Raw genomic sequence first — 118903 nt, 5'->3', positions numbered from 1 at the left:
TGTGTACCTGAAACTATCACAACATTGTTAATCGGCTATACACCAACATAAAATTAAAAGTTAAAAAAAAAGCCAGGTTTAAAGGGGTGATGATGACTAGTGTTTTCCAAACACCCCCTTATTTTTTAATGTCTTATACATCCAACTATGATTTATTTTTTGAAATGTTTGCCATTTTTCATGGAATTCTGCTGCTTTTTAAAATTTTGCCTATGAGAAATTTAAGGTCTTTTTCTCTCTAGCTTTGTCTCCCACACGGGTTCCTTTCAGCATAGTGAGACACTGAATGTGTGGAGGCTGTGGAAATAGAGGAGGGAGATGATAAATACCCTTCCATTCCGCAGCACTAGTCTTGGCCAATTCAATGACCGAGTGTTGGATAACCTGCTTTTTCAGTAAAGAGTTTCTAGAAATACCTAATTGAAAGATCAACCAAATGTTATCTCACCACAGAAAGCAGAGTGAAAATATGGTTAAATCCTAAGGAATTATATAACCTCTCCGCCCTGGTGTTAAGGAATCCTATTCCTAAAGATTCTTTCCCAACATCCTGTTTGTAATTTCTCTATCTCTCTGACTCTACCTCCCTTCCTCTTTCATCTCTCTCTCTCTCAAACCCCTTCCTCTCTGCTTCCCACCTCTCCTACTTATACCTTGCAGTGCTTTGCCTGAGAAAGCTGTGATAGAGAGAACTCAAACAGCCTCAGGAATGCCTGCGGGGGCCTCCTCAGTCCTTGCAGAGTGGAGCTGGTGACTGAGGCAGACAGTGCTAAGGGCATGTTTGTCACGGAGCAGGTGGATGAGCAGTCAAGGCTTTATGACGGGAATGGATGATGCTTGTGGAGAACCCAGTGAGGCCCTGTGAGCACGCTCATGTGTTCTAGAGATTCAGCATTAACAACTACCTCCCACAATTAGTCTTACAGGACTGGGACTGGAATCTTTCTTCTCTATTTGCTGAACTTCTTGGGAGACTTTTAGCTTGGGTTTTGATTAGAAAAGTCTGACCTCTAGTATTCCTTATTGATTTATAGTTGGCTAATTATTTTCCATGGCTAAATTGTGAGGTGGCCAAAGTCTAGGAAAGTTGATGTTGGTTTCTCACTCGTGACCCTCCCCCTAGATGCTCTAACTATATCCCATTGGTAACAGTCTATCCTTGTTTGGAAAACAAGTAATAAGAAAGTAATCCTTGGCCAAATTATTTGTTATTAACCACTTCAGAGTTTGTCTCTTTGGGTTTTTGTGTGTGTGTTTTGGTTTTTGTGTGTGTGGGGTTTTGTTTGTTTGTTTTGTTTTGTTTTACTTTTAAGGCAGGATTAGAAAGATTTGGAGTCAGAAGCTCCATGAGCAAAGTGACCTCATGCCTTTGGGGAAAGTATTTAACTTTCCTGAATCTTGATTCTGCAAAATGGAAGTGATGATAAGTACATCTGCCTACAAGATTTGGAACCTGCCTACTAAATGAACAAAAGTAAAAGGAAAAAAACATTTGTATAAATGGTAAGATGATCCCAAAATTTTAATAGCTGACGTATAAAGATCCTAATATAGATCCTTTGCTTGTTTTTTAAAACTATTTTGTTCACTTATCATATTTCAGGCATTACTCCAAGCCTGAAATGCATTTCATGCATTTTCTCATTTAATCGTGACCACACACCTTTGAGGAAAGTACTGTTGCTAGCCCAGTTTTCCAGATGAGGAAACTCAGGCTTAGAGAGATGAAACAATCTGCCAAAGTCCCAGAGTAAGCAAATGACAGAGCTGAGTTTGCGCCCAGAGTCCTTGCTCTTAAACATGACTCTCTACTGCTCATCCTGCCCTAGCCTCCCATGCCTTCCTCCTCTCTTCCTATTTTCTTTTTTTTTGGCCTTGCTGCATGGTGTGTGGGATCTTAATTCCCCAACCAGGGATTGAACCCGTGTCCCCTGCATTGGAAGCTCAGAGTCTTAGCCACTGGACCGCCAGGGAAGTCTCTCTCTTCCTATTTTCATGCCACCCATCCTTTAAGATCCAGCATAGATGACTCCCCCTTTTCCTGAAAGCCTTTGGACTCTATTTCAGTCCCCAATGAATTCACTGTCCTCTTTTACTGCCTGAGCTACTCATATGTCAATCACGTGGCATTGTTTATATTTTTCTCTAATATTGCTGTTTGTCATAATGTTGTCTTAAATTGTAGTCCAGAGGGAAAAAAGTTTGTATAAAAGTAGCAGTAGAATTCCTCATTGAGAATTGTGGGGGTTTTTAGGGGTTTTTTAGCAAATTATCTTGACTGGCTCTTTGGCTATGAAACTCCGTTAGAGCAAAGATCCCAGCACCTAGCACGTAAAAGTTGTGTAAAATTTATTTGTTGAAAAAAATAGAAGCTCCTAGGATATGTGCCTGGATTGTCTGGAGCAAAGGAAAGTGAGAAGGTATGTTATTTGAGAAATGTAAAAGCACTTAGCATAGTGCCTTGTACAAAGTAAGCATTCAGTAGGTGGTGTGTCTATTTTGTCCCACTTAATATAGCATGAATTATTGGATCAACCTAGGAGGAGCAGGTAGAAGAGGGCAGGAGAAGAAGGAAATGGAGCAATAGGGTGGTTGCTGGATCTCTATGTAAAAAGTGGGCCAGTGAGGTCTTTTCAGGGGCAGTTAGGGAAAGGGACATTTAACATTTGCTGTACTGAGCTACAACTTCACCTTCCTTCCCTCAAGTCTTCAGTAAAATCTGCTACACATACAGCTCGGTGCCAGTGATGCTTGGAGAATTCAGGAAGCCAGATGGTGTTCAGGGCTGCTGGGGTGGAGATGGGGGCAGGGATATGATATTGAAAAAAAAAAAAAAAAAAGGCAGCCCACCCAGCAAAGCTAGAAAATTCAGCAGAAGTGTGCAAACAGTGCCAGAGACAACAAGGAGAGAGGCCCCAAGAATTCTCAGAAATATTGGGAATGATGGTGATTATTCTCACTCTACAGGAGATGGGGGTTCAAGACAATTTTATTTAAATATTAAAGGATGGGGGTTCCCAGTAGGCCAGAGGGCTTTGGGGACATCCAAGTGGCTAACACTTCAATCACATGTATACTGTTATCACTTGGTTTAAGTTATATCCCCTTAGCTGTATTGGAACCTCATTGGAACCTCTCTGAGCATAAATCTTGAAGCATTTCAAGGTGACAAGGCGTTGCACTGAATCTGTATGGCTTTTTTTCCTTGCATGGATTACATTCCTGTACATTGACACACTGGATCCTGGCAATAACTCTTTGAAATAGTACGGCAAGTATCAGTGTATATCCCCTATCTTCATAATAGGAGAATGCAGCCTTAGTGGTGACTGCCTGGGAGGTCTTGCTGAAGCTAGGCACCCAGGCACCACGGGCCCAGTCCAGACACTGATGAGGTTTTGTCAAGCTCCACGTCAGGGCACTGAATGAGCTCAGTGGAACTTGACAGAGGCCTTTAGTGGGGAGAGAGAAAAGGCTCATACAAAGCATGTCCTCATGTGATTACCAAAAACTCAGTTATTATTATTAATAAAAATAGTTAACCTTTATGGAGAGCTTACTTGGTTCCAAGCTCTGAGCCAAGGACCTTTCATGCATTATCTCACTGAATCCTCCCAACACCCTCCAAGATAATTACTGCCTTTTTTTAAAAATAAATTTACTTATTTATTTTTGGCTGCGCTGAGTCTTCATTGCCGCACATGGGCTTTCTCCAGTTGCCGTGAGCTGGGGGTGCTACTCTTCGTTGCAGTGCATGGGCTTGTCATTGCAGTGGCTTCTCTTGTTGTGGAGCACGGGCTCTAGGCACGCGGGCTTCAGTAGTTGTGGCACGCAGGCTCAGTAGTTGTGGCACACAGGCTTAGTTGCTCCATTGCATGAGGGATCTTCCCGGACCAGGGCTTGAACCTGTGTCCCCTGCATTGGCAGGCGGATTCTTAACCACTGTGCCACCAGGGAAGTCCGATAGTTACTGCTTTTTAAAACCCCTATTTTATAAAAACCAGGACTTAGAGAGGTTAAGCAACTTGCCCAACTTCTGTTAAGTGGAAATCTTAGTTTTGAATCCAGACAGTTGGGTATTTCTCAAGGAGAATCACAAACTCCCAATCGGTAGGTTTCAAAATTTCCTTGTCTCCCCTAATCAGAGGGTGCTGATAGAGGCATTGTAGCTGGAGCACTGATTCAGCCCCTCAGTTCACATCTCCTCAGGAAGCTTCTCTAGTTACTGATAAAGCCTTCCACAAGCAGTGAAGCAATGAAGATAAGTATAATGGCATTCTCCTGAAGGGAATTAAGGCAATTCTGACAGTAGGGAAGGGCAGGCGGGCTGAGCTAGCTTTGAAGTCTGCAAACTCTGCCTGTGATTTAGTCTGTACGTCAAGTTCTCAAGAACTTTTCCAGTCCTGTTGACTCCATGGCCTAAAAGAGTAGGACCTGCCTGTGAGAAAGATGGAACAGAGTGATTGCTACCATCTCCTCGCTTCCCTCCTCTCCTCGCTTCCCTCCTCTCCTCTCCACCTCCGCAAGCCTTTCCCAGGAAACCATTGTGCATATCACCTGAGAGAAGGAGAGGGAAATGGGGTCCAACCTGGGTCAGACGGGGGCGTAGAGAGGAGGGGCCATGTCTGAGACATGCACTAAGGACAGCACAGATAAACAGGAAGCCAGAAAAGAGAGTCTTTGGAGGTAAAGGCCCCTCTCTCTTTTTCCTTTTCTCCATCCTCTGTCTTCCTCCTCTCCAGCCTGATCAAAATCTGTCCTCAGGAAAAGACCTGAGATTGGCTGCTTCCCTGGGAACCAAAGTCTGGAAGTAACCATATAGTTTCTGTGCTCTGTAAAGGGCTTTGAAGAATGATGAGCAAATGAGGGAGGTAGACTTTGTCTGATTCAGGATTACTTCCTCAGTGCCTAGATGATTGCCTGGCTCTTTAGTTGTTGACTAAATGAATATTGGAGGCCAGGAAGTCCTTCTCAAGACCCTAAAACTGAACACCTATTGGCCCCAGGCTGTGGACCTGTGGGCCACAGTTGTTAGAGCTTCTGAGCAAATGAACTTCTGATGCTGAGAGAGAGGCAGCAGAATGTGTGAAGTGTACACTAAATACTGTATCACTACATGTACCCAGGGTGCCCTTTAGCTCCTAGCAGAGGTTTATAAGCCTCACCCCTGCCTCTAATCTCTGCTTCCAAAATAGTAGAATGCTGGCCCTACCATTGGAGAACATGCCCCCAACTTTCTGGGCATAGAGCAAGGGGTCTGGATTAAGCCTTCCCTGCTGCTAATGTGCTGAATTGTGTCCCTCCCCCACACCCCCCACCAAATTCATATGTTGAACCCCTAAACCTTAATGTGACTATATTTATAGTAAGGAAGTAATTAAGGTTTAATGAGGTCATAAGGGCAGGGCCCTAATCCAATAGGATTAGCGTTCTTATAAGAAGAGACACCAGAGTGGTCACTCTCTCTCCACCATATGAGGACAAAGCAAAAAGGTGGCCATCTGCAAGTCAGGCATGGAGTTCTCGCCAGAAAATAAATTGTCCAGCACAAATTAATTTCTGTTGTTTAGCCACCCAGTCTATGGTATTTTGTTATGACAACCTGAGCAGAACAAGACACCTGCTTCCTCTATAATGCTTCAAGATTTATGCTCAGAGAGGTTCCAATGAGCAGACATACCTTCTAGGCCCACTCTTACCCAAGGCAAATTTCTTCCTGTTATATATCTTTTATTTCACACAAATGGACACAACACTGCTTTTTCTCACACTCCATTTCTCCTTTGCCATGTCTTAAATATTAAGTCACAAATGAGGCAGATTCTGCATGACAAGAATGCTTTGAAGATCCAGGTATACTATGAAGCCCTGGTGGTACAGAGAGTCTTCTCTCTTAGTCTGTCTTTGTCTCAGGGTCTCAGCATCAAGGAGGTGGGCTGGGCTTAAGATGTCTCCACTAACTCTGGAGGTATACTTCCTGGTTTCAAACCCAGGCTCTGCTACTTACTGGCGATGAGGCAAAAGCATGTTTGAAATAAGGATGTTAACAGTATCTATCTGAAAGGGGTTTTGTGAGGATTAAATCTAAAAAAAAAAAAAAAAAAACAGATGTCTCCATTAAAATGATCATGTTACTTTGGGGTAGGAGGATAATATTGTTAACACCCTTCAACAACTTAGTAGGTCACCTGGCTCCTTCTGAAGGGAACTGGATAAAGAGATATATTTAATTGGAGGAAAGAAGGTTCAAGAGCCCTGGGAGGGAGAGCTTAGGAACCAGAGCTGGTGTCTACAAGAGTATGAAGCTAAAATCAGCAAACCAGGTTGTTGACTTGATAGTTTTTCCCCTATTTCCCAGAAGATAGAAAACTACAATAAAGTACGTGATGCTGGCAAAGCATAATCCTCAGCAAAGGTTAATAAACTATTATAAAGATAAGATATTTAAGATAAGACCTTAAATGATTAACTGATTATCTTAGAAATTAAAGAACAGGGCCCCAGGGTATGGGACCTGATTAGAAAGTTATACATATATGTGAGGAGGGGGCCAGGGTAGGAAGATGGTAGCAGGAGGGCACTCTATTAGAATAGGCTGAAGAGGGAGGGGAGGAGTATGTAAGTTGGCCAGAGACAGGAGGTGGGAGAACTCTGTTGACTGACAACTGTATCTGTATCACTGCCATGTCTTGGGGTAGCCAAAGTGCTGGACATTAAACACAAAGACTACTGCCCTTTCCACACTGATACACAACCAACTGCTTAGGAGGGGACCTAGAAAGAGACCACTGGAAACATAAGAGTTTTTCTATGAAATTGTTAGGAAGTGTTATCAGACTTATTTTCTGCATATTTTCCAATCCCAACCTTCTGCATCATTAAAATGTTGGGCCTTTGCAAGCTTGGAAATGTCTTAGGGTGAGTCACCAGCTGTTCTGTAGAATTTCAAGATACTCTGTTGTCAGGAGGAACCAAGATGGCGGAGCAGAAGGACGTGCTCTCACTCCTTCTGGTGAGAACACCAGAATCACAACTAGCTGCTGGACAATCATCGACAGGAAGACAATGGAACTCACCAAGATACCCCACATCCAAAGACAAAGGAGAAGCCACAATGAGACAGTAGGAGGGGTGCAATCACAGTAAAATCAAATCCCATAACTGCTGGGTGGGTGACTCACAGACTGGAGAACACTTATACCACAGAAGTCCACCCACTGGAGTGAAGGTTCTGAGCCCCACATCAGGCTTCCCAACCTGGGGGTCCAGCAACTGGAGGAGGAATTCCTAGAGAATCAGACTTCGAAGGTTAGTGGGATTTGATTGCAGGACTTCGACAGGACTGGGGGAAACAGATACTCCACTCTTGGAGGGCACACACAAAGTAGTGTGTGCATCGGGACCCAGGGGAAGGAGCAGTGACCCCATGGGAGACTGAACCAGACCTACCTGCTAGTATTGGAGGGTCTCCTGCAGAGGCAGGGTATGGTTGTGGCTCACCGTGGGGACAAGGACACTGGCAGCAGAAGTTCTGGGAAGTACTCCTTGGCATGAGCCCTCCCAGAGTCTGTCATTAGCCCCACCAAAGAGCCCAGGTAGGCTCCAGTGTTGGGCCAAAAAACCAACAGGGAAGGAACCCAGCCCCACCCATCCACAGTCAAGTGGATTAAAGTTTTACTGAGCTCTGCCCACCAGAGCAACAGTCAGCTCTACACACCACCAGTCCCTCCCTTCAGGAAACTTACACAAGCCTCGTAGATAGCCTCATCCACCAGAGGGTGGACAGCAGAAGCAAGAAGAACTACAATCCTGCAGCCTGTGGAACAAAAACCACATTCACAGAAAGATAGACAAGATGAAAAGGCAGAGGGCTATGTACCAGATGAAGGAACAAGATAAAACCCCAGAAAAATAACTAAATGAAGTGGAGATAGGCAACCTTCCAGAAAAAGAATTCAGAATAATGATGGTGAAGATGATCCAGGACCTTGGAAAAAGAATGGAGGCAAAGATCGAGAAGATGCAAGAAATGTTTAACAAAAACTTAGAAGAATTAAAGAACAAACAAACAGAGATGAACAATACAATAACTGAAATGAAAACTAAACTAGAAGGAATCAATAGCAGAATAACTGAGGCAGAAGAATGGATAAGTGACCTGGAAGACAGAATGGTGGAATTCACTGCTGTGGAACAGAATAAAGAAAAAAGAATGAAAAGAAATGAAGACAGCCTAAGAGACCTCTGGGACAGCATTAAACACAACAACATTCTCATTATAGGGGTCCCAGAGGAGAAGAGAGAGAGAAAGGACCAGAGAAAATATTTGAAGAGATAGATTATAGTCGAAAACTTCCCTAACATGGGAAAGGAAATAGCCACCCAAGTCCAGGAAGCGCAGAGAGTCCCATACAGGATAAACCCAAGGAGAAACACGCCGAAACACATAGTAATCAAATCGGCAAAAATTAAAGACACAGAAAAATATTGAAAGCAGCAAGGGAAAAACGACCAATACAAGGGAACTCCCATAAGGTTAACAGCTGATTTCTCAACAGAAACTCTACAAGCCAGAAAGGAGTGGCATGATATACTTAAAGTGATGAAAGGGAAGAACCTACAACCAAGATTACTCTACCCAGCAAGGTTCTCATTCAGATTCAATGGAGAAATCAAAAGCTTTACAGAGAAGCAAAAGCTAAGAGAATTCAGCACCACCAAACCAGCTCTACAACAAATGCTAAAGGAACTTCGCTAAATGGGAAACACAAGAGAAGAAAAGGACCTACAAAAACAAACCCAAAACAATTAAGAAAATAGTTATAGGAACATACATATCGATAATTACCTTAAACGTGAAAGGATTAAATGCTCCAGCCAAAAGACACAGGCTTGCTGAATGGATACAAAAACAAGACCCATATATATGTTGTCTACAAGACACCCACTTCAGACCTAGGGACACATACAAATTGAAAGTGAGCGGATGGAAAAAGATATTCCATGCAAATGGAAATCAAAAGAAAGCTGGAGTAGCAATACTCATATCAGATAAAATAGACTTCAAAATAAAGAAAGTTACAAGAGACAAGGAAGGACACTACATAATGATCAAGGGATCAATCCAAGAATAAGATATAACAATTATAAACATATATGCACCCAACATAGGAGTACCTCAATACATAAGGCAACTGCTAACAGCTCTAAAAGAGGAAATTGACAGCAACACAATAATAGTAGGGGAAATCCAGATCATCCAAAATGAAAATAAATAAGGAAACAGAAGCTTTAAATGACACAATAGACCAGATAGATTTAATTGATATTTATAGGACACTCAATCCAAAAACAGCAGATTATACTTTCTTCTCAAGCGCACATGGAACATTCTCCAGGATAGATCACATCTTGGGTAACAAATCAAGCCTCAGTAAATTTAAGAAAATTGAAATCATATCAAGCATCCTTTCTGACCACAATGCTATGAGATTAGAAATGAATTACAGAGACAAAAACGTAAAAAACACAAACACATGGAGGCTAAACAATACGTTACTAAATAACCAAGAGATCACTGAAGAAATCAAAGAGGAAATCAAAAAATACCTAGAGACAAATGACAATGAAAACATGACGATCCAAAACCTATGGGATGCAGCAAAAGCAGTTCTAAGAGGGAAGGGTATAGGTATACAAGCCTACCTCAAGAAACAAGAAAAATCTCAAATAAACAATCTAGCCTTACACCTAAAAACCAGATAAAGAAGAACAAAGGAAACCCAAAGTTAGCGAAGGAAAGAAATCATAAATATCAGAGCAAAAATAAATGAAGTAGAAACAAAGAAAACAATAGCAAAGATCAATAAAACTAAAAGCTGGTTCTTTGAGAAGATAAACAAAATTGATAAACCACTAGCCACGCTCATCAAGAAAAAGAGGGAGAGGACTCAAATCAATAAAATTAGAAATGAAAAAGGAGAAGTTACAACAGACACCACAGAAATACAAAGCATCCTAAGAGACTACTACAAGCAATTCTATGCCAACAAAATGGACAACCTGGAAGAAATGGACAAATTCTTAGAAAGGTATAATCTTCCAAGACTGAACCAGGAAGTAATACAAAATACGAACAGACCAATCACAAGTAATGAAATGGAAACTGTGATTAAAAATCTTCCTACAGGGCTTCCCTGGTGGCGCAGTGGTTGAGAGTCCACCTGCCAATGCAGGGGACACAGGTTCGTGCCCTGGTCCGGGAAGATCCCACATGCCGCGGAGCGGCTGGGCCCGTGAGCCATGGCCGCTGAGCCTGCGCGTCCAGAGCCTGTGCTCTGCAACGGGAGAGGCCACAGCAGTGAGAGGCCCGCGAACCGCAAAAAAAAAAAAAAAAAAAATTCTTCCTACAAACAAAAGTCCAGGACCAGATGGCTTCACAGGTGAATTAAATCAAACATTTAGAGAAGAGCTAACACCCATCCTTCTCAAACTCTTCCAAAATATTGCAGAGGAAGGAACACTCCCAAACTCATTCTATGAGGCCACCATCACCCTGATACCAAAACCAGACAAAGATACTACAAAAAAAGAAAATTACAGACCAATATCACTGATGAATATAGATGCAAAAATCCTCAACAAAATACTAGCAAACAGAATCCAGCAACACATTAAAAGGATCATACACCATCAAGTGGGATTTATCCCAGGGATGCAAGGATTCTTCAATATATGCAAATCAATCAATGTGATACACCATATTAACAAACTGAAGAAGAAAAACCATATGATCATCTCAATAGATGCATAAAAAGCTTTTGACAAAATTCAACACCCTTTTATGATAAAAACTCTCCAGAAAGTGAGCATAGAGGGAAACTACCTCAACATAATAAAGGCCATATGCCACAAACCCACAGCAAACATCATTCTCAATGGTGAAAAACTGAAAACATTTCCTCTAAGATCAGGAACAAGACAAGGATGTCCACTCTCACCACTATTATTCAACATAGTTTTGGAAGTCCTAGCCACAGCAATCAGAGAAGAAAAAGATATAAAAGGAATACAAATTGGAAAAGAAGAAGTAAAGTTGTCACTGTTTGCAGATGACATGATACTATACATAGAGAATCCTAAAAATGCCACCAGAAAACTACTAGAGCTAATCAATGAATTTGGTAAAGTTGCAGGATACAAAATTAATGCACAGAAATCTCTTGCGTTCCTATACACTAATGATGAAAAATCTGAAAGAGAAATTAAGGAAACACTCCCATTTACCATTGCAACAAAAAGAATAAAATACCTAGAAATAGGGCTTCCCTGGTGGCGCAGTGGTTGAGAGTCCGCCTGCCGATGCAGGGGACAGGGGTTCGTGCCCCGGTCTGGGAAGATCCCACATGCCGCGGAGCGGCTGGGGCCATGAGCCATGACCGCTGAGCCTGCACGTCCGGAGCCTGTGCTCCACAATGGAAGAGGCCACAACAGTGAGAGGCCCGTGTACCACAAAAAAACAAAAAAAAACAAACAAAAAACCTAGGAATAAACCTACCTAGGGAGACAAAACACCTGTATGCAGAAAACTATAAGACACTGATGAAAGAAATTAAAGATGATACCAACAGATGGAGAGATATACCATGTTCTTGAATTGGAAGAATCAATATCGTGAAAATGATTATACTACCCAAAGCAATCTACAGATTCAATGCAATCCCTATAAAATTACAAACGGCATTTTTTACGGAACTAGAACAAAAAAATCTTAAAATTTGTATGGAGACACAAAGGACCCAGAATAGCCAAAGCAGTCTTGAGGGAACAAAATGGAGCTGGAGGAATCAGACTCCCTGACTTCAGACTATACTACAAAGCTACAGTAATCAAGACAATATGATACTGGCACAAAAACAGAAACATAGATCAATGTAACAAGATAGAAAGCCCTTGGGCTTCCCTGGTGGCACAGTGGTTGAGAGTCCGCCTGCCGATGCAGGGGACACGGGTTCGTGCCCTAGTCCGGGAAGATTCCACATGCCGTGGAGCGGCTGGGACCGTGAGCCATAGCTGTTGAGCCTGCGTGTCTGGAGCCTGTGCTCCGCAACGGGAGAGGCCACAACAGTGAGAGGCCCACATACCGCAAAAAAAAAAGATAGAAAGCCCAGAGATAAACCCACGCACCTATGGTCAACTAATCTATGACAAAGGGGGCAAGGATATACAATAGAGAAAAGACAGTCTCTTCAATAAGTGGTACTGGGAAAACTGGACAGCTACATGTAAAAGAATGAAATTAGAACATTCCCTAACACCATATACAAAAATAAACTCACAATGGATTTGAGACCTAAATGTAAGACCAGACACTAGAAAACTCTTAGAGGAAAACATAGGAAGAACACTCTTTGACATATATTACAGCAAGATCTTTTTTGATCCACCCCCTAGAGTAATGGAAATAAAAACAAAAATAAACAAATGGGACCTAATGAAACTTCAAAGCTTTTGCACAGCAAAGGAAACCATAAACAAGATGAAAAGACAACCCTCAGAATGGGAGAAAATATTTGCAAATGAATCAATGGACAAAGGATTAATCTCCAAAATATATAAACAGCTCATGCAGCTCAATATTAAAGAAACAAACAACCCAATCCAAAAATGGGCAGAAGACCTATATAGGCATTTCTCCAAAGAAGACATACAGATGGCCAAGAAGCACATGAAAAGCTGCTCAACATCATGAATTATTAGAGAAATGCAAATCGAAACTACAATGAGGTATCACCTCACACCTGTTAGAATGGGCATCATCAGAAAATCTACAAACAACAAATGCTGGAGAGGGTGTGGAAAAAAAGGAACCCTCTTGCACTGTTGGTGGGAATGTAAATTGATACAGCCTCTAATGAGAACAGTATGGAGGTCGCTTAAAAAACTAAAAACAGAATTACCATATGATCCAGCAATCCCACTACTGGGCATATACCCAGAGAGACACATGCACCCCAATGTTCATTGCAGCACTATTTACAATAGCCAGGTCATGGAAGCAACCTAGATGCCCATCGACAGACGAATGGATAAAGAAAATGTGGTACATATATACAATGGAATATTACTCAGCCATAAAAAGGAACGAAATTGGGTCATTTGTTGAGACATGCATGGATCTAGAGACTGTCATACAGAGTGAAGTCAGTCAGAAAGAGAAAAACAAATATCGTATATTAACGCATATATGTAGAACCTAGAAAAATGGTACAGATAAACCAGTTTGCAGGGCAGTAATTGAGACACAGATGTAGAGAACAAACGTATGGACACCAAGTGGGGAAAGCGGCGGGGTGGTGGTGGTGGTGGTGTGATGAATTGGGCGATTGGGATTGACATGTATACACTGATGTGTATAAAATTGATGACTAATAAGAACCTGCTGTATAAAAAATAAAATAAAATTCAAAAATAAAAAAACAACTAATACTAAACTTTCTTTGTGTTATTTGTATGGAAATATGTTAATATAAATGTTTCAGACATTGCATGAAATTCCTAAAAATCTTATATGTTCTGGTATAATGTTATAATTCATAATTTTAGTTATTACTTTAAAATGTATATCTCAGAAATAACTAAATTTCCTTGTCAATTGCATTATTATGAACTTTCATCGAATCTTTAACCGTGGTCATTTTTAAGTCTTTTGTCATTTACAGACAGTTCTGGGTGTACTCTGATGCTTTTGCAAAAATGTTCCTATAAAAGGGTTTCATCTTCAAGGAATTCATGGAAAAGACTCTGACAAGTACAGGTTTCTGGTAACTGACTATGCTGCTGAACTGAATGAATAAGCATTTTCAGAACTGTAATGGAAAACTGATGAACTCATAAAAGTGCTAACAAAAGATCAAGATGAAAAATAAATTAATTACATGGGACTGAGTGAACTGATGAGGATGATTATAATTATTGTGACTTTCTGTTTGAATTAAAAAAAAATGTGATGTTAAAAAAAAAAAAAAAGATACTCTGTTGTCTAGTGGCTGAGCCTTCATTGCCTTGCTGGTTTCCAGGAAAGCAGGCCCCTAAATTGCTCAGCACAGACCCAACAATTGCTTCTTTAGGGCCCATTAAAAATTGCTGGGGTTTGCCCTGCCAAAATAGCCATTCATATATATCTGAATAACTTATGAATATGATTTATATATAAATAAAGCATTCCAACAATTTTCTTTTCAAGAGTCATGAAATCTGTACTAAGGCCTTCCGAGACCCAAGCAAATTAATGATAGTATTGTTAAGGAAACTGCCCACCCTGGCCAGGCACAACAATAAAAGATTTGCTTAAGTCTCCCACCTCAGGATGCTTGAAAAGAACACACAACCAGTGAAGGGTCCAAAATCAACCCAGGGAAAACCCACGAGGGGCCAAGAAGGGGAGGAGACACGAGTCCATAATATGTCTCGCCAACCTCCCAGAAACCCTCACGATGAAAACCATTGTGACTGAGAGATGCACGCATCACCAGGAAGGGCCCTGAGCCGGTCCAAATGAAGGCACAAGCAAGATGATTGGCCAGAAACGACGTGGAAAGCTAACCCCGCCACCATAAAACCTGAGACTGCAAGTCACAAGGCAGAGCAGTTCTCCTGGGTTCCCTTACCCTGCTGCTCTCCACTTGAGCGCCCCTTTTCAATAAAATCTCTTGCTTTGTCAGTACATGTGTCTCCTCGGACAATTCATTTCTGAGTGTTGGACAAGAGCCCACTCTTGGGCCCCTGAAGGTGTCCCATCCAGTGACAGGATGACACTAGCAATATATACAAGGACAGAGATTTGTAAAATTCAGTGGTAAGAAGAAAAACAATTTTATTCTGGACCTTTTAGTTAAATCATTGAGGTGAAGAACGAATATAAAGAACCTTCATCTTTAACAAAGGACCAGCCTTTGTTAAAGAATCAGAAACCCCTACTCCTTTTGGGGCATGTGGTTGTGAGCTGCTGAAGCAACCTGTTAAAGGTAGAGCCAGCTTCAGTTTCCTGAAATTAAACCAGGCTGAAACTAGGTTTACAGACAGCACAAAAGTCAGGTGCAGGGCCTCTTGTCTCTGTTGTGGAGCTATGCCTTGGGGAATTATGCCTTGGGTCAGTTATTAGCTGTCTCCTATAACTACTTTGTTTAGGGTAATATTATTTATAGAACCTTGATTAGATAAAGATTAAGAGAATTATAAAATATTTAGGTATTCATCCAGCCCAACTCCTTCATTTTACAGATGGGGAGACTGAGGAAGCTAGTCTCTTCAAGGCTATTTGGACTTATACTAACACTCTCCTCAAAGTTTTTCCAGTGTCTGCCGAGTTCTAAAGCCACTTTCACGTTCTGGGTTTTTGTTATGGCAGCGCCCCACCTCTGGTAACAAAATCTGTATTAATTACCTATCACAGTGTAACAATTACCCGAAAATTTAGCAGCTTAAAATGACAAACATTGGTTATCTCACAGTTACTTAACTCAGGAATTTGGAAATGACTTAGATGAGTGGTTTTGGTTCAGGGTTTCTCATGAAATTGCAGTCAAGATGTCAGCCAGGGCTGCAGTCATCTGAAGGTCTGGCTGAGGCTGGAGGATCTGCTCTCAAGGTGGCTCACTCACATGGCTATTGGCCAAAAATCTCATTTCTTTGATGACTGTTGTGGCAGAAGGAAGGCCTCAGTTCCTCACCTCGTGGGTCTCTCCATGGGATTGCTTGAGTGTCCTCTTGACATGGCGGCTGGCTTCCTTCAGAGCTAGTGATCTGAGAGAGAGCAAAAAGGAAGCGACATGCACTTTATGACCTCATCTAGGAAGTGAAACACCAACACTTCTACTTCATTCTATTTGTTTGAAGGAGTCACTGAGTCCAGCCCTCAGTCCAGGGAGGGAAATAAAGCTCTACCTCTGGAAGAGAGGAGTATCAAAGAATTTGTGAACATATTTTAAAACCACAACAAGTTCTCTCAGAGCATTTGATCTAAAGAGAATTAAGTGGAAAAGGAGTTCTTAGTAGCTTTGATGATATGGTAAGAAAGGAATTCATCTAGACTCAGTCTGAGGCTACTGAACCAAAGAGCAGTCATGACACAGAAGTATTTTGACTCTGAAATTTATGAGGAAGTTGGGAAAAGTAAGGGTCAAGTCAGTTTGTTGCAACCTGTGCATGTGTTTCTCCCTCTTAACTTAAAGTTACATTTGAATTTGCATATCCACATCTCAATATTAACAATATAGTATATATACATAAGGATAACATGGATACATCTATTTTCATACTATTTGACTACTGTAATTCTAGAAAATACTCCACCCTTGATATTAGAGCTTCTCTCAAGCTTCACATTCATTCCCTTCATCCAACATGTCCATCCCCTCTACCTCTGAGCTCAAGAGGAAACACCTATGGGTGTGATGTGAGGGAAGAACCTCTCCCCCTAGATTAGTCCCCAAGCCCCAACGTCAACCACCAGACCAGGGGGCTGAGATCCTCTTCTATCTCTCCTTTGAATTAAGACTTTTGTCAATAATTACCCATTTACACCTCACCTTTCTAAAAGGAAGATGCGATTATGTCCCTCTTCTGCTTAGAACTGGAGATTTAAATGGTCCCACAATGCTTATAAGAGAGCCTCTGTGCATAGAACTATATCCAATCTCCTGGGATAAACCATAATGGAAAAGAATATTAAAAAAAAGCATGTCTCTATGTGTGTAACTGAGTCACTCTGCTGGACAGCAGAGACTGCCACAACATTGTAAATCAACTATGCTTCAATTAAAAAAAAAAAAGCCTCTATGAATTCCTGACACTCTATCATAGCTGCACTATTTTGGAGAACAAGCATATAACTTTCAAGGGATCCCCAAAGCAATAAGTTACCACAAAATGTCAAGATCCACCAGCCTCCAGGACAAAGGCCTGTCTCAATAGGGGCAAGAGATTCATCAATTTGGCTCCACCCTTGCTCTCTATTAAGAAAAAAAAATGTTGCCTGCCGTTTCCAGTTCTACAAGGATCAGGCGATCAGCTACTGCAGTTGCCCACTGCCAGTGTGCCCTTAGGGGAATTCAGGATGAAGAAAAACAGGAAACATTCTATGCTTTGGGTACACTGGTCTTTAGATAGTTAAGATGTATATCTAAGAAAAATTTTCAAATGAATTCAGATGCTTGTATTTTCCCAGACACAGAAAAGCACTAAAATCGCTAACTTGAGATACCTGTTTGTTGTAATTAGCAGTAATCTTTTGATGCTTGACTACGTTTTCCCAGCAAAAAAGTTTATATATATCCTGGCTCCTCCCTTACCTCTTTGGAGCAGTTCCTCAGAGCTATCTGAAAGGCTGTTTCCTGGGCTATAGTCCTCAGTAAGGTCCTCAGATAAAAATTAATTCACAACTTACATTGTGTGTTTTTCTCTCAGTCCACATCTCCATCCACTCTCCCCTCCATATCTTATGTCACAGCTTTATCTTTCCCTATGCTGTTTGTTCACACTTCCTGGCCTTTGTTTCTTGCCTTTCTCTCTGCCTAGAATACCCTTTCCCCTTCTCTGCCAGGAAAACTACTCTGCATGCCTTGGAACCCAGCTCAAATGTCATATCCTGGAGGAATGAATGATTTAAGTTCCAATATACTTTGTATGTATATAGCTGTAATTACTTCTTCACTCATCTGATTAACCCTGCACTGACATGATCTCTAAGAATGTTTCATTCAAATTTGTATCTCCAAGGCCTAGCACAGATCATACTAGGGACTACTATTTGTTAGGTGGGTGGATAGGGGTTAGCCTGGACCACTGCCTGACAGAACAGGGACCCTTCTCCCTCTGAGCATTTCTCTGCAGAACCACTACAAACTGAGGACCATCTCTTCTCAGTCTGATGCTTTGCTCTCCAGGCTCTGTAGTGAGCTTTATACTTTTAGATTTCACTGACCAGTAAAATTTCAAAAGTAATTTTGGAGACCAAAATAGGATTGCCAGTTTTTAATTTTTTCAAATTTAAAGACTTTAAAAAAATTATCATCTACTTTTTAAAAAGTCACTATAACACCTCAAAAGTAGGAAGACCATAACCTTAGCCTAGAGAATAGTTCTTTGAATTAAACACATTCAGTCTTTTGAAAAGCCTACCACATCAACCTTATTTTTTCTCATTCCATGATGAAAAATTCATCCCTGTTTTATCAGCTCTAGAATAATGTTTGGAAACCACTGATTTTGACCTTTGCTTCTGAGAGGTGGCTCCTGCAATCTTCTTGACTCAAGAATGAGTTTTAGGCCTCATGACAGGAATAGTCCTGTAGGATCTTCCCATGGCTTTTTCTTTTGTGGGTGTAGAGAGAAGTACCTGGGAACAAGAGACCAACAAATGTATATTGAGCACCTCTATGCTAGTCACTTGGCACATATATGAGGTGCACATCTCAGTTGACAAACTCAAGAATGCAAAAAAAATGCAATTTTACTTCTTTGCTTACCAAATTTATTATCTATCCAAGTATGTTCGACCTAGTGACAGAAATACACCTTAATTCAGGGTCCCCTCCTCCCTTTCTTTCCCTAGGGGTTGCATCTCTGATCCAGGGGACTGATTTAGTGTGTCAACGGGGCTGGATTAAACTCCCCAAGGTCTTAAGCACTGAAAAAATTATGTTGCCTCATATGTAACTGAAAGTTTTTTAAATAATTATTTTATAGTTTATTTTATCCCAACAAGTTCTGGGTTTTTTTTCCTCCTGAAATTGATCACTTCACTGCTTTTTATTCATTCAAAAAATTTACTTACTTCTTGGGTGGATGTTTTGTTTTCCTTGTGCCCTTGGCAAGTTCTTGACCTACCTATGGGGTCATCTGGTCCTGCTCATTGGCCCTCAGCATCCACCTGCTTGTATTGGATTATATTGCAGGTCCACGCAGGTCACCACGGAGTCTTCCTCACGCTGTCCACACAAGACTGCCTCACATCTGAAGGCTCTTTATGACACATGTGGGCCACTCTGGGTGAGAGTTTATCTTTTTAGTGTAAAACTTCCATCCCTATTAAAAGGTAACACTTATTATTATCAGTCATCTTACTTTGTACAGACAAAGGAGCTGAGGGGGTACATGGGTAGATAATAGGCAGGGAACAGGAGGACACTATATCAAGTTATTTTCCATTGGCACACGTTCTTTTGTTTATTTTTTATTTAACATTCCTTTCTGATTCCTGCACTATAGGTCTATGAGAAAACCCATCTGTCTTATTCATTACTATAACCCCAGAACCTAGAACAGTGCCTAACACATAGTAGGCTGTTAGTAAATACTGTTGATCAAATGAACGAGAATGAATGAATAAGGACAACACAAAGAGGTAGAAGGGCATCAGAATGAGGGTGCTGGAAGCGCTGAAAATAAACTTCAATTATTTTACAATTCTGGAAGTTTATGTTAGCTCTTCCTTGGAGAGTTTCCTTCCACTGCAGCAAGAGATGTCTCTTCTACAGCATTCCTTGTGTTGTTTTCTGACTGTTGCCTGTGGACTAGCATTTTCTTTCAGCTGGAAAATAAACTATTTTGGGCAAAAAGGATCATATACAGCTTTGCAGCTCCCCATGAGGTACCGCACTTTAAGAGCTAAAATATGCCAGTTTACTGAATGAATGAATGACTGGAACTTGAGTCCTAATAACCAGAGAATCCCTGAGGAATGGGCTCAGTGTTATAGGGGCTAAATCCAAAGTGGTATCTTCTAGACTAAGTTTTATCCAGCCTCAGCATTCTACATCCACTTCCTGGGGTGCAGTACCTCCTAGTGGAAGTCCAGGGCTGCTGCCTCCTTCCTAGATGCTCCCAAACATGGGCCCTCGGTGTCTCCCTCCCAGAACTCCATCTTCTCCTCCTCAAAAACCTCAATGTCACCCTCATCAATGAGGCCCAGTAGACGATGAGGCCCAGCAGACTCAGGCAGGTCCTTCCTAGTAACCCCAAGTACTCACAAGGTAAATAATGAAGGGCTGCATCAGAGCCAGATAGTTCTCTAGAGCAGACCAGCACCTCAAAATTTAAGGTGCAAATGAATAATCTGGAGAGAATCTTGTTAAAATGAAGGTTCTGATGCAGTAGTTCTGGGTTGTGGACCAAGATTCTGAATCTGAACTAGCTTCCGGGTGACACCAAAGGATGCTGGTCCAGTCTATACTGCACCCTTGTGGTGACTGGCAGCTACAGCAGTAGCAGCTCCCAGATGTACCAAGTCTGACCAGCAAGCCATGGGGTTGATCATTTAAGTAAACACTCTGAAGCTTATGAAGTACATTTCTCCCCTTCAAGGTTTGTCCCTTGAAGGTTTGCCTGCCTCTTTCCTGGTGCTGAGACCCTAGAGAAAAGCTCCGACCTCCAGCTGGAAGGGGTACGGGAAAGGACACATTCCCTGAATCAGAAACTGCAAAACGTGGTTTAAATCAAGAGGTCAAGGGCAGGGAGCTGACTGACTGCTCAGAGGGTGTCCCAGAGCAGCAGTCTCTCATCCCAGGCCAGAGTCTCTAACTCTCAGCTATGTCAGCCTGGAAACTCCATTTTGTCAGTACACCCAGAGATAAGCAGACGCAAGGGAAATGAATCATACCAGCCAGACTCTTAAGAGTCTAAACCAAATGCCAACAGTAAGAAGAACAAACGCCAACTAATCAGAAACTTGTTCAGAGCAATACTTTCCCTGCAGGAATGTCTACGTGGGCTGGCAAATCATTACCAAAAGTCTGTTTGGGGGCCTGAAATCAGAGCAAGGGGAATCAAGTGAGCGACCTGAAAAGAGGATATTATGACATTTTGATAGCTGGATGCACCCATCTCCATGGATAATTGCATACCTGCCAAGCAGAAGTTAGGAGAGCACCTTCCCCTTCTGTTACTCTTCCTGCAACTGGGAACTTTCTGTTCAGATTTCTTTAGTGCATTCCTGCCCTCAAATACACTTCAGTTGCCTTGTACGGATGTGGATGGCTAGAGTGGGTTACCTCCATTGATGTATGTTTGTAGTTTTTAATTTCTTGGTTGACTGTTTTTACTCAAAATACTCTTAGGAAGTGATTGCCCCAGAATTTCTCCCCAGATTCTGAGAGCAGCTCATTGCCCAGCACTGAAGCACCAGGAGAGGAATGGGGGTTGGAGGGAGGGCCATCAGAGAAAAAGCTGGATCCTTTCCTTGCTTCCCACCCTGACATCTTATTCTAGGCTACAGATTTTAAAAAACTTCAGTACGGTTATTTGGTAAGCAGTCAGAGGAACAGAAGTTGTCACATTTCTGTTGGCTCGTTTTATTTTTGCTGGTGATGTTGATTTTCTATACATATAACACTTAAATCAGTGTCCAAAGTCTGGCAAGTTCTCAGGTTCAGCTTCCTTCATTCTATTCTCTCATAGTCTGAGCTGTCCTGTTGGGTGGCTTTAAAGTCATCAAACTTATGGAAGTGGGAGTGGGGAGCCCTGGAAAATTACAGCCCTCCACAGTTTCTTGCTTTTACAGGCTGTTCAGTAAGCCTTTGTTGAGAGACTGTCAGTAAACGGAGCACAACCCCACTGCAATGTCCATCTCTCCCAGGAATGCTTCCTGACTTGCTGTGCCACCCCCAGGTTCCCTGGGAGAAGCTGGAGAGGCTCATTGCTCACTGAGTCCTAACTCATTCCCTCCTTGACAGTGATACAGCCGCTGCCAGCCACCTGGGAGCCAAATCCAAAACATATTTCCATTTTTGCCTAATGCCTAAATGACAGACCTAAATTTGTTGAGTCTAGATTTTTAAAGTGCTCATAAAACAAAGTAACAAATAAAATTTGCTCTAAACCTGAGGCAGATTAGGAAAAATCCTCAACGAGAATATCCTTCTCACCCAGGAGGCTGTGGAGATGGAGGCCACAAAGTCCTCTTTCGCACCGTCGTAGTGGCTACGGGAACCAGCACCTCCAGAGCAGTCAGAGTTTTCACTCGTCACACTGTATTGTCTACTCTGCACTCTTCTAACGCTTAATAAATGTTTGCACAGTATTCCTATAATCCCTGCACTCCAAGGTATTGAAGTTTTAGCGAGTGTGAGGGCTTTTTAGAAAACCCAGTAGATGACTTCACCATTGACAGGGGCCAAATGAGGAAAGATAGTGAGTACAACACGGAATAACCTCCCCCAAATTAAACAATCATATAGGAAGGAAGATGACGATTGGCTGATTCACTGAAGACCCCGCGTTCACCCTTTGCCGCGTTATAATTTCGGCCCTGACCTAACGTCAAGCAGCAGCTGGGGCCTAATCGCAGAAGAATGTGGCTTCCGGAATCTAAAAAGGCGGCCCTGCCGTGCCATTGTTCCCACAATGCCGTGACTCGGATTCGAACCGAGGTTGCTGCGGCCACAACGCAGAGTACTAACCACTATACGATCACGGCGAGCTACTGGGACGCCACGAGGAGCGCATCATTGAGTGTCGTCCTCGTCTAGGTGGCTGCCGCTCTCGCCTTCCCAAGCCGCTCACTGTCGACCAGGCCCCTCTGGCCCTTGCACCCAGCCCGAAGTGGAGTAGGGGCGCCGTGGACGCCTGGCCGAAGTCTCTGCTGGTCGCCCGCACGGCCCGTGAAAGAGAGGACATGAAAGTCCTCTGCAAACTAAAGGACTCCTAGGAGGCCAGGCCTACGTCCGGGACTCTCACGCAGCCTGTACGAATGTGAGGCCCGGGGGTCGCCCGAACGGCGGCGCTGGGGCCGTATCACACCCACCGTGCCCTGGCGCTCACGCTATCTGAACGGGCTCTTGCTAGGAATGGGGCCGCCTCTTAAGTCCCACAAGAAAGAAAATCAGTTCGGACTCAGCCGCACAACTTCCTTCAAGATGCGGAGTAAGGGGAACTCGCAGAAAACACACGCCTCGGTAATGAAGCAGTGGGATCTGGCGGCCCGGTGAGTGCTTACGGATATCTAGAAAGCAAGCGAGCAGTGCGCCTGCGTCCCTTCAGGGAGAGGCGAGGTTACAGATGGGCGGGAACCAGCAGTGACATGGCAAAGGGGCGGGGCCTTAAACAGAGAAGAGCTTAGGCGAGAAAAAAAACGCACGGGTCCCCAGTAGCGCGCCGTGATCGTATAGTGGTTAGTACTCTGCGTTGTGGCCGCAGCAACCTCGGTTCGAATCCGAGTCACGGCATTGCGAGAGCAGTGGCACGGCAAGGGGTCGGCTTTTTAACGCTCTCCTCCATTTTTATCTTCAGTTTGTAATAACTTCCTTGAAAATGGATCCCAATCCCCTTGTGACAGTTGGAAACAATGTTTACGCCAGGTCTCGCTAAATTGGACTTAGGAAGCATATAGGCTTCCGCTTACCCTGGCCTACGCACGTTATCCTGCCCAGCCCAGACAAAGCACAGAACACTCACAAGGCCAAGAAGTGTTATAATTGACATATGTACCAATGTCCATGGCAACACTAAAAACGGGCTCCCAATAATAGGAAGAGAACGCTTCTTAGAGGAGGTGACCTTTGAAGTAGCTCTTAAAGGCAGAAAGGGAATTTGTCAAACAGCCAGGATTGTCAAGCAACCAGGATTATCTCGTGTGCTAAGGGCTCCAAAAGAAACAATCATAATTCCTCTTTGTAAGTCTTCTCTCTTCCCCACCCCCACTACGCCCACAGGCCCTGGTCTGACAGGTAGCAGGCGCCTCTCAAGGACTTGTTGAGTGAATGAAAGCAAGTAACTAGGGAATGGGAAACGACACTGAGGGAAGGCCACAGGATGAGCTGGAAAAGGGGGACAAATTTTCCGCAGTCTCGGGGGTGGGGATGAGAGGCGGAGGAGTGAGAGGATTCTATTCGTGTTTAGCAAGATCCCTCTGGCGGCTCTGAAGGGGGGCAGTGATTAGAGCAGACAACACTGAAGAGACCGGTGGTCTCTCTGCATTCACTTGTTAGAACCAGGGGTATGTGCTCATTTTAGCAAAAAGCCACTGCCTACTGTGGACTCGGCCTGGTTCTAGGCGCCATGGAGACGAGAGCACTGATGTACAAGAAGAAAAATCAGACCCAGTCCCTGCTGCGCCCAGGGACGCAACAGAGGAGGGCACCGGGTCCGGCGGGAGCCCTGCGGAGGGACGAGTCAGGGCCGTCGCGGGAATAAGAGAAACAAGGAAGCGGGTGCTGGAGGCGGGGAGAATGGCAGGGTGTGTTCACTGAGTCCCTTCTAAGTGGACAGCCCAGTTCTGCGGGCATCTACATTATCCGTGGAGAGAAGCCCTGAGAAGCGCACCCCGGCAGGTTTGGGGTCGCTGGAAGGGTCTCCGGGACAGAGGAGATGGGCGTCCTCCAAGGAATGAGAGTTACACAGCTCGTGAACACTCAGCTCCGGCCAGTCCCGTCTCTGGATGCCCAAGTGGTACCCCCTAAACTCTTACATGGAACCCACCGTTTCCCACTGCATCCTCCCCACCTCCCGTGGCTAATGGGCCAAAACAGGAGAGAACCAGACCAACTGACAAGAGAGCAATGCGCCTGCGCATTCTCAGACCCGGCCTTAGGCCGGAACCCGCCCCATAGGTGGACCTTTTGGTGACGTGCAGAATGGGAAGGCCTTTAACTGTTGAAGAAGACAATCAGAAAGGGCCGCTGACAGGTCCCCGGTAGCTCGCCGTGATCGTATAGTGGTTAGTACTCTGCGTTGTGGCCGCAGCAACCTCGGTTCGAATCCGAGTCACGGCATTGTGGGAACAATGGCACGGCAAGGGGCTTGTCTTTTCTAATTCCTTTTTTTCCCCCCAGCCCATAACACTTTGTATAAATCGTGACTCATTTTTTAAAAATGAAACGCTGCATCTCTCTCCTCTGAAAACTGAAACACCTCTATGATCACCACCTTCAGTAATTCTCATTTAATTATCTGAATACAGCTTTAGATCAAACAGTTGTAACCCCTTACCTCCTGAAAATAAATGGAAAATCAGTGTCTAAATCATTCTCCTACACCAACAAAACAGCGCCCCTGTGGCCTTGCGATTTTTTTCCTTTTCATACATTTATTTTAAAAAATGGTGTATTCATTATCAAAGAGAATACATATGCACAAGCCAGTGAAAAGTGTCTCCCTCTCATTTTTCACCCTATCTACCAATTATTGCCAGTTTCCAATATATTTTTCTGTGGCAGTCTTTGTATAAATAAATATTTATATATGTATATATGTATGCAAATATATTCCCCCCTTGCTTCTTGCATAACACAGGTGACCTCTTCCCTTCCTCCTCCTCACCCTCAGAAGTCAGGCCTGAAGTGTTAGATTTGCATTGGTAGACAATCTCCCTTTACAGGAAAGAGTATACATACCCAGGGGAATCTCCACCTGATCCAGTCCTTTTTCTCCCCAGGCACTGGCTCGCAGCTAGGGAGGGTGGGACACTATTTGGGGTGATAAGATAAGGGAAAGGAATTCCTTACTGTGCTTGTAAAAAACTTTTGGGAGCCTGGGCTCTGCTGGGAATCAGCCCTATTTTTATTTCAGGTTGGAAAGTCAGGGAAGCCTCCTGGGTTTGGAGTTGGGAAGAGGGACTAGACTTGATAGTTCATTTGGAGACCCTCCACTTCCATCTCTTATCTTATTGTCAGGATCCAACTTAAATCACAAACCACTAAAGTTAGAAAATTCAAGTTCATTGAAGGCAGAACTGAATCCTACTATACTTGTGTTCCAAGAATACAGCCTCTCCATAAATATTTGAAAAGAGATTGCTTGAGTCCATAAATGAGAGAAGTGGCCCCGTTTTCTTTATGGTTGCATCTTAAGTTGTACTCTTGCAACACGGAACCATGTTTTTTTGTTTTTTTATAAATTTATTTATTTATTTTTGGCTGCGTTGGGTCTTCGTTGCTGCGCGTGGACTTTCTCTAGTTGCGGCGAGTGGGGGCTACTCTTCGTTGCGGTGCGCAGGCTTTCCATTGCAGTGGCTTCCCTTGTTGCGGAGCACGGGCTCTAGGCGTGAGGGCTTCAGTACTTGTGGCTCACAGGCTTAGTTGCTCCGTGGCATGTGGGATCTTCCCGGACCAGGGCTCGAACCCGTGTTCCCTGCATTGGCAGGCGGATTCTTAACCACTGCGCCATCAGGGAAGTCCCCTATGTTATTTTTAATTTTTTTAAAATATATATTTTTAATTAATTTATTTGGCTGCATCAGGTCTCAGTCGCGGCACGCGGGCTCTAGAGCGCGGGTTCAGTTGCCCCACAGCATGTGGGATCCCAGCATCCCGACCAGGGCTCGAACCCTCATCCCCTGCACTGGAAGGTGGACTCTCAACCACCGGACCACCGGGGAAGTCCCCCCCCCCCCCGCCCCATGTTATTTTATATCAGACAAATAGAAAACACGGCCCAAATGAAGCTCCATTTACATGCAGAATCTCTAAGAACAGAGTGCATATGTGAGTATACTGGGATATGTTTGTCCTCTCAAGGTTGTGGACAGAGATGGACCCAAGGCAAGGCTGGAGAGCAAAGCCAAGGGCCAGACTTAGAAGACAAAACCAGAAGGAATGGGAGCTCAGGATGGGACTGGGCATTCAAAGTCAAGCAAATAGAAGGGAGGGACACCCCACTTAGTACCCAGTAAGAAAAGTGAGCTCTAAGGTCTAGGTGTTGGAACATGCGAAAATTTAGGAGGTTAAGGGAGGAAGAGAGGATTTGCCTTAAGAGAAAGGAGAACAGTGTCATTTTAAGGAAAGGAAAGTTTGGGAGAAGACAGTTGCAAGCACAGAGGAGGTCAGCAGACTCAGGTGCTGCAAAGGAGAAAGAGGAATGAGACAAAATAACTGGGCTTAACATTTAGAAGTCGTTGTCGACTTTTAAAACTTTCTATGAGAGCAGATGGATAACGTGTATCAAGAGTAAGAAAAAAATGTACACTCTTTGCCCCAACAACTCCACTTTTGGGAATCTTGTCAAAGGAAATAATCCTAAACTTGGAAAAGTTATCCACATAAAGATGTTTGTTACAGTTATTTAGAAGGGAGGAGAATGGAAATAGCCTAAATGCTCAACAAATAAAGTGATGAGCTAAACTGAGGTATGCTCATTTGATGAGATATTAAATTGCCATTTTTAAAGTACAAAGTCAATTTTAAAGCACTATTTCCAACTAAAAGGAGTAAGACTCCCTTTAAAAAATGACTGGTTACATTTTGCAGCAGGGTAAGTACAAGTGAGTCTGGAACATCTCGTGTGAGAATGCAAGTAAGTGTTTAAAGATTGGCGAGACCAAGTCAAAAGAATGCAGAAGCCTCTTGAAAGGGCTCCTGCTGGCCCAATTTGGGACAGTTTTGAGCATCAAACAGAATGATGATGGTAATGGATTATATCACATTGAATTTTTTTAAAAAAAAAGAGTTTTTGAGACCATGGGGATGGGGGGAGGGGGAAGGAGGAGGAAGAGGAGAAACTCTTCTTTACAGAAATGAATGCCAGATAACAAATGCAGGGACTTCCCTGGTGATGCAGTGGTTAAGAATCCGCCTGCCAATGTAGGGGACGTGGGTTCGAGCCCTGGTCTGGGAAGATCCCACATGCCGCGGAGCAACTAAGCCCGTGCACCACAACTACTGAGCCCGTGCTCTAGAGCCCACGAGCCACAACTACTGAGCCGGTGTGCCACAACTACTGAAGGCTGTGCGCCTAGAGCCCATGCTCCACAACAAGAGATGCCACCGCGAAGCCACCACAATGAGAAGCCTGTGCACCACAAGGAAGAGTAGCCCCCGCTCCCCACAACTAGATAAAGCCCGCGCACAGCAACAAAGACCCAACACAGCCAAAAATAAATAAATAAATAAAATTTTAAAAAAACCACAAATACAGAATGACAGAGTCATCATTTTGTGATTCCCAGTGTAATAACAAATGTAAGCATAGATCACCAATGGAAGCTAAAACCACTGGATAAAACATGTTGGGAGCTAATAGTCTTAGGTTATCGCACCACAACTTACTTTGTGAAATTGTGAAATGGAGAGATCTGATGGACTCCAATTTAACCAAGTGATCAAGCCTAGCATCACCAATGAAGGACAAATGTGCACTACTGGCTGGCCCGCCAGTGTAACACACTAGAAAGTCCACAACATCCCTCATGTAATGGTCTTTTAAAAACTGTCTAACCTGAATCTAATCATGAGGAAACTATGGAAAAATCCAAAATGTGCGACATTCTACATGACAACTGCCCTGGACATTTCAGAATGATCAATGTCATGAAAAACAAACTAGCAAGAAAAAAATGGGGAACAGTTCAAGATTTAAAGAGATTAAAGAAACAAACAAGTGCAACAGGGGAAGGAACCTTGATAAATCCTGAATCAGGACAAAAAATAAACAAACAAACAAAAACCCCAACTATATATATATGACATGTGGGGGGAAATGGAAAAAAATTAATGTAGACTGCATAATAGACAATACTATTATGGTAATGGTCTAATGGCCCCATGCAAGAATTCCTTATTCTTAGGGAATGGCTGCTGAAGTATTTAGAGCTGAAGTATCATGATACCTGAAACTTGCATCAAATGGTTAAGGGGAAAAAAGTGTGGGGGGATAGAACAAATGTGGCAAAATGTTAAAAAGTAGTGAATCTAGGTGAAGGCTATACAGATTTCCACTGTACTTTCTTTGAATTTTTCTGTAGGTTTGAAATATTTTGAAAAAAAATTGGAAGAAAATAAAGCTTACATAATAAAAATGGGGAAAATATGCAATGTTAAGTGGAAAAAATAAGGACATAAAATTGTGTATACCACAATTATAGCTATATAAAAATACGAACAAGAGGAATGATCTTTATTCATTTCAACATTTGTTAAGCTCCTGCCACATGACAGGCTCTGCACTAAGTGATGGGAACACCCCCGGCTCCCTTTCAGAATCCTGAGTCTGTGGTACAATGCTTAACTGCAAGACTTTGGATATGGCAAACTCCACCCAGGTCTTAGAGGAGGCTTGCCGAGAGGGCCTCACCTCTGTATCCTTGGTTCCTAGCAAGCTTCCTGGCCCCATGAGGTGCTCAACAATGCCTGATTCCAGGAGCACACACTCTGGTGGGGGAGGAAAGTGCATTAACAGATAGTTTAAAACAAGAGTAAGTTCATGGTGCACATAAGGTACTACAGCTTTTTAATTATCGTTTAAACTCTACCCTTATGATATCCTCCCCACTCTTCATGTGACTTTACTTCCTACCCTTCCTCACTATGAACCCACCCCTTCTTTATGGTAGGCTGGTTCCCACCTCAATCCCTTCACTCAACTCATGCTGACCTCCTGGCTTGGAATGATCTTTCACTCCTTTGCTTCATCTGTCCAAATCCTACCCAGCTCAGGTCTACCCCCTCCATGAAGCCTAACTATCTTTTGTGTAGACTTGATTGATTCCATTCCTCTGAGCTGTCAGCAGCTTAACTCCATATTTCTTAAACATATGTGGCTTCATTTGACATCTACCATGGTGAGCACTTTACAGTTTTTAAATCCTGTTCCATCATTTCCATCATTTCATATCTATCATTTCCCCTAATCCTCACACAACAGTCATCATGCCCTTTGCAGATACAAGGCAAGTGAAAATCAGTGGCATTGAGTATCTTGCCACTGATCCGCAGAGATCTGGCTACATACAGCCCACAATTATTGTTGTCAGACACCTGGTGATTGAGGAGACCCTCCAATATGCATCAACTGGACAATTCTTCTAGAATTATCTCTATGTCCAGCTTTGATTTGTTAGTCAATTTTTTAAGCTGCACATTTTTACGATGTGCACGTTATTTTTTCTATTATACCTCATGAAACCAGACACAATATCAGATATTTCAGTATCTCCTACAGTCCTGCTACTCAAAGTGTGGTGGGAGGGCCAGCTGCATCTGTATCACCTGGGAGCCTATTGGAACTACACCGGGACCCCATCCCAGCTAGACCTACAGAATCAGAAACTTCAATTTAACAAATTCCCCAGGAGATTCGTGTGCATATCGCAGTTTGGAAAGCACTGTCCTGTAACACCAAAGAATATGCACAAAGCAGAAACTCAACAAATATTTTGAGACCTGGGGCCCTGGGAATCCTAGGGTATTCTCAGTTTTGCCATCACATCTTACACTGCTCCAGCTTTGAGCTCCCTTCCCTGTGGGGCCTCACGTGGCTCTTCGCTCCCCCACAAGACAGATATGAGCCTAAGAGTGAGGGAGACACTGAGGTAGTGCTCAGAGGGATGCTGGTGAGGTGAAGCTGCTACCTTTCCATCAGAGGCAAAAGCAAATGTTGGCGTTGGCCTCAGGGCTACAACATTCCTGGGGAGAAATTGGTTTTATTTCTAAGACAAAAATGCTTGAGCATCCGAGCCTCTGGAGGATAAGGGGTTTATGATAGACAACACTGGAACTGTTTCTAGACTTGATTTATTGACTTGTCTGTTTCTATTCTGTCACTAAGCTGATTGGCAACGCAACCTGGGACTTGAAGGGATTCCTGTGTATATGCTTGCGCTGCCATCAGGGCCGGGTGGGAGGCGTTTGTGCAAGGGCCGTTTGCCTATGAGGAGGGCGTGTGTGGAAACCACTCGGGAGAAGTGGGTGCCTCTAGGGAGATGATTGTCTGTGATGTGAGATGTCTACCTAGAGTGGGTTCGAGTATGTGCACAGAGAGCAGTTGGATGGGAGGAGGTAGGTGGGGCCCCGAAGGCAGCACGCCGGAGCCGGTAGTTCCAGACACATCTTACAGAACAGCCCCTGTCTCGCCCCCACCCCACCCCAGTTTTTCCTCCCAGGATATTATTTCCCAGTTGGGAGGCCTTGGGGAGGGTAAAGGAGGGGCGGAAGGCGCCGGAGGGCCAGGAACCCCGGAGTCCGAAGACTCCCCTCTTGGCGTCTCGCGCGAGGTGGGAGCTGGGGAGGGGGAACAGACGTGCACAGGTGCGTCCCCAGGGGGGCGCGCGTGGCGACACATGGAGGATTCATCCTCAGTGCATCCTCAAGAGTCGCATTCCCTGCCCTAGGGTCGCCACTTCACTTCTCGGTCCACACAGGCTGGAAGCCCCCGCCCGCTCCTCTCCGCCGGGCGGAGGGAGGTCGCCTCCTTTAGGTAGCGGAACCCCGCCCCTCCCTTGTTACTGACGAGCCCCGCCCCCTCTCGCCGCCCCGCCGAGCTCCGCCCCCGCCCCGCCCCCTGCCCGGCCACAGAGCTCCCCACGTTCAGTCTGGCTGGCCTCATGTTACTGAGCGGAGCTACTCCTGCCGGCTCCGGCCCGGGGCCGCGGGCGCAGGGGAGCGCGGGGGGCGGCCCGGCTGGATCGCGCCGGGGCGCCGGAGGTGCGGGAACCGGCCCAGGAGGGGGCGGCAGCGGCGGAGTGGCCAAGTGGCTCCGGGAGCACCTGGGCTTCCGCGGGGGGGGCGGCGGCGGAGGTGGGGGCAAGCCGGCGCCCCCGGAGCCGGACTACCGCCCCCCCGCACCTTCCCCGGCCGCGCCCCCCGCACCTCCCCCGGACATCTTGGCCGCCTACCGACTGCAGAGGGAGCGCGACTTTGAAGACCCTTACTCCGGGGGGCCGTCCGGCTCCGCTGCTCTAGCCACCCCTGCCGTTCCCGGCCCCACGCCGCCCCCGCGCCACGGCTCGCCACCCCACCGCCTTATTCGGGTCGAGACCCCTGGCCCCCCAGCGCCTCCGCCCGAGGAACGGATCTCTGGACCACCCGCCAGCAGCGACAGGGTGAGTGCCACGCCGGTCGGGGGGTTGCAAGGAGGAGAGGTGGTCGGAGGTCTGGCGCTTTCGAGAGGGACAAAGGTGGCCTGACCGGGGCCGGGCCCCTTGGCGTCACGGTTCCTGGCGGACACGATCTTAGTCCCTGACCCCGGGGCTCGGAGCCTTCATCCACCTTTGTTCAGATTCTCGACCTTCTAATTTGGGACGTGCGCCCCAAACTCTGCCTCTTTCCCTTATTATAGCCCCTGAACTAGTGACCCTCCCCCTCCCAATCTCTGCTCTCCTCATCGCAGACCCCGGAGCCTAATCGGGGAGCCTTTTTTCTAACGGGATTTGAGCCCGTTTCTCCCCAGTTTATGGCCTTTCAGTCCTCTGGGAGCAGCAGCTCACTGCCCTTTGATCTCTGACCCCTCCCCCTCAGGGCAGAGCCAGCACCAAGCTCCACTCCTTCTCCTGTTAAAAAAGCCCAAGCATCCTTGGAGGTGCTGAAGCCCCAGGAAGGAGGTGAAGGCTGGGTTTCTCCCTGTGGACACGGCAAGAGCTGGCCTTTGCCTTACCCAGTGGGACTGGAGCCGGGTGGACTGTTGTTCTCAGGAAGCCAGAACAGGCAGCATGCAGCTCTTCACCAAGGATGCTAACCACTGAGGTCCAGGCACGCCCACTCCTGCACTCCTTCCCTTATCCCCCCAGGTATGCGGACAGTCAGTGCTCAGAACCTGTTGCCCAGAAGGGGCTAAGCAACTGAACCCACTCCTCCTCTCCTCTTGGCCTCCTGCTCCCCGGGTCCACTCTGAGGGTGGCTAGAGCTTTTTGTGGACCTGAAGGCTTGGGGTAGAGAGGCGGGCTGGGCATTCACTGTTTCCAAGAACATCCACTGTGGCTCAAAGGCCCCTGGTAGAGAAGACACCCCCTGCCCAACCTCAGTGCGGCCTTATCCCTCCCTGACAGCTGAAAGTCATCCCCAGGTCCCTGTAGTCCTAAATTCTAGGACGATGACTTGGTGGGCTGCCCTAGCTCTATTGTCCCTCTTCACTTACCCCTGGGAGCTTGCTCTGGGGCTGACTCCCCTCTCCTCAGCAGAGAACACAGTTTTCTTTGATTGGAGAGCAAAGTTGCTGTCTGAATCTGTTGGCTCCAGGGCTGAGGCTTTCAGCTGAGAGTGCGCCACTGTTCTGCCTGATTCTTGGGTAAGAGAGATGTGTCAGGGTCAGAGCAGAAGCCTCAGGAATGTGAATTATTTTTCCCCTAGTTCCTGCCATGGGGCATGGCTACCCATCCTGGGCCAGGACTGTTCGCCTGCAGAAGGAGCCTATGCTTTCTTCACACGTCCTTAGGCTCCTCTTCCTAATTTTCCCCGATGGTGGTGGTGGCAGTGAGGCAGAGGGAGCATTAGGCTTTGTTCTTACTATTGATCAGTTAGTCTCCTCCTCCCTGACCACTGCCTGCTGGCATGTGGGCCTGAACTGTCCCTGGCCCTCCTCCTCTCTGTATTGTCTTGGAATGGCCTAACAGGCTGCCCACCAAGCCGTGGGCTCCTCCAGGACAAGGGCCTTATCCTCATATTGTGTCTCCCAAGTGCCTGACACACTGTTTGGCATAAAGAGGAGTGGTGCATAAATATCAATAAGTCCTGAGTGGTGACTCTCCATTGCTAGGGTGACCTGAGGGTCAGAGACTCCCCTAACTAAAGTTCCCCTTGTACACTTCCCCACAGAGACCCCAAGGAAGGGGCTGTGCCCACACAACCATGCAGAAGCCCACAGCCTCTTCTCACCAAGGGCATCCATGCCTCTCCCTGGGTCGTCTCTGTGATCTGTGGGCTGCTCAGACCTTGGGGGCTAAGAGGTATCTGACTCCTTTGTCAGCTGCAGGGACAGGAATGAAATCTAGCAGGATTTCCTAGGAGCCACACAATCTGTGGTTTAATGAGTGTGTGAGAAAGACTCAATATGCCATCTGAGCTGGCCCAAGAGCAGGGATGCTGACCTGGGGGCCCCCACCATTCAGAGAGCAGCTCCACCTCTTCAGGAGCGGAGTTTGGATCTTCTCAGGAAGAGCCCAGACTGGGTACCTGAGCCCCTTAGCCTAAACCCAAGGGTCAGCACCTGCCTGCAGAGCTCACACAGGATTGTGCCTGCTGGATGGTGAGCCGGCCTGGCCCCCGAGGCCCTGCTGAGCTGGTGTTCCTGTCCTGTGTGGCTGCTTTCTCCTTAGTCTCAGCTCCCCCTCCGCTTAGCCCTGCAGGTCCTTTTGGCTTGCTGCTTTTGAGTCTCTTCCTGAGGTGAGATGAGGCTGGGGACCAGGTTTTGCCTTGGGCTGGCTCACTTCTCTCCTTCTGCAGTCCAGCAGCTGGTGCTGGGGGGGTCAGAACCCTCTGAGAGGAGCTGGATCATGAGGTTTGATGAAATGGGTGCAAATGCTTCTGTGATGAGCCAGAGAAATTGAAGGGGAATGAGCCCAGTGGATGTAGGGGCTGGAGAGAATAGGCCTCAGACAGGACCCTGAGAGGCCTGGGGGCTCAGGACCATTAGCCTTCTCCCCGTGCAGGGCTCTGGCTGCTGGCCCACCCTGAGACCCACGGCTGCAGTTGGCAGGGGTGCAAGGGTGGCCATCTGGGCAGGCCTGGCAGGGCAGGTGTGGGAGCAGCAGGCAGGCAGAGCCTCGCCATCTGGCTGCAGGAAGACTCCCTCTTGGTACTGGGCCCTGTCTGGCCATCAGGCTATGCTCTGGCAGAGGGGCTAGAGAGCTGTGCCTTCCCTTGCTTTGCTCCCTTTTCTCAGACCTTCAACAGGAAAAACCTGATCTAATTAGGAAAAGGGGATGGGGATGGGAGAGGGGCCCTGGTTGGATGAAGCTTTGAGTTGCCTCTGACCATCTGCACAGTGTGTCCTTTGCCTCCATCATGCCAAGATACGTGTGTGAGAGAAAGAGACAGAGAATGAGAGAGTGAGAGAGCAAAACAGAGAGACAGAGGTGATGTGATCACTAAGACAGTCAGGCACCCTGTATGAATTGAAACTAGGGTTCTCGTTCTTAGCTCACAGAGGGGCTTCTAGGGTTCAAGAACCTCCAGAAATACTGTGCACATATTTGGGGGCATGAGCATTTTTCTGGGAAAAGGCTCACAGCTCTCAGATTCTCACTGGTGTTTACAGGGCCCGAAATATTAAGAACTTTGAAGAATAGATACTGTACCTCATAGATGGTTTTCACATGGACTTGGATCCTCTGGGCCCAAGTTTGGAAACGAGTCAACAGATAGGCGGGAAGAAGAAAGTGAAGGATACATTCCGGATGTCAGAAGATGAACAAGACATGCCTGCCCTGGGATTAGGAGGGCAGGTAGGGGCCCTCCCTGGCCAGTGTTCATTGAGTGTTTTGAGTATCATTAAGTGACACTGGCCTAGGCGCTGAAAGAGACTCGCCACCTAGAAGACCGAGTCCTTACCTTTTTTGAGTTTGTTTCCTTCTTTGCTTTAATTTTCTTTCATATGACTTGCGCAGAGTCTAGAGGTCTGGTTCGTTTATCTCACACGTGTCCTTGGGTCCCCTGAGGGAGGAAAGGAGGAGGGTTCCGGTCAAGGGATCTGAACTTTGTGGCCTGTGCTGTCGTTGGTGCCACTGCCACTGGTGCTTCGAGGAGGGCTGAGGCCCGCAGGCCAGCCCACCCTATCCACTGCTGCCTCCTCATGCTGCAGCACTCCCTCCCTCTGGAAGACAACTGCGGCTTGTTGGCTTGGGCAGTGACTCAGTGACACCGCAGCCCTGGTGCTCCACCCTTTGGGAGCCAGGAACAGCTGGGACCCTGGGACCCTGGATGGAGCAGCTGGCTGGGGCCCGGGACTTGGAGGGCTACCTGCAGCCTACTCCCGTTGCCCTGGAGAACCAGTGTGATATGATATGAGAGTGGAGGTGGGGCCCAAACCCTGCATACAGTGAGCCTGTGGGGCTTGCAGAGCCTGGGGCTCAGCCGTGTGGCTTCATAGCACCTCAAGGTGCTTCACTCTTTGGGAACTTGTTTTGTGTCTGTCACTGTGAGCTCTTGGAGGATCCAGGAATTTGTCCTTTGTATTTAATAATACAATCGTGGACATTTACTGAGCCTCCACCTTGTATCTAGTACAATTTGAAGCAGCTGATGTGTATTAGACCAGTTGATCCTTACAACAACCCTATGACAAGTATAGGGTTGTTGTAACAACAACCCTATGACAACCCTATGACAAGTCTATGACAAGTTATTATTCCAGCATTACGAAAAGGGAGACTGAAGCACAGCAATGTTGAGTCATGCTTGCAAGGTTTCACAGCTAGTTAGAGAGCTGAGGTTCCCAGCTGGGCAGCCTGACTCCAGACTGGCTGCCAGCTCATGTATGGGACCTTTGCACGGGACCTTTGCACCCGCTGAGAGGAGGCCTGCAGAGAGAGGAAGTATCCACTGAGCATTTGCTAATGAACCAGGGGAAGGAGGCTCTTAAGGAAGGAATGAGGATTGCATTCTGTGCTGAGTTCACCATTTCCTGAATGCTGAAGGCCAGCACTTGCCACCCAATCCCAAAGTGGCCTCGGACATGCCTTATAACGGTCTTAAAAGGTTTGGTAGCATCAATTGCATGTCTGTGATGAATGTTTTACAAGCATGGCATTGCTTTGTTATTAGAAAAGGATAATAACAAATTTGTTTCACGTGAAGGAGTTTCCCTGGCAGATAAAATTGGGAAGGGCATTCTAGTAAGTGGGAACAGAAAGTGCAAAAAGTTCAATCTTGAGGAAGGTAAATATCAATAGTACACCATTTCCCAGACTGACAGACTTTCATTGGAAAAGGGATTTCATGGTTAAATAGTTTGGAGAAATGCTGAATTAAACAAAATTAAGTTAGTCTTTTGGTTGCAGGACTTCTCAGAGCCTTTAACATGCTAAGGTGTATTTTAAATCTACAAATAGAGGAGAGAAGATGCTACATTTCCCAGTTTTTCTAGAAAATCTGTGGCAAGGCAATGAGACTCAGGAGACCTGGGTCTCTGTCTTTCTTGTCTCTGCTACTGCAAGCTGTGCACCCTGGACAAGCACCTGAACTCTGGGGTCTTAATGCCTGAATAAAAGAGATTATCATCACGGCAAACATTTATTGAGCACTGACTCCTCCTTGCCAGCCTCTGGGCCAAGGACTTTTTACATTCATTGTCCTCTACCCAGTCCTATGAGGTAGGTGCTAATACCATCCCCATTCTACAGATTAAAAAACCAGAGGCTTCCAGACATTAAATATAAACTAAAGAAATGGAGAAAAGGGACAGTGGTAGACTTCGGGTACTTTGCAGAGCCCAAGTCCCGTGACATGTGTCTCCTTTGCTCCCCTGGCCTCAAAAGCCCCACGGGTGGGGTCAGAAACTCGTAGCAGGGCCCAGCTGCAGAGTGGAGGGTTCAACCAGATGGTGGGCCTGCCAGCTACCTCAGGAGAGGCCTGGGCAGGAAGGAGAGGCAAGGCCTGACAGCTGCTTTGGGAGGAGCACTGCCCCATTGAACAGGTGCAAGACCAGGGTCCTGGAGGCACCCTGCCACCCTCCTGCAGGAGTGGAGGGAGCCACGGGGCCCTCTGGGCAGAGCTACTTACCTACTAGTTTGGAAATATTTCAGCATTTCAACAGCGTACCAGAGGATGTGCCTAAATATCAGCCCTGGCTTTAGGTGCCTTCCCTGCCAGTTCCTTCCTTCTGCCCTTGAGCCAAAGGCTTTGATCCCTATCAAATGTGGATTCTCCTGACAGGCTGCTCCTACAGCCCCTACTGGTCGGTCAGGTCAGAGTTAGGATGAATAGGGATCTGAGAGTCTGTGTCACTCCAGAAGATGGAGTCTGGGTGGAAGGAGGCCTTTCGAGCATCCAGTAAATGCGCACTGAGCACCTACTGTGTGCCAGGCCCTGTGATGGATGCCGTATACACAGTGAGCACGGCAGAGTCAGGTAGAGGGCCCATAAACAAAGTAAATCATGATAGAGCAAAGGTGTCAGAAGCCTACAGGGGCAGCTTCCCCACACGGAGCAGTTTTGCCTCTTCACGTGACCTAGAAGCCACTGGGAAAGCAGGTCTGGTCTCTGACACGTCCTCTATGTCCAGGTCGGGTGCCCCAGCAGGTGTCTCTGCTGCTGCTCCCGACCCGGCCCCGTGGGTGGCTTCTCTAGGCGCCCCAGCCCAGGGCGGAGGCCAGGGCTTCCTGGAGCAGGGTGTGGAGCCAGGAATGGAACAGAGGAGCCATTGAGCTGCCCACAGAGCTGCCACCTGGGTGCCCATGGGCCCCGAGCTGCCACGACTGGCCCAGGACTCCAGTGGGAAGGGCGTTGCCTGCAGCTCTGACTGGGCTTGCTAAGGGAAGGCAAGGGGGGCTCTGTGGAGTTGGGGAGGGGGGGGGGCCTGGGGCTTGGGCCAGGTGCTTCTACTTATTGAGCAGCTTCCAGGGACTCATACGCCGTGTTTGACTCCCCAGCCAGATTCATGCTTCCTCCTCTCCTGAATGAACAAGGAAAAGTGCTCCCTTTGTCCATTCTTCCTTCCTCTTTTATATGAACTGATTTAACAGATATTTACTGAGCACTTTTAGGTATTGGGAATTTAGCAATGAACGTGGTTCCTGCCTTCAGGAAGTTCACAGTCTGCAGGAAGACAGATAATAAAACAAGTATTTACTGCACAGTGTGCTGATAGCCCAGCACAGAGGCCCTAACCAGACCTGGAGGGAGAATGGAAGGCTTTCTAAAGAAAAATAATCTGATCCAGGTAAAGGGAAAGCCTTTGAGAGAAGAAAGAGATTATAGAGCTTTCAGGTAACAAAGTAACCTGGGGTGGGCAGAGAGAACCCAAAGAGCAAAGTGGAATCTTTAAATCCCTTTAACTTGGACTTGTTCTTTTGGCACTGGAGAGCCATTGCAAGGTTTAAGGATAGCACATTTGTTGATCCAGTTACTGTTAAGTAGCTGCCACTTATGAGTGTAAGGCTGGGTGCCGACCTGGGTGGGTACCCAATGGGCTGGCTCCAGAGCCCCTTGGTCAGGTGGGTGAGACTGTGGGTGCCCGTTGGCCTGGGGTGAAGCAGCTCGGGGTAGGAGTGGATTCCTTTTCTGCACTTCCTGCAGGAAGGGGGACTCGCAGAGCGGGGGGCGGGGGGCGCTGTAATGGGAAATAGGCAGTGATCTAGCAGTAACATTTTTCTAGTGCCCACTGTGAACCAGGTGCTTACTGGAGCTGGAGGGACAGAAGTGACAAGGAGCCCCAGGCCAGTGGATGGTCTGGTGGAGGTGATGGGATGATCTGAGATGGTGGTCTTCTCAGAAGCAGACAGAGATTCGAGGGAGGTAAAGGAGCTGGGGGTCTTGACTGGAACAAGGTGAAACGAGTAGGAGCTGAAGAACCGATGCATGAGATGGTAGGAGCTGTTGGGACACTCTTGAGACCCCTAGAGGGGCCAGTGGGGGTTCAAGGAACATGCAGAAGGGGGCTCTGAGGTGGGAAGTTTTCTTTCTCCATTTCCGCCTTGGTAGGGGTCCCAGGTCCTGTAACCCAGGACAGGTGGTCATCCCCACAGCCTCCCTGCCCAACTGTCTCCCACAGTCCTGATCTGGACCAGAACCAAAGCCTAGACCGAGAATAGGGGAAAGGCAGGAGTGGCCCCTTCCCCATGCCACAGGCCCCAGAGCTACCTCTTGTCAACGCCTGGCAACCGGGTGTGCAGTGTTCTCCTGCCCCAAGGTGCAGTTAGCGTGCGGCAGGCTGTGCTCTGTCTCTGCCTCAGCAGGTCCCCCCAAGCCTGTGCCCAGCTTGGAGAAAGGCTTTCTTGTCCTCAGCTGTGCCCCACCCCGAGCACCTTAAGCTCCTCTGCAGGGTGTGCGGCTTGCAGCCTGGGATGAGGAGGGCCAAGACCATACCTTTCCTGTCCCTGTCCTCCAAGAGACTGGGGCATTTCAGCAGAGCCCAAACCCTGGCTTTCTCAGGGCTATCCCAAGGTGGTCTCTCTCCCAGGACAGCCAAGATGCCCAGTGGTAGCAGGCTGGCAGCATGATTTTGCACAAAGGGCACAGGTTCCAATCCTGGTTTCTCCACTTATGTGGAATGGACTTGGGCGTGTTGTTCCCTACCTGCCCTGAGCCTCCATTTCCTTAAAATGGGGATAATAATTCCCACATGACATTGTGAAGGATGTTGTGAGGATAAACCAGTGAACTGTGGCATAAACTCAGTATCTTCCTTGAAGGTCAGCAAATACTTATTTGTTTAGCATCTGGGAATGCAATGCTAGGCATGGACCAAGCTAATCCCCCAGTTGCCTACTGTTCCCTGCTTATTCTTTGAACTCCAGCACCTTTATAACCAGGTCTCTGAATTAATTCCCTCTGTTAGGCCACCTGGTATAGGCTCTGGTCCTGCCTGGACCCTGAATGAGGCAGGCCTTAAAGCCCAGAGCCTCATCCTGTCCATTTAGCCTAGGGAATGGGCCAGAGGCACAAAATTAACAGAAAAGAAAGATGTACCATTCTGTTGGCAGCCTAGTGGGGACCCCTGCAAAGGAACAGCCAGAGCTTCTCCCCATCCAAGCTCCTGGGCACCCTGCCCAGGACCCTTGCTCCCATGGACAGAGCATCCTGGGGAGAAGCAGAGCTGTCTCTCAGACGTCTGAAGCTTGCTCCCCTCACTCTCTTCCCAAAGCTAGCAATTCTAGAAGACTATGCGGATCCGTTTGATGTTCAGGAGACTGGTGAAGGCCCAATAGGAGCTTCAGGAGCCCCAGAGAAGGTCCCCGAGAATGACGGTTACATGGAGCCCTATGAGGCCCAAAAGATGATGGCCGGTGAGTGGTGGAGTTTGGGGTGGGGGTGGGGTTGGGGGTTGCTCCCTGAGGCTTGAGTATCTGCAGAACAGGCTCTGGGACCCACAAGTCTAAGGACTGATTCCTTGGTCCCTAGAAAATATGGAGAAAGCCTTTGCTGGGTCTTTGGGGAGGGTGGCCATTGTCTTCAAGATAGTCATTTTGGAGAAGAAGCTGGGACTTGTGGTGCCTGAGACGTGAGGTGCTAGAGAAGGCCATACAACCAAAGGGCAGACAACAGAAGCATTTGGGATAGTCACGAATGACAAGCTAGTGGTGTGGGCTGGGGGTCATTGATCCCAAGAAGAGAATCACTAGCTTTAGGGAAGGTGATGGGTCTGAAATGATGGGACCTCGAAGCGAACATCTATGGCAATTGGAAACACATGACTAGAAATGCAGATGCAATGCACATGAGATTGGGCAAGTAGTTCAAGGAGTGAGGGCAGGGAGAAGTGAATGAGACCTGGCCCTGGGGAACAGAGGTCAAGAAAGCATCCAGGGAAAGGGAACAATGTGGGTGATCAGAGAGGAGGACAGGGGTGCATCAGTGTAAGCCAAGGCCCCAGGGAGGCATGAGAGGAAGGTTTGTTCAGGGGCAAATAATCTTAGTGCTGGGCATACAGGAGAGCTAAAATGAGAGAGGCCAAGAGGGGGTAGTGCAGGTCTTGAAGGCTCAAATGAGGCATTTGGACTTGCTCCAAACATGGGAAGGGAGCCATTATGGATTCTTGAGCAAGAAAGGAACAGGATGAATGTGGCATTTTTAGAGGATTACTGAGGCTTTGGTGTACAGAACACACTAGAAGAACTGGGCATCAGAAAGATGAGTTGGGGGGCTTCCCTGGTGGCACAGTGGTTAAGAATCCGCCTGCCAATTCAGGGGACACAGGTTCGAGCCCTCGTCTGGGAAGATCCCACGTGCCGCGGAGCAACTAAGCCCGCGCACCACAACTACTGAGCCTGCGCTCTAGAGCCCGTGAGCCACAACTACTGAGCCTGCGTTCTAGAGCCCGTGAGCCACAACTACTGAAGCCCACGCACCTAGAGCCTGTGCTCTGCAACAAGAAAAGCCACTGCAATGAGAAGCCCGCACACTGCAACGAAGAGTAGCCACCACTCGCCGCAACTAAAGAAAGCCCGTGTACATAGACCCAACTCAGCCAATAAATATATAAATTAATTAAAAAATAAGAAAGATGAGTTAGTAGGCTATCGTGGAAATTGTTGAGGCTTTAAGGGACCAATAATTAACACCCCTTTCTTCCCCTCTGAGCTTGGAAATAACTGAGGAATAGGATTAAGGAAACAGATGGAGATAGCAATGCCAGCTTTATTACTGATAAAGTTGACTGGAGAACATTACTTAGCTATGTCACCAGAATGACATAGCTAAGAATACTTCACCACAGAATTAAACTTGCCTACTCAGGCTTGGGCAACTCAGGACAGCTATAGGCCCCTGCACAGGGGCAGGAGGAGAAAGAACCAGAATGTTCTCTCTCTGCAAGTAGGCAAATCTGGGAAAGAAAGGAAGCTTCCACTGGCCAATCAGATAAGCTGTTCTCCCTCCCTGGGAGAGGTGGGTGAGGGAGCAGAGAGCAGTAGGGAGTGTCATTCCATGGAGCCCCTGAAACATAAGCCTGTAGATTGGAGGTTCACCCTAGCAGTAATCTAGACGTGAAGAGTTGAGGGGGAGAGTCATCAGGTATTGGCACTGAACACATGGGATTCAGAGAATGAAGGAGGGCCAGGACCAAGGAGAGCAGTGTAGTAGACAGAAATGGAGAAAGTGAGAGGGCGGCTACTGTATTTAGATGAGAAGGGTGTAGACCCCCAGGACATCCATGAGTGTCGTGGAATTGTATGTGAAAATTCGCACATTTTTCTGGGGAGTAGCTCCATAGCTTTTATCAGATTTTCACTGGGTCAGTGATCCCCAAAAGAGGATCACAGAACAGACTAGAAGAATTTTGGGAGAAAGCAGTGAGTTTGAAACATCAAAGTGAAACATTTTTATGGCAGTTGGAAACATATAGATGCAAAGGGTGCCATGAGACTGGAGAGTGAGAGCAGGGAGAAATGAATAAGATTTGGCCCTGGCGGACAGAGACCAAGAGAGGATCCAGGGAAAGAGACCAAACGGGGGTGATGGGAGAGGAGGACAGTCCATGAAAATGACTTGTCCAAAGGGGACAGTTTCAAGGAGGGGGTGGTCAGCAGTACCTGAGCAACAAAGAAGGATTTTCTGATTGCAAAATGACATAACTTGGGACACAAGGAAATAAATGGATCTAAGTAGCAAGGAGATGGACCCTGCCTCAGTTTCCTAAATGTGTAAGCCTCAGCTCCCCAGCCCTTGTTGGCCATTGCAGGATCTTTTCTCTGCCCCTGCCTCTGTTGGGTCCCATGGTTTTGGAACCCTAGAGGTGTTCTGAGGGTGAGGGACCCCAGATGTGTGGTCACTGGGCTCCCCCCACAGCCAGCATCTCCTCTGAAGGCTTGTAGCTGGGGAGTGCTACTGGGGGCGCTGAGCCAGGCAGCCAGGACTGCTCACACCTTCCCTCCTGCCTTGCCCTGGCAGAGATCCGGGGCTCCAAGGAAACAGCAGCTCAGCCCTTGCCTCTGTATGACACGCCCTATGAGCCAGAGGAGGAGGAGGGGGCCACCCCGGAAGGTGAGGGGGCCTCCTGGCCCCGGGAGTCCCGCCTGCCAGAGGATGATGAGAGGCCCCCTGAGGAGTATGACCAGCCCTGGGAGTGGAAGAAGGAGCGGATTTCCAAAGCCTTTGCAGGTGAGTCCTGGGTGGAGAGGGCAGGTCTGCTGAGGCCTCTGAGCAGCTTTCCAGGCTCAGGGGGATGGGAGGAGTGGACTTGGGGTGGGGGTGGGGGGCAGGAGCTGGGCTCAAGGGAAGTGCAGTTGAGTTGCACCATGGAGAGTGGTGAGTTGGGCGGTGTGGACACAGAACTGTGTGCAGGGTCGGGGATGACTCCCTGCATCACCACCTCTCAGAGGCCAAGAGGCTTGAGCCACTTCCATCTTTTGGGAGGCGGTGTATACTTAAAAATAAAGAAATTCCAAACAAAATGATAAAACTTGTGGCATATGTTAAATACGTACACGTAACAAAGGAAAGCACTGACACTCCAGACAGTGAAAACCCACTGTGTGTATAGCCTAGCCCCAAGGGTATTTCTCAGGAGCAGGAACCAGTGGGGAGAGGGAGAAATCATCAGGTTTCTCCTGTACCAAGCACCCCCAGTGTCCATCCCAGGCCCGGAGTCCAACATAGAGAGGGCCTGAGTGGGTGATACAAGAGCCTGGTACAAGAGCCTTGTTCAGTGAGAACATAAAGGACTTCAGTGCTGTTAGACCTCATTCCTACTCCCATGTCTTCCTCAGCCCTCCTTGGGCAAGGAGCTCATCCTGGAGCTGGACCCGGCTCTCCACTCTGTCCTCCCCACCCCGGCAGCCAGACTGGGAAACCACAGGTTCCTAATTTGTTTCCCGTAAAGCGTGCACCATTGAGGATGGGCCGTTTATCTCCCGAAGTCTCCTTGGAGAATCAATACTGTTTGAGTTGCTTAATGGGAAAATCTATGCTCCTCATTAGGAAACCTGTTAGCAGTCCTGCAGCGCCAGTGGCATGGCTCTCCTAATTGTCAAGGCTCAGGATTGAGGGTGTGGTGGGTAAATTTCAATAAAACATCTGCTCTGGCTTCTGAGTTTTCCTGACAGCCTGAGGCTGGGCTGTCTCGGTCTGGCTGCCCATGAGTTCCCAGGCTGCAGGCGAAAGGGGGAAGGGAGGCAAGGTGGGGTGTGCCAGGATGCTGTGTGGGTGTCCAGGTATGAGGCTGGGGAGTACGGGCAGCTCCTGGTCATGCTTTTCCCTCCCTTCCTGGGCCCTTTGGGCCCTGGAGGCTTGTAAGAGGTCAAATAAAGGGGACCTGTGGGGCTGGCAGAGCAAGACCCTGTGTCTGGCTGTTTGCTCCTGGAGCCTCCCACCTGCCATGGTGCGGTCAGTGTGGCTCCGCCCAGTCCTCTGAGAGTCCTGTTCTTCCCTCAGAAGCTGCCCCTGCCTCTGCTCTGACCCTCCTCCTTTCTAGGCTGTCCTGTGTCCTGGCTCTGGGTTTTGGTGTCTCAATCTCTGCCTCTCTCTGTCTCTGTCCCTGTCTGTCTCTCTTCTCCCTGCTGCTACTGGCTCCAGTTGACATTAAGGTCATCAAAGACCTACCTTGGCCTCCACCGGTGGGACAGCTGGACAGCAGCCCCTCCCTTCCCGACGGGGACAGGGACATCTCCGGTCCAGCCTCACCCCTCCCTGAGTCCAGCCTGGAGGATGGCAGCGGTGGGTCCTTTGGGGGCTTCTGGCCAGGGTGATGTGTCCTCTCAGCCCTCAGGCCCTGTGGATTGGGTTGGAGAAGCAGAGAGGTGGGGCAGAGTTCAGAGAACCCAGGAGGAATCCCTCTCGCCCTGGAGGAAGATGGAAGGGACAAAGTACACGTTCCTCCCTCCCCTAAAGGGGTGGGGAAGGTATCTCCTGAGGGAGGCCCCTTCCAAATATCTTTCCCCCCCATGCCATAAAAATCCATTATTCTAAAGTCAGTCTTTTGGGCAGAGCTCTGCCTGACCAGATCCCTCAGCAGTGCAAATAACGCCTGAGGCAGGGGTGATGCTAGCACAGGAAGTTAAAGGAAAGGTTTGATCTTTGTATCTGGTGACTGGAAAGACAATGAGGGCTTGAAAGTGCTAGGCGGAGAAAAAAGACACTGAACACTTCATCTACTTTCAGTTTTACCCAGAATGGGCAGCCAGGGATGTGCTTGCATCTGTGCATACGCACACCTGCATGAGCACCTGTTTGTGCATTTGTGCGTGGGTGTGAGTGGGTATTTTGTAAATACAGGCTGAAGGAGGGTCTCTGTCATCTGTGCATGTGTGCTCGTGCCCATTTGGCTCACTGGCTTCAGCCCTCCCTGGGCAGGCTCAGCGGTCATGCCTGTCCCAGTCTGGGAGGCCAGAGCTGCCTCTGCTGGGCTTCTGTGGGTGGGGGAGGGGAGCCTGTGGGCCGCGACCTTGGGGGCGGGGGAGGGGCTGGCTGGCTGGCGGCTTTGGGCAGGATTAGCCTGTCAGGATGGCACCAAGGGGAGTCAGATAATTGTTCTCAGATCGATAAGTCATTTCTACAGAACGGCTTGGCAGGGTGATTTGGAGAACGGTAATGAACTCTTGAGGAGGAGAAAGAAACAATATTATCAGCACTGAAGCCACCCTGAGGGGGATGGAATAAGGGAAGGCAGTCAGCTCCTCCAGAGGGAGGAGCTTAAGTGGTTTCTCGTGTTGCTGTCTTCCCTCTCCTGCCATGGTGTGGGTACTGGGAGGCCCTGTGGCACAGGAGAGCTGAGCCCGCCCCCGCCCCACCCAGGGATGGACCTAGGATACTGTCCCTAGAGCTGGTCAGGCTCATGAGCACGCCCCACCCTTCCAGAGCATTCCTTTGCCCCCTTTTGGCTGGAAATGGGGATGGAGCACTGGCTAGTCTATAGGGCTCTATCTCTAGGGTCCTCAGAGTCTATGACTGGTATGTCCCCCACAGCCCAGTTTGAAGGATCTGAGAAGAGCTGCCTGTCACCTGGCCGGGAGGAGAAGGGGCGGCTCCCTCCCCGACTCTCTGCAGGGAACCCCAAGTCAGCCAAGTCCCTAAGCGTGGAGCCCAGCAGCCCCCTGGGGGAGTGGACAGACCCAGCACTGCCTCTGGAAAACCAGGTGTGAGTGTCTGTGTCCAGCTGGGGACTCTCCCCTCCCTTCCCCTCCTGGCACTGGCTTGCCTGCAGGGGACACCCAGAATGGGTGGGCCTGGACAGCGAGGGACCCAGCAGAGATGCCCCCCCTTCCTCTCTCTTGTCCTCAGCTGGTACCACGGGGCCATCAGTCGAACAGATGCCGAGAACCTGCTCCGGCTGTGCAAAGAGGCCAGCTACCTGGTGCGCAACAGTGAGACCAGCAAGAACGACTTCTCCCTGTCCCTCAAGTGAGTGGGGCCTGCTGGCTGGTGGCTTCAGGCAGAGTGAGCCTGTCAGGATGACTCCAAGGGGAATCGGTGGGAGGATAACCAGCAGGACAGGAGGAGCCGCCAGTATCTCTCCCGTGCCCAGCCAGGCTGGGGAGAACTTCATCCCCTGTGAACATGTGCCGACTCTGTGCCAAGCCCTGGGCATCTGGAGAGGTCTGAGGCTCAGCCCCGGCTCCCAGGGAGCGCAGAGTCCATTGGGGGAAGCAGTCAAGCTATAGAGTGCAGCTTAGAAGGGTTCTGTCACTTTCTAGCTCTGTGGCCTGGGGCCCCCTTAACCTCTCTGGGCCTCAGTTTCCTTATAAAATGGGGGAATAATCATATCTGACTTACAGGGAAGGATTAAATGAAATAAGCACTTAGCATAGTGCCAAGTGCTTAATGAATTATCACTATCATCATTATTAACGGAAGCCCAAGATGTTCTACAAGTACAGGCGAGGAGATAGGAACTTTGCCTGTGGGACTCAACAGGGTGAGATGGAGGCTGGGTGCTGGGAGGAGGATGGAGCAGTGGACACAAAGCTGTTCTTGTTCACTCTGAAGAAGAGGGCAGAAGGTCTGGGTGCTAGCGGCTGACAACTGGGCTTTAAAGGGTCCTGGAAGAGGCAGGGGAGGCAGGGCTCCTCCTCCTCCTCCTTAGCCTTCCACTCTGGGCACAGAAACAGAGACCAGCATCAGCCTCCCAGGTTCTACTGGCAGGATGGCTAGTCCTCTCCTCAGTACCTAGGAGCTCTGCCTGGTAGAACCTGCACCCCACAGAGCAGCCTGTCAGAGTGCTGTGTCCATTCACATCCCCCATCATTACTGGGGCATCTGTACCACTTCCTGTCACATCTTCTAGGGGGCATTAGAGTACAGGTACACCCCCACTTCAGACATATCCAATATATGGAAATTTGGGAGTATTAAACAGATACACTGGAGGATAATTATTCAACTTCACTGCAAGATAATGGAAAAAATGCCAGACTATAGTCAGATAACCTGAATTTCATTCTTGCTTTTAATAAAACTAGCTGTGTGGGGCTTCCCTGGTGGCACAGTGGTTGAGAGTCCGCCTGCTGATGCAGGGGACACGGGTTCGTGCCCCAGTCTGGGAAGATCCCACATGCCGTGGAGCGGCTAGGCCCGTGAGCCATGGCCACTGAGCCTGCGCGTCCGGAGCCTGTGCTCCGCAACGGGAGAGGCCACAACAGTGAGAGGCCCGCGTACCGCAAAAAAAAAAAAAAAAAAAAAAAAACTAGCTGTGTGACCTTAGCCAAATCACTTAACCTCTCTGGACCTCGGTTTCTACCTTTGCAAAATATGTCAATGGATACCTCTTAGGTTTCTTCCATCTCTTATGCTGGGGGAGTCTGCAAATTATAACATCAAAGGAGCATTTAGGAAAAATTCATTTGTCAGAAATTTGATCTACATAACTTCAGAATGTGTATTGCTTTAAAAATTATAGTTAAGATTCATAGAGCATCTACTATGTGCCAAGCAGCATACATACCATCTCCAAACCAGCTACCGTCCTGCAAGATCAATCTCTTTTTTATAGAAAGAAAATCGATTCAAAGAGGTATGTGACTTGCTCAAGGCCACCAGCTAATAAAGTGCCCAGAGCAGGATCTGAACCTAGCTCAGGCCAACTCCAAGAACCACACTGTTCCATTACACAGCTCCACCCCCCATCAAGTATGGTATGGTCCAAGGCAAGAAGAGACACGAGCAGAGCAGAGCAGAGCAGAGCCTGGGCCCTGCCTTATCCTGAGGAGTGAAAGGGGGAGGCTGGCCTGGACACCGCTCCAGCCCAGGCTGATCAGGCCCTGCCAGCATCTGTCTGCCAGAGCCTCGTTTACATATAAATGGCTTCTCTGAAATACAATTATGGTTTCTCTTCTCTCTGTAATGGAAGGGCTTTCACTGGTAATTAAACAGCTTCCTCCAAAAGCCATGCCAGCCCTAGCCCTGCTGCCCAGCTAGTCCCACCTCAGTTCCCTGAGGGTCAGGCAAGGGCTCTGCTGTGTCTTAATGGACCCTTGGGACTTCGTCCCAGGAGGTCAGTTATCCAGGTGTGGAGGCTGAGCGCTCAGCTGCCAACTCAGTTCTCTGGCCACTTGTTGCCCTTCTTGGCCAGATCTGTCCCTGAAGGAGAAGATACAATGTACAGTTTTCAGGAGAGGGGATTCTGTCAAGTGGACTGTGGGGAGGGGCTGTCCCCAAACTGCGGAAGCACAGGGCCTACCCTGATGCCCATAGCCTTGGGTCTGGGTTTTGGCATAGGGCAGACAGGGGAGGGCAACCACTCACTGCCTCCCCTCTCTACTGCCCCAGGGGCTGTATGTGTTCCTCAGGCCCTTTGCTCTTTTCCCCAGGGCCTGCGTGGTCACTGTCAACTTCAGCCGTTATCTCAGCCCTGCAGATGAAGGATGGTCCCACACCCTGACACACATGCCCAGGCTTTAGGGAACTGTACCCTGGGGGCGGGGGAGGGAAGGATGGTGTAAAGGGCCTGTTTTTTTCCTCCCATCCCTTTCCTCTTTAGTCTCCCCACTCTCTGTGCTTTCTCACTTGTGGCCCTAGTGAAATGGGACCAGTCAGAGCCCTCTTTGTATACAGACAGGGGAAGCAAGTGAGGGGGTTTGCCAGCCTCACCTCTCAAGGGTGGCAAACCTCACAAGGAGGCAGCCCCCTCCCCAGTCCTACCTCCCACACCAGCTTCTGAGCCCGGCTTCTTGTCCCCAGGTAAGCTCTGACCGGCAGAAACAAGTACTCGGGCTTCAGGGCTCTCCCAAGCATGGTTTCCCCATTGCCTGTTTGGAGTTTCAGACCTGGGGCCTGGCCTACGAGGCCTGTGGTAGTTTGAACAGTGTTCTTGCTGGGAGCTGGCCAGAGCTCTGAGCAGCAGGGTCCTTGTCTTGTGGGCAGAGCTGGGCACTGATGCTGATTTCCTGGATTGTGGTGGGGAGATGGGAGACGCAGTGGAGCATGTCCTCTCTGAGGGAGGGGATGGAGCTGCAGCCTCACAGATGATGTCAGCCCAGGCAGAAGAGCTGGATAGATGAGCTGGGGGATTGGCCCAAGGCCCAGTTAGCAGGAGGGTGAAGGGCTGTCCCCAGGACAAGGCAGCTGAGTATTCCCAGATTTGGGGGTGATGTCCAGCTCCCTCTCTCCCCTAGTCTGTGCAAGAGAGCCCCAACCAAGATTCGCCTGGTTGGTTGTCGCATGTGTCCACCCACTGTCCTGCCAAGGGTGTCTGTGTTCACGAGGCACCAAGAGCTCCCCCCACACAGATGTCCTCCCCCACAGCTCAAGGAGGGGGAGGGTAAACTGGCCCTGGTCACATAGGCTGGGGGAGGTGCATAGGCTGAGGCAGGAGCGACTGGATCCCTGGGTTGGGGGGTGGTGCTGATAGCTTGTTTCCACCTGCATATTCTTGGCACACCCAGTGCCCTCACCACAAAGCCAGTACCTACTGCTGCCTACTTACAAAATCCCCTACATCCCCTCCCTGCTTGCTGGACTGACCTCCACCTTCCCTAGTTGCCTCCACTCTCAGCTGGCTTGGAACAACCATGTTTGCAGCGGGTGGTGGGGTGGTAACGATGACTGGAGAGGGCCCCACTCACCAGGGTCTCCCCTCCTCTTCCCAGGAGCAGTCAGGGCTTCATGCACATGAAGCTGTCCCGGACCAAGGAACACAAGTATGTGCTGGGCCAGAACAGCCCGCCCTTCAGCAGCGTCCCTGAAATCGTGCACCACTACGCCAGCCGCAAGCTGCCCATTAAGGGGGCCGAGCACATGTCCCTGCTCTACCCCGTGGCCATCCGGACTCTGTAGGTGTGAGGCCTGGGCATTGTGACAGATCTGGACCCAGCCCTGTGCTCATCCCCTGGCTGAGGGCTGTGGCCCTTCCTGGGCCACATGATCTCTCAAACCTTTCTTGGCCCTCTCCCTGGAATCGAGTGGCAGCTGGAGATTCCTTAATTTATTCTAAAGGGAAGGACTACTGGAGCCTTGGAATAAGAGGTGGTCTGGAGCTGAGGATAGAGGACTCCCTGGGGAGAAAGGATAGCCCCTGGAGGAAGGGATTTCAGAATCGCTGATCTCCTGAGGAGTTTAAGATAGACAGCTCCAGCCTCTTTCTTCCCCTAGGGCAGAGGTGGCGACCTCCACCCTCTTTACCCAGGGGTGGAGGGGTGGATTGGGAATGGAGCTGGACGCGGGCCTTCGGGGTGCTCTAACCACCTCTCCGCCTACACCCCCAAACCACCGGCGGGCTCCGCCGGAGTCTGGTGCGGGGCTTCGGGGAGACGGCATTGGGGGTGGGGAAGGAGGGGAAGGGCTCGGCCGGAGGGAACTTGTACAGGCCCGGGGCCGCCCCGGCTCTGGGCCAGAGGCAATAAATAAACCCAGTCCTGCCAGGCACAGCCGCTTCCGCGCCTCCAGCGCCGCAGCTCCCTCCTGCCCCCTCCTCCATCCCCGCCCCGGGCTGACGGGGGAGGGAGTTGAGCGAGCACAGATTCTGTTTATAAATCAGCTCTGGAGCGGACACAGGCGGCTGTGAAAAGCACTTTCGAAGCATCAAGTTCCTTCCTTTGACGAGATGTCAAAACATCCCCCCTCGCCCCCTCCCCGGCTTGGGGCACCAGAGCCGGCCTGCCGCGCGGCGCCCCCTCCCCGCCGCCCCGACGAGCGCGGCTCCCAGAGAGCGCATCTAATTTCCTGCCAACAGCCATTTGTCTGGGAGGAGGGGAGCCACGGAGAGACAAAGAGGCAGCGCGCCAGGCGGGAGGGAGCGGGGCGCCCCTGCCACGCGGAAGCCGCACGCCGGCGGAGGCGGGAAAGCTGGCGGGCCGACTGCGTTTCCTTTCCAGAGGAAGCGGGGGCCTGCCGCGCCTCCCGCGGCCCCGGGCCGATGGGTCCGACCCCGAGACCTGAAGCCGGCAAGCCCGGGCCCAGATCTCCCTCGTGGCTGTGGCGCCTGGCGGGGCCGTCCGCGCGCGCCCCCTGATGGCCGCGCCTCTACCGGAGGGGCCACACCGCCCGCGGCCCTGGCGGCCCCCCAGCCCGCGCCCGCAGCTGGAACCCGCCGAGGCCTGGGGCCCAGTCCCTGGGGAATACCACCGGGCCGCCAGGCGGAGCTGCTTTCAAACCACTCCAGGCCCGCCCTCCCGCTCCCATGAGCAAGCTGAACAGAAGCTCCCAATGACCGATGACCCACTGAACTAACACCCTCGGGACGGCTGCCCAGCCTGAGAGCCTCCTCCAGAACGGATACCTGCAACTCCCAAGCGTGGTGTGAAGCACGGGAATTTGGATTTTCTAATCCAGTGGCTAGTTTCTCGAAATCGAGGATATGTGATCTGACGAATGCAAGAATTCTGTGGGGACAGTGGAAAGGATCACTTGAAATTGAGTCCTGCTTCAAACATTCCATCATAGAGGTTGCCCTATGCTTAAGTAGACTTGGAGGGCATTCGGTTATTTTGCAGATGAGAAAACAGAGGCCCAAAGAGGTTAGGTGATGTGCTCATCAGTCTCCTTGCTGTCATCTCACTACACAGAAGACTCATACAGGCACTCATACAGGTGCTCCACCCTCCCATGGCTCAGAGGACCAGGAGTAACTGAGGTCCTGGGGCAAGCCAGTGAGCTCTGGCTCCCTGTAGACTCCTGCTGTGTCTTGCTACACTGCTCCCTTCTTTGCGCCCAGCCCACCGTCACCAGAAGCCCTCACACCTCCCTCTGCCCCTCCTGACCAGGCCTCAGGAGCCCCACACTAGCCACCCTGAGAGGCCCTCTGTCAGGAAAGGTGCCCCTGAGCAGGGGAAGGGGTCTCTAGCTGGGGCGCTTGGCCTTGGAGGGGTTCCCTTAGTCAGTGGGTACAGGCAAGCTCAAAGAGAACGTGTGGGCCAGCCTCGGTGAGCTGGCTGCGTGAGGACCCCACCCTGCAGCAGAATAAAGAAACCCTAAGGCAGGAAAGTGGCTTATTTATAAAAGGCTATTAGAGCAGGAAGAGGAGAGAAGAGCTGAGGAGCACTGAGGCCTGTTGGGGCAGGTTTTGACTACAGTACACGTTTAAAAAGTTGGCAGAAAAGATCAACTGTGCTGTTAGAATGGGGTGCTGAGGGGGTCCTGTAAATTGCTCTCTGTGGGTCTACCCTCTACCCTCTCTAAGGCATTTGCCAGCCCTTTTGACAGTGGGGAGCTCAGAGGAGGGGAGATTTGGGGGACGGGTTTTAGGATGCCAGCATCTGTGCTCCCACTTCATCCTTAGGCTCACAGTCCCCTAAACACACACACACACACACACACACACACAATTTTTCTGCTCCAGTTTTTTGATTTTTTTTCTTATTTTGGAAGAAGAGGTGTCACTTTGCCCCAAAGCAATAATAGCTCTCCTACTTCCCAACCTCTAGTCCCCACACAGTGCCTTGCATTTCTCCAGGCTGAGAGCTTCCGGGCCTGGGAGTCCCTGAACCCGCATGAGGTGACTAACCATGGCCACCTGGACCAAAGTTGGGAGGTGAGAATGGGGAGACGGCTGAGGGAGCCAGAAACAGGAAAGCTACAGGTGAGGTATGGGGCCAAACCTCTGCTCAGCTGGGCAGTGGGCAGAGGCCCTGGGCAGGAGGCCTAGAAGTTCTCATGATGGTAGGAGAAATGAATCCCGTCCTGCCTGTTGATGAGCTGACAGGCCTTTTCCACATTCTTGGTCATGCCATGGGGGTCACAGCTAAACACCCCGATCTTCTGGACCTGTTGGAGGAAGAAGTGAAGGCTAGCTCAGTGTTCAGAGGGAGGGCTAGCTCCATGTTCATGTTAAAGACCAGCAAGAGTCCTTGGTGAGGACCATTCCGTGTTCCTGATGAAGGTTTGCTTTGTACCATGCATGGTGAGGGCTGCCTCAATGTTTATAAAACTAACTCAATTTTGGTAGACTTGCTCTCTGTGCGTCCAGCCTTTACCATTTTCCAACGCATTTGCTAGCTTCAGGTGCAAGATCAGTGTTTCCAATAGGGGCCAGGTTAATCAATGTCCAAGTTGAGGACAGTTTAGTGTCTCATTGAGGGCTAGCCCAGTTTTTATGAGAGTGTGGCTAGCATAGTGTTCGTGGTGAAGGTTAGCTTGGTGTCCAGGGTGAGGGCTGGAGAGCATTAGTGGTAAGGATAATTCTGAGTCTGTGGTGAGGACCAGCCCAACCACCAAGCCTTTCCTTCTGGACAAGACATCACGGCTTCAGAGGTGGCAAGTCCCTGCTACCTGATTCCTCCCTTTGCCCCTCAGGGTGACCCATACCTCTCCCCTTCCATTCCATTACCCCACCAATATCCCTGGGGGTGGATTCTCCTTCCCCTATGGAGCAGGTTTGGGAGCTTTGCTCAGACCCCAAACAAAGGTGAAGAAAACCTGAATATGGGGTGGGACTGACCTTTGGGTGGACCTCCTGCAGAGAGTCGAAGAAGGGTTCGAAGGGGGGTCAAAGTGGGTGATGGAGCGCAAGCCCGTGAACAGACTCCGGTTCAGCACCTTCTGGAAGTGCCGCTCACAGATGTACTGGGGGAGGGAGTAGAGGAGGAAGGTCACAGCCAGGCAGAGCCAGGGTCAGCTCCTAGTCCAGATGGCGGTCCACCCACCTGCCTTGGCCATCCTTACCCTCAACCCACATACCCACTGAGCTGCCCTGCCTGGCCGGCCCTGACGTACCAGCATGGTGGTCCTGAGGTCAAACTTCTCAGCCAGCTGGGTGATGTAGATGTGCACAGACACCAGGTCCTGGTGGTCATTCTCCTCCACCCCCCAGATGATGTCAGCCAGCCACTCAAACTGCCGCTGGGTCCGTGTCACCCAGATGAAGTAGATCTGGGGACAGGGCTAGAGCTTGGGACCCAGCTCATCTCAGGCTCCCTACACCCCAGGAATCATCACACCAATAGAAGTCTTCTGGTCTCTAGCAGCTTGTGCCTCTCCCCAGATAGCCTGGGGAGGTGGAAATGTATGGGGCCACAGGGCCATGCTCTGAGGCAGAAGATGGTGTTGCCCCAGGGCACAGAGCAGTGGAAGTGAGCAATAGCCTGGGGCCATGAGAAAGGAGTCTGTCAAGTGAGCTGAAGGTCTGCTGGGGTGGGAAGCAGCTTTCTCTTGCCGAGCCTGACATTCCACTCCCTCCAGTGGGCCCTTCTCAGGCTGCTAGGCTCCCAACCTACAGGCTGCCCAGAGGCAGAGGGTCCCGCTAAGGGGTATGTCACAGAACAGCCTCTGGAAAGACCCAGCTGGCTGCCTGGAGTGGATGGGCATGGGCTCAAAGAGAGACCAGGGGAATGGAAGCTGCCCCGGGGGGTACCCACCTCCAGCTTCTGATGGGGAGAAATGGGGCTGTGTGAGTTAAGAGGCAGAGACAGAGCTGCTATGGACAGAGGGGCAGGGGAGCTGTCACCCTCTGAGTGCTGACAGCATACAGGCTGGGCCTCTGCCCGCTGCATTCCTGTGGCCCTGACTCACCTGCCAGGCCCAGAGAGACAAGCAGGGGCCTGCCACCAGGGCCAGGGTGAGGCGAAGGGGCCTGGTGTGGAGGGGCCTCAGGGCCTGGGCTGTGCTCCTAGAGCCATCCAGGCCTGCCAGCCCTGCCTTGCTGCCTCCCCTCCTCTTCCTCTTGAGAGCAGAGCCAGTCTCACTTGTGCCCCACCCCAAGTATGCCCTTCCCTCTCTCGAACGGACCGGACAGTGCTTCAAGTGCTGGCTTCCTCTCCAACGCTGCCTGGAGGGACTCTCAGAAGCACATCCTACGTGGGGCACCCCCTAACTGAGGGAAGAGCCTGGAAGGCATCAGCAAAACAACTCTGTCCCTTAGGGTCCAGGAATACCCCAAGTCCCTTGGGGTCAGGCCAACTCAGCCTTTCCCAGACCAGGGAGGCCAAGGACAGAGGCAGGAGACAGGTTCAGATGGACACGGTGATAGGGAGCAGGGGGCCAGGGGCTGGTGGGAGGAGGGGACACTCACCTTCCTACAGAACACTTGGCAGCTGACCGATGACTTGGTCTTTGAGGATGGAGGCAAAGGGGGTGACCCCAATGCCCCCTCCCACCAGCACGGACACCTCAAACTTACGCCACTCCTGGTGGCCCTCTCCAAATGGTCCATCGAGGCACAGCTGCAGGGAGGGGAGTGTGTTTGAGTTAAGTTCGGCTACCACCATAGTTCTGAAGCCAGAAATGGGAGGCAGGGAAATGCAGGTAGGTGTATGGAGTGGGGAGTAGTGGGGGGCTTGTAGCATCATCTGGAAGAATCGGTCTCTGGATAGGGGAAGGGAGGAACGCAGTGGGGAGTCTGGGGCAGCAGGACCGAGGCCTGCTAAGGGACTGTGGGAGCATGTGGTGCATCCGGCCTGGGTCTGGGCACCTTTGGATGTTTGGCACAGCTGTCACCCGTCAGGGGTGAGTAGATCTCCCTGAGGCGGGTGGTCCAGGGCCCTGCTGCCCGGATGTGCAGGCTAAGCGTGTCCTCGTGGGGCGCAGAAGTCAGGGTGAAAGGGTGGCACTCTGTGGTCCCCAGAGCCAGGCAGGCGATCCGCACCCACTGTCCTGACTTGTACTCAAAGCCTTGGGGCCGCTGGAACTCGAGGCGGGTCACTCCTGAGGAGGGAAGGTGGGTGGGAGGTGGCTGTCCTGAACCCAGCAACAATGTGACCCCTAGAGAGTTCCCCAACCTGCAGCCTCAGCTCTGCTTTTGGAATATGACAGAGGAGGCCTCCCGCGATCAGAGATCATTACTCCCCTCAGGCCACGTCTACCCTGAGGGGGTGCTGGGCAGCACTGGGGTTGGTGGTCAGCCTGGCCTGGGCTCCTCCTCTCTCTGTTGTGAGAGAGGCTCAGGTCCCCTGGCAAAGAGCCTCTCTTACCAGCTCCCTCATCCCTACCACCTCAAGGACCCTGCTAACTCCACTGGGCCAGGCCAGGAGATTTCAAGGTCCAGGCTCTGCCCCTGGCCTGTCAGCTTCCTCAGTACCACCAGCCTGCTCCCCTGACAGCCTCTATGTTGGCACCTGAAGGCAGCAGCTCCGCCCTCACCACACTGATCTCCACCTTCTTTCCGGCTCAGGCTCACCAGCTTGTCCCCCATGTAGGTAAGTACTGGGACCAGGTAGAAGATGTGGAAACGGGGCAGCTGGATCAGAGGGAAGCTGCCATGGATGATGAGCTGGATAGAGCAAAGAGTATAGCTGAGATCCAAGCCACACTCACAACAGGGTCTGACCCCTGCATCCCTTCCCAATTGGCCCATCCAATTCTCACCTCACCAGGTGCCATGTTCCTTCCAGGCTCCAAAACTTCACCTCTCCCAACCCATCCTCCAAAGCATTTATGTTAATGAGACTATTTGCATCTTCCTGACACCATCCTAGACCAAGCCACCTGCATTCATGCGGTAGCCTCCTACTTGGTCTTCCACTGGGTTGCCCCACTGTGATCCATTCTCTCCAAGACAGCCAGTGTGACATTTTAAAGTTTGTTTTATCACGTCATTCCCAGCTCAAAAGGCCTCAGATGATTTCCCATTGCACCACAAGGCCTTGCAATGTTCTGGCCTCTACCTGCCAGCATTTCCCCCTCCCTGTTCTTCAAACACGGCAAGTCCTTTCTGCTTCAGGACTTTGCACCTGCTGCTCCCTCTGCTGGGAATGCCTTTCCCCTACTTCTTCCCATCCATCTCACTTTTCAGGTCTCAGCAGAAATGCCACCTCCTCAGGCCTTCACCCAGCCCTCTCTATCCCTTCTCCCTGTTAACTCCCTTCAGAGCATTGTCGTCATCCACGATACTTGTGTTCCTTCATCCATGGACATGTTTACTGTTGTTCTCCCCACTGGACTAGAGGAGTAGGGACTGTGTCCATTTCATTTGCCATGACACTCTCAGCTCCAATCAGTTTCTGCCTGGCACATGGTAGGTGCTCAGTAATTACTGAGTTAATGGAAGGAGTTTCCCCAATTTACCCTGTCCCTTTGGAGACTAAGAACACCTAACCAGTCCTCCTTTTCCATGAAATAACTGACAGGTATTGTCCAGCTCCGGTCCTTTCCCCAACAAGCTGGTCTAATGTGGTCAGACACGACTTGCCCCCTTCTTCCCACTTGCTTGGTCCTGAGTATGGTCAGCCTGGCTCCCGCCTCCACGTCTTCTCAGGACCTGCTCACAGAGGGCTCACAAGTGACCAAACCCCGAGGTCTCCCTTCAGACTGCATTCGCTCCCGTGCTTGGCAGCCTGTGGCCCTAGTGACCACCCCCGCCTTGCCACTTCTGCAACAGTGCTCTACTGGTTCTCCCTCTTTCCCTCTCTGGCTGTTTACTTTCTATCTCCTGCACTGGCTCTGCTCCTTCTCCCACCCCCAATCCTGTGTGTTGCCCAAGTCTGATTTCCTCACCCTCTGCTCTTCTCTTTCTATGATCTCCCACCTGGCGCAGCCTCTCAGCTGAGCCACAGCCCTTCAGCTGCAGCTGCAGCCTGCACAGGTCCACCATGTCCTGCCACCACCTACTGCCCTGTTGGCCACTCATAGCCAGGCCCATCTCCTCTGTGCCCCGAATATTCCACCATCATTCCCACCTCTGCACCACTGTTCGTGCCTTTCTCCTTCTTCTTCTTTTTTTTTTTTTTTTGGCCCAACCAGGGATTGAACCTCGACCCTCGGCAGTGAAAGCACAGAGTCCTAACCACTGGACCTCCAGGGAAGTCCCTCATGCCCTTCCTTCCACCTGGAATGCTCTTCAGTTTCCACTCTGCCCTGTCAAACCTTAGCTTATCTCTCCTTAAGCTTAGCACAAGTTCCACCTTCTCCCCAAAGTCTTCTCTAACCAGTTTGGCCCAAACGAAACTCCCTTCAATGAGCTCTTCTAACTGACTGACTGGAACACTCAGCTCAGCAATTAATCCTGTATTATCTGTTCATTTTGATCATTTCACATGCATGGCACTTATCTCTGCAGCAAATCCTCAGTTCCTGAGGGCAGAGCTTAGAGTCTCCCCCTCCTCTGCTGGGCTTAGCACAGAGCAAGTATATACTAGACCCTTAACACATAACAGTTAAAGTGAACTCTGGTTCCTCATTCAGCTCTCCATTCCTCCAGCTGAGTGTTACCCTATTCTTGAAACTTTCTCCACAGAGCTAACTCAAACCTCCTTGGGCTCTTCTCTCAATTGGCTCCAGTTTTCCCAAGTTCCTCTTTCATTAAGGAGCCCACGCCCACCCCCAAGGCTTTCTGAGAATCCAACCAGGCTGAGAACAATGTCAAGGTGACTTCATACTCCTTTGTTTATACATCTTGCTTGGTGTTGGCTCTACCTTTAAACCACAAAGCTGCTGCAGGGTCATGGTTGACTGAGGAGCCTGGGGAACAGCCTGCCAGCTCAGTTTCTGCTGTGCTAACTCCACCCTCTACAGCCTGGATCAGGAGCCTGGACACCCTTCCCCAGGGTCTGCTCCACACTGGGGTCGTTTACTTGTAACTTCTCTTTCTGCCAGAGGTCAAGTGGCCATACCTGAGATAAACAGGAAGGCAGCAGGTGCTTTGGCTCTGATCTCCCCCCAGATGAGATGCTCCCAAGCTGCAGGGGCTAGGACTTCCCAGCAGAGTGGCCTGCACCTTTCTGAGCTGCTAACTTCCCTTCTGGATCCCCCAGTGATCCCCACAACCGGGGATAAATCAGAAACCGGTCTTGGTCTCAGGGTACCAGGCTGGCCACTCTTCTGGGTCTCCCATCTAGTTCAAAAAAGCTGCTTTATCACCAGAAACAAGACCATCATTTCCACCCCTAACAGAAACAGTAACCCAGATGCTAGGGCTCTACCCATTATCAGGAACGTTGGGAGGGAGGCATAAATTAGCCACAATTTCCAGAGAAACTAACGTCATCGGTTCTAGGAAACATCCTAAGCCCAGGCTGGATAGTCATCTTCAGAACCATGAAGTGCTGAGCAGGTTGGAAGCAGACCCTCCTACCTACCAGTGAAGACAGACTGCACCCCAGCACCAGCCTGACCCAGGCAATGATGACCTTTCTCCCTTGTCTCAGGACAAAGGAGACCCCTGTGTGCAGTTCTGCCTGGAGCCAGGTGATAGGGCAGCCGTCTGGGCTCTGCACTTCTTGAATGCTGGCAGCCAAGCTATCATCAACGGGGACATCAGAGCATTGGGACTTGGTTTAACTCCTCAGCAAGGCCCTCAGGGTGCCCTTCGGGGAAATGCCTGTGTCTGTGAGAAAGGCAGGCCAAGTAGAGCCATGACATAGGGGCACAGATCAGAGTCATCTCTGGAAATAGCCAGCTGAAGCAGCTGAGGACAAAGCCAGGGAAAGGTGAAAAGGGAACAGGAGAGAAGAAGGGAGGGAATGTGAAGGAAGGGAGGCAGGGGCCCAGGTTAAGAAGGAAAGGGGAGAGGTGGAGTCTTAAAAATCCATTTTATCAACAGTCCAATGAAGACATTTTGAGCAAGTTCATTAACTTTACAGGTGGCATTTAGCTAGCTGGATGGATGTAGCTAACACCCCAGAAAACAGGATCAGAACAAAAGTGGCAGAACCTATTTAAGGTAAGTTTCTCTTTAAGAAGGTGACGCTCCCTTGAATGCAGACAGTCCACCCAAGAACCCAAACCACCACCCAAAGGTAGGGAAAGACTGACTGGGCAGAAATGATGTGGGGTGTCTGGAAGGAATGCAGATCAGCCAGGTAAGGCTGCTACTACAAATCCCATGCCAGGGAGTCAGTCTTCCAAGTGCCGCATATTGGGTCAGCCTACCTGAGAGCCCCATATTATATAAGCTCCACCTTTTGAGAGAGATACGGAGGAGTGAAGAGGATACTTGAAATAACTAAGGGGATGGAGAACTGATGTCTCAGGCATCACTGCCTCCCTGGGAACATCTGCCCAGACTCCACTGGCCTGGTTCACAGCAAAAAGCCCTCACCAGCACGTAGAGCAGGATATAGAGGTGGTGGGTCAGCCAGAAGCCCCGGAAGCTGCGGCGCTGGAAGTGGTGGGAGGCGAAGACGTACATGACGGCGAGAACCAGGAGCAGCATGACCCCCGTGAGACCTGCAAATGAACATGGGGTGAAGGGCAGAGGCGCAGGGCCTCACAGAGGGGGCTGTTCTGAGGCTGCCAGGGTCCCCTCTCCACTCCACAGCTCCAGGCAGGGGGCGGAAAGCCCAGCATCCTTCCCTCTTCCTCTCTCCGACACCACTGATCACAGGTACCTTTCATCTCAACAGATCCTACTTGTCCTTCGCGGACCTTGTCATGATGGTTATTTTTCAAGCACCTGTGTCATTACTTGTTTTACGTCTGTCACTTTCTTGACTCTCAGGTCCACAAGAACAGGGACCAGGCTAGGCTAGTTCACCACTGCACCTGAGTGCCTAGTGCAGGGCCTGGCACACCATGGGCCTTATGGACATGTGTGCTGAATGAATGAATGTACAGGGCAGCTGCTCTGAGCCCTCTGTGGAACTCTGGACATCGTAGGCCCTGCCATCAGGGAGTCGAGGCTTGGCCAGCATTCCAGCTGCACTGTACCTGGCAGCCACAGCACCAAGCATGAGCACTGGCACTGTTAGTGAGCGAGTGGGACCACACTGTCGCTGCTCATCACCAGAGCCCCCATGGATCTGGCCCAAACCTGGTGGGAGACCCCTCCTCTCAAAGGGGATCCCAGGCTAGGGGTGCACAGGAGGGCAATACTGGAGCCATTCCAGATAACGGCCCCTCAAGTGATCAAGGAGAGAGGCAGAAGTGAAGAAGATTAGAGCCCTGTAGTGTGGAAAAGCAGAGGTTAAGAAGGGATCTAGCCAAAGCCTGTAAAGTCCTGAATGGAGAGAAGGGCATAAACGCGGCCTGATCCAGTAAACCCCAGTGTGCAGGAGTTAGCAAGCATTCCCTGAAGTTCAAAGCCGATCCTTTTAGGATTTAAAGAAAAATGAAAAACAACACGCTGTGTTTCACAGAAAGGAGTGTAGAAAATGTCTTACCCCAAGGAGGGAACAGAGTGAAAATATAAATAGCTTCAAGAAGCATTTGAATAGATTCACAGCTAATAGCTCTAAAATGGGTGATTATGGGGAGTTAGGAATATGCCCCTAAACAGCTCTTGTCAAGACAGACTACAGAATGGAGGGGGAGAAGGGGAGGGGGCGTCCACCAGGCTCCACAAAGAGCCTGGTCCCTCCCGCATGCAGCTGGGGCATAGCATTCCTCAAAGTCACTGTCACGGTAGCTGTGTGTGTCGGGGGTGGAGGGGTGCACTCCCATTCCTCAGAGGGAGGGACTAGTTCAGAACCAGGGCAGAAGCCCAGCTAAGCTCCTGAGAGAAGGCCTGGAATGCAGTCTCCTACTGCCCAGGAGAGCGCTCGGGGCAAGGGCAGAGCCTGGCTCACCGTGAAGGCTATGAGGGCTGAGTGAGAGCGACTGGGCTGCCTGTGGCAGACAGAACCCAGAGCCTGGAACTCAGAGGCAGGCCCAGAAATTCACGGAGCAGAGAGGGCTCTCACCTGGCATGGTCTGGAAGAACCACCAGTAACACTTCTGGGGGAACTCAGATCTGAGGGTTAGGGAAAGCAAGGACGGATCCTGTGAGGAGATGTCTGGGACCTCCAGAAAGGATCCTCCAGAGGAAGCACCCCACACCAGTCACCAGTCTCCCTTTCTGTGACTTGGGATTGGGGACTCAGGCTGGTCATTGTCCTGTAACTTGGAGGGTGACACACTCCTCTGAACGAAGAGAATTTCTGCAAAGAATTCCACCCCCTTCACCCCTGAGCCAGGCCACACACACGCACACACACACACATATACACACTCACTCACCCGTTGTCATGGAAGAGGCCAGGTAAGAGGCAGGAAAGGATGTGAGCAGGCTGATGGAGAAGAGGTAGACATTCACCACACGGCCTGCACTGTGTTAAGGCTAAGGAAGACCAGACAGGGTGGGGTTGAGCCTGGGACCAGCCCACTGGGGGTGCTCAACCCATTCAGCCCAAGCTCTAGGACTCCAGCCAGCCAGAGTTGGGGGCCTGAAAAAGGACCCTAGGGATCTGGACTTCTATTCTTTAATAAACCTCCTGTTCCTCCCCTGCCCCATATACACACCATCCATGAAAATAGCCACATGCGTCTGAAATTATACCATTAGAAGTTCATTCCTTTGGTTTCTCTCATAGAATTACGTGTTTTTGTTTGTTTGGCTCACCAAGAGGCTTGTGGCATCTTAGTTCCCCGACTAGGGATAGAACCCAGGGCCCTGGCAGTGAGAGCATCCAGTCCTAACCACTGGACCACCAGGGAAGTCCAAAGTTAAAGATTTGCTACCTTTGGCATAGCTGGTGATTCCTATCTACCTACTGATTTTATAAAAGGTTACAAGTCTCATGTACATATCACTTCTTTATAGCCTTTCAATTCTCCACTTTCCAACAATGTTATAAAATAGTAAGGGCAAACACAATAAAATAGGCACCCACTTGTAGAAACAATGCTGTGCCAAGATGTTAAGGCAGCCAAAACTGGTCTGTTGGCTGGCAGGCAATGCCATTTGTGCAGCAGGTAGCTCAGGGTATGACAGCTGACTCCTCAAAAGCAGCTCGAATATTGGTGCATGAAAGTATAGCTTGTTCCTGAGTCAAGGACCTTCTAAACCCATTTAGGGAGTTGTTGGGAAGAGTAAATGAGATGAACCCTATTAAGTGCCTGGCATGCAACAAATGCTCAATAAACATTCGCTGGATCTGCACGGTCACAGAGTCTAAAGCCTAATCCTGCCGGTCTGGTAACCTCCAGCCTGGTGTGTGATACTGGGAAAAGCGACCTGTGTGAGCCCTGCCCCTCTCACAAGGTGCTTGTCTCTGATGCATGTGTTTCGCCGCCCATCTTCCGTGTCTCAAGCCAGTGTGCCCTGGACCTCCCACCCTGCCCTCTGGGTCCTGACCCCTCCTCACAGTGCCATCACTCCGGAAGAGTGCAGGGTTGACGTCCTGCCATCTGGTAACTGGAGGCAGGCCCAGTGTTGCCCTGGCCTTTGTGTAAGAGGGCAGGCCCAGATCCCGGCCTGGTTGCAGGCAACTGGCCAGGTGGTCTGTGCGGAAAAACTTCAGTGGCCCAGGCAAGAAATCGGGATGAGATACCAAGTCTGAGGGAGCTCCTCTGGCCCATGCCCCAGGCTCCAATCAGCCCCAGGGGGACCTAAGCCATACAGAGGGAGCCATGGTCAGCAGGTCAGGAGCTCTCTTAGCAGCGAGAGAGTGTAGGCTCCCAGCCCTGGGCACCCCTCCCTGCCCAACTCTGGAGCTCCAGCTGAACTTCTTCCCGGGGGCCAGGCATACACAGCCTGCAGGGATAGCCTCAGCCTCACCTCATGCATCCTCAACCACCACATGGTCCTCTCACTCAGTGATCTGGGAGGCCATGCCCAGCAGCGGGTCCACATCTTCAGCTCTTTGTAGGTTTGCGTGCTTTGGGGGTAGGGAGAAGAGGGGGGCATGGCTAATGAGGCCAGCGGTTCGGCAGCCAGGCTCCCTCAACCCCACAGTTCATGTCCTGGGCCCACCCAGTCCTGCTATTTGCTCCCAAACTGCGGGGCCATTGCTTCTCTACAGGTTGATTCCCCACTCAGGGTGCGCAATGTCCCCATCCAAAGCTCATGCTGCTAGGACACAGGTCTCCACAAGCACAAGGAACCGAAAACTTTGCTTCTATTTTAGGAAACTCGACGGTATGGTTGACAAAGGCACTAGATCTAGGTCTTGGTCCTTGCTCGGTTAGTAACCAGCTGTGTGACAGGACCTCTCTGAACTCAGTGTCCTGCCCTTAATAAAAAGGCCCTTAGGGATTAATAAATAAAATAATAAACAGGTATTAGCAGACACTGAGGTCTCTTTCAGCTCAGCTCCATGACTCTGATTCTATGCTTGCCTCTTCCCTCTTTCCTCCCACCGCCTTCCCCCTTTATGAACACTCTACACAAAGTATCTGATTTTGCTTTAAATTAATGGTCAATGGTCTTTACCCATACTGGCCTGGACAGATGATGCCTGGTAATCTCTCAGAATTCCTTTCTCCACCTTGCCCTCCCCATATGTTCACATTCACACACTGCCCTGGTGTGTCTAACTGGGAAGTTTCCTTGGGGGCTGGGATGGCTGGGGTACTCCATTGCCTACAGGGGACCCAGAGTTGTCAAGGGAGAAGGAAAACCTGGAAGGAAGTGATAGATGTAGAGCCACATCTGCACAGGCCCCTGCTGTGCCTCACACAGCCCTGAGGTGGGCATGGAGGACTGACGTTTGACGGTGTATAGCTACCTGGTCATCTCAGACAGTTGGTAGGGGAGATGGCTGGGGTGCCCCAGGCTGCTTCCTCTACCCCAGCCCATCCCAGCTGGCTGCCTCAGTCCTACTGCCCCCCTTCACCACACACCCTCAGACACACACACACACACACCACCACACACACACACCCACATATGTGCCCCCAGCCCTGACCTCTCGGCTCCAGTAGCTATCGCAGACCCGGAGAGCTCTGGAGACACTTGAGTTCCTATTGATGACCCCTGGAAGTGGCAGCTGGCATTTCTGAAATACAAGGAGGTTAGTGGTGACCGAGGCTATGAAGCCCCAATGTCAGGCATCAGCTCTAGTCTCCAAGGCTAGAGCCAAGGGTCCAGGCTATTGCTTCCTTGAGGTGGTGTGTGGTCAGGGTAGGTCCTGAACAACCTGAATTTTTGGAAGCAATAAAAAATAAAAATAAAGAAAACATCAGACCAAACGTCTAAAAGCGTATCCCTTATTTCACCATGTTTCATTCTCTCTCTCCTTCTCTCTCTCAATAGAGAAAGAGACAGAGACAGATAAACTGTCAACTGAAAGAAAAAATGCACAACATAGGAGTTGTGAGTTTCAATTTTATTCAGGAAACTTACTGAGGACTATAGGCCAGGAAACAGCCTCTTAGTAGCTCTGAGGGGACTGCTCCAAAGAGAGAGGGGGAGAACCCAGTATATATAGGATTTGGGCTAGGGAATGGGTGCAGTCAAACATACATTTCTGTAAAAGGTTACTGCTAGTCACAAGGATCAGATACCTCAGTAAATGGTTTTTGTGTTTTTCTGTGTATGGGAAGGTGCAACAATCTGGGTCCATTAAAATTTTTTCCTGAGATACCTCTAACTATCTAAGGGGTTTGTTTTCCCAAAGCACTGAGTGTCTTATCCTGTTTTTTGTCCCGAATTCCTTTTCAGGGTGTACTGTTAGAAGGCGACTGCAGCGGCTAATGACCTGATCCTTGTAGAGCTGGATGGTGGGCAACATTCTTTATATATCTTTTTATATATGTAAATTAAAACATTTAAAAAAGGATTATTAATCGTTCTTTTGAAATTACTTGTCTATGTATAACTCAATTACTATGATTTCTTGGCCATCATAAGCCATATCCAGAAATTGGTCCAGAGTAAAAATAATCTAATCCATGAACTGTTTTAACTTATAACGCAATTGTAAAAAAATAGACTGCATGCTTTATTTTATATACTTTTAATTTAATATGTATATTTTTAAGTTTATTTGTCATTATTTTGTAGTCAATACTTTTCTTCAGCTCTCACACATTTTTATTGTAATTCCCTCCGAAGGCTTATAAGCCCCACTTCCTGTCCTTATAGCTAAAAATATCCCCAGTGTAGTGTCAACACCTGCGGGCTTTCTGACTCACCCTCTGAACCTCAGTTAGCCCGTCTTTAATTGGAGGATTAATATCTAAACCAGCTGCAGAAAAATGGACATTAAGGTGCTCAAAAACCACAATGATGTATCTTTTTAAACAACTGTTGTTCTTCTTTCCCTCCATATTCACTGTTCCCTGGGGAATGGGCACAATTCTGATTGATAAGCCTGTCCTGAGGTCTCCTGAGGCAGATTTTTCTCAATATACACCTCCACCCCTCCAAACACACAAACATCTGAGCCCCTCCCTCACCTCATGTAGACGCCAGGGGGCACCATGGTGGAGAAGAACTGCTCAGAGGCCACCAGGAACTCCGGAGAGATGCTGGGGTCCAGGAAAGGGCGGTATTCTGTCCACAGGGGTAAGAAGAGAAATAGGCTCTTTACCCTCACACACTCGTCACACGAACCCACCTGTCTTCTTTGCCCTATGGATCCTGACCCCCTCCCCCTCCCCCAACCCCCCCCTCAGCCCAGGTGTTCCCCAAACTCCCTCACCTGTGTAATTCGGCGGTGCTTGCTGCAGGAAGCTGGGCAGCCACTCATACATCGCGATGTTCTGAGGGTCAAGAGAGGGGGAAATGGGAGGCCAGCGCTGGAGCAGCCAGGCCAGGAAGGATCTGAGCTCAAGGAAGGCTTAGGTGTGAGACGAGGACCAGGCAGGGCAGTCACGGGAGAGACACTCAAACAGGAGAGGGGCGGAGGTTCCCGTTGCCCACGAGGAACGAGGGCAGGGGGGAGGGGCAGCTAAATAACAATCACGAGAAAACCTCTGGTATAACTAGCGCTTTGCCTCCTTATCACTCTCAGGGGCTTTCCCTAGACGGTAGCTGCCTGGGGAGGGGTGTTTCTGGGTGGGCTTGTCCAAGGATGGAGGGCTCTGCGGGGCAGCGGAGTCTCCCGGGGACAAGGACTTGGGGGCAGGGCCGCGCGACCGACCTGGTAGGTGGCGATGACCCTCTTGCGCGCGTGCTGGAACAGCTCCTCGTCGCCCCAGAGCGGGTGCTGGCGGACCAGCTTCTGCGCCCACAGGTTGTGGTAGCGGAACCAGAGCAGGCCCAGCGCCTGCAGGAAGGGCTCGCGGTTCCCTCGCTCCGCCCCGAAGGCTGCCCGCGCGGTGGGGACACAGGGGAGGAGTTGAGCGCGGGTGGGCCCGAGGGGGGCGCACCTCGCCGGCCCCAAGCCCGCGCCTCCGCCGCCTCACGGTACAGCCCCCGGGGCCCGCGCCGCCCCGTGGCGGGGTCGGGCGCAGTCCACATGCGCAGCGGGTCCTGCGCGTTCCGGGGAAAGGCGGGGTCGGGCCCCGACGCCAGCTGCCCACCGGAGAAGCTGCGCAGCTCGTCGCTCCAGGAGTGCGAGGAGCCATAGATGGCGCTGCCGTCCAGCCAGCCCGTCGCCTCGTGGGTCTGTGGGGACAGCAGGAGGCTGAGCCGGGGGTCGGGTGGCCGAGGCGGCTCAGGGCGGGCGAAGGCCGGGCGGCCGTTGCGGGTGGTGGGAGCCTCTCCACAGCTGCCTCAGGTCCCGCCCCACCCCACCCCCCCAGCCGCCTGCCCCGCCCACCAGGTCCCGGGGGTTGCTGGGGCTCTGTTCGGTCTCGGGGTCCCAGCGGCTCCTCTGGAAGGGCAGCACCACGTCCCCGCTCTGGTCGCGATCGAACACGGGGTCTCCGGGCGGGATGTGGATGTTGAGGAACTCGGCTGGGCAGCCAGGCTTTTCCACGCTCACCAGGTCCGAGAGCACGTGGTAGCCTGCCCGCAATGGCGGAAGGCGTGGGAGGGCCAGCTGAGGGCCGCTGAGCAGTCTATCTAGACCCCCCACCCGCTTCCCCTGAAGCTTCAAAAGACTCAGAAGCCATTACGGTCAAGTGTAAGCCTGGACCTCCCCACCCCTTCCCAAGCCTTCATCCAAACTGTTTTCGTTGTAAGTTTGGTCTTCTCCTTGGTAACTGGGAGGTGCCCAGTGAATGTGCCTAAGCGGTAGGGCTGGCAGCACCGGCTCCAAAATGCAGCTGGGAGCAGGCTGCCCAAAGGGCCTGCCAGACTCAGTGGGACACTGGACACTGGATAGCAAGTGTGGGCACCATGGATGGCCAGCAGGAGCTGAGCATTCCTGCTGGGAGCCAACAACCCACAGTCACTGCAGTCAGGCCCACCTGGCACCCCCATTTTGCTGGCCCACCCCCCAGCCCTCTTACCAGAATCAGAACCCTGCCCTGAACCCGTCCTAGGAGCCACAGGGGCAGAGTGAGAACAGAGTCCCCCCAAGAGTACCTACCAGATTATTTCCATGCTCCTCTAACCCCACTCCCATCAACAACTCAAGGTGACGCAGATTTATGCCTCCCCCAAGCAGACGTTCTCCCCCTGCTCCGACCCCTACCCCACCCCATTCCCTCCTCTTCCATCTCTCACCCCCTCTCTCAGACCCTCCATCACTCTCTCCCTTCATTCCCTGACTCCCCGCCTCAGACACAGAGGTGTCCAGCTGACCCCACTGGCTTCCCTTCCCCAGAGGTTGAGGCTCTCGTGGAAGAACACTCCCAGCACTGTGCGGTTTCGCAGGGAGGCCTGCCCTGCGGGGCCCCTCATGGCTCTGTTGCTAAGTGCCCGGGGGTTGGGCAAATGAGGCTCTCGGAAGGGCTGGTACACACCAACTGCATAGCTGGCTGGGATGAGGCGCTGCAGCCGGGAGCCTAGAGTAGGAGGGGTAGGGGCAAGGATGAATCCCCAGGGGGCTCCCTGACCTCTCTGCCAGGCTCCCTTCCACACCACAGATCCTAAAACCTTAGGAATGGGTGAGCCTTTGCTGGTACCTGCCAGCCCTTGCCCCTTAGCGGTGGCTACCTCCCTGACCCTGGGGCTCCATCTCCACTTGGCTCTCACCTACCTTTGCTGCCCCATCTGTGCTCCATGAGGTTGTTGTACCACCCATCAAATCGCTGCACCTCCCATGAAATGGGGTTCTGAGCTCCTGTGTGAGAACAGAGGGAAGGGGTAGCTGAGCAAATCAGTGCATGAGAGGACAGGCCAGCAGCAGAAAGTGGATACCCAGCACAGTGCAGGAGGTAGGGTACGGAGGGAGTTTACCCAGGGTATGTCCAAACTCAAGCCCAGTCTTTAAGCTGCTCACTGGACAACTATGGCAGGGAGCACTAAAGTGGTGTAGCCAGTGTGTGCTGATAAATGGCCTCAGAGAGGAAGAGGAGGGCGAAAGAGAACAGTGGCGGTGGCGCAAGGGATGTAGGAGCCTTCTACTGCCCTCACACCCCAACTCCCTGGGGGACAGGACAGAAACTGTTCCCAGCCCTAAAACATCATACAGTGCAAGAGTCAGCCACTCTTCCACCCAGTGAAGGACATGTCATTCTGTGACTCACCCCTGGGCAGGGGAAATATGGAGAGGAGCTTGGCTCTCTCTCGTTGAGCCGCTCTCAGAGCAAGGATATGGGCCATGGGGCTGTGGCTTTGGGGCCTATTGTTACCCCTATCTTTTCCCCAGTTTCTTGGGTGAGATCAGGGACTGACTGGTCATGTGGATAACCTTGCTGCCTCCTCTTCTGGGGCATCATGTTCCCCATATGATTCCTCTATTGACCCTATTTTATTCTCCAAAAACTAGGGTCTAGGAGGAAGCACTCAGCTGTTGAGGAAAGAACTCAGGCAGTGGGGGCAGAAGGAAGGGTCTAGAATCAGAAGTGGAGCAAGGATCCTTCTGGTCAGTAGATCAGATGACCAGCCAGAGTCCTTTCCCCAAACTAGGAGGCTACAGGGCTTAGGCTCCCTGTCTGCTCACCTCAGAGAACAGAGAAAAGAAAAGGACTCTCATCAGCCAGAGAGAGACCCATTCCTCCGGTTGTCTCTCCACTCAGACCAAGGACAGGATCTCAGAGCTACTTTCCTGCCCCATGCCCTGGGAGCACGCACGTCAGCACACATCATACATACACTCGCCAGGGGGTCTGAGACGGTAGATGACTCAGGCCCTGATGTTTGAGCAAAGAACTCAACTAAGGATCCAGGACATGGGGCAAGAACTAGGGCAGCCACATACATGTGGTCTCTAAAATAAGATGAACCGGTGGCAGAACAAGGAGGCCGCCTCTTGGGTAGGGTATGGGGGAGAATACCTCTGGGAATAAGAGTTAAGATCTGGGGAAAAAAATGAAAATCCAAGGCCAAGGCAAGGAGAGGACTGGGAGGAAAGGGAACGTGAGAAGCTTTGGCAAGGGAGAAACTGCACGGGCTGCCTCACCATGCTATCGCCTCCAGCCAAGACCAATCACGCCACAGATTCTCTCTGCTTTCTCCTGGTGCATCCCCCACCCCTGATGATCAGAGACTTGCTCTTTTAACCTAATTTGTGGCACCTTACGCTCACTTTTCTCCTCAGAGACCCAGACTACAGAGAATGGCCTCAGATTCTAATAAGAGACTGTCCAAAGCTGAAGTAACAAACGTTTATGGATATATATTTTTTTCATTTTTATTTTTTTGCCATGCCATCAGTTCCCCGACCAGGGATTGAATTCAGGCCACGGCAGTGAAAGCCCAGAATTCTAACCACTAGGCCACCAGGAAACTCCCGGATCTTATTGATTTTTGTTTTTGTTTTTATCACATTGTGTTAAAACACTGGCGACTTCCCTTTAGCTTTGGGTCCAGTCCGATACCAAGATCCTTTATTGTTTTGTGTGTCTGATCAGTCTTTTCCTCTATGGGGTGTCAGGGGTCCTTACTGCGTGAAGAAAGAGGGAAGACAGAAGAGAGAGAAAAGGCCCCCAGTTTGTAAGGAATAAAACAGGAAGTGCTGACACAGCAGATGAAGGCTCCCTAATTCTGTGTATTTGGGGAAATTTTTCATTCCATTATCCATTCATCTAGTCAAGAAGCTTGAAATGAGCACCTACCATGTGCAGCGTGCTGGTTTAGCTAGGGACTAGGGATACAGAGGTGAATATGACACAGCTTCTGTCCTTGGAGGACCCCAGAGGATGCTGGGTTCCTCTGCTCCTAGCTGTGCTTCTCCTCCGATCTGTACTCACCCATGGGCACCCATGGCCCAATCAGGAGTGTCCATGCCAGAGCCAAGCGGAAGCCCATGATGAAAATGTTAATAGGGCTCAGTTGTTAGAACACCCTAAAATGGAGACCCTAGAAAAAAGACAAAGGACAGAGAGAATGAGCTCCAGCAGTTCAGGAGAGTCAGGGCCTCTTGAGGCCCCTATGAATCAAGGCCTGGGGCTGGGCTAAGACCAGAGTGTGTAGCAAATGGCAGGAGACTGACTCTCTCCCAAGAATCTTTCATTCACTCAACAAACACTTGATAAGCACCCACTACATAGTGGGCACTGACCTAGGCACTGGAGATTAAGTGATAAACAAAGCAGACAGAAATCTCTGCTTTCCTGGACTTTACTTTCTCAGATTAATTGGAAACCTTGCTTTGACTCAGCTTCCTACCGTGTGTGTGTGTGTGTGTGTGTGTGTGTGTGTGTGTGTGTGTGTTCCTCGGACAGAGTCTTGCTTGGGGGCCAGAGCACTGGGTTGAGGCCAGGATACTGTGCGGCTGACAGTCCACTAGTGTGATCTTAGGCAGGTCACTTATCTGCTCTGGACCTTGGTTTCCTCTTCTGGCTATGTGAGTACACATGCCTGAACTGCCTACCTCCTAGCCTGGTTGCCAGAATCAAATGTGAGAATGAGGTTGAATTCCAAGCAAGAAAAGTGACAGATGTTATGTAAATGTGATATAGAGAGGGTAGGCTGGAGCTTGGCTTCTCTGGGCAGACTCAGAAAGGATGCAGCCCCCGGTGCTTATGTGTTTGGGGCTGGCTTTCTGCTCTCTCTCCCAGGCCAACAAATCACCTAGGGATGACAGGAAAACAGAAGCAGCAGGGGACTCAGGCTGGGACTCCTGAGTGGCGCAAGGAGTGCCTAAGGCCAGTGAAGACCTCCTAAAGGCAATATGGAGAAGGGGGTGGGGTGGGGCTGGGGAACTGTCTAGCAGAGGAAGGTAGGAGCTCAGGGAAAGCCTCATCCCTAGCCAAACCCTCAGGGCTCCTGGACAGGTTGTCGTCTAGTCACAGAGGAGGGAACCCAGAGGATGATCTCCTCCCCGACTTGACATCTCCCATTAAACAAATGAAAAAAATGTAGGCCCAGCATAATTCAAAAGCTCAGCATTCCACTCACTCCACCCCAGTGAAGGGCTTTGGATGGTTAAAGGCAAAAGGCTGGACATGCTGAAGTGGCCACAGTGGTTCTTCCCTGATCCAGGATGTCTTGCCCCTTCCCCCCACCACTATGTCTTCAGGAGTCTGGGCCCCAGCCAGGTGTACCACTCAACCAGTAAAAGCATGCGGTGAGCTTTCAGGCCAGGCTGTGGGGAGAAACTGAAGGGGAAGGTGGACATGCTTCATAACCACTCCTTTTGGGTGGGTAGCCACAACCATTTACGCAGCATCGCTGGTTACGTAACTTCCCAACAGCCTTGAAAAGAAAGCACAGCCTCATGACAAGGCAGTGAAGCCCCCGGGGCTGTGGTAGAACCAGGAGGGAACACAGGTTGCCTGGTTCTTTCCCCACATGGCTGCTTTCCAGGCCCAAAGCCCTAGTGTCGTGACCCTGGGCTAGGGAAAAGATGAGTCAGCTCCATAGGTGGTCCAACGTGGTCCCAAGGGAGGGCTGAAGGGGAAAGCCTGGACTCTAAATGCCCAAAGTTCCCTTTTTGGCATGATGTGCTGGAACCAGGAGGAGCTCCAGAGAGAGCCCCTAGGCCCAGGCAAACTAGGCCACCCAACATTCCCAGTTCCCAAAGAATCCAGTCTCTCCAAACAGTCGTTGAGGGGGGTGGGGGCGGAGGATAGGACCTCACAGGCTCATTTTAGCCTCAGGTTAAGAACGGAGGCGCAGGGGGGCCAAAGCTAGAATTCCCCTTCCCTCAAAAACGTGGCGGCGCTGGGGCACACGCCACCGCAGTCACCTTCCCCGGAGCGCCCGGGCCCGCGGGCGGGGGATGCCCTCCTGGGTCTGACCTGCGGCCGCGGCGTCTCTCGAGCGCGGACGGCGGATTGTCTCCCGCCGGGCTCACAGCTGGGCCCGCGACTTGCGCTCGGGTCCGTCTTCCTCTCCAGCTCTGCGCCGGGGCTGCCGGGGCTGGGGGGTGAAGAAGGGACCACACGTCCCAGTTCTCAGGCGGGGCGAGGCGGGGCGGGGCGGGGCGGGGTGGAGCGGAAAAAAGCGGGCGAGCCGGGAACCGCCGAGGGGCTCCGAGGGGACCCAGGAGCGCAAGGTGAGACCGCACGGGTTCGCAAGGCTCAGATGGGGTAGATGTCCAGTCCGTGGCGAGGCTCGGCTAATGCGGCCGAGTGAACGGCGAAAAGGGCAAGTCCGCCTCTACCGGTCTGCTGGGGCTGGGGAGAGGGCAGAAGAGGGGGAGAGGGTGCGAGGAGACGGGGGAGGCGTCCCCCAAATCCTCTCCACGCGGGCGGATCTGGGCTCTAAGACCAAGAGGATCGGTCAGCGCCTGCAGACCAGGCCACGCGTTCGAGCAAGGCATCCGTCCTAAGACCCTTTAAGAGTCCGTGGTAACACCCACCCCCCGGAGGTCCTCGTGAGATCTCGGGGGTCTCACCGCCCTCGAGCGCCTCCCGCGCCCTGCCGGACCCCGGATTGCATCGCTAGGTTTGTACTAGAACTGCCCTGGGTTGTGGGCAAGAGGCGAGGAGAAGCAGGGGTCCGAGGGATGGCTGCGTAGGACACGGTTCTCGTGCACCCGTCCTTTTTCTATCCCAGGCTGGGTGGGCGCGGGCGCAGCGCCTCAGAGCCGCGGGTGCGGTCTGAGTAGGTTGAGGCTATTTGGAGTGGGGGGCTGGGGGAAGGGCGGGAAAGCATCCCGGACCTGGTTTGTCTGGTCATAGTCTAGTACTTAAGTGAGTTAGAAGAGTGGGGGGTGGAAGAGAGCCCCGCCAGGAGAAAGGGCGTGCGCTTTGGGCGACAGAACGTCCAGACCTAGTTCCTTCTCTATCCCATCCCTGGGGGCGCTGCGTGTGAGGTTCCACCACGAGGAGGAGAGCTGCGCGTGCTGCGAGGCACGCAGTGTTTATAAGAGGCGAAGGTAGGAAACAGCGGTCCGGGTTTGAGTGGCGGGGATGCGCCTGCTGGGGTCTGTGCGGTCCGGGTGGGTTTTGGAGGGTACCTTGAAGTGTTGTCCCCGCCCCGGCCCCTAGAGGCGCACTTCCTGCATCCGCCCAGACCAAGTTCAGATCTAGTGGGAGTTCAAAAACAAAGTATGGTGAGAAACTAAGAACAGGCAAACAAACAAAACAACAACAACAAACTTAATAAGGTCCCAAGGTTTATCTCTGCTTAACTGGAGTCTAGATAGTTTGACTGGCGTGATTCAGCACCCCAAGGCTCCTCACACACCACAGCCCTTATTAGGGATTCCTACCCCAACGTGCTTTTCAGATCTTGTTCTCTTTCTCCACTTAACTCCCACTTTGGTGCAAAAGCACACATACACACGCCCACACACCTTCTTGAAGAAAAGAGACTGGAACAGGAGTTCTGGACAGGGTCCTCTTAGCCATCCAGAGCCGTAAACTTTGAATGGGGTCCACCCTAACCAGAGAAATAAACCATCACATTCTAGTAGGTCTGTATCACCAATAAGAGCTCTTGGCAACTCCAGGAATGTCACCCACTCCCCCTTTGTAGAGAATTAGTAGTCTTTATGGGTTCTAGAAGAAGGGGAAGGCAGTCAGGGGAAGACTTCAGGAAGAAATCCCTGTGAAGTTACCAGAGGCCACAGAGCATTAAGAAAGTATATAAGAACTTTGAATGCTGAAGTCTGGAGCTTGTACTAGGCTATATTTCCTTAAAAGATTGTAGCCTTATTTCTTGGTCATCCCTCATACACACACAGGAACCCCACTTCTCCTGTGGTAGGTAAGGAATGGGTAACTGTATCTGAAATGCAACTGAGTATGAGAAATGCTTTAGTATTTCAAGGGAGTTCAGTAAGGGAAAAGGTGTCCCTTACCTCTCCAGGCCAGGTGAGAAAGGAGAACCCCCAAAGTGTAGGGATTGGCCCACCCTGTGAGAAAGCACCTCAGTTTTGTCACAGGAGCCTCTGATGCAGCGTTTTTGTGTCTAGAGGTCTGTTACTGGGAACTCCTTCCTTCTTGTGTCTGTATTTCTGTTTATATGAACCTGCAGGTGTATGTCTGACTATATTCTGTGCTTATTTATATTAGTATATATTTATATCAATATAACAATCATGGTAGTCAGCTAGGGGAGAAGTGGTGGAGTGAAGATTGACATGAGATTTCTCTCAGATTAGAAAAATTCTACTGTCAGACCCTCCTTGGCAAGCCAGGGAGGAAGATGTTCCCAAGGGAAACTACAAGCTTTGTAGGAAAAGCAGGATTATTGGGTGTGGGAACTTTTCATTTCAGTCCCACCTCTTCATGCAGGAGGCCTCTTAGCTTAATAATTAAAACCAAATTAGGATCAGGGTCAATAAAAATTAACTTTAAATTGGGCAATGTAGATTAAAGAAGACCTAATTCATTAAACTGAACAAGAAGGAATTAAGGTAAATTTTATTCACCAACTGTCTTTTTGCTTTAGTCAATTTTAATGTTTTGGAGAATTGGAGATAAGTTAACATGTTCTTCTGTGCTTAAGATACAGAAACCCTTTTGTTAGTGTTTCTTTGAATCATCATGTTAATAGAGATGAGCCATTCTTATAAAATATTTTATAACCTCTCTTTGAAATAAATGCAGGAATAATGCTAATACATGACCCTGATCAAAATACATTGCACCTTTATTATTTGCCTATGTTGCAAATATTTCTTTTTGAAATTCCAGCATATAACATTTACTCTTACTTGAATACTATGTATTCAGACTTGCTTTATCTTCCTATATTAACCAAGATATTCTACATTTTATAGCCTTTCCTAAATCATATAGCCTTCCATCAAAATTGTAACGGCTTCAGTCTAGGTGTCATAAATAAAAAATTCTTAGACCAATAAATATCTGCTTTAAAATAAGTATCATTGGGACTTCCTTGGTGGTCCAGGGGTTAAGACTCCACGCTCCCAATGCAGGGGGCCCGGGTTTGATGCCTGGTCAGGGAACTAGATCCCACATGCATGCCGCAACTAAGAGCCTGCATGCTGCAACTAAAAAGATCCCACATGCCGCAACTAAGACCCGGCGCAGACAAATAAATAAATAAACAATAAAATAAAATAAATATTAAAAAGATAAGTATCACTATCACATATTTTACAAAATAATTTAATCCTCAGATTCTTACTTATCTTCAGCTGGAGTTGAAATTTATGTTTCAGATTCAATTACACATGAACATTCATGCTTTGGAGACTCCAGCTGTTGGAAGAGGCTTTCTGAAAATTTTGTGAAAGCACTAAAAATTGACAGGGTTGGTCAAATCCCTTCCTGTCCAGTCCTTAGCCCTATGTTGGTGATAGTTAATGTTGAATGATTATGATAGAGGGCAGTGAGGGAGCACAGCTCCCTCTTGTGTGCAAAACAGAAGATGCCTCTAGCAGGGGTAGGGACCCGTTCGTTCATATATTCATCCATTCCATCCACAGACTGATCGGTCAGTATATGCTGCATGCAGGGGATGCAAAAATGGAAAGACAAAGTCGTCGCCCTTCAGGAGATTAGAAGCTAATGGGTTCTAAACGTTCAAACAGTTAGAGTGCAGTGTAATTATTGTGATTGTGAAAGTATGTTCAAAATGCAGTCAGAACATTAGAGGTGGGAACATCTACACTGGCCTGATGACGTCAGAGGAAACTTCACAGAGGTGGTAACACAAGCTGAGACTTGATGGGTGAAGAGTTTGCCATGGGAGTACGAGCATTCCAGACAGAGGAAATAGCATATACAAAGGCACGAAGGCTTGAAAGAGCGCGTCAGATTCAGGGAGAGGCCAGTAGTTTAGTATGCTAGAGATTAGATTGCACAAAAGATGGAGATGGAAGTGCAGGTGGGACCAGATCACAAAGGACTTTGCATGTGATGGTGAGAAGATTAGATTTAACCCAGAGCAAAGAAGTGAAATGATTATATTTGCTTGTTAGAAGAACTGTTGTGGCACTGGGCCAGATAGGATGAGGCTGAATTAGGGCAGAGGCAGTAGGGAAGGAAATGCCTGGGTGGTTTCAAGAAATATTTAGGAGGTAAGATGGTTCAGCTCTCTGGCTTATTTGATTGGTGAGGTGGTGATGCCACCAAAGAGACAAATAAAACAGAAGAAAAAGCAGAGTGGAGACCGTGAATTCAGTTTGGGACCTGTTAAATCCAAGGCATCCTTGGAACAGCCAAGTGAAACGTCCAGAGGATAGCTGGCTCTTTTGTGTTTGGAGCCCAAGTAGGGGGTCTACGTGGAGACATAGATTTGAGAAGCATCAGCCATGGGAATGGATGAACTTGCCGAGGGAATCATGAAGAGTGCTGGAAGAAGAGCGTCAAGACAGAATCCTAGGGAGCATAAATGTTTAAGAGGGGAGAAAGAACTAGCAAAGGAGCCACAGAAGGGTTGGCCAAAGGCAGGAGACCCAGGAGAACATGGTGTCATTGAGGCCCAGGGAGGAAGCCTGAAGAAAGAGGAATTACTACAGAGAGATCAAGAATGATGAAAAGTGAAAATTTCCCTTTAGATTTAGCGCTTGGTAACCTAAAGGAGAGAAGTTGGGGATGGGAAGAAGCCAGATTCACTGAGGAAATAAGGCAGTGGACATACATAGACTATTCTTCTTCCCAAAAGCCTGGCTGTGAAAGGGAGAGAGTGGCATAAGATAGTAGCTGGAGGGCACCCAAAAGGTCAAGAGAAAGAGTTCCTTTTCTTTGTGTTCTTAAGATGGGAGAAATGTAAGCATATCCTTGAGAGAAAGAGCCAGCAGAGAAAGAGAAGCTGAAAAGTCACCAAGAGAAAGGGGGAGAAGTGATGAGAAAGGTGGTGGTGAAGGCAGGCAGGATTGGAGTCAGAGCCCAAGGAGAAAGGAGATACACATTCCTCTGGAATGGGAGAGTTGAAGAGTTAAGGAAAAAAAGCAAAACTTCATGTTAAAACTGAGACAGCGTTTATTTCACTTGCCCCAAAGACAGAATAAACATTTAAACTGTCTCTTTGTCTTTGCCTGATACCATGCTACTCCCCAGAGACAGCACCAGGAGGTGGCCAGCCTAGAAGGAGAGAGAGAGGTTGGGAGCTCCGATGTGTCACAGAGAATCACAGAATTTAGAACTAGAATGGGTCCTGGAGATCATCATATCCAACTGTAGAGGAGGAAGCCAAGAAACAGGGAGGTTGTCATTTGCCTGTCCAGTTACCAAATCAGTCAGTGAATGGGACTTTCCTGTCGGTCCAATGGTTAAGACCCCAGGATTCCAATGCAGGGGTGCAGGTTCAATCCCTGGTCTGGGAACCTAGATCCCACACGCCGTGCAGTGTGGCCAAAAAAATTTTTAAATTAAAGAAAAAAAAATCAGTCAGTGAAGAACTGGAACTAGACCCAGAACTGATTCCTGCCCAGGGTTCCCATCAAGAAGGATTGGTGAAAGAGAGAAATGGAGTAATGAAATGTCCCCTCCTTCCCAATCTGGTAGCTTCCATTTATTAATATTATTCTGTTCCAGGTACTATTCTTAACACTTTACAGACACAATCTTGTTTCCTATTCACAATGACCCTATGAAGTAAACATTATCGTCATCATCCCTATTTTTAAAATACACCCAAGTCTCTGTAACTTGAAGAGGCAAAGGCAGAATTCAAACACAGAGCTGCTAAACTTCTAAGCTTATTCTTTCACTGTATCACTTAACAAGACACTACCTGGTCAGACTGTAACTTACAGAGCCTCCTGGGTACCAAGGCCCCAGTACAGATTATACACAGGGAAATGAGCAGAGCTGGGTTCGTTGATTGTAAGATGCATTTTTTTTTCACATTTTGACATCTCTGAAATTGAGGTGTGTTTTACCAGCGATGGCTGTCATTGTTTAATTGGCAGTGTTTTTTCCTCTTTCTTTCTTTGTGGTACTTAAAATAATGGCATGTCTTGCAATCATTCTGTCTGGATTTAACAAAGCACAGTAAATTTAGGTGCCATTTCCCCAATATCCTGTCTGCAAAGAGACAAACTAGAGCCAAAATAGCTCTGAGATCAAGGGACAGACAGAAAAGAGCTAAGCCAGGGTTTGACCTGAAATGAAGCCTAGGAACTTAAATCAAGGAGGAAGGCTACTGTTGATGATGTGTGGGGTAGAAGGACATCTGGCCCCAGCACTGTGCCCTAGTGGAGGGCAGGCTCCTTCAGTGCCTATTGAGGTGAGCTCAGTTCAGCTCGATTGCTCTCGAGCTGCCAGAACAGGAGCCAGGGTGCCCAAGAAAGCTTGTCAGACCAGCCTGGGCAGTGCCAGGTCTGGGAATCAGCCCTCTGATGATGTAGTTGGATTATATACTTAGCAGAGCTATCTTGCCTTTGTTCTTTGGGGAGTGAGGAGGAAAGCCAACCTTTTTGTATCTGTACCATCTTTCAGCCTTATGCCTTCTCTTGACAGAAAATATAGCTCTTTCTATGTTCTGTGATCCGTCTGCTTGTGCTGGAGGCCTGAGGGAGATAAAAGAGAATTACATTTCTTAAGACAGTCCCAGAGGAAGCAGAGAAGCCTGGAGGGTAGTGGTGGCACTGGTTTAGGGGACCTGGGGGTTAGCAAGGGAGCATGGAGTGACAGAGACTGATTGCCAAGGTCCTTATTCTCTCACAGCTAAAAACACGTGGAGATGGATGGCTGAGGGGTAGCGGAAACGGCAGTAACAGTGGCGTCTGGTGAGCACCAGAGAAGAAGGGTGTGGTTTATTCTCTACTGGATCTCTGGCCCCAAGAACAGTGTGTGGCACATAGAGGGCACTCAGTAAACACCTGTTGTTGTAGAGCATCCGCCTCCCCTGAACAACCCCACCAGAATGGCTGCTTTGGGACACACATTCCCCTTCTACGCTGGCCCCACGCCGAACTTCCCAATGGTCACCACCTTAGCCATCATCATCACCATCTTTATGACTGCACTGGTCACCTTCATCATCATCCTGCCAGGCATTCGGGGCAAGATGGTGAGAAACAAAACCAGCCCTGGAGACCCCAGCCCCAGAGAGACCTCGGCCTCGAGGTGAGGGGGCCAGACTTTCTGATTACAATCAGATTCAGGAAAGAGATTCTAGTCCCGAGAAAGCGTCACCCACCCTCCCAGCAGAGAGCTCCCTACTCATTGATTCAACAGATAATTACTGAGTATCTATTATGGGCCAGGCACTTTGATCTCTGGTGACCAAGGGACCTCAGTTCTAGAACACCCTTCCCGAGTCTGGAAAGAGACAGGGTGGATTTGGAAGGAGGGTGCTCCATCCTAAACCCGCCCACCCTGTGACGCAGAGGCTGTTCCGGATCCTGCGAGTAGTGACCAGCTTATTCATTGGAGCTGTGATCCTGGGTGAGTGTGGAGTGTAGCTGACTTGGGCAGCTGCCTGCATCCCATCTCTTCTATCCTGGCTCCCTCACAGAGGCTCTGCTTCAGGGTGGGCTTCTAGACCTCCCTGGCCGCACGCCTCCCTCACCCTGGCCTTATCCCCTCACATCTACCTTTGCCCTGACAGGTGCAAGCCTCCTGGATGCATCGCTCCAACCTTCCTAACATATTTATTCAGAGGAAAGCAGGTCAAAATGAATGCCTTTGGGGACAGGGTCTGCGGAGGCAGGAGGGAGAGAACGGTGGAGGGCTGCTTGCTTTGCTTTGGGGATTAGGCGATAGGAAACACAGAAAGTCTCTATGTTGAAGCTCTCTGTGTTTGCCCAGCATGGTTTATTATGTTAATGTTTCCTGCCCCAGCTGCTTGAGTAGTTCTCCCTATATGGGGGCAGGAAGGGAGGACAGGGGGAAGAGGATTATGACCAGGGGAGATATTAGATTCTGACCCATTTATTCATTTATTCATCCCATACCTATTGTTGGCAAACTTACCATGAGCCAGGTCCTAGGCGGGTTAATGGATACACAACTATGAGCAAAACTGACATGGTCCCCTTGCAGCTCTCCCTCTGACTAACCCAGCAATGCCCAGACCTCCCTGAGTTCCTGAACATCAAACTCCCCAACCCCAGCCATGAATTTCAGTTCTGAGTGGTCTGTGGGCCAGGTCAGCACCAACACATCATACAAGGCCTTCAGTTCGGAATGCATCAGCACCGCTGTTGGGCTGCTGCAGGTTGGGCTGGGAGGAGTCAACATCACGCTCACAGGTGAGGGGGGGCTCTTGCCTGGGAGGAAGGGAAAGCCTCTGCTCTGCGGCTTTGGGATCTATGTTGGGTGTGGTCTAAAGAGCTCTAGGATCCGGGCCGGGGGAGGTAGGAAGGGAAGTTCTCAGGCCTCAGAAGCTGCCTTCTCTCACTTGAGACCAGAGCCTGGTCCTCTTCCAGTGTGATAAGCCTCTGCCCAGGTAAATACCCACTCTGGCCCTCGGGTCCCTGCTGGGCACAGCTGCTCCATTCCCCAGGGACCCCAATGCAGCAGCTGAACGGAGACCGGCTATTACAACAAGGAGTCCACCTGGCGCCTGGGGGAGAACTACGCCGAGGAGTATGCCAAGGCACTGGAGAAGGGGCTGCCAGACCCCGTGCTCTACCTGGCCGAGAAGTTCACCCCACACAGCCCGTGTGGCCTGCATGGCCAGTACCGCCTGGCGGGACACTACACCCCGGCCACACTGTGGTGAGGGTGGGACGGAGGCCCTGCTGGCCTAGACCCAGGAGTGGGGTTCCTACCCATCTCTCCCCCACTCATGTGGAGACCCCTAGTGGGACAGTCTGGCACCAGTCACCACGGTGCTTGGTTGGGAAGCCCACAGGCAGGAATCCCTACCTCACCTCTTTGGGTGTCCTCCACCTGGGCCCCTCCAGGTAGAAGTTCACCCCAAACAACGTAGAGGTGCCTGGGCCAGCCTTCCCCTGGCTCTCCAGGGTGGCATTCCTCTGCTGGCTGCTGGCGGATGTGATGCTGTCCATGCCTGTGCTGGTCTACGGTGGCCACGTGCTGCTGGCCACGGGTGTCTTCCAGCTGTTGGGACTGCTCTTCTTCTCCACGGCCATGTCACTCACCCTGCCCTGTCCCCTACGCTTGGGCACTGCCACACTGCACACTCACCGTGGGCCTGCCTACTGGATCACATTGACCACAGGTGAGGCCCAATCCTGAAGGCAGGGATGGGAGGACTCAGGGCTGGGGCCCATCAGGTCCGTGGGGTTGAGCGTCTGCCTCCAGGGACCGAGAGGCACTTCTGGGGACCTTTCCCCTCTTTAGAGCCCCCTCCGTCTTAGATCCCTCATCGCTGGGTTTCCCCTTCTCAGACCCACAGCCCCTCCCTCCTCATATGTCCCTACTCCCCTGTGTCTTATCTCTGTCTCTGTCATGTCCCTCATCCCTTAACTCTCTGTTCACCCAGCTCTTCCCCAGATCTTACGATCTCATGTCCCCCCTTCCCCCAAACACTCTTCTCTGTGTCCCCCATTCCTAGAACACTTCTCTGTGCCTATTTCACATAGCCTTAAATTGCCCTGCAGTTTTATTGTCCTCTCCTGTCCCACTGTGTCCTGCCCTCCCCCCAGGGTTTCTCTGTTTTCAGAGTTCTCTCTCTCTCTCTCTCCTGGGATGTAATTGAAGGAGCACTGGGTTTAGAGTCCAAAAACTCAGAGCAACAGAGCCACACCAGCCATATGACCCTATGCCAGTCACTTCTCGGAGCCTAAGTTGCCCTGAAGCAGGGACGATATAGGCTTCCCTTAAGAGGGGTTCTAATGCTCTTAGCAGATGTCCTTGGGAAGGTGTTACTATCACTAAGGCGGGATACTTGTTGCCTCATCCCCAGGCCTGCTCTGTGTGCTGCTGGGCCTGGCCATGGTGGTAGCCCACAGGCTGCAGGCTTTCTTCAGCCACTGTGGGAGAGGACCCTGTCCTGGAGTGGGATCCTGAGGAAGGGGGACTCCTGAGCCCTCGCTACAGGTCCACAGCTGAGAGTCTCGAGCCCCAGGACATTCCTCTGTCAGAGGCTTCCTCTGAGGTGCCCTGTGAGGAGTCTGACTTGCCCTGGAAAGTTCATCTCCCTGGTGGCCACCCGGACTTCCAATCTGGCTCCAGACTTCACTGGAACCCCCCCTCCAAAACACCACCAGAACTGCCTGCAGGATGGGTTGTATCAGGTTCCCAGCCCCAATGTGTAGGTGGAGTAGGAAAAGAGGCTCTACCTATTGATGATAAAACATGAAACAAAACAAAAAGCCCTAAGGCAGATGTTGGGGCTGCCATAAACCCTGCTGCCATGCGTGATGAGACCAAGCAGGGGCTGCCCCTCCTTCTGCCCAGCTACCCTGCCCTCCCTTGGGGCTTTGCCTCTTCGAGGTGCCATTTACTGAAACCCAGCTCCACCCACATGATGACAAACGTGTACGGGGGGCTTACAGTGCGATTCTCCCATGTTCCCTCTCATCCCTCTGCATCTCTTGTTTTCCTTTTTCCTGGCTCCCTTTTGTTCTCCCTTCACTTCCCCAGCTTGTGTGATCTCTTGGTGCAATGAATGTACTGCGAGGGAGGAGAGACCAAACTTCTTGTTCTAGATCTAATATTAACCGATTGTGCCCCATTCTCTCTGAGCTTCAGTTCTCAAATCTGCCAAATAAGACTGTAGGACTTGCCAAGGACCTAAAACAAACAAACAAAAAATCCCGGGGTTTACAGCTTTATGCCTTGCTGACATTTACCTCGGCCCTCAGACACCACCCCTTTAATGAATAAAGTGAAGCTAGTGAATAAATTCCAAAATGCCATTTCTTCTTAGCCCCCCTCAGCTGGGCCAGCGGAGGGGGATCCCACAGGGCCAGCGGGGGTGGAGGTGTGGGGGAATGACCTGCCTGGTCACTGCTACCATCCACTTGGGGTAGCTCAGGAAGATGCAGGCTCTGATTGTTCTTCTCTGGGCTCACTAGAGGGCACCCTCTCCCAGACCCTTTCCCGGGTTACTCTGCATTCTTCAGACACAGAGAATCCGGTGTCTGTGGCAAAGCAGAGAAAGAGTGCACTAGGCTGCCTCCAACCCAGGGAAGTCTCCCCAGAGCTCGTATCCCGAAAAGCCTTGAAAAGCCATGGAAAATAATGGGAGAAAGTTTAAAAAAAAAAGAAGAAAGTTTATTTACAGCTCACGCTGGGAGACTCTTTCCCGGGTGCAGGCGGCACATCTGAGGCCACTGGCGCTTTCCCCCCGCGCCCCCAGCGCAGTGCCCTCCCGGAGCTCCCCAGGCCCGGTGGGCACTGCTCCCCGGCCTGCGGGGGACCAAGGCAGAGTAGGAGTCCGAGGTTGAGTCCCTTTCACAGGTTAGTACTGATGGTTAAGTCTGAGCCCCAGAACTGCTTATGCAGTGGGTTGTTGAGGATGAGAGAAGAGCTCCCTTTCGCCTGACTTTCGAGGCCCTTGACGCTTCCATCCAAGAAGGTGCGAAGAGCGCTGGTCCGAGCGTAGTGGAGACTCAGCACCGCAACTCCGAGGAGGAGGCACAGGATGCCTGTGTTAGCGCAGTCGCGGGTAAAGAGGGCGGTCAGGGCTCCAGAACCCGGCCGCCCGACTCCATCTATTGGAGGTATTTGCGTTTCTTCCCCAGACACACGCACCACGGAAAGACCTCTAATATGGCATACATGATACACGGGTTCGCACGCCACTGGGGCAAGATACCGAACCCTTCCGAACTCCCTTCCCCTCCTCTGTAAAATAGGCACAACAGTGCCTGCCTCTACGAACTACTGAGAGGGGCAAATTAGATAATATATGTGAACTCATTATGCAAACCGGAAAGCGCACGCTGGGATAAATCTCGTCTCTGCCCCCAGACACCCGGGGGCCGGTTCCCTCGGTCCTCACCCGTGGCCAGTGTGATCCAAAAGGCGGCACCGTAGTGAGTGGTGAGCTCGGAGGAGCCAAGGCGGAGCTGGCAGAGAGACACGCTGGAGATGGAGGCGAAGGCGAAGACGGAGAAGAGTACGAAGGCGCCGGTGATCAGGAGAGCCAGGCCTCCGTAGTGCGGGGCCGGCATGGAGAGCAGCACGTTGGAGAGGAGCCAGAAGCAGAACGCCACCCTGCGGGGAGGGGACCAGTGGAGCTGTGAGCCGGATTCCCCCAGCCCGCTCGGGTTCCCACGGGCTCGCCTCCCCTACCTCCCGGCCCCAGAACAAAAGCCCGGGGCTGGGATGACGGAGGCGCAGGGAAACACTGGAGGGGAGTAGCCGGCGCCCAGCCATTGCTGCGTCTCTTCGGATTCCCACGGTCTGTACGGACCTCGTGACCATCTGCTCGCGAGGCGGCAACTCTCACCCCAAGCGCGTCGGTCTGTAACTGTAGCTCACATCCTCCGGCTCACATGCCCCCACCCCGACCCCCGCCACGCACACGCACGCGCGCGCGCAAGTACGCAAAGTGTCTTCTTTCCGCGCTCACCACAGCGTGGCCGAGGCGTAGTGTCCCGCCAAGCGGTATTGGCGGTAAACCCCGCAGGGGCTGCTCGGAGTGAACTTCTCCGCCAGATAGAGAACTGGATCCGGCAGCCCCTTCTGCAATGCCTCCGTGTATGCCCCAGCATAGTTTTCGCCGATCCGCCAAATGAACTGCTCGTTGTAGTCGATGGTCTCGTTCAACTGCTGCACTGGGTTCCCTGCGGAGGGCGGCGTCGTCACCCGGCTGCGTACAGCGAGGACCGGGCAACTAAGCGGATTCGGATAGGAGAGTGAGAATCTTGAGAGAAATAGGTTTGGCAGCGGTTGGGGAAAACACAAATCAATGAGAACCAAAAGCTATTCTATATGAGCTTGTGGGAGCTGTCCTCACAGGTCCTCCAGCTGCCCCTGCCTGCCACACACCCCCAACCATGGTGTCTGTCAACCTCAGGAGTTCACTTCGCCGCAGCTCCTCACCTGTGAGTGTAACATTAACGCCCGCCAGGCCCACCTGCAGACCGACGTGGGCTCGGACGCGTGCCGCACTGAAGGCCTTGTAGGATGTATTGGTGCTAACTCTGCCCACTGACCATTCTGTGCTGAAGCGTACCGCTGTGGGGAGAGGCAAACCGTGGGGGAGGGGAAAGGTTAGGGAGAAGATTGGGGAGACGGGATTGGGCGGGTGGTGATGGGAGTTGGGACACTGCACAGAGATGGGGGGGTCTAGGAGTCCAAAGGGATATACACGGTAAGGGTGGAAGAGTGGGCACTAGAAGGAGCCCACTAGAAAGAGAATGGGAAGAGGGAGCGGGAACCCATCCCCAGTTCTCCATTTTCCCAGGTGCCCTCAGGCCACCTCCTTCCTCACCCCAGGTCCTCTCCCCCTCCGCTGCATCACACACTCACCCACAATTTCTGCTCCTATGAACAGGCTGAGGAGAACTCTCACCAACCAGAACCAGCGCTGCAGGAACAGGAACCGGGTCAGGCCTGGGTACTGCCCAACCAGAGTCCCCAAGCTCTCCATTGACCCCATGCCACCCGGGCCTTTAGTGCTTCTGCAACTTCCCTCTCTTGCCCACTTTTCCCAGTTACATTCCTGACCTTTAAAGGCTGAAGGCAAGTCATGCAAGTCCCTCTGAGCCACTGGCATTTTCTAATGTTTTCTGGCTGCATGATTCTGCCTCCCAGCCCCATTTTCCAGTCCACCCTGCAACTGGGCTGTCTCTATCTGCTGCTCTCCCACCACCTTCATCCCCTTTCCTCTTCAGCCCTGGTCCCACCTCCTGCTTGGGTCACTGCCATGATGAGGCTCAGTGAGTCCAGAAGTGCTAGGCAGGCAGCGGTCACCTCCCTCAGGAGAGGGAGGCCTCAAGGTCTGGTCACCAAGTAGAGGAGGTGCGAACACAACCTCTCAGATATTACTAGGTGTGCCAGTTTCCCAGAAAACAAACACAAGACTCAGGGAGGCTAGGTCCTCCTAGACTTGAAAAACAGACAACTTAGGCTCTGGGAGAGGAGGGAATCTAAGAAAAAGTGCCCAGTCTGCTACAACTTCGAAGAAATTTCTGTGGAGATATCTCTGTCCCACACACATGACTCAACCCAGTGCACAGGTGAAACACAGCAGTATGAGTTGCTGGTTTCTGTCCTCTTGGCCAGAAGGTCATCACCTGAGGTCGGGATGGGAGTGGGATGGGAGTGGAGGTGCAGCCTGAGGAGAGGCAGGAGACCCCTGCAGCATGTGAAGACTAGAATTGGCCCCAGGATTACTGGACTGGGCACCCACTCTCTGCAGCAGCCTCCTGAATGTTCCAGCTGGGGTCAGCCTCCGGATGTCTTGTATGGGACCTCTCCCTAACCTTGGGAAGGGGTGCTTGCTGGGCCAGACTTCTGCCTATGCTCCACCTGTCTGGTTCAGTGCTTCAGTGCATGGAAGATCTTGCCGCCGTCTTAACTGTCCTATCCTCCAGAGACATGCTATCTTTGACGCCCTCCACCCCCAGACCTAAACTTCTAGTACCCCCTTACCGAGTGGCCACGAATCCCGGGTAAGATGAGTAGGAAGCTGGCAGCCAAGGCCAAGAACACCAGAATGACAATGAGTAGCGGGACGCTGATGCCGGCGGCATGCCGGGGCTGAGGGTAGAAGGGCAGCACACCGTTCCACAGAGTCATGCTGCAACCCGGCCGAGCTGGGTCTGTTCCAACGGGGAGAGCGGTCACTGGCGTCCGAGCCCGGATCCCACTTCCCTTTACCCCGTTCCCTGCGTGCGAGGACTGGACTCAATAGACAAGTCAAGTCTGAGCGCCTCGGCTTGCCCCTAAGGAAGCGCAGAAGCTAGCTGCCCTCAGACGCTCTGGGTTGGCCGGGACGGAGTTAGGTAGGTGGGAGGGCCAGCTCTGCGTGTTCACTCTGCGTTTGGAAGTCGCACAAGACCTGAAATCCTTTTTATAGCAGCCTGGGCAGCGTGCCGAGCCATGTCGGGGCTTTGCAGCCAGGTCCCAGAGGGATAAGGTCATGCAAATGAGAGGCGGAGGTTGCTATGCAAATGAGAGGAGCCCCACCTGCATAGCAAGAGGGTGAATTCCAGTCCAGATGCTCACATCTGGTGCTGGTCTGGCCTGAGTGGCCACCTGCACAGCTGGCCTCAGAGGACCCAGAGAGGAGGGTGAGAATGAAGCCGGGGAGGCTGAGGATCTGCGGAGCTGGGGAGGAGTGGTGGGGGAGAGGCAGAGAGCAGAGCAGAGAAGCAAAGATTCCAAGAAAAAGAAGACTTCTGACCCCGATGGGGGCCCTAAGCCAGAGGTCTGAGTGGGACTTGGGACCTGATCTTCCCATCCCTCATGTCCATGCACAGGCATTCACTGAGGGGTACGAGGGACTGCAGGTTCCAGATTCCCAGCTCACTAGCCACGTTCCTTTCCCTGCCTCCTCTAGGAGAAGCAGTTCTTGAGGGGTAGGACTCGAGGCTTTGTTCGGGACCTGGGAGGCTGGAGGTAAAGTCCTGCCAGGGACTGACAAGCCCCAAAGGATTTGTGCCTCCCGGGTTCCTGTGTGTGATCGGGGTTAGTTCTTCCACGGGGTGGAGGGTGGGGACCAGTGTCACTGCCTTGAGGGCTGCTTATGCGTTTAAAAAAGTGCCCCGCAGGTGCGGGTACTTGGTGACGTTTCTAAAAGCTTCGATCCAGAAGTGGACACGGCTGGTGCCTCCTCCTCCTGTGCCAACTGTCGGTGTGGGGGACGCCTGCTCCGTGTCTCTATGTACCACCTCCCACCCTTTTGGCCACAGGGTCAGCATGGTCCGTGCAAGGCCAGAGGCCCTGGTGCTCCTGGGAGCTCTGCTGACTGCACTCCTGGACCCAGCGGGTAAGTACCAGGCGCCCCTAGTTCGGGATGTCTCCCAGTTTCCTTTGGGAGTTGGGGAAGGGAGACGTGCAGGCAAGCGGCTTCCTGAGGCTAGAAGATCGGGTGAGATGACTGAGCGGCTAAGCCAGATGGGAAACTTCCTGGCGCAGCCTAGACGCCGGGCGAGTATCGCCACTTGGGTCGGGTTGGGGGCGCTCGGCGGTCTGGAGAAGCACGGGCCGAGGCCGTCGGGTCCCAGAGGGGTCGCAGGGAGGCTAGCACTGAGTGGACCACCCTCTGACCCACAGGAGGCCAGGGCTCAGTCTCGCTGACCTGGGAAGTGCAGCGCTATGACGGCTGGTTCAACAACCTGAGGCACCACGAGCGTGGCGCTGCCGGTGCGTCCCTTGGTCTGGGGTGGAGAACGGCTAGTGAAGGGCAGGGTCGCGGGAGACCCGGCGCGGAGAAGCCGAGAGAGCGAGCCGCCAGCCGCCCGGCTGCCTGCGCCGCGAATTCCTGTACACCCCTGGGGACAGAAGAAGGGGTCTCGTCAGTGGGAGTGGGGAGTTGGAGGGAGGAGTAGAGCGAGTTTCGTGGGCTTGTTGGAGACGGAGTGCTCAGACAGAGCCCGGCTCCCTGCTTCCCACAGGCTCCCGACTGCGGCGCCTTGTACCTGCTAATTACGCGGACGGCGTGTATCAGGCTCTGGGGGAGCCGCTGCTGCCCAACCCGCGCCGACTCAGCAACGCCGCCATGCGGGGCAAAGCTGGGCTGTCATCCAGCCGCAATCGCACAGTGCTGGGGGTCTTCTTCGGTGAGAGCAAAGTGGGAGAACGCGTCTTCGGTGAGGGTTGACCTGGCGCTCAGCTCAGAGCCTGGGGAGAGGGGCCCTGAGGCCTCTCTGCAAGTCCACAGGAGACCGATACAAGACCCCGAACCACTTCCTCTCCCCACCAAGCCTCACTTCAAGCCTTTCTTCCTCTTGGAGGGATTTGGGGGTGTTGATTCGGGGGTATTTGCTCTCCTAATCTTTCTCTTATCACTGACTACAAACCCAGGAGTGCCACTAACCCTCATTATAGCTCTTAGAAGCTGATTCCACTACCGCCCCTCTCCTGTTGTGATTATATCTTCTCTCCCGCGAAGAGGGAGGGAGAGGCAGGATCTGTTAGGAGAGGGGGACTGGCTTGGGGGAGCCCTTACATTAATTCTATTATTTTGATTCTCCCAACAACATTATGGGGTGGGCGAGGAGGGTACTATAACCCCACTTTGCAAATTAGAAAAATGTTTTAGAGCTGGTGGCGCGGAATTTGCCTTGGAACATCTGCCTTTAGGCTCTTCAGAAATTGGCGTCAGCCTTGGCGGTGGGGAGTAGCAATTCTCACCAGTTTGCCCCCCGACGCCCGCAGGCTACCACGTGCTCTCGGACCTGGTGAGCGTGGAAAAGCCTGGCTGCCCAGCCGAGTTCCTCAACATCCACATCCCGCCCGGAGACCCCGTGTTCGATCGCGACCGGAGCGGGGACGTGGTGCTGCCCTTCCAGAGGAGTCGCTGGGACCCCGAGACCGGACAGAGCCCCAGCAACCCCCGGGACCTGGTGGGCAGGGCAGGCGGCTGGGCGGGTGGGGTGGGGCGGGACCTGAGGCAGCTGTGGAGAGGCTCCCACCACCCGTAACGGCCGCCCGGCCCTCGCCCGCCCTGAGCCGCCTCGGCCACCCGACCCCCGGCTCAGCCTCCCGCTGTCCCCGCAGACCAACGAGGCGACGGGCTGGCTGGACGGCAGCGCCATCTATGGCTCCTCGCACTCCTGGAGCGACGAGCTGCGCAGCTTCTCCGGTGGGCAGCTGGCGTCGGGGCCCGACCCCGCCTTTCCCCGGAACGCGCAGGACCCGCTGCGCATGTGGACTGCGCCCGACCCCGCCACGGGACGGCGCGGGCCCCGGGGGCTGTACGGTGAGGCGGCGGGGGCGCGGGCTTGGGGCCGACGAGGTGCGCCCTCCTCGGGCCCACCCGCGCTCAACTCCTCCCCTGTGTCCCCACCGCGCGGGCAGCCTTCGGGGCGGAGCGAGGGAACCGCGAGCCCTTCCTGCAGGCGCTGGGCCTGCTCTGGTTCCGCTACCACAACCTGTGGGCGCAGAAGCTGGCCCGCCAGCACCCGCTCTGGGATGACGAGGAGCTGTTCCAGCACGCGCGCAAGAGGGTCATCGCCACCTACCAGGTCGGTCGCGCAGCCCTGCCCCCACGTCCTTGTCCCCGGGAGACTCCGCTGCCCCGCAGAGCCCTCCATCCTTGGACAAGCCCACCCAGAAACACCCCTCCCCAGGCAGCTACCGTCTAGGGAAAGTCCCTGAGAGTGATAAGGAGGCAAAGCGCTAGTTATACCAGAGGTTTTCTCGTGATTGTTATTTAGCTGCCCCTCCCCCCTGCCCTCGTTCCTCGTGGGCAACGGGAACCTCCTCCCCTCTCCTGTTTGAGTGTCTCTCCCGTGACTGCCCTGCCTGGTCCTCGTCTCACACCTAAGCCTTCCTTGAGCTCAGATCCTTCCTGGCCTGGCTGCTCCAGCGCTGGCCTCCCATTTCCCCCTCTCTTGACCCTCAGAACATCGCGATGTATGAGTGGCTGCCCAGCTTCCTGCAGCAAGCACCGCCGAATTACACAGGTGAGGGAGTTTGGGGAACACCTGGGCTGAGGAGGGGTTTGAGGAGGGGGAGGGGGTCAGGATCCATAGGACAAAGAAGACAGGTGGGTTCGTGTGACGAGTGTGTGAGGGTAAAGAGCCTATTTCTCTTCTTACCCCTGTGGACAGAGTACTGCCCTTTCCTGGACCCCAGCATCTCTCCGGAGTTCCTGGTGGCCTCTGAGCAGTTCTTCTCCACCATGGTGCCCCCTGGCGTCTACATGAGGTGAGGGAGGGTCTGGCTGAGCATCACACTGGCAGAGGTGAAGAATTAGTGGTCTTGTGGGCCTGGGGCCTTTTTTACACCCCTACAGTTTCATGGGGGAAAAGAAGCAGAATTTGGTGCCCTGAAACAGCACCCTGGGGTAGGAAGTTCAGTCTTAACAGGAAAATCTCCCCATTTCCTCCTAATGGCTGAACTTCAGTTGTTGAGAGCAGGATTTGTCCAGCAGCTGGGTCACTCTCTTCCCTCCTTCCCTTCCTACCCTGTGTGGACAAAGAGCAACCTCTACCTTCAATCCGCACTCGTTGCCAAACCCCTGCCATGTTCAAGGAAGTTCCGAGGACACCTCTTAGTACTGGCCAGGCCCCCTCTGAATCCCTCGCCCCACTCAACCCCACCTCAACTTCTCTGAATTCTCTTACTGCATCCTTGATTCCCCATTTCAGAAACACCAGCTGTCATTTCCAGATGGTCCTGAATGAGGGTTTTGGCAGCTCCCCAGCTCTCAGAGTCTGCAACAGCTACTGGATTCGGGAGGTCAGCCTGGGGTCAGGGGCAAGGGGAGGTGGGTCAAGGTCAGTCTCATCACACAGGCTGGGAAAAGCAACAATTCCAGTTCTTAGGTGTTGCAGCTCCAGGGTGGTGGGAGTTGAAGGGTAGAGTGATCAGAAAATTATCTGGGGACAACAGCTCAAGAGAGTCTAGGACTGGCCAAGGGCCCTTTATCCTGAGGTGCTGCAGTGGTCCTGAGAAGGACCTGGCTTTAGGGAGGGGCCTGAGAACCTACCTTGAGTGTGTTGTTTTATTCCAGAACCCCAATCTGAACAGTGCCGAGGCAGTGAATCATCTGCTGCTGGGAATGGCCTCCCAGATTTCGGAGCGGGAGGACAACATAGTGGTTGAAGATCTGAGGGGTGAGCACTGGAGGCAGAGGGGATGAGGGCCCAGAGGTCCGGGAGCCTGAGGACCCTTCTAGGTTAAGCATCAGGCAGACCTAGGGTACCTATAAAGCAGGAACATAGATAAACACACAGCAAACAGCCATTAGAAGAAAACAAGCTTTATTCTAAATTACTAACATCTGAGGGTGTGGGGGAAGGGTGGCACCACAATCTCTGGTGCTTAGGTCGCTAAAGGTTTTTGTCCAGCCCTATGCTGAGGTTAAGTAGGTGGGACGGGGAATTTACTGCTTGGTGACTAGAACAGTCCTGAGTCTTAGGGGAAGAGTTTTGCCAGAAAAATTGCCCCTGGTCACACATGATGACAGTGACCCTGCACCAAGGCAGGGCACATGTCGAGGAGTGCTGAGTGTGGGTAATGCCAACAGCCCAATTCAAGGCTGCTGGGCGAAGAAGGGTTAGAGGGACTGAGCCTAGAGCCTGGTCCTCTCTCCTCCTCAGATTACTGGCCTGGCCCTGGCAAGTTCTCCCGCACTGACTATGTGGCCAGCAGCATCCAACGTGGCCGAGATATGGGGCTGCCCAGCTATAGCCAAGCCCGACAGGCCTTGGGGCTGGAGACCCCAGGGAACTGGAGTGACCTCAACACCACCGTGGACCGTCAGGTCAGGAATAGTGATGATGATAATGGCAGCTAAAGCTTTCTTGTGGTGATACTGTTCTAAGTCCTTTACACATGTAACACATTTAATCTATGTCAAGAACGTTACAGAGTAGAGACCATAATTATCGCCATTTTACTGATGACATAATTGGTAAGTCAGTCTTGGAAGCAGGATTTAAATTCAGCCATCTGATTCCAGAGTATCCTCACCACTGCATTGTACCATTACTGCAGAGTGGCCCCTGGGTTGGGTGCCATTGTCCTATTCCTGCAGGATCTCGCCCCATGAGTTGGGTGACCCTGAAGCTGCTGATCACTGGGGATAGGCGGTCTGGGTAGTGACGCACTGGTCCTCCCACCAGACTTGTCACCACCTGAGGAGTGCTGCCTAGATAGAGGACACTTCCTCAGGCCTGAGCAGCAAGCCAGGCAGCTGATGGGGTCCTGTGTTTGAGGGATGGGGCAATAGTGGCTGCCCTCCCAACACAAAACCGTATCCACGCTCACACGCTCCTCACTTCCTGTGTGGCCCCAGATGCTGGAGGCCATAGCCGCCCTGTACAACCAGGACGTGTCCCGGCTGGAGCTACTCCCCGGGGGGCTCCTGGAGAGCCATGGGGGCCCTGGACCCCTCTTCAGCACCATCGTCCTCGATCAGTTTGTGCGACTGCGGGATGGCGACCGCTACTGGTTTGAGAACAGCAGGAATGGGTGAGGCCTGCCTGGGTTCCCACCTCAGACTCTACCTCGGCCTGGGCCCCAGACCCTCTGCCTGTAAACAGCACCCGGATGTCCCAGCACCCCTCCCCAACCCCTCTCGATCTCTTTTCTCATCTGGGTCCCTGGGCCTGAGTTTGCTGGAGACCTGTGTCCCCTTCCCATCCCAACAATTCCTGGCTTTCTCTAACTTAGGCTATTCTCCACGGAGGAAATTGCAGAAATCAGAAACACCACTCTTCGGGACGTGCTGGTGGCTGTCACCAGCGTGAACCATAGTGCCCTGCAGCCCAATGTCTTTATTTGGCAACAAGGTGGGTGGCCTGGGAGAACACAAGCAATGGTGGCAGAGAAGAGACAGAGGTTGTGTGGGGATCACTTGGTGCTGTCCAGGGAGCTGGGCACCGGCAGCTCCTTCTGTGTTGGTCTGGGAGGCCTGCATTAGGCCACCTCCCCCAGTAGAGACTAGACTGGTTTGCAGGCTGAACCTTGTGGTCAAGTTGGGATAGATGCTGAGAGATGGGATGTGGAAGAGGAATTTTTGACGGGAACAAGTTCCAGGGAGGAGGGTTTGGGAGGGAGTGGGTACCTGGTCCTTTATAGGACAGAAGGGAAGGCTGCCTGGCCAAGGAGTGGGATCCTCAGGCCCTGAGATCTTCTGTGTCTTTCCCTCAGGTGCACCCTGCCCTCAGCCCCGGCAGCTCACAAGTGAAGGCTTGCCCCCCTGTGTGCCCCTGACTGTGACTCATTTCTTTGAGGGCAGTGGTCCTGGTTTTGGCATCACCATCGTGGCTCTGTGCTGTCTCCCCCTAGGTGAGCCCTTTACCCCTTCGCCCATTTCTCTTCTGGCTCCCCTCCTCCTCACAGACTGTCCCTGCCCCTCATTATCTGCTGGCCTGTAAGGCTAGCTCCTAGGTACATTTGAAGCCAGGCTCAAGGGGCCTTGGGAAGGGAGGGGCGGCAGCCAAAGCCTCAGTGAAGCTGTAGGCGAGGCCGCGCCCCCCCCACCCAGTGTCTCCTTCTGACCCCCTTCAGTGAGCCTGCTTATCTCTGGGGTGGTGGCCTATTTCCGGGGCCAAGAGCTCAAGAAGCTACAAAAGAAAGGCAGAGAGAGTGTGAAGAAAGAAGCAGCCAAAGATGGAATGTCAGGTGAGATGGGGCCAAGGGACGGGAAGAGGGAAGGGGACAGATGGGGGGGCGGTGCTGGGAGAAAGAACCAGGTTACAGATGTGGGGAGAGAGCCAGGCTTTGGGGGTGCCTGCTCAGACTGGCAGAGTGGAGCTAGCCTGAGGGCAGGGGCCTGGGGAACTTTGCTGAACCACTCTGCCCCATTGTCCCTTCCCTAGCGATGGAGTGGCCGGGACCCAGGGAGAGGAGCTATCCCATCACCATCCAGCTGCTCCCAGACAGGCGTCTGCAGGTCCTGGACAGGCGTCTCTCTGTGCTCCGCACCATCCAGCTGAGGCCCCCGCAGCAGGTCCACCTCATCCTGTCCAGCAACAGCGGACGCCGCACCCTGCTGCTCAAGATCCCCAAGGAGTATGACCTGGTATGGCCCATCCTGCCTCCCCAGCTTGGGCTGCCCTCGCACATCTCCCCTCTCACGGCGAGTCCTCTCCGGCCACCCCGTCCTCAGCTACAGAGCTCAGTTGTGAAGGCTGATGCTGGGAGGATCCACTCCTTTCAGAGGTCCCCAGCCCCACCACACTCTCCCTCTGATCCCCTTTGAGCCTCTCACCTGGCCCCAGCCGGGATGGAATGGGGGACAGCTTTTTTCTCCATCCCCCAACCCAAGACCCTCTGAGGGGAGGCTGAACCAGAAGCTTGAGCCTTCCTCCCACCAGGTGATGCTGTTTAACTCCGAGGAAGAGCGAGGCACCTTCGTGCAGCAGCTGCAGGGCTTCTGTGAGAGCTGGACTCTGGGCCTTGATGTGGCTGAGATGAGTGAGAACGAGCTGTTCAGGAAGGCTGTGACCAAGCAGCAGCGGGGCCGCATCCTGGAGGTCTTCTTCAGACACCTCTTTGCCCAGGTGCCTGACTGTGCCTTTTGGAGGCAGGACCGGGCCCAGGGGTTGAAGGGACCCTGGGCTGGACAGGACCCTATGTGGGGTGATCTAAGCTTCTGCTCTGCGGGCTGGAGATTTCAGTTTCCTCATCTATGAAACAGTGATTAAAATAGGATCCATCCCTCTAGGTTGCTGTGAGGATTCAGGGAGATGGTCTGCATCAGTGGTTCTCAAAGTGTGGCCCCTGGACCAGCAGCAGCAGGCTCATCTGGGAATTTGTTAGAAATTCAAGTCCTCAGGCCCTTCCCCAAGACCTAGGAAATCAGGAACTCTGGGGTTGGGGCCCACAAGCCCACCAGAGGCTTCTGATTCACTCTAAAGTTTGATAAACACTGTTCTATGTGTGCTTGCTTCGTTATAGGCATTTAACAAATGGTAGTTACATGTATATGACTTTTAAAATCAGGCACATGACAGCCCTGTCTGAATTGACAAGAGAATGTATCTTTAGCCCCTTCCTCCCTGTCCACTTAATGTCTGCTGCAGCTTCTGTCCCCAGTGTAGGCTCTCTCACTTTGCATTCCCAAACCGTGCCCCTCCCCATTCCTACCCCATCCCCTGCTACAGTCACCCCCTCTGCAGGAAAGCAGAAGCCCAAGTCAGAAGTTTATCTAATGACCGTGAGCAGCCACCAGGACTCACCCTTTCTGAGCTGGACTTTGGGGAGATGTGAGAGGTCACTGAACTGCTTCCAGCCTCACCTCCTTCTCTCCTTCCCTCTGCTGCTGCCCGAGTGCAGGTGCTGGACATCGACCAGGCAGACGCCGGGACCCTGCCCCTGGATTCGTCACAGAAGGTGCGGGAGGCCCTGACGTGTGAGCTGAGCCGGGCCGAGTTTGCCGAGTCCCTGGGCCTCAAGCCCCAGGACATGTTTGTGGAGTCCATGTTTTCTCTGGCCGACAAGGACGGCAATGGCTACCTGTCCTTCCGGGAGTTCCTGGACGTCCTGGTGGTCTTCATGAAAGGTAGGGGGATGGTGGACCATCCCAGGAGTCAGGTGTCTTTCAGCAGAGAGTTGACGGGCATCCCCCTATGTCTTGCCAGGCTCCCCAGAGGACAAGTCCCGCTTGATGTTCACCATGTATGACCTTGATGGGAATGGCTTCCTCTCCAAGGACGAGTTCTTTACCATGATGCGGTATGGGGTGGGCCCCTCCAGTCCTGAGACTTCCTGATATTTTAAACAGGAAAACAGGTCAGGTCAGAGGAGGGTAGGCGAGGAGGTTATGAGTCCATCTACATTGAGAGGTGGCCTAGGTACTATATCCTAGACGCTCAGAGCATCCAGCTTCAGAAGTTTATCTGGCCAGGCCCCTGCCTCCAGGAGAGTCTGTATTTGCAGTGCCAACACCACCAGAAAATTCTCCCCTAGTTACAAAAGACAACCAACATCAAGATGACCAGTAACAAAGCCCACTAACCCCTTCTGGATGCCTTTGGGTCTTTGCTAACTCTTCAAATGCTGTGCTTTACACAGTGAGATAATGAATCATGGAGGACGGATGCCCTGGGTTACTGCCAGTATTAACCACCATGACAGGCAGGAGGAGAAACATGGAAAGTTCTTCTATATTCCAACCCTTCTCTCTTCCTGCTTCTTAAGCCATTTCTGGTTGTGGTGTGCCGATAAAGACCAGTTTTGAGCTCACAGGCTTATTCCTGAAGACCGTGCTCCACAGCTGCCTACAGCTCTATAAGGACAGGGTTCATATCTCTCTTTGTTCCCTGCTGAATCCCCTCCTCCGCACTGTGATTGGCACATAGCAGGCATTCAATACATAGTTAACTGAATCAGATGAAACAAATAAGTAAATGAATAAACAGAATGCGTAGAACAGCCCAGACCCTTTTAACTCTTCTACCCCTGTAAGCCTCCTCATTGCTTTCAGCTTTCACCTTAACTGCCATATTCTTTACAGTCCAGATACCACAACTGGACATGGGCTTCTGAAAGGGCTAGGGTGAGGCGCATTGCAGTTGTCCCTCGCTGGGCGTGCTGCTGCAGGACCCTCTAGGAGACGGTCTCTGCCCCCAGGGGCTGAGGTCCACCTCCTTGGCCTGTACTCAGTGTGGCTCTTGCTCAGTCTCACCCTGAGCCAGTGGGATGATGTGTTTTTTAATGTGATGGCAGTGCTTGCTGTGCCGTGCACACAAAGGTTTTTCTCTGCTGGACTCACACAAACTTGCATGTTTGTTTGCTTTTGTCCCAAAAGCACAGTCTAAGAAAAGAGTTATGGCCACTGTAGCTGCCACTGTGGGTGCTGTCACATTGGGTGCGGAGATACTCCCGCCTATGCCCCAGGCTGTTGGCACAAGGAAGCAGCAGCCAGTGCAGCTACATCTCCTCTCCCAACCCCCCGCTGGACCACGAACGGGGTGCCCAGCGGTGGTGTGGGAGGTATCAACATAAGAGCCTGCCACGTGAGAGAGCCATGGCACACCTGGACAAGTCCCTACACTAAGTGGACATTCATCCCAGCTGTAGGTGCCCCCCTGTTTGGGGACTGCTTTCTTTAACTGGTCAAGGTCACTTTGAATTTTGTTCTGCCTTTTGAGCCCTTGGCCACTCCACCCAGCTTAGCGTCAGCAGCAGGCTGGATGAACACCTTCTCAGTGCCATTTCCTGGGTCACTGGTAACCACATTAGATAGGCCGGGACCCACCCCACCCAGCACCTGCCTGAACCTGACCTTGCCAGGTGACAGGCTGCGTTCGTCTCTCCTCCCTCCCCCTGCCCAGGTCCTTCATCGAGATCTCCAACAACTGCCTGTCCAAGGCCCAGCTGGCTGAGGTGGTGGAGTCCATGTTCCGGGAGTCGGGCTTCCAGGACAAGCAGGAGCTGACGTGGGAGGACTTCCACTTCATGCTGCGGGACCATGACAACGAGCTCCGCGGCACCCAGCTCTGTGTCAAGGGTGGAGGTGGAGGTGTGTGAGTTTGGAAGGCGTCAGGAATGGACGTGTCTTCAAAATGAGAGTTCCTGGTGCATAGCACTCAGGTCTTATTTCTCTTTTAGTCCTTGGTGCCTGGTAGAGAGCCAGGCACGTGTAATCAAGGGCATCACATACACCTGCGCAATTTATGCACAAAGATACCCACTGAGGGGTCAGGGCAGGCTGAAGTCCAGCCTACATTCTACACACCAACCATGTGCATTGGTCTGGGGTGTGTCTGGCCAGAGGAAGAGGCCCTATTTTCTCTACACAAAGGACCTGCAGGGTTGCATCCGCCTGGAGGGGGGCCCCTTTTCTAATTGCACTCAGTTGCCACATTGTCTAGCAGTGGCCGCCGCCCTGTGTACAGTGGGTGCTCGGTGTGGGCAGTGAGGGGAGCAAGGCTGGGGAAAGAGATGGGGACACGACCAAGTCACTGGCAAGTGCCACGGCAGCCTTCCTAGGACAGTCTCCTCCCTCGTGGGGAAGCCCGTCCAGCTTCTTGTTCTCCCCAGGTACTGGAGACATTCTTAAACCAAACGTCAGCTGTCGAGTGTCATTCATCACTCGGACTTCTGGGGAACGGTGAGTGGGAATGGGGCACTGGGAGGTGCCCCGGCTGGGTCCCCTGCAGAGAAATGAAGGAGTAGGGCTGGTGGAATCAGCCCCTGGGCCAGACATTTGCTCTGAAAGTAGCTTTCAGCGCACGGTTGTTCTAGCCCAAGTTCCAGCTGCCTCACACACATAACCCCTTACTGCTCAGGAGCCTGGCTCTCTCCCTGCCCCTCCAGGACAGAATCATTCTACAGAACATGTGATCAGATCATGTTCATTCCTTCTGTCTTGCCTTCTGCCTGGCTTCTTTCTGACCGGTTTTATGGGCAGGTTCTGTGGACAGAAATGAGTCCCAGGATCTATCCCCTCCCACACCAGCCCCAACTCTGACTTGGCAGTTCTTCTCCTGGCTGCAAAGACAAGGGGAGAATGAAACCCATTTTTCTCTTCTCAGTTCTTACCCTCAGGGAGTGGGGCTCCCTGTCTCAGAAGCCCCAGAGTTGGGAGGCCCTGGGTTGAAGAAGAGGTTTGGCAAAAAGTAAGTGTTTCCCAGACCCTTGACCCGAGGAGACATGGGGAGAAGTCTCAGGGTCTCTGGTCTGCGCACACCCCCACACACAAGGAACCATCCTGAGACTCATTCCAGGTGTCCCTGACCGGATTGGCAGGCTATTGAGTTAATGACTCTTCCACCTCTTCCAACCTCTGCACCCTAATCTTCAGGCAGGGGGCCTGGCACTCAGATGCAACACCAGGCAGTGAGGGGGCTCCTGGCTCCTGCCTGCTTTGGGCACAGCAGTGAGGCCTGTGCAGGGAGCAGGAAGAAGGAAGCACAGAACAGAGAGGAGGAGGTGGAGACGGAGTCGTGGGGAGACGGAGGAGTGGGTGGAGAGGGCAAATAAAGCCGAGAGGTAAAGGCTTGGCAGAGTGGATTCTACCCCCCAAAAGCTTTTCCTTTCATCTGTTGTGGCCCATCGTGACCGCTACCAGATCACCAGGTCTCCTTCATAGGGTGGCATTTAGGGGAGGACAGGGTGCCCTGATCTCGGGCCACCTGCCTCCCATTGCTGCAGGGCAGTGGTGCCCCCTCCCCGGCTATACACAGAGGCGCTGCGGGAGAAGATGCAGCGGGGCTTCCTGGCCCAGAAGCTGCAGCAGTACAAGCGCTTCGTGGAGAACTACCGGCGGCACATCGTGGTCGTGGCAATCTTCTCAGCCATCTGTGCCGGACTGTTTGTGGAGCGTGCTTACTGTAAGGAGAGTTCCAGGTTGTGGGCAGTGGGAGGGGAGACGTGAGAGCCTTCTGGTTGTTACTCTTGATCCTCAGGCATCTGGATAGGGGAGCCCAGCTGTTCTGACTGGAGTCCAGGCTTCTGTGCTGTGCTGATCCACCCCCACTGTGCCCCCAGACTATGCCTTTGCCTCGCCACCCTCGGGCATTGCAGAGACCACCCTCGTGGGCATCATCCTGTCACGGGGCACGGCGGCCAGCGTCTCCTTCATGTTCTCCTACATCCTGCTCACCATGTGCCGCAACCTCATCACCTTCCTGAGAGAGACCTTCCTCAACCGCTACGTGCCCTTCGATGCCGCCGTGGACTTCCATCGCTGGATCGCCATGGCTGCTGTCGTCCTGGCCAGTATGTGGCTCCTGGGCACGCTCGCCACTGCTGCAGTCCCCTGGGTCGAGCTGTGGGGGAGGCAGTGGGGAGACTGGAGCTACTTATACTTCCTGTTCTCCTCGGGGCTGGAGGTAGAGTTGGCCCTGGAGGCGTCTCTAACAGGATGTGTCTCTTTCAGTTTTGCACAGTGCTGGCCACGTGGTGAATGTCTACATCTTCTCAGTCAGCCCCCTCAGCCTGCTGGCCTGCATCTTCCCCAGCGTCTTTGTGAATGATGGGTCAGTTTTGGGGAGAGTCCCCCTTGGGAATCCTGGGGCAGGCCTCAGGGTACAACAGAAAAGAGATAGATGGCCCTAGACCCTCCACTCTCTCACTAAGTGAGGGCGAGAAGCTAGCATCCTCGGGGAAGCTGAGAGATGACTTCCTTGCCCTCAGGAAGGAAGCAGGCCGTAATTGGCCAGGAAAGGAGTTTGGGAGATGAAGTCGGAGCCTCTTTCTCACGCGTACCTGACACATAGCTTGCTATCTCAGCCTACTGTCCATTCACTGGGCAAATATTTGTGGAATACGTCCTGTGTGTCCATCCAGGAGCCAAAGAGTAGGGATGCCAAGATACATGCAGTCGTTCAACAAATATTTATTGAGCATTTACTCTGTGCTGGGCATTGTTTGAGCATAGGGATAGAGCATGGAGGTAAGCTCCCTGCCCTCATGGAGCTTACAGAATATGAACCAAGCACTTCAAGGAAGCAAAGGTCAGCTGCAGTAGGAGAATTCAAGATAACACAGGAGGAAGAATTGCTTTGAGATCAGAGGGTGGAACTGCAGGAGGCTGGGTGCCATGTTCTTTGGAAGGACCCTTGGCCATCTGGGTTGAGGCCCAGTAACCTCCGCATTCAAGGCCGTCAGGAAGAGAGTCACATTGCAACAGTGGTGGAGCCCCTCCTGCCCCAGCCTGAGGCTCTGGGTGTCTTTGTCCTACAGGTCCAAGCTTCCCCAGAAGTTCTACTGGTGGTTCTTCCAGACAGTCCCAGGTAAAGAGTAGACTGTATGTGGAGTCTGGGGTTTCTGTCTGAGGACTTTTGCTTTTGTCCTCCCTCATCTTCCCATGAATACACACTTGTCTATAGTGGTCATAGGATCCCTTTGCAGCCTCCAGCACAAGCCTCAGCTCCAGCTTCTTTGGGCAAGCTGTTCTGGGAGCCAGGGAGGGATGAGAGAGGTCAGGGAAGAAGAGCGGAATGGGGAAATGCCCTCTGGCATTCTCAGCCCAGGCTGAGGTCCCGAGGCCAGGGGCTCTCTGACCCTGTCCCCGCTGCCACCAGGTATGACAGGGGTGCTCCTGCTCCTGGTTCTCGCCATCATGTACGTCTTCGCCTCCCACCACTTCCGGCGCCGCAGCTTCCGGGGCTTCTGGCTGACCCACCACCTCTACATTCTGCTCTACGTGCTGGTGAGGGACTTCTCTGGGCAGGGCCAGGCCACAAGGCAGAGATGAGCACTCATGATGTGGGGAGGGAGCAGGGTGAATTGGACGTGAGATCTCAGACCGAGACCCCAGACCCGAGACCACAGCCTATGGAGCCTATGCCAGCCCCACCTACCCTGCCCAGGCCCAGGGCCCAGGCAGGAAGTATCTGGGTAGGGTGGGTGCAGGAAGGGGGCCAGCTGGACCTGAGCTATACTAACTGACCATGTCTCCAGCTCATCATTCACGGCAGCTTCGCTCTGATCCAACTGCCCCGTTTCCACATCTACTTCCTGGTGCCAGCACTTATCTATGTGGGGGACAAGCTGGTGAGCCTGAGCCGGAAGAAGGTGGAGATAGGCGTGGTGAAAGCAGAACTGCTGCCTTCAGGTACCAGGCCTTGCCTGACCCTCGCTGGGCAGCATTGGAGGTCAACTCATGGGACGTGGGAAGACAGCTCCCCAGGCCTCCTCATCCCATTGCTGCCTCCGTTAGCCTCTCAGGGACCCCTGCAGCTTTCCTGATGGAACTACAGCCCCCAAAAGAGCTGTGTTTAGTTCCCAGGAGGACTTACAGACAGTGAGAAGTGACTATGAGAAGAGGAGGCTGAAAGTGCATTCAGAGGTGTTTAAGGACAAGAAAGACCCGCGCTTGTGTGGCCTGGGTGCAGGGTGGGGAACCATACACCCCTCTCCCATTCCGTCCCTCAGAATAACCTCTCTTCAGAGACAGATAAATGGCCCAGACTGCAAGAGTCTGTTGTTGATAGTCAATGTTGGCCAGAGTGGGGATTCACATCAATGTAAAGGGTGGTGGAAGATGACTTAAGTGACAAGGGGCCAGCTAACCTTCAGGACTCACATAGTAAGAAAATTAAACCTCACTTCAACTGTATTTCAATCAAGATTATTTAAGAACAAAGTCTCAGCATGGTATTAGCATGCCTTCTGCATCCTCCAGTACTTGCGAATCTCCTTTTTCCACAAAGAGAGAACAAGCCTGAGGCTCAGCTATGGTCAGGCAACAAACAGTATCCAGCTAAAATTTGATAAAACATGGTACCTTCTGTTTAGACCACATGATACTTAGGCAAGGCAATGTAGGGTATTGGTTAAGAGCTTGGACTCTGGAGCTAGATAGAGCACGGCCTCTGGAGCTAGATAGAGCACATGATGCTGGTTTTCTACTCACCTTAGGGACCTAAATGTTCTTCTCAAGGTAAATTGAATTGAAAAAGTAAGTCAATTTAAAGAAAAATGTTAGATAAATGATAGTGCAGCAGGTGTGCTGATATGGCCCACCATAAAGGTAACCCTCATATGGTGGAGGTTTGGCAAACACTGAGATGGTACCTGGGGAGCCTGAGGTCCCCTGACCTAGTAGGCTGGTATCCAGGACAGTGGTATCAGGCCTGGGCCCTCAGTGGGAAGAAGCAGCAAAGAGGAGGGGAGGGGCTGGAACAGGAGAGCAGAGAAGCCCAGCTCTTGAGTTACCCAGGAAACAGAGAAGGGCGCCCTCCAACTCCCAGCCCCAGAAGCCATACTCGCTCAGATCATGTTACTACTCCCTGTGCCTCAGGTGTGTGGAGAGGACAGGGTACCTGCCAGTCCTCAGGTACCAGGAGCAAGCCCTCTGATCCCTGCCCCTCCCTGCCCATGACCCCCAGGAGTGACCCACCTTGAGTTCCAGCGGCCCCAAGACTTTGAGTACAAGTCAGGACAGTGGGTGCGGATCGCCTGCCTGGCTCTGGGGACCAACGAGTACCACCCCTTCACCCTGACTTCTGCACCCCACGAGGACACGCTTAGCCTGCACATCCGGGCAGCAGGGCCCTGGACCACCCGCCTCAGGGAGATCTACTCACCCGTGACGGGTGACAGCTGTGCCAAACATCCAAAGGTGCCCATCACTGGGAACCACTTTTGGGGTTCTGGCATTGATAGAAGGTCCCCACCCTCCCCGACCTTGGGATAAGATGCTCCAGCCACCCCAAAGCCAGACTGGGAGAGGGCTGGGGTGCCTCAAAGAAACTAGTTCTCCCTGTCCTCCCTGCCCCCCCCCCATTTCTAACCTCAGAGCTGGGGAAGGGCCAGGCTCATCTCATCTTCCTCTTCTGTTGGCAGCTGTACCTCGATGGACCATTTGGAGAGGGCCACCAGGAGTGGCATAAGTTTGAGGTGTCCGTGCTGGTGGGAGGGGGCATTGGGGTCACCCCCTTTGCCTCCATCCTCAAAGACCTGGTCTTCAAATCATCCTTAGGCAGCCAAATGCTCTGTAAAAAGGTGAGTGTCCCTCTCCCATTCTTCAAAGAAATGGGGACAGACAGCCTGATTGTGTCCCCACATCCCAGCAGAGTAGCATGATAAAAAGTCCCTGGCTCCTAGGCAACTGGTTCTGCTGGGACCATTCATACCCAGTTGCCCAGATGGCAAACATTTGAGGGAGGGTAGAAGGTGTAGCCAGAAGAGCCTCTGCTGGGATCTGTGGCTAAGAAGCCTTGGATCAGGCCTGTGGGGGTCCAGGGCTTCCCACCATCTCAGTATAAGCATCTGGGTAGAGGAATCTTGAGCTGAGCTGAGTCAGAGCTTTAGTTGTGTGTCCCCAGATCTACTTCATCTGGGTGACACGGACCCAGCGGCAGTTTGAGTGGCTGGCTGACATCATCCGGGAGGTGGAGGAGAATGACCACCAGGACCTGGTGTCTGTGCACATCTACATCACCCAGCTGGCTGAGAAGTTTGACCTCAGGACCACCATGCTGGTACGTCAGGGCCGGCCAGGCAGGGCAGCTCAGTGGGTATGTGGGTTGAGGGTAAGGATGGCCAAGGCAGGTGGGTGGACCGCCATCTGGACTAGGAGCTGACCCTGGCTCTGCCTGGCTGTGACCTTCCTCCTCTACTCCCTCCCCCAGTACATCTGTGAGCGGCACTTCCAGAAGGTGCTGAACCGGAGTCTGTTCACGGGCTTGCGCTCCATCACCCACTTTGGCCGACCCCCCTTCGAACCCTTCTTCGACTCTCTGCAGGAGGTCCACCCAAAGGTCAGTCCCACCCCGACCCATCCTTCCCCTGCCAGGACTTCCTGGCCCTCAAGCAGCCTGCAGCTGGGTACTGAGCAGAGGACCTCAGGATGGGGTCAAGCATTGGAGAAGGGCTTCAAACCCCACCCCCTGCCTCCCCAACTCAAGCTGCCTTCTCAGGGCCTGGGGTCAATGGCCTGGTCATTCCAGCCAGGCTTGAGAAGCAGCTCCCTCCTGGTGAGGAAGCCCACAGGCCTCTGCTTCTCTGCAACCACTGCCCCCCCCCACACCCTTGACAGGTGAGGAAGATTGGGGTGTTTAGCTGCGGCCCTCCAGGAATGACCAAGAATGTAGAGAAGGCCTGTCAGCTCATCAACAGGAAGGACCAGGCCCACTTTGTGCACCACTATGAGAACTTCTGAGCCCTCCCTCCCTGGTTCCTGATCCCTCCGTGGACCAGCCCTGCCAGCAGTTTCTGTCAGAATTCACCTCAGGCCTCAGCTGGAGAGCTGGAAGAGCCTCTCCCTCATTGCCCCATCTGTCCCAGGCTCTGAGAAGATAGAGGAGACCCTTCTAGCTTAAGCCACAGCAGGCTGTGGCAGACCAAGTGGGGAGGGGACAGTCCCTGCCTTGTGACAACTATGGAGGTGAAGAGATACAACCGCATTTTCCTGATAGGTCCCCATGTCTGTTTTCCTCCCAGAAAATCAATGTATTGCTTTGGTATTTTCTTGGCCTAGGCATTTGAGGGAGGACAGGGTGGGGATACCTGGTGTGAAGAGAGGGTTCAGAGTGAGAATCTCCTCAGAGCCCAGCTCAGAAGTTGCGATGCTAAACCTGGATGGCCTGCCTGCCTCAATTCAGTCTCCGAGGCCTTTTCCCTCCAGCTCTACCCCCCAACCCATTCCTGCTCTGAGAGGATCAGGAACCCTGAGGAGCAACCAGCAACACCCGCTGCCCTCACCTCTTGGCTGGCCCTTCTCTTAGCCTGCTGGAGCAGCCCCTCAGCTCTGGTACCAAGGGAGTCCAGCCTCTCTGCCAATCATCCAGAGTTCCCACTCAGCTCCCCTCCTCCACAGGACTTGGATGACCAACTGTCCCAGTTTGCCCAAGACTCTCCCAGTCTTGGCACTGAAAGTCTCTTGTCCTAGGAAACCCCTCGGTCCCAGGCAAATCAGGGCAGTTGGTCACCTTCCACAGGAGCCAATCTGGGACATCACCTCCATACTCTTTAAGACCCTTCCTTTTCCTTCTTCAACTGGCTCTTTCCTCAAAAGCTAAGCTGTAATTTAAAAAAAACAAAAGGTATAATTTGCATAAAGTGTACAAATCTTAAAGTTACCATGTACTACATATGTTACTACTACCCAAATCAAGATATAGAACATTTCCATCACCCCAGAAACTTCCCTGTACCCCTTCCAGTCAGTCTCCCCAAGCCTTAGAAGCAACCACAGATGTGATTTTTTGTTATTACTCCAGATTCATTTGGTCATACTGAATGTACTCTTTTGAAACTGACTTGTTTTACTTAGCACAATGTCTCTGTGATTCATCCATGTTGTATATATCAGTAGTTTGTTCCTTTTTATTGATGTGTCGTATTCCATTGTAGAGATTACCACAGTTTATCCAATCTTCTGTTAATAGACATTTAGATTGTTTCTGGTTTTTGATAATTATGAATAAAGCTGCTATGAACTTTCTTAGGACTTATCTTTTGGTGAACATAATGCACTCATTCCTCTTGGGTATGTATCTAGGAGTAAAATTGCTGGGTAATAGCGTCCTCCAGCCAATAGGATCTGTGGCAGGGAGAGTTTCAGGCCATCTCCACATTCCTGCCCCAGGCTTCTGTCCTCATTGGTCATACTCTACCTCTTCTGACAGGTCAGATGCCTTTAGCTCCCTACCCTCTGTACTGAAGGAATCTCTCTGACAGAACTGGAAGAGCACCAGATCAGGAGCTAAGAGACCTGGATACGAGTGCCAACTTTGCCTATATGTAGCTACCGAGGAAAATCCCTCAACTTCTCTGGGCCTGTTTTCTCATGTATTAAAATGTCTGTGTGGGTATTAGAAAGACAGTGATACTGGCCCAGAAAATTATACAGATGAGAAAATTTATGAGAATATATTATACAATTGCAATGTATTTTGATTATTAATCTACCTATTTCCTAACAGCATCAGACCTTCAGGCCTCCAGCCCTCCTGCCCCTCACTGGGTCTACAACCAGTCACTAATCCCAAACTCCAGCCCCTTAAGTCTCAGCCTTAGCTGTATTCCCAAATCTGGCCCATCAATTCCTTCCTTGTTCCTTTCTAAAGACCACTCAAAATATTTATCTGTCTCATCCTAATTCATCTACCCTTGCTAGACCAGATGATATTGTTAACATGGCTGTCATGATTGTCCATAATATTCTCTACTCAGCCCTATCCTCCCTACCATTCCTGAGCCTGAGTGAGGGTCTCCTGAAGACTCCATGATCACTTTTTCCCAGAGCCCAGACAATGTCAATTGCCTGTCCAGCTGGACAGAAGGATGTGCCATCATGATCCTGAGTAGCCTCGGGTGGCTCTTAGGCTGCCTGGCGTTGACTCCAAACCCCAGCCAAGTTCTAGATATCAGCTATAAGCATGTATTCATATGATCTGACTGCTATCCAATCTTGCTGAATTTCCAGAAACCCACTTGTTGCTGTGATAAAAGTCAAGGACTTGCAGAGAGGATAGAAGTGTTTTCAGCCTGGTCATTCACCAAAACCTCAGTGGGCCCCACCCTTCCTGGAACTTTGTAGCCAAGTCTTCTTGGGAAGTGGATCGAAAGGCAAGATCAGGCAGCCAGCAGGTGATATGCCTTTGGACTGAGAAAATGAAGTCACTGCACAAATGGGTACAGGGGAGAGGTTAGGCTCTGGAAAATATGTAAACGTGGGAGGGCACAAAATGTCTCATAAAAAGAGGACTAGGGAAAGGTGACTCAGAAAAACTTCACGGAAACTGTTATGTTGACAGTGAGAAAGAAAGCAAACTTTTTCTGCTCCAGGTCACAGATATAGGTCTCAGGCCCTAGGACAGAGCCCAACCCAAGCCCTGCCTCATAGACATAGGAACGCGGATGAGAATGGAACAGGGATGGAAAAGGAATCCGGTGGGATTAGATGGAGATAGGATTGGAGATGGAGAAGATGAGGATGAGACTGGATGGAAGGGCTTCAGGGTCTGGTGGGAAGGGAGTGCACAAGGATGGGGAGGTGCTGAGACTGAGCTGTAGAAGAAAGACGTGAAGGCTAGCTCTTTGTCTTTTTTTCAAACTTTCCAGATCCAGCACCATTTGAGAGGGGAGAAAGTTGATAAGATGTGGCAACCTTCCCACCCACTTGCTAATTTTTGAGTAAGAGGAGCCAATCTAGCATAATCATTAAGAGTGAGGGCTCTTGACAACGCAGCCAGAAATAATAAATAAATATATATATAAAAAAAGAGTGAGGGCTCTTGAGTCAAACTGGGTTTGACCTGAGTCAAACTGGGCCACCAGCTGGGTGACCCTGAGCAAACAAAGGAGCTCTCAGTGCCTCATGTTGCTTCTTCATAAAGGGGGGAATAACAGGAGTATCTGCTTCCAGGAGTTTGGGAAGACCCCAATGATATAATTCAATTCAATTCAACAAATGTGTGCTGAGCGTCTATTCGATCCCAGGCGAGGTCCTGTTCCCATGAAACTTAGCTGTTAGTGGGAGCAAACAGACAAGAAACAAGTAAAAGAAAAAAAGGAAGATAATTCCAGATCATGATAAAGAACTTTGAAAATAATAAAACAATAATCTGATAGTGAGTCACTAACGGGGACCCTTTAGATAAGATGATTAAGGGAAGGCCCCTGAAGTGACTCTAAAATATTAACAACTAATGCACACAGAGCTTGCTGTGTGCCCAGTGCTATTGTGAATGCTTCATATGTATTAACTCACTTAATCTTTAGAACAACCTATGCAGTAGATATTACCATTCTTCCCATTTTATAGATAAGGAAGCTGAAGCACAAAGAAGGCTTAAATAACTTGCCCAATATTGCCCAGAATGTAAGTTGAAAGGTCTAGATTTGAGCCCAGAAAGTTTTAATCAGAGACCAAGCCCTTAACTACTGCTTTATCTTGCCTCTCAAAAACAGGCTGCAAGTGTGCAGGCAAAGATAATGTATGATAGCCTTTAACTGTGCCTGGCACTTCATAATATTATTGTTGTTGTCATCGTTATTATTGTTATTAAGAGAAATTGAGGTTCCAGGAGGCAGAGCTCCATATTCTGAGGAGTTTGGAGTGTTTGGGGCTTGAGTGATGCTAAGTGGCGTGTTCTGACTGTCCTGTGCTGACTGCTCCCTTCCCTTCCCATCTCCCCAGGAAGGGGGAGGAGGAGGCCTGCCTTATCCTCTAGGGACATCAGGCCCCCAGATCATCTGGAAGTCACTCTATCCTGGTCTTTCCTGGAATGCAACAAGGAGAGCTGACCACCTTCCCACCCAGTCTCCAGGAAGTTGTAAAGGGTCTGGGAACTTCTCCAGCTGACTTCTCAGGAATTATCTTCCTCCCTGGAAGGAGACTTCAGATGAACTGTAACATGAAGGCATTCCCTTTTCTGAGATTGAGAGACTGGCAATAAAATTCTAGGAGAAACTGCCCAAAATGCACTGGATGCTGGGTTGGGACCTGGGTTCTGTTTCCAGCCCTACTACTAAAATCATTGTGCGACCCTAGGGAAATCACCTGAGTTCTCTGGGCCTCAATTTCCTCACCAAGAAAATAAAGGGATTAGGCTAAGACCCCATCCAGACCTAAAATTTTACTGTTCCCCTCTGCACTCATTATCCTAAATGAATGGAAGTCCTATATTAGGAAAACAGCTTCTTTGGCCTCCCATCCAAGGTTCAATTGGCTAGGGGAAGGAAACCAACATTTAAAAATTTGTATGTGTTTTAGATCCTATACCACATTTACATAAATTGCCTCATTTAATCTTCACAATAACTCTTTGGAGAAGGTATTGTTGCTTTCATTTTACAGAGAAGGCACCTGAGGCTCAGAGAGCAAATTGCCCATAAACATCCAAGAAGTAACAAGTAAAACCAGGATTTGAAGCCAGGTCCCATGAAATCTCAGAATCTCTGCTCTTTCCATCCTGGTGCCTCTAATGGTATAGAAAGAGAAGGCAATCAAGAAGCAAACTATAGCGTGGCGACTCTAGTTAATAATACTGTATTGCATATTTGAAAGTTGCTAAGAGAGTAGATTTTTAAAGTTCTCATTACAAGAAAAAAATTTTGTAACTATATAAGGTGACAGATATTAATTAGACTTACTGTGGTGATCTCACGATACTGGATCATTACATTGCACACCTGAAACTAATATAAATGTTATATGTCAATTATACCTAAATTAAGAAAAGAAACAAACATTTTCATAATCTGTTTCTCATTGTTAATTATTCAAATAGTATTTATTGAGCAACTGCTGTGACAGGTCACGTTAGAGCCCACAGGACCCAAAAGGAATGCAAGATGTTGGGTTGGCCAAAAGGCTCATTCCGTTTTTTCCATAAGATGGCTCTAGTAGCACTTAGTTGTCTTTAACTTCATTTGAAACAATTTTGTTAGATTGTATGTGACAGCTGTCATGTCAGCGTGCATTTAAAAAAAAGACATCAAAATTGGTGAATTTTTGTGTAGCCATTTTAATATTGAAGATGGAAGGAAAAAAAGCAACATTTTTCAGCATATTATGCTTTATTATTTCAAGAAAGGTAAAAACGCAAAAAAAGATTTGTGTAGTGTATGGAGAAGGTGCTGTGATGGATTGAACGTGTCAAAAGTGGTTTGTGAAGTTCCATGCTGGAGATTTCTCGCTGGACAATGCTCCATGGTCAGGTAGACCAGCTGAAGTTGATAGCGACAAAATGGAGACATTAATTAAGAACAATCAACGTTATACCACGCCGGAGATAACCAACATACTCAAAATATCCAAAGCAAGCACTGAAAATCATTTGCACCAGCCTGGTTATGTTAATGATGTTTGGGTTCCACATAAGTTAAGCGAAAAAAACCTTGACTATTTCCACACGTAATTCTCTACTGAAATGTAATGAAAATGTTCCGTTTTTAAAACAAATTGTGACAGGTGATGAAAAGTGGATACTGTACAATAATGTGGAATGGAAGAGATCGTGGGGCAAGCAAAATGAACCACCACCAACCACACCAAAGGCCAGTCTTTATCCAAAGACGGTGACATTGTATACATGGTGGGACTGGAAGGGAATCCTCTATTATGAGCTCCTTCCAGAAAACCAAACAATTAATTGTAACTATCAATTAATTAATTAATTGCAATTATCCAATTCCATTAGGATAATGGCAAGATCACATGTTTCTTTGATCACCAGGCAAAAATTGTTACAGCTTGGCTGGGAAGTTCTGATTCATCCTCCACATTCACCAGACATTGCACCTCTGGATTTCCATTTGTTTCAGTCTTTATAAAATTCTCTTAATGGAAAAAATTTCAATTCCCTGGAAGACTATAAAAGGCACCTGGAACAGTTCTTTGCTCAAAGAGATAAAAAATCTTGGGAAGACAGAATTATGAAGTTGCCTGAAAAATGGCAGAAGGTAGTGGAACAAAAGGGTGAATATGTTGTTCAATAAAGTTCTTAGTGAAAATGGAAAATGTGTCTTTTATGTTTACTTAAAAACCGGAGGCACTTTTTGGCCAACCCAATATATCCCAGCCCTCTGGGAGTGGAAAATTAGCCCAGCTCTGGGGAAAAAGTGCAGTAATTCATCACACTTGCAAGCACAGTGCTTGTTCAAGGTCCGTCTTTCCTGTTATGCTGTAAGCTTCTAGAGGGTAGGGCCTGGGCCCTTGCTGTTTCACTGTTGTTTCTCCACTGCCTAGCAGAGTGCCGGGCACAGAGCAGATTCTCGCGGGCTTTTTGGTGCATAAGTTACATTACACAATAAGTAATTGATTAAATGCCAAGATGAGTGGGTGAGCCGTGAGGGAGTTCAGGAAACGTCTCTGGAGGAAGGAGCTAAACCTTGAAGGATAAAGGTCAATTGTACAAACTTATCTCTGGGCTGGAGTCCACATTCTACTGGTCCAGACTTGAGCTATATTCCCCTTTCACAATCAGACCTTCCTAAAGATGGCATCTTCATAAGGAAAGAACATCTCTGAATTCCTATTACTTTCGGATCTGCTGACATCCAGTGTGATATGGCTACGTCATCAGTGTCAGTGACCCCAATGAAGGATTGTCACCTTATGACATCACTTTATAAGAAACAAGAGTCTTACCTGGTCTGGGTTTAGGAGAGGCTGACACTCTTGGAAGGCACGGACTTTTGAGGATGTGATGCAATGGCCCCCAGATGAGGAGGGGAGGCAGTTACGGCTGTTTTCTGGGGGACAGGAATGCCATTACCTGGAATGGCTGAAGGAGGGGGTCAGCAGACAAAGAAATGGAGCTCCCCTCTGAGTCAGGCCCAGGACTAGTTCCCTAATATGCTTTCTCAATTCTCTCAGCAACCCTATGAGGAAGCCATAATCTGGATGTCCAATGGGAAGGGAGTAGTTCAGTAAACTACATAACCAAATGGAATATGATCTGAAAGACTTAACTGAGGTCCTGTTTAACAGCATGAGGTCTCATTAAATGGTGTATCAGATACGATATCATGAGAACCACTAGGGGAGTAAATAGGGAGGTTTGACAGGGTTTTTTCGACAGCTATATAATACCAAGGGCTGAGTAAGACTGGGGAGGAAACACTTAAATCCACAATTCTCTAAAGCAAGATTAAAATATAACTTAATTGTTCATAGAAATTAATAGCAAGAATGATAAAAAGCATTCTGTTAAAGGTTTTTAAGGTAAAAACCAGTTTTAATAGCTAGAAAGATGAGGTAATGTTCTCCTCTGACCTAACTTAAAAGGATCCAGAAAACACAAAGTCCTCTACAGAAATCAAATATGGGAGAATGGAAGCAAAAGAATTATGTAACCAAGGCAGGTCCAAGGGATAACGAAAGACAGACACCATAATCAGAGGCATAAATGAGTACTAGCTGAATTCTTCTGAAAATGGAAAGGGCCTTGACTCGATTCAAAAATAGAACTCAGTGTCATGGAGTCCACAAAACACGGCTAAGACCAAAAGATGCAGGCATGCAGAACTAAAGGGAGGACTGCCAATGACTGCCCAGCTGTGAGAGGTTACTCCCCTAGTCATCAGATAAAGCACATGATTTACTTAAGAAGACCAAGAGATAGCTCAAGGATGCAAACAGCTCACTTCTCAGAGCCAGTGGTTCCACCCCATAGTCCTGAGACTTCACAAGTGATCCTTGGGCCCATGATGTAACAGATCACCCTGCCCAGGCTGCCGGGGGTCTTCTAGGGGTGAGGGTTGAGGTTGTAATTGAGCTTGGGTGGCTCCTTTCCTCTCCCTGCTCCTGGGAACTGGCTGCAGCCAAAGGATTTCTGGGAATGGAGAGTGTCCTCTGCCTTGGGAGCCTGTGCCACTGCTTATGCACTTCTGCATTTGAGTCTGAAAGCTACAGTGAGTTTTGACATCCTTATTCATTTTCTTAAATTTCTTAAATGATAATGGTAAAAACTTTTTTCGATCAATAGAGGAATTTATACAGTAAAAAAATGAAAGTCCTCGGGTTCCCCTACCCTCAAACACCACAAAACCCCCAAATCCTCTCCTCCAGAGTTAACTACTATTAACAGTTTGGTGTCTATCCTACTAGACAATTTTCCCACACATACTCAAACATATGTATGTATGGGGGGGGGGCATCTGGAGCAATTATTTAATCTCTGTACCTCAGTTTTCTCAGCTTTAAAATGGGGGAAATACTAATCCCATGGGGTTGTTGTGAGGGTGAAATGAGTTAAGATATCCAGCATTCTCAGAAAAGGGCCTGGTCCGTAGTTAGCACTCAGAGGTTAGCTGTTATGATTATTCCCTCATTCTTTTTCACAGCAGCTTAGTATCCTACTGTACAGATGACATTACTGAGAGAGGTTTTACTGTCCCCATCACAGATGCCCAAGAACACACACAAATTAAATGGCTCTACTAAAATTAGTGGGGGGCTGGGCCCAGAACCTAGGATTCTGCCTGTGGCCCAGAGTTGTTCTTATCATACCACAGGGTCCCCCACAAGCCCCCTTAAAGCCAAAGAGGTCTGAAGGGGGCAGCTGGTCTCACTCCTTGTCCCCCAGTGAGATCCAGCTTGGTTGCCCCATCTTATTTGGACCCCAGGCTGTCTCTGACGGGTTTCCACAGTGAATCATGCTGAGCACTCCCAGCTGCTCTGGGGTTAGCTCAGGCTGATTGGCAAGAAGGCAATGGCTCAGAGCTGAGAGTAAGATCAGGCTGCTTATCAGGCTACAGACACTTCCAGAGCTCCCTCTGTGTATGCCAGGCACTGCACCAGCCACTGAGGGATACCTCCATAATGTAGGTGTGAGGCACAGCCATGGCCTCAGGGAGGCCCTGTCCAGCAGGGTACAGTCACTTACTTAGGGCTCCTGGGTGCAGGGGCTCCTCTGGGTGGTCACAGGGGCAGAGCAGTGCAGGCAGATAACAGGGAGCTCCTGAGAGCAATTCCTGGTCCCCACTTCTCCTACCTGCCTGGCCTCCACGTCTACCTCTGGTGCTATCTCCCTTGCCCTGACAGGTTTATGGAAAAGCAGAGGCTACTGAGTCATGGACAGGTTGAGCCTTTCCTGTCACCCTGAGAACTTCTTTGAAGCACCTTTACAGACTCGAGGCTCAGAGCTAGAAAAGTCTTGGGGATCATCCACTCTGCTCACTTACCACCTGAAGAGAGGTTTGGTGAGGAAGGGGCAGGGGTACAAGCACTTACTGAGCATAATCACAGTGCTATTCACCATGCTAAGGACTTAAAAATCTCTTTATTCTGCCCCTGTGACAACACTGAGGTAGGTATTATCTTTCCCACTTAAAGAATGAGGAAGCTGACGCTTGAAGAATTTGAGTTGCTCAAAGTCATAAGAAAATGGAGTAGCCTAACGTGTACCTACCTCTTTTTTACTATAGGGAGCCCAAGATGTCCAAACACCCCACTGGCCTCTTCCTTTATTGCCTCTTCCAAATGCAGGAGAGCTTTTCCTCTAGTCAGGCCAATGACAAGATGCATGTTGGATGGACAGAATACTCTTCCTCAGCCAACCACCTCAGCAATGTCTGTCTTACCCCTGGAAGATTCACTCCCTTTGGAACCCTATTCTGGGAAAGGCAATATGGGTTTAGGGACCAGTAAACAGAGCAATGGTGTTCCTCAGGTTCTAGTTTTTTTGGGTGTACAGCAAGATGTGGGAATTTTGTATGTGGTAGCAGGGGAAGCCAAGTCCAGGGTGCTCAGGAGAGCTCTGACTAGAGCCTGTCTGTCCCTGTGCTGTACTGAAAGCTCAGCTCTTTTTCCCCAGAACAAGCAGCCCCAGTCTACAAAGGTCACAGCTGAGTCACTTTCTTCACCCTGCCCTAGATTACTAGTTCCTTTTTCTCTGAGCTTTTTCCTCATTCACTCCCTCTAAGGTCATATGTTGTGCTTCATTCTGCTTACTGATAACAGTTTATCCAGAAGTCCCTTAGAATCATCAGTCCTTGAGACTATCAATGTTGGTAGTCCTATCTCATCCCATATAATGGGTAACAAGGGAGGTGATTAACTTTCGTGTTCCTGAAAGCACATGGCACAAATATGCAAGCACGGGAGACCTTCAAGATGGTGGAGGAGTGAGACGTGGAGATCACCTTCCTCCCCACAAATAGATCAGAAATACATCTACATGTGGAACAACTCCTACAGAACACTTACTGAATGCTGGCAGAAGATCTCAGACTTCCCAAAAGGCAAGAAACTCTCCATGTACCTAGCCGTGTAGCTGACAGGGTCTTGGTGCTCTGACCAGGTGTCAGGCCTGTGCCTCTGAGGTGGGAGAGCTGAGTTCAGGACACTTGTACACCAGAGACCTCCCAGCTCCACGTAATATCAAACGGTAAAAGCTCTCCCAGATATCTCCATCTCAACACTAAGACCCAGCTCTACGCAACGACCAGCAAGCTACAGCGCTAGACACCCTATGCCAAACAACTAGCAAGACAGGAACACAACCCCACCCATTAGCAGAAAGGCTGCCTAAAATCATAAGGTCACAGACACCCCAAAACACACCACAAGACACTGTCCTGCCCACGAGGAAGACAAGATCCAGCCTCATCCAACAGAACACAGAAACCAGTTCCCTCCACCAGGAAGCCTACACAACCCACTGAACCAACCTTAGCCACTGGGGGCAGACACCAAAAACAACCCGAACTACAAACCTGCAGCCTGCGAAAAGGAGACCCCAAACACAGTAAGTTAAGCAAAATGAGAAGACAGAGAAACACACAGCAGATGAAGGAGCAAGGGTAAAAACCCACCAGGCCAAACAAATGAAGAGGAACTAGGCCATCTACCTGAAAAAGAATTCAGAGTAATGATAGTATAGATGGTCCAAAATCTTGGAAATAGAATGGAGAAATACAAGAAACATTTAATAAGTACCTAGAAGAAATAAAGAGCAAACAAACTATGATGAAAAACACAATAAATGAAATTAAAAATTCTCTAGAAGGACTCAATAGAGAATAACTGAGGCAGAAGAATGGATAAGTGACCTGGAAGATAAAATAGTGCCAATAACTACCACAGAGCAGAATAAAGAAAAAAGAATGAAAAGAACTGAGGACAGTCTCAGAGACCTCTGGGACAACATTAAACAGACCAATATTTGAATTATAGCGGTCCCAGAAGAAGAAGAGAAAAAGAAAGGGACTGAGAAAATATTTGAAGAGATTATAGTTGAAAACTTCCCTAATATGGGAAAGGAAATAGTCAGTCAAGTCCAGGAAGCGCAGAGAGTCCCATACAGGATAAATCCAAGGAGGAACATGCCAAGACACATATTAATCAAACTGTCAAAAATTAAATACAAAGAAAACATATTAAAAGCAGCAAGGGAAAAACAACAAATAACATACAAGGGAATCCCCATAAGGTTAACAGCTGATCTTTCAGCAGAAACTCTGCAAGCCAGAAGGGAGTGGCAGGACATATTTAAGGTGATGAAAGGGAAAAACCTACAACCAAGATTACTCTACCCAGCAAGGATCTCATTCAGAATCGACAGAGAAATTAAAACCTTTACAGACAAGCAAAAGCTGAGAGAATTCAGCACCACCAAACCAGCTTTACAACAAATGCCAAAGGAACTTCTCTAGGCAGGAAACACAAGAGAAGGAAAAGACCTACAATAACAAACCCAAAGCAATTAAGAAAATGGGAATAGAAACATACATATCAATAACTACCTTAAATGTAAATGGATTAAATGCTCTAACAAAAAGAAATAGACTGGCTGAATGGATACAAGAACAAGACCTGTATATATGCTGTCTACAAGAGACCCATTCAGACCTAGGGACACATACACACTGAAAGTGAGGGGATGGGAAAAGATATTCCATGCAAATGGAAA

At 50.6% G+C, this 118903-nt stretch overlaps 4 protein-coding genes, 3 non-coding genes and 1 pseudogene across 13 annotated transcripts; 5 read left to right on the top strand and 3 right to left on the bottom strand.

Annotated features, from left to right (window-relative positions):
- Window positions 1-22402: 22402 nt before the first annotated feature.
- On the bottom strand, window positions 22403-22474 carry TRNAH-GUG (transfer RNA histidin (anticodon GUG)). Its single transcript has one exon. It is a non-coding gene; the product is annotated as a tRNA-His (tRNA).
- Window positions 22475-23150: 676 nt separating this feature from the next.
- On the top strand, window positions 23151-23222 carry TRNAH-GUG (transfer RNA histidin (anticodon GUG)). Its single transcript has one exon. It is a non-coding gene; the product is annotated as a tRNA-His (tRNA).
- Window positions 23223-24695: 1473 nt separating this feature from the next.
- TRNAH-GUG (transfer RNA histidin (anticodon GUG)) lies at window positions 24696-24767 on the top strand. Its single transcript has one exon. It is a non-coding gene; the product is annotated as a tRNA-His (tRNA).
- Window positions 24768-31309: 6542 nt separating this feature from the next.
- On the top strand, window positions 31310-51298 carry SHF (Src homology 2 domain containing F). 6 transcript variants are annotated; one of them, XM_060005161.1, is made up of 7 exons: window positions 31310-31807; window positions 40501-40642; window positions 43245-43454; window positions 44868-45008; window positions 46257-46428; window positions 46572-46691; window positions 50375-51297. In XM_060005161.1, the coding sequence occupies exons 1-7, from the start codon at window positions 31310-31312 to the stop codon at window positions 50559-50561; spliced, it is 1470 nt and encodes a 489-aa protein (XP_059861144.1). In that variant the 3' UTR covers window positions 50562-51297. The 6 variants fall into 6 exon arrangements, with proteins under 6 accessions (XP_059861144.1, XP_059861143.1, XP_059861145.1 ...); XM_060005160.1 differs by lacking the exon at window positions 50375-51297 and adding an exon at window positions 48280-48591; XM_060005162.1 differs by lacking the exon at window positions 44868-45008 and having other exon boundaries at window positions 50375-51298.
- A 1804-nt stretch (window positions 51299-53102) lies between these two features.
- Window positions 53103-71592, bottom strand: LOC132418499 (dual oxidase 1-like; annotated as a pseudogene).
- An 8925-nt stretch (window positions 71593-80517) lies between these two features.
- On the top strand, window positions 80518-84158 carry LOC132418495 (dual oxidase maturation factor 1-like). The gene is given in 9 exon segments (XM_069540347.1): window positions 80518-80664; window positions 80984-81041; window positions 81710-81847; window positions 82102-82124; window positions 82126-82316; window positions 82565-82782; window positions 83470-83533; window positions 83535-83694; window positions 84150-84158. Coding segments are annotated over 9 exon segments (1008 nt in total).
- Window positions 84159-84807: 649 nt separating this feature from the next.
- On the bottom strand, window positions 84808-88353 carry LOC132419682 (dual oxidase maturation factor 2-like). The gene is made up of 6 exons (XM_060003577.1): window positions 88113-88353; window positions 86988-87045; window positions 86559-86693; window positions 86086-86299; window positions 85513-85727; window positions 84808-85156 (listed from the first exon to the last, which is right to left on the bottom strand). Exons 1-6 carry the CDS (start codon window positions 88257-88259, stop codon window positions 84963-84965), a joined length of 963 nt encoding a protein of 320 aa, XP_059859560.1. The 5' UTR covers window positions 88260-88353; the 3' UTR covers window positions 84808-84962.
- Window positions 88354-89381: 1028 nt separating this feature from the next.
- On the top strand, window positions 89382-106731 carry LOC132419681 (dual oxidase 2). Of its 2 annotated transcripts, none has more exons than XM_060003576.1 (33): window positions 89382-89451; window positions 89739-89828; window positions 90080-90244; window positions 90843-91030; window positions 91185-91386; window positions 91485-91651; window positions 92032-92092; window positions 92240-92336; window positions 92780-92870; window positions 93145-93247; window positions 93734-93897; window positions 94432-94607; window positions 94809-94927; window positions 95289-95426; window positions 95649-95762; window positions 95960-96162; window positions 96458-96643; window positions 97419-97644; window positions 97724-97817; window positions 99419-99606; window positions 100128-100197; window positions 100622-100705; window positions 101241-101419; window positions 101577-101807; window positions 101968-102067; window positions 102774-102823; window positions 103115-103242; window positions 103494-103647; window positions 104924-105156; window positions 105381-105539; window positions 105863-106018; window positions 106169-106297; window positions 106576-106731. In XM_060003576.1, the coding sequence occupies exons 1-33, from the start codon at window positions 89382-89384 to the stop codon at window positions 106696-106698; spliced, it is 4638 nt and encodes a 1545-aa protein (XP_059859559.1). In that variant the 3' UTR covers window positions 106699-106731. The 2 variants fall into 2 exon arrangements, with proteins under 2 accessions (XP_059859559.1, XP_059859558.1); XM_060003575.1 differs by having other exon boundaries at window positions 99419-99610; window positions 100111-100197.
- The last annotated feature ends 12172 nt before the right edge of the window (window positions 106732-118903 follow it).

Source organism: Delphinus delphis, chromosome 2 (assembly GCF_949987515.2).
Source record: "Delphinus delphis chromosome 2, mDelDel1.2, whole genome shotgun sequence".
Classification (NCBI taxonomy): Eukaryota; Metazoa; Chordata; class Mammalia; order Artiodactyla; family Delphinidae; genus Delphinus; species Delphinus delphis.
The sequence above is the reverse complement of the archived record's forward strand: the minus strand, read 5'-3'. Positions and strand labels throughout refer to the sequence as shown.

What these genes read in the sequence shown, in the direction of transcription:
- SHF (XM_060005160.1), top strand. Translation starts at nt 31,310, where the DNA reads ATGTTACTGAGCGGAGCTACTCCTGCCGGCTCCGGCCCGGGGCCGCGG. An exon ending in GATTTCCAAAGCCTTTGCAG is followed by an intron (nt 43,455 to 44,867) that starts GTGAGTCCTGGG and finishes TACTGGCTCCAG; the next exon opens with TTGACATTAAGGTCATCAAA. An exon ending in CTGCCTCTGGAAAACCAGGT is followed by an intron (nt 46,429 to 46,571) that starts GTGAGTGTCTGT and finishes TCTTGTCCTCAG; the next exon opens with CTGGTACCACGGGGCCATCA.
- LOC132419682 (XM_060003577.1), bottom strand. Translation starts at nt 88,259, where the DNA reads ATGACTCTGTGGAACGGTGTGCTGCCCTTCTACCCTCAGCCCCGGCAT. An exon ending in CATAGGAGCAGAAATTGTGG is followed by an intron (nt 86,694 to 86,987) that starts GTGAGTGTGTGA and finishes CTCTCCCCACAG; the next exon opens with CGGTACGCTTCAGCACAGAA. An exon ending in TACGCCTCGGCCACGCTGTG is followed by an intron (nt 85,728 to 86,085) that starts GTGAGCGCGGAA and finishes CCCTCCCCGCAG; the next exon opens with GGTGGCGTTCTGCTTCTGGC.
- LOC132419681 (XM_060003575.1), top strand. Translation starts at nt 89,382, where the DNA reads ATGGTCCGTGCAAGGCCAGAGGCCCTGGTGCTCCTGGGAGCTCTGCTG. An exon ending in TCAGACACCTCTTTGCCCAG is followed by an intron (nt 96,644 to 97,418) that starts GTGCCTGACTGT and finishes GCCCGAGTGCAG; the next exon opens with GTGCTGGACATCGACCAGGC. An exon ending in GAGTTCTTTACCATGATGCG is followed by an intron (nt 97,818 to 99,418) that starts GTATGGGGTGGG and finishes CCCCCTGCCCAG; the next exon opens with GTCCTTCATCGAGATCTCCA.